Source organism: Labeo rohita, chromosome 18 (assembly GCF_022985175.1).
Source record: "Labeo rohita strain BAU-BD-2019 chromosome 18, IGBB_LRoh.1.0, whole genome shotgun sequence".
In the NCBI taxonomy this organism is placed as follows: Eukaryota; Metazoa; Chordata; class Actinopteri; order Cypriniformes; family Cyprinidae; genus Labeo; species Labeo rohita.
In genome coordinates, this window is record NC_066886.1 from 11945143 (window position 1) to 12089321 (window position 144179).

At 36.1% G+C, this 144179-nt stretch overlaps 8 protein-coding genes and 1 non-coding gene across 16 annotated transcripts in view; 3 read left to right on the forward strand and 6 right to left on the reverse strand.

The window, feature by feature from the left end:
- Positions 1 to 4462: 4462 nt before the first annotated feature.
- On the reverse strand, positions 4463 to 15933 carry c18h15orf39 (chromosome 18 C15orf39 homolog). Its single transcript, XM_051135642.1, has 4 exons — positions 15735 to 15933; positions 10169 to 13044; positions 7437 to 7473; positions 4463 to 4659 (listed from the first exon to the last, which is right to left on the reverse strand). Exons 1-4 carry the CDS (start codon positions 15737 to 15739, stop codon positions 4608 to 4610), a joined length of 2970 nt encoding a protein of 989 aa, XP_050991599.1. The 5' UTR covers positions 15740 to 15933; the 3' UTR covers positions 4463 to 4607.
- A 5791-nt stretch (positions 15934 to 21724) lies between these two features.
- ppcdc (phosphopantothenoylcysteine decarboxylase) lies at positions 21725 to 32276 on the reverse strand. Of its 2 annotated transcripts, XM_051134914.1 has the most exons (6): positions 31906 to 32276; positions 30509 to 30604; positions 30221 to 30349; positions 29967 to 30135; positions 29634 to 29729; positions 21725 to 21913 (listed from the first exon to the last, which is right to left on the reverse strand). In XM_051134914.1, exons 1-5 carry the CDS (start codon positions 32047 to 32049, stop codon positions 29656 to 29658), a joined length of 612 nt encoding a protein of 203 aa, XP_050990871.1. In that variant the 5' UTR covers positions 32050 to 32276; the 3' UTR covers positions 21725 to 21913; positions 29634 to 29655. The 2 variants fall into 2 exon arrangements, with proteins under 2 accessions (XP_050990871.1, XP_050990870.1); XM_051134913.1 differs by lacking the exon at positions 21725 to 21913 and having other exon boundaries at positions 29465 to 29729.
- A 627-nt stretch (positions 32277 to 32903) lies between these two features.
- Positions 32904 to 41069, forward strand: hacd3 (3-hydroxyacyl-CoA dehydratase 3). Its single transcript, XM_051134911.1, has 11 exons — positions 32904 to 33123; positions 34839 to 34881; positions 34961 to 35034; positions 35151 to 35315; positions 35424 to 35472; positions 35578 to 35688; positions 36429 to 36556; positions 37860 to 37972; positions 38926 to 39032; positions 39430 to 39561; positions 40315 to 41069. Exons 1-11 carry the CDS (start codon positions 33043 to 33045, stop codon positions 40389 to 40391), a joined length of 1080 nt encoding a protein of 359 aa, XP_050990868.1. The 5' UTR covers positions 32904 to 33042; the 3' UTR covers positions 40392 to 41069.
- Positions 41070 to 41301: 232 nt separating this feature from the next.
- Positions 41302 to 48788, reverse strand: ints14 (integrator complex subunit 14). 2 transcript variants are annotated; one of them, XM_051134910.1, is made up of 12 exons: positions 48718 to 48788; positions 47149 to 47429; positions 46955 to 47062; positions 46639 to 46794; positions 46251 to 46369; positions 45992 to 46134; positions 43955 to 44047; positions 43435 to 43579; positions 43130 to 43263; positions 42622 to 42740; positions 42466 to 42531; positions 41302 to 41556 (listed from the first exon to the last, which is right to left on the reverse strand). In XM_051134910.1, exons 2-12 carry the CDS (start codon positions 47368 to 47370, stop codon positions 41302 to 41304), a joined length of 1560 nt encoding a protein of 519 aa, XP_050990867.1. In that variant the 5' UTR covers positions 47371 to 47429; positions 48718 to 48788. The 2 variants fall into 2 exon arrangements, with proteins under 2 accessions (XP_050990867.1, XP_050990866.1); XM_051134909.1 differs by having other exon boundaries at positions 43127 to 43263.
- A 448-nt stretch (positions 48789 to 49236) lies between these two features.
- Positions 49237 to 67362, forward strand: slc24a1 (solute carrier family 24 member 1). 2 transcript variants are annotated; one of them, XM_051134959.1, is made up of 10 exons: positions 49237 to 49377; positions 50957 to 52127; positions 55477 to 55539; positions 56037 to 56145; positions 60743 to 60826; positions 61339 to 61430; positions 62901 to 63179; positions 63291 to 63380; positions 63477 to 63643; positions 65603 to 67362. In XM_051134959.1, the coding sequence occupies exons 2-10, from the start codon at positions 51114 to 51116 to the stop codon at positions 65850 to 65852; spliced, it is 2148 nt and encodes a 715-aa protein (XP_050990916.1). In that variant the 5' UTR covers positions 49237 to 49377; positions 50957 to 51113; the 3' UTR covers positions 65853 to 67362. The 2 variants fall into 2 exon arrangements, with proteins under 2 accessions (XP_050990916.1, XP_050990917.1); XM_051134960.1 differs by lacking the exon at positions 60743 to 60826.
- A 484-nt stretch (positions 67363 to 67846) lies between these two features.
- On the reverse strand, positions 67847 to 108828 carry dennd4a (DENN/MADD domain containing 4A). 2 transcript variants are annotated; one of them, XM_051134952.1, is made up of 31 exons: positions 108588 to 108828; positions 101174 to 101519; positions 99649 to 99895; positions 98859 to 98928; positions 98338 to 98507; positions 97488 to 97726; positions 97315 to 97381; positions 97113 to 97171; positions 96206 to 96350; positions 95896 to 96071; positions 95310 to 95410; positions 93331 to 93552; positions 92575 to 92720; positions 92143 to 92169; positions 87402 to 87535; positions 85554 to 85686; positions 85236 to 85442; positions 84991 to 85119; positions 83280 to 83424; positions 80915 to 81037; positions 77579 to 77698; positions 75907 to 76814; positions 75252 to 75477; positions 73647 to 73738; positions 73388 to 73563; positions 73214 to 73307; positions 71995 to 72213; positions 71744 to 71861; positions 70977 to 71130; positions 70800 to 70864; positions 67847 to 69610 (listed from the first exon to the last, which is right to left on the reverse strand). In XM_051134952.1, the coding sequence occupies exons 2-31, from the start codon at positions 101482 to 101484 to the stop codon at positions 69474 to 69476; spliced, it is 5160 nt and encodes a 1719-aa protein (XP_050990909.1). In that variant the 5' UTR covers positions 101485 to 101519; positions 108588 to 108828; the 3' UTR covers positions 67847 to 69473. The 2 variants fall into 2 exon arrangements, with proteins under 2 accessions (XP_050990909.1, XP_050990910.1); XM_051134953.1 differs by lacking the exon at positions 92143 to 92169.
- A 5244-nt stretch (positions 108829 to 114072) lies between these two features.
- On the reverse strand, positions 114073 to 114144 carry trnaq-cug (transfer RNA glutamine (anticodon CUG)). Its single transcript has one exon. It is a non-coding gene; the product is annotated as a tRNA-Gln (tRNA).
- Positions 114145 to 115876: 1732 nt separating this feature from the next.
- rab11a (RAB11a, member RAS oncogene family) lies at positions 115877 to 122552 on the forward strand. The gene is made up of 5 exons (XM_051134970.1): positions 115877 to 116073; positions 117788 to 117983; positions 119487 to 119680; positions 119791 to 119871; positions 120316 to 122552. The coding sequence occupies exons 1-5, from the start codon at positions 116034 to 116036 to the stop codon at positions 120450 to 120452; spliced, it is 648 nt and encodes a 215-aa protein (XP_050990927.1). The 5' UTR covers positions 115877 to 116033; the 3' UTR covers positions 120453 to 122552.
- A 1811-nt stretch (positions 122553 to 124363) lies between these two features.
- The window catches only part of megf11 (multiple EGF-like-domains 11), a 152956-nt gene continuing 133140 nt past the window's right edge, over positions 124364 to 144179 (reverse strand). For 3 of the 4 annotated variants that reach the window (XM_051134957.1, XM_051134955.1, XM_051134956.1), the window contains 10 exons: positions 139704 to 139832; positions 138982 to 139110; positions 138131 to 138259; positions 137765 to 137893; positions 135430 to 135663; positions 133812 to 133930; positions 131483 to 131537; positions 128665 to 128724; positions 127811 to 128020; positions 124364 to 126017 (listed from right to left, as the gene is read on the reverse strand). In XM_051134957.1, the coding sequence (XP_050990914.1) occupies positions 125842 to 126017; positions 127811 to 128020; positions 128665 to 128724; positions 131483 to 131537; positions 133812 to 133930; positions 135430 to 135663; positions 137765 to 137893; positions 138131 to 138259; positions 138982 to 139110; positions 139704 to 139832 (1370 nt within the window). In that variant the 3' untranslated portion in view covers positions 124364 to 125841. The remainder of the gene's footprint in view (positions 126018 to 127810; positions 128021 to 128664; positions 128725 to 131482; positions 131538 to 133811; positions 133931 to 135429; positions 135664 to 137764; positions 137894 to 138130; positions 138260 to 138981; positions 139111 to 139703; positions 139833 to 144179) is intronic. The other variant, XM_051134958.1, reaches the window with a different exon arrangement.

Sequence of the window (144179 nt, forward strand, 5' to 3'; positions counted from 1 at the left end):
TAGGGTTGGAGTTTAACGTTCGCTGCTTTTTCCAAAAGTTTTAAAACACAGAACAGTGGTTTCCTCTGCTCTGCCTCCTTTGCTGTTATTCTCCTCCCTCCTCCTAATATGATTTTAAGAGTTATATGAATACTTTCTGAGAGCCAAACTGAGTGACATTCACTCATATAACGTTTTATAGTTTTTCTTTTTGTCTCTCTGAAGTTCGTTCTTCGCTCCCGGCTCGAGGTTTCTCTCTCTGCCCGCCCAACACGCACGCTGATGAAATTGTACCCGACTGAGCTGCTTTCTTGACATCTGTTGTCAAGTGTTCTGACTGAGCCATTGACAAACAGGGTTAGGCATTTTCCACATGATCGATTCTTTTGCACACCGCAGACCTTGTAGTCGGAAGCCACTGTTATCTGATCATTTCATGTAAAATAATCACGTCTTTGCACCCGGGATGGTTTCCAAAGGGCCGTTCGAGTCATGATATAGTTTGCAGGGAATATGTGATGTAACCTTCGTACTGTGATGTTGCATTTGTGTACACTTTGTTCATGCAAAATTGTACAAATTGTGTGTGGACGCACCATGACCATCATTGAAGCACTGAGACCCTGTCTTCAGGGGTACAGGGGGTGGGGTTCTGGGATAGACACAGGTGGGACAGTGTCACTGCAGATCAAGTTGGCGTATTCAGACAACACCAAAGTGTCAATCTCAAACTCGTGGTTTTAGTTTTAGTTTTTTTTTTTTCCCCTCCCCTCTTACTTTCTGCTGGAAGTGTGACTCATACTACTTTTCTTTCTTCTTTTATACTTCAAATGCGCTTCTGGAATGGATTCTTCATTCAAAGTAATAGCCTGTTAATCCTTTTGCTTTGTGTGCTGGGAATGATTGCAATTTGTTTTGATGTAAGACTTTGTAAAATGCCATGGATGAGTGCTGAGATGGTCTTCCAGGTTAAACATACTTTCTGACTATTAAATGCAGAACAAGAAATAGGAAAATCTGGGAAGTGTGATCTACAAAACATGGTTCTACTGCCCCTGTTATGCAGCTTAGTGTGTTTTAACTGTCCCCTTCCGGCCACTTTGCTTCTCAGTTATGCCTATTTGATCATGTCTGCTAGTTCGTGAGCATCCAAATTTAACATTGACGGTAACAAAAAGCAGCTACTCTCATTTTGTTGAGACATCCAAAAACTTTTAATACTTTTCTACATGTATCCTTTTCTTTATGCGATTAAATTGTTTTGATTTCTTATATACATAGTGTACAAATGTGTAAGAAATTAGTTGTCCGTTTTGAAGAAAACAAATATTAAAGTGCAAAATGTTGCAAACATTGCTTTAGTTTGTGTGCGTCTGTGTTTATTTCAAGCCTGTGTGATTGGCACGTCTAGGTTTTTTATTGGTTTGGAAGAAGCTGTTGATGCTTTATATAAAGCAGGATCTCATGCAAAGGATTATGCAGGCTACAAATAAAGCACATAGATATCATGACAGTTATATTTTGATGTTTACAATGTAAATGTCCAGCAGGGGGAGACCAACCTTAACTGATTCTTCCCAATTCTGTTCCTGGAGATCTACCTTCCTGCAAAGTTCTGCTCCAACACTGAACGAACACAACCAAACCATCTAAGATCTCCTTGATTTAAAAAAAAAAAAGTCTGAAATCTGCAGGTAGATTTCTTTCCAACACTCCTGGTCTAAACTGCGACAACAATAAAACATGGACTCTGGATTTGGTAGACATTGTCTCATTGGTCTGGTATATTGAGATTCAATTATTCAACTCTTTATCCTTGTGCCCTGTGAGAAACACTTAAATTTAAGATAAGATAACACAGGACAAATGGGATGTAGAAAGCTCACTATTAAATTTCTTTTAAGAGTATGACATGGAGTATGACCGAGTTCACAAGAAAGCCGCTTATTCCACTTCCACTTATTGTAGAAAAAGGAAACTGAGAGGTTAAAGGGGAGGTCTAATGCAATTTCTTGCATCCTGACTTATTTACACTGTTAAAGAGTTCGATTCTCATGTTAAACATTGCCGAAACGAGCTGGACAAATATACTCCTTCAGGCTTTGTATAATCCATTCCATTGCGATTTGGTCAGTTACCCGGATGGGCGGGCATATTGGCGATACTCGGATGTAAACAACAGCATGGACTGCATGGTTAATGTACTACTGAGTACATTGTTTGCTAATTTATCACAGAAAAAACATGAGGAAGCTGTTACATCATATAAAAGACTTAGTAAGCACGAATGGACACAATATTTTAAGAAACTAACGTTAATAGGTGGTAAAGTTACATATAAGCAGTATTAGCATAACCTAACCTAACCTAATTCACCTACCTGACCGGAAATAAGAACAAACACGAATGTTGGCAAGATTCTTGCCTTGGAAATCCTGGTCCAGTTTGGCTAAGTACAAACGCCTTTTGCTCCTCAGTTTTTTGCATTCTTCTCCTTGATTTGTTATAACTTTTGACAGTCTTTAAAACGCTCCCCAACCACCGGGTCGCTTCCCACTACCGGGGAAAAATTGTATAGATATGAAGCGCTGTTATTTATTAGACAATGCATTAAAATAATATGGTAAGACACCAATTTGCAATATCAAGCAGCAAAACCAGCTGTCTTGCACAGCTAAAAAAAATAGCTTGACCGGATGAGAATGGAAGTCAGACCCATAAAATTTACAAATGGCCTCACCCACTCAGTAAAAATACAGTAAAAATAAGGTAGAAAGGACACTTCTCCTCAGCAAAGACACATTAAATGGATCGAAAATGACAGTAAAGACATTTATAATGTTACAAAATATTTTTATTTCTAATAATTTTGCTGTTCTTCTAAACCTTCAAAAGTCATGGTTCCCTCAAAAATATTAAGCAACATTAAGCAGTTTTCAAAGAAATGCTTTAGAGGAACAAATCAGCATGATTTCAGATCATGTGATGAAATCAAGCTGTTTTTCTATTAAATATATTAAAAAGTTATTTTAAATTGTAATATTGTACATTGTTTACTGTATTTTTGATCAAATAAATCCAGACTTCATCTTAAGACTTCTTAAAAAACAAACATCTGAATGGCAGTATAAAGTTGCAATTTCTTTTTAACTTAAAAAAATTATGTGTTGCATGCTTTAATAAAAAAAGGGCAATTCAGGATTAATTTGAACAACCCAAACAAATTTATTTTTTTTTAAGAAAGCTGTTAAAAGTCAGATATAACATGTGACAGCAGCCAATATAAAAATAATTCTGTAAACAGTTAAACAACTTGCTATACAGCATTCCCTTTCCTCCAATTACACGGAAAGCTTAAAAACACGGTTACCAACATGTCACCTGCTGGGAATGTTTGCAAACAACTGCATTAAAAAAAAGGCAACAACTTCACAGTAACAACTGAAACATTATTGACACCAGAAACACAAAAGAGAGTTGAAACTGAACACACACTGCTTACATGAAAACAACGTCATGTTACATCAAGTTTTTGGGTTGCAAAGAATAATTCAAGATTTATAAACATTTGACAGCTCACTGCTCATCACTTCAAAGTATGTTCACAATTCTGTTCTCAGGTGCAAAATAAAAACAGTAATACCGTCAAGACTTAGTCTTCCACTTTCAACCATCCTTTCTTATAGTCTAACAGCAGCTCAAGATAGTATTGCCACTCGGGCTCACTATCATATTTGACCTCGAACACAGTTTTCAGTGGGTTGGTATGTGGCTCGTGGATGCGTAGTACTACTCCTCTGTACCACACTTCTGTTTTGTCCTTTTCCTCATACAAATGTCGAATCCTTTTTCCCACCAGGTCAGGATATCGGTTCTCCATGGCCAGACGTGCAGACTGCACAGCGGAGCGCAGAACCCATCTGCGTCGGTGCGTAGAACCATGTCTTTTAGAAAGATACGATCGGCTTTGAGAGTATGAACTGAAAGAAAACTCCCTGTCCGTGTGGCGTCTTTTGCGCCGTTTCTTTTTTCTGTAACGGTCGCTGTCTGTGCATCTGAACCTTGCCGGAGCTTCCAAAGAATCGGTGACCTTCTGGTAGTGGGTGACTCTACCCCCGTGACCTTTATTGTAGAAGACCTTCCTCAGTTTGAGGACCATGCTGGAGTTCCCTTTAGACAAGCCCTGAGATTCTGCTGAGCTGGATCTGCGGCTATGAAAAGACCTTAATGACGTGCTTTCGGTCTCTTCACCAGAGGAGAAGTCATCAGAGGTCAAAGGTCGCACCCAGGAAGAGTTCTCAGGCTCTTCCTGGGTTTCATCTTCAATCTTTACCTCCACATGTGGTCCCCCGTCATTTGAACGCACAGGAGACCCTTCCCATTCATCGTTCTCTAAAGAACTGACGACGCTCCACCTCGCCGGCTCCTCTGTGAACTCATCCTCTTCAGATGATGAACTGGTCTCCTCTAAAAACGTCCTCTTGGAGGAAATCTTTACTCTGCCTTTCTTTTTCTTTCTCTTCAAGCAAAATTGTTTTTCCAGCTTGTCCACACATGTGGTTTCTGGTGAAAGAGGTCTGGAGGACTCGAGGTAGAATTCTTCAGTGCCATTCACACCTCCAGATGATTCATCTGAGCTGTCCGTGTTCTCTCTCTTCAATGTTAAGCTGGTTTCTACTCCTGCAGAAAGAAGAGAATGGAATTCAATATTAGCATGTCTTAACTGACAATTATTAAAGTCCCAATAAAATCAAAATTGTTTTTGGCTTTTAGTATGAATTTGTTAGCCTTAAGGTTATCTATAAGCTAGTGTCCTCCAAAACAATGACAACATTTGCATTAAGAAGATATAAGCACTCAAAACAGTCTCTAACTTCCACCAATATGGACCAACGATTTTGATGACATCACCCTGCACTTCACCTTCTCATCACTTTCTGTCCAATCAAATTCTCTCTAGAATCCAAAGCGTCCCGCCCCCTACGCCATAAATACATGCTGAAGCTGCGGCTGAAATCTGTCATTTGTTCACAGAATTTAAATTTTCTATATGGTGAATGGCATGTAGTGCACTATATCAGGAATAGGGAACGATTCAGTGTAAATATGCTTTCCGTTGGGGCAAATGAAGTCTGGTTTCGCAGACACACAGTCTACTCCAGTCCAGAGACACGATAGCATGGAGCGGATCATATGTGCGAAACGGCATGGACCACAAAACGTATCGGACCCATTTGAATTCTACACAGAATGCTATATTTTATAGCAATATGGATGAGATTGTGGCTGTAATACAGTGTCAAATGTGGCTTTACCAAGACCAATGGCTCTGGTCCAAGCTGTGATAAAAAAAATGCTGTTGGCCATTTAAAAAAGGGGGGCGAGACTGATTGATATGCCCTGCCCTGTCTTCCTGTTTCAGTTGAAATTACGTCAACACAGAATAATACTGTTTCAATCCACTTCAGTGGACCTTTAAAGCTAGATTACAATTAAAGAACAATTAAGGGCACAATATGTAAGTTTTTGCCGCTAGAGGGCGCATATTCAAAACAAACAAAGAACCAAAGGCGTAATTTAACGCTGTGATTGTGTGTGGAATCATGGGAGTTGTTGTCTTCATTAGGGGTGGTAATCTTTAGGTACCTGACGATTCGATTCAAAACGATTCTTGGGGTCACGATACGATTAAAACCGATTCATGATTTTTCCATTTTTAATCACAATTCAGTTTTCCATCAAATGTTTTGTGCACAATGGTCATCAAATGCACCAGTATTTTGATACAAACCACACCTGTATATAGTATGGGTAGTCCTGACTCAAGAAATCAGTGTTTCCTAATAACCATTGTCTTCCTAATAAATCAAAAATATTTTACACTTCTCATTAGGGATGTGCCCAAATGCCACCGTGCTTGAAATAACCTGTAGTACGAAGCCCCTAAACAGAATAAATACAAGATGGGAGGAAAAAAAAAAAAATTTTTCAATGCTGTCTCTCACAATTATGTCTTTGGGTAATTATCCTGTATATTAATTGCGGGCATCAGGGAGCCATTATTAATATGCTCGCTTTTTACTTTCACTTTCAAGATTTGCAATCGCACGTTCTCTGTGTACATTAGGAGCGCCAGTACTTGCTACACATTTTACAAGATTAGGTGTTTGTCAGTGGTGCTCAGGATCTGCAAATCATTCGCCATCGTCCTATCAATCACCTCCCTTACTCTGTTTATGGGGTAAGAGAAATTATATGTACTCTATTGTAACAGGCTACTGCTAAGCAGCTAACTATGTATGTTTAGTGTCTCCGTAAAACACGTTTCATTTTCCGTGCCCTTGCATTTGAGTGTTTTGCAAGTTCTGCATAATGCTACTCTTTGGCATTTCTATGTTTTCTACAAAATAAAATTGAGGGCGTATGACGTCATTGGCAGACGACGCAAGGACATGTTCCATTACACTAGTTATAATAGCTTATTTCTCTGGATTTATACATTCTTGGAAACATTTGGGATAATGTAAGCACACAAGTCAGCCTAATATATAACACTGTTCTAGTGTTTTTTGGATATTTTAATCAAAAAATCTTTTAAAAAATCATATTGCGCCTTTAAGTGTTCAAGCATTCACACAGGACACGTTCTTGCATTCTAAGACAGTGTTAATGAAAGTGAGTGTGAACGTTGAGATTTTTGCTGCATGATTTTTTAAAATGCTACATTAAAATATTGTTGAATTTTTAAAGAAGTTTCTTAGAACCCCATTTGTCAGTGTGAACACTCCTTTTGGTCAGAAGTAAAACCTCCACTTGCTTTTAGAAGCGTTCTTGTGGTAACATGACAGCTGCATCAAAATGCAATCGAACTGATTACCAATAGTAGAAGAAATATTACCTAAACATGCCAATAACAACAATAAGCCATTTGATGAAGCATAATAGGTGTCAGGAGTTATTTAAAAAGGCTACAAGTCAAAGAACAACATAGAAAGAAAAAGAAAATAATAAGGATGTCTTAAACAAGAAAAAATAACTTCTACACCATAAACTAAATCAACTATGTACAAAAGAAAAAACTAATTGAGTGCTGTGACTGATGAGAGACAACTGTCAACACCAGGAGGACCTTAATGACACTGCAGGTGCGAAATGTAACGGCAGTGCAATTGGCAACTCCTTCCATCCTCCATCCGCTTTAGCATATTTCCAAAAGCACACTAACTTCCTTCCCTGAAATGTAAGTGTCTGAAACTAAAAGACATCCTAAAGCATATCATGGTTCCGTTCCACAAAACATCTGATCAGAAATGCACCTGCGACAAAACTGCACCAGTAAGAAACTGTAACTGCATGAGCAGCTCAAAGATTTACAAAGCCCTTTCTACAACGGACAGCAAAAATTATTTGTGATTGGACTGAGAAGGAGTTTTGGGGACAAAGTAATAAGAATGTACCTGGGCATTTTTTGGACACCATCTGTAGCAGTGGAATCTGCAAGAACAAATGTGTATCAAATCAAAAAAAGTATGACAAAAGTATGATTAAAAAAAAAAGAAAAATCATAAAACATGAACATTAAGACCGCAGGTATGCACCATGTATGGCTGACCTTAATAAAAATAAATAAATAAATAAACATACAATATCAAAATAATGAAAATAATTATAATAACTTTTAGCATTTTTGCATATATATTAGCATTTTAATATTTTGATCTAGGACTAAAACCTATCTAAAGAGTAAGATCTCAGCCAGAATATGTTATACGATAAACTAACATCTAACAGACAACACAGTTTAGTAGTTCTGCTTATTTTAGAAATGTGGAACTGAAATTTAAGATTACTAAATTTATAACACAAAGTTTCAGTATGCACATTTATCCTTCCAAGTCCAAAAGTTATTATGATGTTTAGCCCTAAATGTCCTCAAATAAGGCATGTATGATTTTAACATGAAAAAATGAAACGTTTGTAAAATGTCTTCTTTCCTTGTGACTGCTTCATTAACAAGAAATATATTATAGAACTTGGAAATGCAACTAGTCTGGAGTGTTTTCTTGAACTGAATATGCCACAGCATGTTTTAACCAACAAAGATAAAAGTACCATTATCATCATAGTACCAGTCAGGCCCAAAAATAATTATTTAATAAAAAATTGTATATATATATATATATATATACACGCTACCGTTCAAAAGTTTGGGGTCAGTACATTTTTATTGTTTCTTTTTTTTTTTTAAAGAAATTAATACTTTTATTCACCAAGGATGTATTAAGTTAATAATTAAAAGTTTATTAAAAGTTAACAATAAATAATTTACATTGTTATAAAATATTTACATTTTGAATAAACACTGTACTTTTTAAACTTGTTATTCATGAAAGAATCCTGAAAAAAAAAAAAAAAAAAAAAAAAAATCACAGGTTCCAAAAAATATTTGGCAGCACAATTGTTGATATTATCCAACACTGATCATTCTAATAATAAATCCGCATATTAGAATGATTTCTGAAGGATCATGTGACACTTAAGACTGGAGTAACAGCTGATAAAAATTCAGGTTTTCATCACAGGAATAAATTCTATTTTAAAGTATGTTAAAATAAAAAACATTATTTTATATTGTAAAAACATTTTGCAATATTACTGTTTTTTTTCTATATTTTTAATCAAATAAATGCAGCCTTGATGAGCATAAGAGACTTCTTTAAAGACTATTACAAGTCTTACTGACCCCAAACTTTTGAACGGTAGTGTATATTATATATATATATATATATATATATTATGGCTATATAATATATTGTTTTAAAAAATTCTACGGGAAAATAAAGCACATTATACATATATATTATATATATATTGTAAAGTTGAGGTCTAAAGTTTATATACAACTTGAAGAATCTGCAAGGAATGAGGAATAATACAAATGCGTGTTATTTTTTATTTAGTAATGACCTGAATAAGATATTTCACATAAAAGATGTTTACATATAGTCCACAAGAGAAAATAATAGTTCAATTTATAAAAATAACCCCGTTCAAAAGTTTACATACACTTGATTCTTAATGTGTTGTTACCTGAATGATTCACAACTGTGTTTTTTTTGTTTAGTGATAGTTGTTCATGTCTGTCGTTCTTCAGAAAAATCCTTCAGGTCCCACAAATTCTTTGGTTTTTCATCATTTTTGTGTATTTGAACCCTTTTTAACAAAGACTGTATGATTTTGAGATCCATCTTGTCACACTGAGGACAACTGAGGGACTCATATGCAACTATTACAGACGCTTCAAATGCTCACTGATGCTCCAGAAAGAAACACGATGCATTAAGAGCTGGGTGGTGAAAACTTTTGGAATTTGAAGAGCAGGGTAAATTTAACATATTTTGCCTTTTGGGAAACATTTGAGTATCTTCTGTAGCTTTAAAGTAAGAAGAATGGCAAAGTAAGAAAAATGTACACATCTTCATTTTATTCAAAGGCTTACACTCCTGGCTCTTAATGCATCATTTTTCCTTCTGGAGTATCAGTGAGTCCCTCAGTTGTCCTCAGTGTGAAAAGATGGATCTCAAAATCATACAGTCATTATTGGGGTTCAAATACACAAAAATGATGAAAAACTGAAGAATTTGTGGGAACTGAAGGAGAATAGCAGGCAGTTTAACTGTTCAGGACAAACAAGGGACTCATGAACAATTATCACTAAAAAAAAAAAAAAAAAAAAAAAAACACAGCTGTGGATCACTGAGGTAACAACACAGTATTAAGAATCAATAATATGCAAACTTTTGAACAGGGTCATTTTTATAAACTCTATTATTTTCTCTTGTGGACTATATGTAAACATCTTTCATGTGAAATATCTTACTCAAGTCCGTATTAAATAAAAAAAACATGCATTTTGTATGATCCCTCTTATTTTGGTAAAAGAATTAAAATTGTGCAGAAGGTGTATGCAAATGTTTGACCTCAGCTGTATATGATATATGATATATAAATTTGATAAATTAACTTAAAGCATTAAATTAAATGTAAAAATGGGAATTAGTTACAATTAAATATTCAATATAGACTAATATGATAAATCAATATTTACAAAACATTTCAAAAATTTTGAGACAGCAGTTCAACACTTAATGGGTCTTATGCTAATTACAGTCAGTCATCCAGCACTCACCAAGGAACTTGCAGACAGTGGCATGGTAGAGAAGGTTGAGGACATCAGGGTATATATCTGGCAGATGTTTAAGTGACAAAAGTCTCCGAAGTTTGGAAGAGAAGGCCTTCCTGTGTAGTTGAGTCAGCTGTCTTTCCTCTGAGAGGGTGGTGGGCCTGAGCTCCACCCGGTGCTCCTGAAGGACCTGGTCTATGAATGTGCCTTGAACCTGAGGAAACAGCACCTCTTTGACCACCAACATGGGAATGAACACGGCGCCGGCCCTCATGACATGAGGAAAGGGACATTCGCGGCTTTCAACGTACTTTTGAAGCTGGCAGACCACCTTTTTAAGAGCCGCCTCCATCTCCTCACCTTTCAGCCATACATCCCTCATTTTTGACCCCAAGAGACAAGACACCTTCTGATCTTTGCCTGACTCTCGAAGATCCAGTCTGCATAACCAGTCCGTGAGCTCCTGACACGGGGTTTGATTAACGCAGCAGTATATGAGTCTACAGAGAGATTGGTGGAGCTCCATAAACTGATGACGGGCATGTTTGCTGCTACTTATAATTGGCTTGGCCTCCAGTGGAGATGGAGGAACCTCAGCAGGTTGGGTTGCTGGAGCTTTTAGGACCTCGGGGATGACTATTTTGAAATTGGCCAATTTAAGACAATGAGGTGGGATTTTATTGAGGGAGAATTTAGTCAACGGAGGAGGCACTGGAGGCGTTGAAGGCAATGTAGGAATTGGAATAGAGTCCACATTGTCTTTCACAGCATTCTCAATCTTGCATATAGCTAAAGATTTAGACTTTTCTACAAAGGAAAGATTAGTTTCTTCTTCAAAGTCACTTTTTACTACAACATGACAAGGAAGAGAGTCGGATATACTTGTCTCTGGCTCCCCTTGCTCTTCTTTGACCTCAGAATTGTCTGCCTGATGATTCATCTCCTCAGCAATGCTCACTTTCATTTCCGACTGACAAGCCACTTCATCTGGATCCAGTTTTTCTTTTTTGATCTTTACAGTCTCTGGCATTTCAACTGGAATGTCACTGTTAGCTAGTGACATTTGGGTGTCCTGTTTCAAGATGAGGTCACTTTCGTCTGAATTTGGTTCTAGATCACAGTTTTGAATTTCCGGCTCTTGTTTAAGCCGTGTCGCCTCAGGCTGTGGCTTTGGACTTTTTGAATTCCCAAGTGAAGACATCATGCCTGTAGCTTCGAAATAGACTTTATAAGGAGCCAAGCTGAAAACTTTATTAATAACTGGCATAGGTGGGGAGGATGGAGACTGAGGCTCATTATCTGACAACTCAGTGGTTGAGTCAATCTTTTGTTTTTTACTGGCCATGTCCATTTCGAGTTCCTCTCTTGGCCTTTTAGCCAATACATCCTTGTTGGATGGATCTGAAACACAGTGCCTTATCTTAAGTGCATCTTCATGGGAAAATTCTTTAGAACTGCCTACAAGAAAGCCAGTTTCAGACATCTCTGAGTGTTCGAGGGTAGTAGTGGTGTTACTGAGACGTCTGTAGTGGGCAGGAGTAGGATGGAAAGCCCCAGAAGTTCCAGGCTGTCTACAAAGCTCCCGAGGGGAGTCAGGTGTCTGCACCCTTCGTATGGAGAAATCAAGCGGTCGCTCTGATTGATGCATTGGGAAAGGTGGATGTGGCCGATCGTGCGATCGGTTATTATTAAAATGCATCCCATATGGATGACAAGTGGGATATTTTGGGATCATCGGACGGTGTGTGCAGTCAGCTCGAGGTGAATGGAACTGACCCATGTGATGATGCTGACCATGCTCATCTGTGACAACATTGGGATCGGCTCGGTAAGCCTCATGGTGACTCTGAGGGTAATAGACACTGGGATATGGAGGCATTGGTGTGTATTTAGATATATGAGGATGGTCCTGATATACCTTTGAAGGAACTCCACGGTGTGCCAATGTCCTTGGGTCATAAGTATGAGGAAGACCCTTGTATATCTGTGCAGGAACTGAGCCACGTTGGCAGTACTCCGGTGTGGAACTAATATATGGATGTGCGGTGTTGTAAGCATAGCCAGGTTCCATTAAAGAAAGTGACCTCCTGGGCTCATTTGATCTGATACCATGGTAATTCTCAGTCTTTCCGTCCTTTATACCCTCTGCGCCATGCTCTAATTGCAAAACCCTCTGTTGCACCAATGCCTCCTGGCCCTTTTTATGCAGGTAAGCCAGCCGGCTGAAATGAGCCGCCCATTCGTCATCATATATGCGAGGGGACATCCTTTGTGGTCCATGTTCTACACCATAGTTGTGTCCTGCGGTACATCTACGCTCAGTGCAGCAGGGACTATGACCGTACACCGGTTTTGGAATAGCCAACCCGACACAGCTTTCTGCATCTGATCCTCCAATGTGACCTTTGGGAACTGCCACGGGTGAGATGACCCCAGCCGCCCTGGGACTGTGCTGTCTAGGACTGCCAGTGTAATAGGCCAATCTTTGCTTTGCTGCCAGCTCTCGTGGTACAGCACAGCGTCCACCACCAACATCCATAGGGAAAGACACTTTATCAGGCCTGTACGCTGTTGGAATTGCAATTGACCCCTCGGTGGACGATGAGTGAATCCCTGGGCTCGGCCCATTTCTCACACAGGTTTTTGAAGGGCCCCATGGAGAAGGAAAGTCTAGAGCGTCTTGTCCAGCAAGAGAGTAGGGGAAATAAGCCCTGCTGATTGGCAGAGCCTTGTCATGGGAATAGTGTGGCAGGCTGTCGGCTTTAGGAAGCCCCGCAGGGACTACGGTGCCCATGGCACCTTCCATATTACTTTGAACTAGAGGATCGATGCAGCTCTGTCCCTGCTTACTGCTCATCTTGGACTCCCAATTCAAATCATAGCTATATAAGAAAACAAGAACAAAAAACTATTTAGGAGTTTATTTGTAAATGCAATTAGAGTTATCAATGCTGTACAATCATTTGAATGAAATACTTATGCAAACAGTCACTCAGCATCACTTCTGTGGTTTATTTATCTACTTAGCAATACCTTCCTTTCTGTGGTTTTGTCAAAACATAGTCGATTGACTTTACAGTTCTTTATTTCCACAAATATCATGTGACAGGTTCCTTCAAACATTAGGAAGAAATGTGAGTGGTAACCACAACAAGAAAAATGCTGCCACTTTTCTGCTTCACAACAGGGGCTGTACCTCACTTCCTTTGCGTGCAAAAACATTTCACACTTTGGCAAAATACATCAAAGATAAACAGGTGTAAATATGTATAAATGTTCCAACTGTCACATGCATTTTTAAATCAATTAGGCCAGAGGAAAAGATAATAAGATAATATCATTTATGCATGAATTTGCACACTAACAGTCAAAAGTTTTTGAACAGTGAGGTTTTTAAAGAAGTCCAAAATACAGCAAAAGCGGTAATATTGTAAAATATTTTTACTATTCAAAATAACTGCTTTCTATTTGAATATATATTTCGAAAATGTAATTTATTCCTGCGATCAAAGCTAAATTTTTAGCATCATTACTCAAGTCTTCAGTGTCAAATGATCCTTCAGAAATCGTTCTAAGATATGCTGATTTGTTGTTTAAGAAACACTTCTTCTTATTATCAATAGTTAAAACAGCTAAGGGTTTTTTTTCAGGATTCTTTGATGAATAGAAAGATTCAAAGATCAGCATTTATCTGAAATAAAAAGCTTCTGTAACATTATACACTATAACATTCAAAATTATGGAAATTAATTTAGTAAGGATGCTTTAAATGTGACCCTGGATCATTTTTTCAAAACTGAGATTTATACATCATATGAAAGCTGAATAAATAAGCTTTTCATTGATGTGTAGTTTGTTGGGATAGGACAATATTTGGGATACAACTATTTAAAAATCAGGAATCTGAGGGTGCAAAAAAAAATCTAAATATTGAGAAAATCACCTATAAAGTTCTTAAAATAATGTTCTTAATGTATATTACTAATCAAAAATTAAGTTTTCATACATTTACAGTAGGAATTTTACAAAATATCTTAATGGAACATGATCTTTACTTAATTTCCTAATGATTTCTGCCATAAAAGAAAAATCAATCATTTTGACCATACAATGTATTTTTGACTACTGCTACAAATAAACCCCAGCGACTTAAGACTGGTTTTGTGGTCCAGGGTCACAAATTGTCCAGAAGTGATGATAAAGACATTTATAATGTTACAAAAGATTTCTATTTTAGATCATTCTAATTCTAATTCTTTGAAAAAAATTTTGCTCAGCTATTTTCAACATAATAAATAAAAATAATATATCTTTTTGAGAAGCAAATCAGAGTAGTAGAATGATTTCTTAAGGATCATGTGACTGGAGTAATGATGCTAAAAATTATGCTTTGAAATCACAAAGATTACAATTTAAAACATATTCAAATAGAAAACATTTTAAATAATTAAATTATTTCAAAATGTTACTGTTTTGCAGTACTTTAGGTACTTTCAAATAAATACAGGCTTGGTGAGCAAAAGAGACTTTAAAAAACATTAAAAAACTTTTGACTGGTAATGTATATATCTTAATATATTTTTCTTTACATATGTTTATATTTTATAAGATAAATGGTTATACTAAATGAAACTCTTATTAATTATACATTTTTATAAATCTCAATCTCTACACCATTTTAAAGGTGTTCACAAAAAGGCGAGGTGTATTCATCTTTCCCTCTGGTGATGTTCCCTAATGAGCAAAGAGAACATAATGATGCTCACAGGAGGGCAACACTAGGCTTGACAGAGGCAGTGAAGGGGGATTTAAGTGGTTTATCAGTGGTGAAGACAGTCAGTCCCCAGATGAGGCGACCCAGAGGTCTAAAAGTGATGAAACAACCCCCAACATCTTTCAGCACACTATGGCTGTGTGTCAAAACCTAGTGAGCTGCCTTCCTAGTCAGCACTCGCGAGCGTCACAGACGCCTGCAACATTTAGAACGCGCCCAAATATGCTGCACGTGTCTATGATGCCAATGCAACATAGACGTGTCATATCTGTTACTAGTTATCAAAAATATACATTAATATTATACAGCGTGACGCACACATCGTTGTTGCACGATGATAAATTGAGGACAATACTCTATTGAGTAAGTGAGGCGTACATGCAAATTCACTAATGCAAATCCGCGTTAAGAAAAGAGACAATTTGGGGGACGTTTTGAGTATTTTGGTAAACTTCCGTCAACATTAAACTTAGCTAAATATGTTTAATACACACTTCTGTATTTGTGAAGCGAAAGCGACAAAGCCTCCCTAGCCCAAGACACGTAGACAATTTATAACTCAGCATACATTTAAAAACTATGTAAAAACACAAAGTACACAGTTGTTGTTTTGTATGATAATGTTTAACATCATAATGTTGTCTCCTACTCCAACGACCAACTTTGAACCCGTGCCAAATACAGTTGTCAACTTTCATCTCTGTATTGATTATGTTCGTATCTCTTCGTCAGTCTTCGACTGTAAGTTTACGTTCTAATCATTCCTAAAAGAACTTTTGTTTACGCGGCAACGCTCACCTCATGCGCTGAGATTCCTATCCGTCCGCACCAATCCATGACAACTGAACCACCGCAAAGTATAACCCAAACAGTTTGGACGCAGATGAAGTATTGTAGCCTACCAGAGATCAAAGACGCATGCTTTAACGCCGCTGCTTTTTTACCAAAAGGTTATTTCGCACTGGCAGTCGAAGTATGTCGGTGGAAACAGGTCTGGCCAATCGGAGGGCGACAATGAAAAGAGGGCGGGGCTTCAACGCACAGGCGGCAGCAGTTAAACCAAGCGTGAGAGAAACATTTGTTACATGAACATGAAACATTTTAACTTAAAAGAGTGTTCTATGGAATATTTTAATTAAATAGTACATTTTTGTTAGGTAGAATAGCCTGGAAACGGTATGAATGAAAGCAGGAAACTGGTCTTGTTTAGGCTTCAGGCCTCTATGATTTATAGTGTTTGTTTCACTTCAGCAACTTTATTGCACCAGTCACCAGGTAGTACAATAATGTGAGTGAAGCACTCAACTGTACGCTCATTGGTTATACAGGTTGAAAAGAAAGATGAAAGTGTGATTGCTAGATGATCTGCAGAAATCTTGGTTTTGTTGTTTTGACCAATAAAGTCTGATTTTGACATCTGAACGTCTTGACTAGAGATTCTTGATTTTCTTCTACAAGTGGAGGGCAAGCATAAAAGAACTGCAACTGAAATGTTCATTTTTTTCTATTTTATTAGAATTTGCCTTGTTTGCACTTACACTGAATAAAAGAAGCTGAGTTTTAGACAACATAAATAATGTGCCGTCACAGAAAGTTATTAGTCAAATGTTTTTGAACAGTAAGATTTTTATTGTTTTTTCAAAGAAGAAAATCACCAATCCCGCATTATATTTAGAGTATGGCAAAACAGTAAAATTTTGAAATGTTTTTACTATTTAAAATAACAGTTTTCTATTTAAATATATTTAAAATGTAATTTATTAATGTGATTTCAAAGCTGAATTTTAGCATCATTATTTTAGTCACATGATCCATCAGAAATCATTCTAATATTCTGATTTGCTGCTTAAAAAACATTTATTATTATTATTGTTGAAAACAGCTAAGTAGGATTTTTTCAAGTTTCCTTGATAAATAGAATGATCAGAAGAACAGCACTGATCTGAAATATAAATATTTCGTAACATTATAAATGTCTTTATCAGCACGTTTGTTCAATTTAAAGCATCCTTGTTAAATAAAAGTATTAATTTTTAAAAATCTCCCCCCCAAAATGTTCTCGACTGTTTTAAATATTGATAATATTAATACAGAATGTTTCCTTAACAGCAAATCAGCATATGCAAATGACTTCTGAAGGATCATGCGACACTGAAGACTGGAGTAAAGATGCTGAAAATGTAGATTTGATCACAGGGATAAATTACATTTTAAAATATATTCAAATAGAAAGCAGCTATTTTAAATAGTATAAATATGCTATTAAATAGTTCATGCTTTTGCTGTATTTTGGATCAAATAAATGCAGGCTTGGTGAGCAGAAGAGACTTCTTTAAAAAACATTAAAAATCTTACAGTTCAAAAACTTTTGACTGGTAGTGTAGTGTATATTTTTTGCTACACTGGCAAATATTGTAGAGGTGCTGCATATTTATTGCTCTTTAGTGATTTACAGTCACTAATACAGTGTAAATCAGCACTGGCTTTAACAGGAAACAGTGTACTAATTAAAAAAAGTTGTTACTGCTATCAGGCAGCGCCTTAACGGCCATGAGCTAGAACAAGCATATCCTGTAGCCCTATATGTGGTTTGTGATATTTGAAAAGCCCACTCACCCATCACTGCGTGGAAGTATCACCAACTGTTGGTTTAAGCCGACATGAAAATCTCACGATAGCAAAACCGTGGCTTGGTTGCTAAACTGAAAAAAGGAAATGTGCATAGACAAACTGGACTCCTTTGTCAAACTTCTCCAAGCCATTATGTCACAGAAGATGTCAAAGTACCAGTCAGTACTTGGGACTGACAGAGAAACTGAAACACCTCTGACCACCGCATTTTATCGTCTCTTCCTCCTTGTAAAATAATATATTATTTATAATATATAATATTTAAAAAACAGTGTTCCAGAAATCCTTTTCCTTCTTGGCATCTCCTCAATTGACCTTAATCCGGTTAGCCACCATAATGAATTTAACACGGATGAAAACTAAGATGTGAGGGATAAATCAGCTACCTTGTTTTTTAATGATGGCATCCCTCCAATCAGATTATTATCATTATTATTATTTTAAAAATCATGTTTTTAACAAAATATGGAATATACTTGTATAATGCCTTCATGCTGTTAGACTGGTACATGTACAAACATTGCTAAACATATAGTAAATAGTGGAATTACAAGTTTTGCCTACATTGGCTCTACAATTTTATACATGAGTAATAATAAAATGTGTGGAATTATAATGATAAACCCATAATTAGTATGAAGAGGTGTGTTTGTTTGTATATCCCATTCAGTTTAAGGCAGCCGTTTAATTTATGTAACGTTCGCTACACCTCATTAATCTAACTGGTAATACAGATATGTTATGAATAAAGTTTATTTACTCTGAGGCTTGTATGGAATGGTGACTAACCTCATGACATTATATCTGATGTTAAATCTGCTCTGCTGGATTTGTGTTTGTTCAATAAACTACAGTTGGTGCAAAAGTCAATACTGAGAAGAAAAGGAACAAAGCAGAGGAGTACATTAGCAGCAGGTCAAAGCAGATGAAGCCACACTCTCTAACTAACAGGTCTTTGCCTTTCATCTTAGATGTGATTGAGAAACGCATCTGTATCTTTCAGAACACTGGCATCCTTCCACATTTCTGTCTAGAGGAATGTAATACTTCCCTGTTTAATCTATCCCGAGACGCAGATGTTTCCAGTCCTCGTGCTTATCCTGACAAAATTTTAGAACAATAGATCACGTTGACCTAAAAAAATGTAGAACTAAACTTGATATAAGAAAATGAAACAGGAATCATGATTCTCCCATGACCAGGAATGACACAATAATGCCTTAAAGAGTAATTTTCAAACTGATGCAACCAAAAAGTTCAGGAGTCGGACACTTGTGCATGACCATAAATTAGAGTCGTAAGTGCACAGGCTTGCACTCATGTTTTCCTTTACAAAGTTACTGAGCTGCAACCAGCCCCATCACCCCCTGTTAGGACTCATAACAGTGCTGATAGGTAGTCCAAACATTGCCGGTGGGAATGATAATACCATTTCAGTGTTTACACTGAAGGGTTCTTGCTTATCGGGAAGTAGGTGCAGCTAGAGAAAAAAGGGGATGTTTATATTCATCTACAGTTAGGCTGATTGGAGTATGAAATGTAGGAGTGATCCTTATTAAAAATGCACTTAAAAGTGCCTTTACTAAAGGTCAGTGTGTTTTGTGTGTGCATTGAGTAAAGCATATTTAGGAGGCCTATTTTGCCAGAATGTGTCTGTGAAGTTTCAGCTCAAAATACCTATTAGATCAGGGGTGCCCAACCCTGTTCCAGAAGATCTGCCTTCCTGCAGAGTTTAGTTCCAACCGTGATCAAACACACCTGTCTGTAATTATCAAGTGCTCCTTCAGATCCTGATTAGTTGGTTCAGGTGTGTTTGATCAGGGTTGGAGCTGAACTCTGCAGGAAGGTAGATCTCCAGGAATAGGGCTGAGTGATATTGTATCACTTTGAAAATGCGTGTTTTAAGAAATACACTGTTTTTCGTGCATGTCTCTTTAAATGCAAATAAGCTGCTGCTCCCCGCCCCCTTTTCCAGAATACAGCTGTGCCTTTAGTACCTTAGATACTCTGCCTAAAAACATCTGTTTGGTTTTGATTATCATGTATATTGTGCTAAAATCATGTGTTTTAAAGCCGTATAAGTTTAAACTTCTGATATTGGTGCACACATCCAAAGCATGTGCACAGGCATGTGAGTGCTAAACTAAACTCTCTTTCATGTCTTATTGTGCTTGAACTGTCAAATACGCACAAGGTTATGTTAAAAACATATACAAGTCAGTTATGTCTGTGAAGGTAAACAGCTGGGAAAGAAATTGCATGTTTATATTAGATCTGTGTGGCAGCAGCGTAATATACAGTAAATAAATCAATAAATCCACTGCTCTCTTGAGAAACCTGAGTGGCTCGTTTTTTCACAAGCTTGCAGAGAAAGGCTTATCAAAACAAAGTTACTGGTTTGTTCTGTTTCACGTTTTCTGGGTTGGTAGATGCACCCAGTTATAGCACCTAAACACAGAAAAGGTCAGATTTTCATGATATGTCACCTAAATATATGCTTAAAAAATATGTTGTATACTCTCAGAAATAAAGGTTCGATAGCTGTCACTTGGGTGGTACTTTTTTTAAAGTTACTAATATGTATGATTTAGGTACATACACTTTTGGTACTAATATGTAACTTTGAGGTACTAACATGTACCCTTTTGTTGTAAATAAGGTACAAAGGTTTACCTTCTGAAAAGGTTCCGCCCCCATTGACAGCTTTTGTATGTTTTTTTGAGCGTTGCTTTATTTTTAATAATCTCTTAAAGGGACAGATCACTAAAAAATGAAACTTCTGCCATCATTTAGGCTACTCACCCTCATGTTTTGTATGAGTCTTTCATTGTAAGCATACTTGTCTCAGACTGTTTTCTGGATAATTATAGCATGAATTTCTAAGTTTATGCATTTTAAATTCATCTAGATATGCAAGGATCTAGTGGAAATAAATTGACTTTTTTTTTTTTTTTTTTTAAATGAGAAAAATGTCACAGACATGGAAGGAACATTCCCTGCCTCACTCAGTATGTTCCATTACCTCCTCCAGTATGTCCTACCAAAAGTCAAAAGCTTTGGTGTCAATATGCGTGCTAGTATCAAAGATATCTCACACAATAAATGGTTTAGAGCACACATACGTGGCCAATAACGTCTGCATCACTTCCTCTAATTATAGAAACCCTTATGAAAATTGCTCTCTGTAATCTTAGAATGATGTCTTAAGTATCTGACCCAGATAAGCAAAAGTAAATAGTGCTTGGAAGGACAAAGTTTATTTAATTCATAACCTCACACACATAAATAAGGCACATCAGTTACCCATTGACTTTAACTATGTGCTATGACACATGAACATTTACCTCAGAGCAGACACAGACAAACCCTCTTCAAATTTAAAGGGACAGTTCACTCAAAAATACCAAGCCTTGTATAATTTAAATTGCCTTTGGAACACAAAAGAAGATATTCTGAAGCATATTTAATCTGTTTTGAGTGGAGTGGAGTTAAAAAAATATTGTATGAAAAAAGAAAACTGTCCCTTTAAGAACACCACCTCTTGTTTTACACTTCAGTAAAACAGGTATATGATAAAAGGCTAATCTAGAAGATTCTTCAAAGTCTGATTTTTCCCCCCTAAGTAATCTCTCCATTTCAGATTTGACACAATATAAAGTATTCCAGCTGTCTGTTGTTTATTGAACCCTGTGATTCTTCTTGAGTTAATGGTTGGCCATAATTGGTAGGCTAGGAGGCTAGAACTAGGTCATTTATTATCAGAATCTATATTATTCAATGATAATTAGTATCTGGAAGGAATCAGATACACGCACACCAAACATTTTTTTTTTATCACTACTGTAAACAGGTCTATTGTAATTGGTATTCAAGATGGCTTTTGAACAGAATTTTGAGCCTTTTTCTCTACACATTATTGTCCATAATTGCTTTCTTTTTATATCGTTGTTGCTAGTGTTGTAAAAAGAATCTCCCCATTTAAGGAGTTCCAGATGCCAAAATTAGACTTTATTGGCTGTGACTACAAAGCCGGGGTCCTTGCAAAATACAGTTAGTGAGGCTGATTGAGACTGATACATGTATAATTACTGAGCAAATTGTTGAACCTACACTATTATGTATTTAGAATACAAAATAATGGATACAGCACATCTGTCAACTGTGTCTAATTTTTATTGTCTAGACAAGTTGATGTCCTCTGTAAGAGCCCCTGTTCCCCAAGGTATGGTTTTTCCTCAGGAGCAGAGTCTCTACAGGATTTCCTACAATACATTGTGCTTCCAGTTTCCATGGTGTTATGCATTAATGCTGATCAACAGATGGCACCAGGAGTTCTTTATAAAACCCTATAAGAGAAGACAAAAACAATGCTGTCAGTCCCCAGCTAACAAAAATAGGTACTCAAAATGTTTTGCTAACATTCCCGGTGAGTTATGAACGTTTCTGAACGTTCAAAACATCCAGTTTTTAAATGTTTTAACAGATTTTTTCTTCTTTACATATAAAGATTAACGGAACATTATGGGAATGTTAGACCCTGTTTACACTAGTGCGTTTTCATTTTAAAACAGTGCACTAGTGTAAACGCAGTCTTACGTGTTCTCTGAACATTCTGAAACAAGCAGTAACATTTAGACAAACATCTAAAACGTTTCAGAGTAACATTCCAAAAAAATTATGTAATAATGTTTTTAGAACAGTTTTAACTTTGAGAGAACCTTGTCATAATGCTAGCCAAAGTTATGAGAATATTCTCTATTAGTTGTCTCACACCCCTTGCGTTTTGTGTTCTCACTGCCTAACGTATTCAAAAAGCACTTTTTGCATAATGTGAAGCTTCATGAGTTCAATATTTTTCTTATGCAGAAGCCATAACTGTTTGCCTTTTTATCTAAACAGTCCAAACAGTTCAGGAGGGGAACAATATTCAGAGGGAGAACAAAGGTTGTGTAATAACTAGGGTAGATAAAGGAAAAAGGAAGCCAAGACATAAGTGCTTCCAGTTAATGTGATGATTGTGACAAATTAAACCAGTTCTGGGGATGGGGGTGGGGTGCGTTTTTTTCATTCTCTTTTTTTCATTCTTAAAAGTGTGCACAAAAACCCTTTGTGATCCTTTGGAAGGTGTAATGTTGGATGGCTCAATCATATTTTTATTTCAGTGAAATATAAGCTGTAAGGTAAGTTTTTGCAGTTACGATTACCATAAATGTATTGAAATATCTTGAAATCAGCAAATACCCATCTCTGGATAAGGAAGAAAACAACAGAAAATAGTGATAGTTCGGAGATAGCGAAGTTGAATTGTTGTGACATTTTGCAGTCACATCTTAAAGAAACAGTTCACCTAAAAAAGAAAATGTAATGAAAGTTGTAGATGGGTTTGTTTATGCCTGAGGCAGTAAATTTTCATTTTTGGGGGAACCATTCTTTTAAGACATGAAGTAATAGTTAACAATCCGATTCTGTATTCAAGACTGTTAGTTTCTTCATACAGTAATACATTTTAACACCAAGTTTCGCATATGTGACCCTGGACCAGTCATAAGGGTCAATTTTTTGGAATTGGGATTTATACACTATAAATAAGCTTTCCATTAATGTATGGTTTGTTAAAATAGGACATTATTTGGTCGAGATACAACTATTTGAAAATCTGAAATGTGAGGGTGCAAAAAATTCAAAATACTGAGAAAACCACCTTTAAAGTTGTCCAAATGTGGTTCTTAGCAATGCATATGACTAATCAAAAATTTTGATATTTGAAATTTTGAAGTTTTGATATCTTCATGGAACATGATCTTTACTTACCTAATTGGTCACTTTGATTGATACGATGTATTTTTGGCTATTGCTACAAATATACCCGTGCTACTTAAGACTTAAGATTTTGTGGTGAGTGAAATGAGTTAATTGAACATATTACAAATGGCAGTATATTTATAAATAACATGAACCTAGATTTATAAATCCTGATAAAAATGGATAATCCTTAGTTTATGATGCCTAGAATCTTTTATTTCCTGCTGTTGGGTTACAGCAGTACCTTTTTAGCAGCAGCAGCACATTCGTGCTAGTTTGCATGTGTTTACTTTAACTGTGTGATATGTTTAGTATGAGTGATGAAACCGTGCCAGCTCAGGCGCTACAGTCAGGAACCATGAGTTCACTCAGCTGTAGAGTTACATCAGCCATGTCTGTATTACCTTTCAGCTACCTGGGGAAGAAGCACCAAGAGCCTGTCAACATCCCCAAAGGACTACAAGCAGGAAATGTGACAAGTGTTTACTCAACCTTAGTGACACCTCTAACATCAAGCAATCTGTTGGGGTACACCTGAGCCCCATGTGTATATGCATTTTCAAATCTTAAATTAGATTTTAAGTGATGATAAAACAAAGTTTATGCACGGACAAAAACATTTAATTACATTACAATAAAACACCTTTTTGAGTACTCAAAAGAGTAAAGGGAAGAGGTGAATGTAATTGCACCAGAATTGTGCAATAATTTTGTGCTTGATGTTTCGCAATATATTCCCCATGTAGCTTCCTGTCACTCCTCCACAAAGAGCATTTCAGTGAACTGGCCTTGACTAAGATCAGTGCCGTCTACAACCCACATGTGACTGCGAATATTTTACTCTCATTTAGCATGCCAAGAGATAGGAGTCTCCTCCACATTACACTCAGCTGATTTCACTCTCTTTCACCACCTGCTTGATAAACGTTTCCCCTCCTGCCGGAGAGACTGTTTTTAAAGTCTGGCTTGGCAGCCAATGACAAGAGGACACCGCATCAGACTGGGGACTGCGTGTAAAACAGATCTGATGACAACACCTCAGCTGCTTTGCTAAACAAATAAGGATGAACAAGCGTTTTGATTAAATGTTCACATTTAATGCGCCAGTGTATGCATCATTTCCCATTATGGCTCTTTGGCTTACCCAACAGCTACTAATTCTTTTTTTATGATGTGATTCAGCATGCAAACCTCATTTTTTTATTTTTTGACTTTAAACCATCTATTAAAAATTAAAAAAAAAGAAAAAGTTAATTTGCCCCTTTTTGACATTGTTACAACATGCCCAAATTGTGGGATATATTAAAGGATTAGTTCACATCTTGTCATCCAAGATGTCCATGTCTTTCTTTCTTCAGTCGTAAAGAAATTATGCTTTTTGAGTCAAATATTTCAGGATTTCTCTCCATGTAATGGACTCTAAGCGATCCCAGGCGAGGAATAAGGGTCTTATCTAGCAAAACGATTGGTTATTTTCTATTTATTATATTATAATATATATATATTACAGTTTATATACTTTTTAACCTTAAACGCTCATCTTGTCTAGCTCTGTGTGAACTGTTTGTTTCTGGTGTGACAGTTAGGGTACGTCTAAAAACTCCCATCTCATTTTCTCCTCCAACTTCAAAATCATCCTACGTCGCTGTTTTTACCTTTGTAAAGGGTGTTTGATCTTCTTTGTATGTTTAGTTTGTAAACTCTGGGTTGGTGTTTCTGCAGCGATGTTGGACGATTTCGAAGTTGGAAAAGAAAATGAGATGGGAGTTTTTAGACGTACCCTAACTGTCAATACCAGAAAAAAAAGAGCTAGACAAGCGTTTAAGGTTTAAAAGTATATAATTTGTAATTAAAAAAAAACAAACAATAACCGATCGTTTTGTTAGATAAGACACTTATTCCTCGTCTGGAATCGTTTAGAGCCCTTTGAAGCTGCATTTAAACTACATTTTGGACGTTCAGATTTGGGGGCACCATAGAAGTCTATTATATGGAGAGAAATCCTGAAATGTTTTCCTCAAATAACATAATTTCTTTAACGACTGAAGAAAGAAAGACATGAGCATCTTGGATGACAAGGGGGTGAGTACATTATCTGTAAATTTTTGTTTTGGAAGCTAACTTATTATTTAAGATACATTGTTGCAATGGAAACATTTAAATGAAAATCCATGAAAATATTGCACTAGCTGACAAGTACCCTATTTTAATTATTCAATTTCATAAAAGGCTGAGTGTATATTTATATGTATGTACACTACCGTTCAAAAGTTTGGGGTCAGTACATTTTTATTGTTTCTTTTTTTTTTTAAGAAATTAATACTTTTATTCACCAAGGATGTATTAAGTTAATAATTAAAAGTTTATTAAAAGTTAATAATAAATAATTTACATTGTTATAAAATATTTATATTTTGAATAAACACTGTACTTTTTAAACTTGTTATTCATGAAAGAATCCTGAAAAAAAAAAAAATCACAGGTTCCAAAAAATATTTGGCAGCACAACTGTTGATATTATCCAACATTGATCATTCTAATAATAAATCCGCATATTAGAATGATTTCTGAAGGATCATGTGACACTTAAGACTGGAGTAACAGCTGATAAAAATTCAGCTTTTCATCACAGGAATAAATTCTATTTTAAAGTATGTTAATATAAAAAACATTATTTTATATTTTAAAAACATTTTGCAATATTACTGTTTTTTTCTATATTTTTAATCAAATAAATGCAGCCTTGATGAGCATAAGAGACTTCTTTAAAGACTATTACAAGTCTTACTGACCCCAAACTTTTGAACGGTAGTGTATGTTCTGGAGTGATTTTAACATCCAGCATGACACTGGTCTAGAGAAAGTTGTTTTTGAACAATATGAACAATATTTCACGGATTGTATAAATGTTCACATAAGCTGTTTATCCCTATACACACATTAGCAGGATGTTATGTATCCTTTTAAACAGCAGTGACAGATACACCCTTTGTTCTAACCCCAATGTCAGACGTGTGTTGACTAGACATTTTATAAATCTTTAGCATAGGGGGAAAGAGACACAAAAGAGAGATCAGGATGAAGGAAAACATTTAGAGAAAGTAGGTAATACAAATGAATACAAATGGATGTTTGAGTTGACAATTAAACGATCAAAAACTGACTAAAAGTAATTTCTGATTGTAATCTGGTGTGCTTCCCCTGACACTGTTTTCTAATCTTTTTTTTTTTTTTCTCTGAAAAATCCTTAAAACGTTAATACTAGGAACAGTGATTCTTTGCTATAAACATTTGTATACATAAATACCAAATTAACTGGGAGTATCATTCAAGATTTAGGAAGTGCAAAGTAGAATTTCTCCTTTAATACTTCTACTTTATTACAGAGGGGAACTTAGAAAGCCTGGGCAGATGACATCCCTCAAAATATTATGTTTTAGGAAATGTAACATTTCAGCATTTTTATAAATAAACTGTTTTGCTATATCTTTTTATATATACATTTTTAAAATCTTACTAAGACACTTTATAATCGTTCAAAGTCTTCAGATTCAATTTTCCCCTTAATTTCATTTTTTAAATCATAGTACTTAAAATCTTTTACATATTTTTTATATCTACATATTTATACCACAACTGAACAGGTGTAAAATCATACTTAAAGAAGAATCTGTAAAACTTCAACCAGAAAATGCTTCATGGTGATACTTTACAGCAGCTGAAGGGTGCCAAATAATAAAAAATAGTAATTATATCTGTGCTTGTGCTGTTGGTGTATCTTAGCCAAATGAAAATCAAAGTGGTTAACCACATATGATTAACAGATGGAACACATTTCTAACGGTAATCTGCAAACAGGATATGTACCTGAACAAAACTAGACATTTGGAGGTGTTAAGCGCATTAGTATCTCCTAGTACAACCTAACACTATTTTCATAAATATCTCTTGCGTCTGTTGCGGTTAGAGGCCTCTCACCCGACCTCTGAGGCCCTCCCTTACAAGTGTTAGGTCACAGGAAAACATGTAAGGCAATTCAAGGTCACATTCATGTCAAAATTAAGACTTCTAACACTTAAAGCAGTTCAATTATCAAAACGTAACCAACCGTAAATGTTTTTCCCTGAAAACATCTTGCTGTTATTATTACTAATTGTCTCCTTATTTGTCATAAGCAGTACATGGCTTTTGTGTTCATTAATATGATGTTATTAAGTAATAACAGACTTCTAAATCAGAAATCATAATTAGTTTCAAAATAAGGATTAGCTACAAGGGTACAAGTGATCCCAATATTGACATTCAACTATGCTGATATTTGACACTTAATAAGAAGGAACATTTTCAATACTGAAAGAATAATTGATATAAAATTACTATGTAATAAGTCTAAGTAGCCATTGAAAAGAAACAAATGACTGAAAAATAATGTTTGTTTATTTCTCAACATTGAAATATGTAATTGTAAAAGACTAAAATATTAAACATTTTACATCTCATAAACACATGAAATTGTCTGTTTTTAATGATGGTGCACACAACTATGGAAGACCTTTTCTGCCCCTGAAACGAAAGGTAATTACCACGTTTCATCTTACAATTCAGACTTTGTTTCTCACAATTTTAAGAAAAAAGTCAAAACCGTGAGATGTAAACATCTGAGTTTTGAGCAATTTTGACTTTTTTCTATGAATTCTTTTTGTTGTTGTTTCCACCATGGAATGTTTTATCTTACAATTCTGACTTTTTTCTCAGAATTGTTAATTTATATTTCACATATAATGTTTATTTCTCAACACTGAAATGTGTAATTGTAAAAGACTAAAATATTAAACTTTTTACATCTCATAAACCCTTGAAGCTGTTTTTATTGATTGTGCAGATAACTATGGAAGACATTTTCTGTCACAAAAAAGGTAACTGTGATTTTTTATCTTATCAGATTTTGTTTTTCACAATTCTGAGAAAAAGTCACAACTGTAAGATATAAACTTTTTTCTCGTAATTCTGAGCTTCTTTTTTGTTTGTTTCCACCATGGAATAAAAAAGGTAATTACTTTTTATCTTACAATTTTGAATTTTTTTCTCACAATTTTAAGTTTGTATCTCATAATTTTGACTTCTAAGAATTGTAATTGTGACTTTTTATCTCACAATTCTAACTTTTTCTCAGAATTGCTATTTTATACTTCACATATGATGTTTATTTCTCAACATTGAAATGTGTAATTATAAAAGACTAAAATATGACATTTTACATCTCATAAACACTTGAAATCGTCAGTTTTTATTGATTTTGCAGATAACTATGGAAGACCTTTTCTGCTACAAAAAAAGGTAATTGTGACTTTTTATTTTTTTACAATTCAGATTTTGTCTTACAATTCTGAGTGAAAAATCACAATTGTGAGATGTAAACTCAGAATTCTGACTTTTTTTTTTTTTGCAATTCTGAGTTTATGTCTCGCAATTCTGAATTTTTTCCTCTGAATTCTGAGCATTTTTTGTTTCCACCATGGCATAATGAAAAGGTAATAGTGACTTCTTATCTTACAATTCTGACTTTTTTCTTAGAATTATTACTTTATATTTCACATATAATATTTATTTCTGAACATCGAAATGTGTAATTGTAAAATACTAAAATATAAAACTTTTTACTTCTCATAAACACTTGAAATTGTCTGTTTTTATTGACTGTGCAGATCAAGACCTTTTCTGCCACAAAAAAAGGTAATTGCGACTTTTCATCTTACAATTCAGACTTCATTTCTCACAATTCTGTGAGAAAAGTCACAATTGTGAGATATAAACAGAATTGCAAGATGTTAACACAATTCTGAGGAAAACAATCTGAAATGTGAGATGTAAACTCAGAATTATAACTTTTTTCTCACAATTCTAAAGTTTTTCCTCTGAATTCTGAGCATTTTTTGTAATAAGTAAGGTTATGTAGTTTTTGGAATAAAAAAGGTAATTGCAACTTTTTATCTTACAATTCTGACTTTTTTCTCACAATTTTAAGTTTGTATCTCATAATTTTGACTTCAAAGAATAGTAACTTTTTATCTCACAATTCTGCTTGTTTTCTCCAGTTCTGTTTTTTTTTTTTTATAATTCTGAAAAAAGTTAGAATTGTGAGATATAAACACATATCTGAGGAAAAACTTCAAAATTCCCTTTATTATGTTTTATTCTAGAAATATTTTTTTTTTTGTTTTTATTAGAAAATGGGCTTCCATGGATAACACTGTGTCTCTTTACCACTGCTATGTTTAGTCCGAGGTCATTCAGGATGTTTCTGGATGTACTGTTTGACAGTTTCAACAATAGTTGAAACCTCTGCCATGGCACCTTTTCCTGTGAAGACATGAAGACTGGAATGTAAGATGACTCAAAACACAAGAAACATTAATTCATGAAGTCCTCCTTTGATCAAGAAGCATGCTACTCAAAACCTGCTAGATTACATCTGTTTGATCTTCAGTTAATGAATACATTAGTGATTTCACACACTGATGAGAATTGTTTATCTATTCAATTTTCCCTTATCAATGCGACTGCCTCATAAAAACCATACACCTTCTTAGAAGATACCTTCATCTCCGCAGACTAGTTTTTTGGCAATGCATGGTATCTCAACGTAGCCAAAGCTTTTAAGTGTGGCCACTTGCTGTGCAGTGATAGGGTGCTGCCACATGGCTGTGTTCATAGCAGGACAGAAGAGCAGAGGACGGCTGGTGTCCCAGGCTCGGACCACACATGTCTGTCAGCAACAAAATGAGTAAACACAGTTAGATAATAATGTATCTAAACAAATGCCACAACAGTGTAATAAATACATGACCTACCAAGAGGTTGTCACATATTCCACTGGCAATTTTACCAAGTGTGTTGGCATCCAGTGGAGCAATCACTAAAAGATCTGCCCAACGTCTAAGTTCGATATGAAGCACAGGATCAGAGCGCTTTGTCCACATCTAGCATAGAAATATAAAGAAAGCCCTTCATATCTTCTATGAAAAATACTCTTATCAGGCCAGTCTGCCTACTGATGTAGCGTCAAAGAAAGGAAACAATATTATGTTGTTCTTTGAATAATGAAAATGCATCTCTTCCTCTTCAAAGGCTGTACTCACCTCCCACTCATCCTTATCTGTGTACACACGGACAGGGACTTCATTGATATCGTAGAAATGAGTGGCATGGTCTGTGGTGACCACACGGACATCAACCTAGAGAACAGTACAGAATAAATAATGTCCTCACCCCCTAAAAAGAAAACTAAAATCGCTTTAAACACAGTTTTTAAACTTGACGCGAATTTGACCTAATTTAAAATAATTAAAAATTCACAATAACGAATGAACAGGACCAAAAACTTAAATATAAATATACATATATAACTATAAAAAATATAAAATTCTCTTCTGCTCACCAAGCCTGCATTTATTAAAATACAGCAAATGCAGTAATATTGTGAAATATTTTTACTATTTAAAATAACTGCTTTCTATGTAAATATATTTTAAAATTTAATTTATTCCTGTGATCAAAGCTACATTTTCAGCATCATTACTCCAGTCTTCAGTGTCACACGATCCTTCAGAAATCATTTCAATATGCTGATTTGCTGTTCAAGAAACATTTACTATTATTATTATCAATATGTAAAACAGCTGAGTGCATTTTTTCAGGATTCTTTGATGAACAGAAAAATCCAAAGACCAGCATTTATCTGAAATAAAAAAAGCTTTTATAAAAACATTATACAAATATAGAATATGGAAATGAATACTTTTATTTAGCAAGGATGCTTTAAATTGATCAAAAGTGATGATAAACACATTTATATTGTTACAAATGATTTCTATTTCAGATAAATTCTTTAAATTCTGAACTTTCTATTAATCAAAAAGAAACCTGAAAATATTCTACTCAGCTGTTTTCAACATATTTCTAAAGGATCATGTGACTGGAGTAATGATGCTAAAAATTCAGCTTTGAAATCACAGGAATAAAATACATTTTAAAATATATTCAAATAGAAAACAGTTATTTCAAACAGTAAAAATATTTCAAACTTTTACTGTTTTTCTGTACTTTGGATCAAATAAATGTAGGCTTGGTGAGCAGAAGAGACTTCTTTAAAAACATTAAAAATCTTACTGTTTTACTGGTAGCGTATATGATTTTTTTTTCCAGATGTTATATATTTATTCAATAATTTACTTATTTATTTCTCAATCAAATAAATAAGTAAATTCAACCAAAATAAGTAATTTAAAATGATTTAAAAACCATGTTAACTCAATTGTGATAAAGGAAAACTAACAATTTGCATCTTAAAATAAGATATTTAATCATATTATAGAATAACTTTTAAAGTTATTCTATAAGTTAAATAGCACTCTCTAGTGGATAAACAAGTGAAATGACAATGACATCGCATAACATGAAACCTCAATGACAGCAGTGGCTCTGTGAAATCATGCATAAAGTGTTTTAACTTTTTAATTTATATATACACACTTACCCCTGGTATCTCAAGTAGTTGTGTTACCAACAAAGGCGCCTTGAGTGCAGCTACACTGCCAGTCAAACCGACCAGAACATGAAAACTTGTACTATTTCTTTGCAAGTTCAGTTGTATATGATCAGATTCACAATGATGTTGCATTATATATATATATATATATATATATATAATAATAACTTAATTTTCTTGTTAACTATTCAAGACTTTGATATTTGATTATATTTGCCTATCTAACGCATTTCTCTTGTAAGGTATGATATTTATATCATTCGTTTTTGAAACGTAGTTCAGGATGAGAAATTTTATTGGGCATTAAACGATACATGAGCAGTGAGTCCTGAGTCCGTGCATGTCAATCGCCGCTCATTCTTCAGGTTTGTCTACGTTACTTCCGTAAACATTGGAGCTGCTACGAACATCGTCACAGCGCCGTCACTGGCTGGAAGTACCGAATAAAATGACACATGAAGTCGGCAAACGGATAATGTTCCTACATATATGATGATGTACGGTTTTATTTATGAAAATTAAATATATTTAAAACTTCGTTTTAAAAAAGTAACGTTAATTTCCAGTGGCGAATACTACCCATACTCGAGTGCAACTCAAGTATCGGCTATATATAATTATATATTGTATTTCATACCTATAATAAAATCGATAAATTAATAGTTTTATATTGAACATTGTATTTATTAAGTAATTTCGAATAATTTTTATATTATTGTCGTGCTTTTATTTGATTATGTCATTCGCAGTGCTTCATGGGTAGCGTAGTTCATTGGCTCATAAACACGTTACGAGCACAGGCTTGTACCGTTGTCATTTTCTGCGATTTCTGTTTTTTAAAATCAACGTTTGAATGTTGTGATTTGTCTCAAGGCAGACTGGTTTGATTCAAGGCTTAAAACTTTTTACATTTTATAAAGAATGGATGGGATACTTCCGAAACTTGAGAAAGTGGGCGGTGATTGTTGCGTTCACGCGTGCACGCAAGCGCATTCGAAGAATATTCTGGACAAATGACAGAATCCTTGGAAACGTCTTCTTCCGGCTGCTTGTTGCAAGATTTACATCGCCTGTCATTAATTGCTAAATCTGAGCACGACGCATTATTTAATGTGAATATTTGCAATGCAGGCTCTCACACCTCACGTATACTGGGCGCAGCGGCATGGGGAGATATTCCTGCGAGTGGAGATCAGTGATGCACAGGTAAAGAAAAACTTGCTTTGGGGCAGTTAGTTCATAATGGTCATTTTCTAATTCGGTTTTCTGTCGCATTTAATATATACAGAACTACAGAGGTTACAGAACTATAAAACTGAATGGTGTTAGGTTGATACTCTGTTGAATAACAACAGCCTCTGTAAGGGTGTTGACAGGGCTTGCATTAAGCCTAGATCACAGACAATAATAATGAAAGGGAGATCAGGACTTGATCCTACTGGACCCACTAACCATCTGGCCCAGTTACAATTGCAGGTCATGTTTTATTTACAATCCACTTTCTGACTCAGGAGGAGTATCTGCCCCTTCCCCCTCATTGCTTTCTTAGGGCAGGATAAAGCATGTTTGATCAGTTGTCTAATTAAGGTAATAGAGAATATCCTGAAATCTGAGAGCTCTGGAACAGATGTGGTATTGCTGTGGTGTATTATTAGGTTGCTTAAACGTCCCATTATGCAAATAAATGTTAAAAAAGCTTAGAAAGCTGTTACATTATTTTTCATAGTTTGTCTCCAATAAGTCAGAAAGGCAAAACTAAAAAATAAATCCTTTGCCATACATACACGACCAGTCAAAAGTTTCTGAACAGTATGATTTTTAATGTTTTTTAACTGAACTAGCCAAAGTAGAATTTTCTCAGTTTTCTTTGACGAACATAAAGTTCAGAAGAACAGCATTTGTCTGAAATAGAAATATTTTGTAAAATGATCACTTTTGGTCATTTTATAGTATCCTTGCTAAATAAAAGTATTAATGTCTGTAATTTCTTTATAGCATATTAGAATGATTTCTGAAGGATCGTGTGACACTGAAGACTGGAGTAATGATGCTAAAAATTTAGCTTTGATCACTGGAATAAATTACATTGTAAAATCTATTCAAATAGAAAACACAGTTATTTTAAATAGTAAAATTTCACAATATTACTGCTTTTGCTGTATTTTGGATCAAATAAATGCAGGCTTGGTGAGCAGAAGCGATTTCTTTAAACAGTCTTACTGTTCAAAAACTTTTGACTGGTAGTGTATATGTTTACTCAGTTTCTACCTAATAAAATAATTTAGAGTTTGGCATAACTAGAAATACTTGGCATTCATAAAATGTGTAAACGCCTATGGAGTTAGAAGATTTTATTAATTCATATAAGTTTTCCAGGTCTAGAAATAACACTTTCAGAACTTTTTTTAAAAGGAAAAAAAAAACAGTGGAGGGGGAAAAAAAAATATCGTGATTTTTAGTGACTTTAGCTTTTTTTGTCTTTAATTCATCTTGTGGGCCCCTTAGCACCCTGGTTGAGAACCACAGTTATAAACTGTAAGGTACATAATATGATTTTACTGAAACATCATTGAAAAAAGAACACAGAGCAAGAAAACCTTGACCACTAGGCCTGAATATGTCATGTAAAATGTACAAATATGTATGTGTATTGTAAAAATATGTGTATTTATTTAAATCTATTCATTTCAAATATTGTAACCACTTTAAAATGATTTTAAAAAGCATGAAATATCAATGGTTAAAAAGCCTGACTCAGTGAATGTTTTGTTTTACTATGCAATCCATTCATTACTGATGCTTCATTATTTTCTACTGCATGGTGCATTTGAAGGCATCGCACTGATAAAACAGGCAGTGGGAGGAGGAGCTTGAAACTACATTTCACACTTCTTTGTACCCGTTTTGTCTCTATCGCACAGAATATCAGTATTGGTGTAGAAGAGAACATCCTTCACTTCAAAGGTACATCTCACAACTAAACATCAGCTGGATGTTTTTTCTCTTCAGTTGTGTGACTTTTATTCATTCTGCTCTTTTCGAGGTCAAGGGCATGGAGCAAAAGGAGAAAATGAATACGAATTCAGTCTGGAATTCCTAAAACCGGTTAAACCTGAGGTAACAAACATTTTCATTTACAAATTACAAGAAAACATCTATGTAAAGTGTTTGGTTGAACATTTGCCTTGTCATTTGTCATTGTTGGAGGAACATGAAAATGTTTGTATCCACAGGTGAAACACAAATCCACCCAACGGCAGGTGAATATTACGGTAAGGAAGCAGGAGCACGTCTGGTGGGATCGGCTAACTAAGCAAGAGAAGAAGCCTCTGTTTTTAGCGCCTGATTTTGACCGCTGGCTGGATGAGTCAGATGCAGAAATGGAGCTCAGAGAGAAGGTGAAGAGGTTTACTAATAACCCAAAAATTACCTGAAATTATTTGTTATACTTACGGAGATTGACAGTAGTGCACTGTCTGATGTGTTAAACTGTTTTTTGTACACAGGAAGAGAAAATAAACAAAGTCAGCATCGAGTCAAGGGTTCGCAAAGACCGTGAGTATATATTTAATTTTTGCAAGTATAAAGTAAACACATTGGGACAGCTTACCAAGTAATAACCGTGTATTCATGACTATTTTTATATGATTGTTTTTGCAGCTTTTCTTGGCTTGAAAAAAGGTTTTCTCTTTATGTACAACTTGGTCCAGTTCCTCGGTTATTCATGGATATTTGTCAACATGACTGTACGTCTGTTCATTCTTGGACAAGGTTAGTCTATTTTTTTTAGCTTTATTTTGCAAGCAGCTTAAAGATACAGTTCTGCTTTTCAGCTGTTGTCATCCTGAGGAAATGCATCTCATTTGAATTTGTTGAGAAGGCCTGCAGGACTGTTATGCAAATATTTGTGTATATATATATATAGAGAGAGAGAGAGAGAGCATCTCATTGCACATGAAGTGCATCTTAACAGAGTTCAGTTCAGGGCTCATTAATCCCACTTTTAAACCAGGGTTTAAAAAACTCTTTTAGAAGCAGGGTTAGCACCGCTTTTTCACAGGGGTTAAAAAACCTGTGGTTAGCACAGCTTTTCCTGTGTTAACCCTTCTTTGTACAGTGTGAAACATGCCACGTTATGCTTAAATGCCAGTCACTTGCCTCAAATTCACATGCTTTGGGCAATTATAGAAAACTTCAAATTGCATAAACCCTCATTTTGGCATTTGAGGTGGAAAAAGTGCTCAAAGGTTGTGCAATTTTAGAGCCTTGTGCGCTGCATTCGTTCAATCAATGACACTGACACCACAAGTATGCAAATATGCAAGCATTGTGAAACATGAAGCAATGAAACCAGCATTCCATTTACCAGGAGTTGAGAAAGACCCAGTGTTATCTATTTCATGTGTGAAAAGCCACTTTAATTGGTTGGTGTGAAGTGGTATAAAATGTAAAAACAGTTTTAGAGTCTCTGAGTTTAATATGGTCCTTACTGTTTCTTCTCAACCTAACAGATTCTTTCTACGACACATTTCATACCATTGCTGACGTGATGTACTTCTGTCAGATGCTGGCAATAATGGAGGTTATTAATCCAGCTGTTGGGTTGGTTAAGACTGGAGTCATGCCTGCTTTCATTCAGGTATGTCTGGTGCACCCCATGCTTTAGTAAACAATTAAATCCACTTCATTGTATACCATTTTGAATAATACAGGGTTTCCGCAGGTCTTAAAAATTAAATCGCTTTTCCGTAAATTAAGGCCTTGGAAAGGTCTTAAATCAGAGCAGCAAGTCTTAAATTCATATGATCATGGCATTAATTTTCGTGAGGGATTCTTTCCTCATGTGAAGCGAAAGCGTGATTTCTGTGCTACATGGCTTAGGTCGCTCAATATTCATTAAACAATACGCGGTAGATGGTGGTATGTGCTGCATCATCTGTCAGTCACCCGAAGAAAGAACTTGTCTTTTAGATTTTTTATAGTAATAAAAATAATTTAGTTCAGTTAGAGAACAGACAATCCAATTAAAACTGAACGTGGCTGCTCAATGCAGTGTGCCGAACGACAGTCGGATCACAGATCAGATTTCATTTATCACCTGAAGAGAGTGAGTCAAGCTGACTGACAAGAAGAGAGAAAGACAAGACCATGGCGGAAGAGTTTCAATACGAAATGCAAAAGCGCCTGTTTTAAACATATTTTGGATTTTAAAAAGCCTGTTGACTTTTGCTATTTATCCAAGGTGATAGTGGAAGTTTCATATTTATTTGGTTCCAGTGTTTGCTGATTTTTATTTATTTAAACTGTGTATATATATATATTTTTTTATATTACATCAAGGTGTATGCCGTGCTTCCAAAGCTTCTTATTCGTTTTGCTAATAAACATTCATTTGGTTACATAGTGTTTCCTGATTTTCAGTTTTGTATACCTGTTAAACTTTGTGTAAGTTATTATTTTATATTAGGCATATTACATGGTGTATTTCTATTCGTTTTGTTAATAAAAGTTTGTTGTGTTACATTAATGCCGCTAATTTAAAAGTGAACGTAAAATGCACACGGCGCTTTTACAAACTACTTAAAACCAAAGGAAAGTGAAGAAAAGAGGGAAGACTCAAATAAACTAAAAACAAACAACTGCTTGATGCCGAATTGCCGCTAATTTGAAAGTGAAAGTAAAATGTGCTCAGTGCTTTTACCGAAGGAAAATGAGGAAAAGAGGTTAAAAACGGAAACAAACTAAAACCAACCAACTGCTAGATGCTGAATTGCTGCTAACTTGAAAGTGAAAGTAAAATTTGATCTATACTTAGAAAGCATATTGTTGTATTTTTCCTTAGATTTTTTTTTACCTTATTTTCTTTAGTTGGTCTTAAGAAGGTCTTAAATTTACCCTCGTGAAATCTGCAGAAATCCTGTAATATATTTCTCTTGTTAAAGGTGATGGGGAGGAACTTCATCCTTTTTGTCATATTTGGAACATTAGAGGATATGCAGAACAAGCCTGTGGTCTTCTTTGTCTTCTATCTGTGGAGTATGATTGAGATATTCAGGTAATTATGGGAGTTGTTTATAATAGTATGTTTACATGTGTGATCATATTGTGTGTTTATTAAGAGCAGAGTTTCTGCTAATGTAGGAGTTTGTGTTATGGGGTAGTATGCATTTCTTTATCTACAGGATATCCTCTTCTGTGTGTTCTGAGCCAGCTGCTAATAATTCAACTTCCTATATGCAGTCCTTACTTTAAGTTAATGCTTTTTCTCTTTTCTAAATATTCTGAAAATTAGAACATAAATTGGAATTACATCGACAGAATATATACCACATTAGAAAGATGTTTACCCGTTTATCTTTTTGAGCTTAGTATGTGTATGAATATGTAGGTTAAAGATATGTAGGTTTAGGTCGTTTTTTTTAGGTAGTTCTTTGCTCTTTCATCAGTGATGTGGTTTCTGTACAGCCACGGTTTATCCACACTTCTTCCGCTACCATTCTCTTCCTGTGAGCTCACACAGCTTATCACTAGGGGACACACATCCGTGTGCAAATAGTGAAACGAGCCATTACCTCAAAACTAGGACTGAAAGCGATGGAACTAGTTCATATGACAATATATAAATGAGAATACATATCTGCAATAATGTCAATCATTTAAATGTTATATTTTTGTCATTAGTTTATATATGAAATATAACAAATATTTTAAAATGTAATATATTAATATGTTTAAATATTTTTATTAAAGTAAATATCTACTTACCAGTACTAACTAACTTAAAATTTGGGGGTTGATATGATTTTTTTAAATAGATTTTATTCGGCAAGGACGAAAGTGGGGGAAAAGTGGCAGTGAAGACATTTATAATATTACAGGATTTCTAATTTAAATAAATCATTTTCTTTCTTTTTTATTCAATGAAGATTCCTGAAAAATGAATGTGATACTGAAGACTTAAACAGAATTAAACAGATCTAATTCTACATTTGTTAAAATGATCCATAGGTATCCTTTCTACATGTTGGCCTGCATTGATACGGAATGGAAATTGTTGACTTGGTTGAGATACACAATATGGATACCACTGTACCCTCTTGGAGTGATAGCTGAAGGTACGTGTTCTCAAGTCATGATCTGTAGACTAGCCCCTACCACAAGGAAAAATTATGTGAAGTTGAGACATTAAAGGGTTAGTTCATCCAAAAATGAAAATTCTGTCATTAATTACTCGTTCCAAACCTGTAAGAACTTCGTTCATCTTCGGAACACAAATTAAGATATTTTTACACAAAAAGTATTCTTGTAAGTTTATAAAATAAGCTATTGGATTTAATAAAAAATATCTCAATTTGCGTTCCAAAGATGAACAAAGGTTCTTACAGGTTTTTGAACGACATGAGGGTGAGTAAATAATGACAGAATTTTTATTTAAGGGTAAATTATCCTTTTAATGTACAATATACATGTATAACTGATAGCTTTTCTTATGCTCACTTATATTATGATCAGCTGTGGCGGTGATCCAGTCCATCCCCATCTTTGATGAAACCAAACTCCTCAGTATTTCTCTGCCTAAAGCCATTGGCGCCTCTCTCAGCTTTTCCTACATCCTGCAGCTCTACCTGGTGATCATGTTCTTGGGTAAGGTCTACAAAATACATGCAAACAAGTAAAACCAGGGTTCCCACAATGTTTGACCAATGTATTAATAGATATTTTAAAGAGGACATCAGACACCCATTTTCCACTAGTTGGTATGATTCTTTACGGCCTTCATGCAATGTCTGTAACATACTTTAGTTAAAATTCCTCAATGCTCATGTAAAACAACACCCTTTTTACCTTGTCTGAACAGCTCTGTTCACAGTGACCCATTTCGGTGCATGTCTCTTTAAATGATAATAAGCTACTGCTCACCCCACCCCTCTCTTCCTTTTTTTGTGTATTCAGTGGCGCGTTACCATCAAAAACAAAACGAATGTGCCTCTCATGTTCACTTTTATATCCAAGTACAAAATATTACAACTTATGGGATATTGTCACTAGAAAATGAAGGGTGGGCGGGGCCTGAGTAGTATGATGTCACACTAGAGAAAATCAGAAAATCAAAATGACCTCATAATTTAGACTGTTTAGGTTTTTTGGGAATTAAAAAAGGAGTGAATGGATTTTTATCATTGTAGGGTGGTTGTGTCCACATGTATAGGCAAACACCATGTAAAAGTGAATTTTGCATCCGATGTCCCCTTTAAAGAACATCACAGAGCCAGTATATATTTTAGTTACATTTTTAAATTCCCTAATATTTCCAGGTTCTCCACGTCTGTGGGAACTCTTGTAAAACAGTATATTTGCTATGCAGTTTAAATATATATGTATTTGTAACAATTTCAGGCCTCTTCATCAACTTCCGCCACCTCTTCAAGCAAAGGAGTAGACGGTTTCGCACAAAAAAGAGGAAAGCCAACTGAGAAGTCGAAGCCACATGCTTCATTCTCCATGTGTATCTCTGTTTTCTTCAATTTAATTTGCCATCTCCATTTTCTCTTTACCTTTGTCCTCTGTCACAGAGAAGTCATTACTGAGGGAAAACTCTCCAAAATCAAGTGCATTTACTTTCTACATACTGAAATACTGAAGGAATGTGACTGAGTTGTAGATGATATAGTTGATAAATTTAAGACATTAGAAAGAAGTATATCTGAATTATAACCCAGGACCATGAAGGTATTTATACATTGTATCATTCCATCTCTATGCAGTATGTTTGCGTGTTTGATGTTTTAGATTAGATGTGTGACAGGCTTACAGAATTTTATTTTCCTGCCAGTCCCTGAGATGTGTTGCAGTAGTCATTTCTGTTGACGCAGAGCACTGATAACAACAAGACAGACCACGAACCTCAGGGAAAACATCATGAAGCATTCAAGTCACATGAGCAGAGCCAATTCAGTGTCGTTGGAAATGGGATCAGGATATGAATGTGTAAACGCAACTGCTAAATATACAATTAACTTACAATGAAACAAGCAGTTGAATTTTTATTGTTCATTGTTAGAAAACATTATTTACACAAAGAGTTGCTGGTCTGAAAACAGATTCCAAAGTCTAAATGCATTTTATTAAAACAAAACGAATGTTTTTCTTTCCTCAAGTGTTCAATGTCATAATTTATGTCACAAAGGTTTCCTTTCATTTTATCTCTATCACCAAACCTTTGTGGCACTACTGGAACATTGAAAATGCCACAGTTGTGTGACTCTGCTGCAGTGACTCATTTCCTTTGGACAAACGTTTCACACTGAGCAGAGTTTTTGAATAAAGGTACATTCCTCTATAACTGATCTAGTAGTTGTCCATTGAGCATTGTACCTCCATCCTCTATAATCTCTCGGCTCCTCCTCCCCCTGAGAAATCAGTGAGCATGGGGGTGATGTTGTGTTCGTAGGCCGCATACTTTGAGTCTCCACTACTAGCCAGCTTAAGCTGCTTGGCAGCATGCGAGAGCTGGAAGGCGGCATCGGGATGAGCGGAGTCAGGCAACAGCGTACACTCCCTCTCCAACAGTTCAGCCACACTCTTTAAAAGCTCCCAGAAACCAAAGGCGAGAGCAGCCTTCCTCAGACGGTTCAGTTCCTACAGTCACACAAAAAATAATTTTAACTGTAATCAAGAGCATCAGCATATGATACCCTATCTAATTACTAAACATTTTAAAAATATATATATATTTATATATATAGGCCTATATATTATATAGAGTTATATACACATATATACAGTTGAGGTCAAAAGTTTACATACACCTTGCATAATCTGCACGATGTCAGGGTGAAAACTTTTTGCATTTGAAGAACGGGGTAAATTGAACTTATTTTGTCTTCTGGGAAACATGTATGTATCTTCTGTAGCTTCTAAAGGCCAGTAATAAATGAAAAAATATGGTATTTAGGCAAAAAAAGGAAAATACACATCTTCATTCTGTTCAAAAGTTTTCACCCCCAGCTCTTAATGCATTCTGTTCTCTTCTGGAACATCAGTGAGTGTTTAAACCTTCTGTAATAGTTGCATATGAGTCCCTCAGTTGTCCTCAGTGTGAAAAGATGCATCTCAAAATCATACAGTCATTGCTGCAAAGGGTTCAAATATACAAAAATACAGAAAAAACAAAGAATTTTTGGGACCTGAATGATTTTTCTGTATAACAGCAGGCAGTTTAACTGTTCAGGACAAACAAAGGACTCAAACAACTATCACTAAACAAAAAACACAGCTGTGGATCATTTAGATAACAACAGTATTTAGAATCAAACTTTTGAACAGGGTCATTTTTATAAATTCAACTATTATTTTCTCTTGTGGAATATATGTAAACATCTTTTATGTGAAATATCTTATTAGGTTACGTACTAAATAAAAAATAACATGCATTTTGCACGATCCCTCTTATTTTGGTAAATAATTATAATTATTTTTGCAGATTCTGCAAGGTGTATGTAAACTTTTGACCTCAAAATTGAAAAAAATGTATATACAAATACCCACCTTATAGAAGGTTTGTGTTTTTTCTGGCAGTTTCCTTGCATTACGGAGAATTTTCTGTACATCTGTCTGAAAGTGTGATTTAAAACGTTGGTTAAAATAACTTTTTAATCAGTGTCCTGTCATTTATTAATTATGGTGTAGTATTTAGGTGTATACCTGCAGTCCACTGGCTTTGATCCAGACGGTAACATTCTGAGCATAACTTCTTTTGTTTTTTGGCTGTATGGGAAAAGGACTTTTACTATCATCTTCACCATAGGGATTTTCAGCTGCATCTGTAAGTCATGCAAACAAAGAATGGTAGTGAATAGATATTCATACCTTTGCCTAGTAAGCAAAACTTTATGCAAACAATGCGCAAATGATTTTATTATGTACATGTCTGCAGTCTCTGAAGGAACCAAAGCACGAGAGCGGAAAATAAATATTTAATTATGCAAATGTGTGGTACTACCGTTATCCCTGACCCTTGTGTATTTACCTACAAGTTTCCTAACTGAACTTAGTGAACCATTCAGGTTACTTTTGTTTCAGTGTATTAATTATTAACTACTTGAGCACACTGCATAATGCAATACAATCCAGTTTATTCTTACTTTATTTCATCTTAACAGGCATTTAAAGTGTGGCTGTTACATAAAAATACTGAGTAAAAACTTGCTACCTGAGGCAGGGCCAAGCTGTGATATTCTGCCCAACCAGGGCAGAGGCTCTGAACCGAGATCAAAGAGTGACATCATTAGATTGGACTTCTTCTTACTGTCTGCCTGGGAATAAAGCATCCCGAACCAGTCTTGCCTGACAGAAGAAACATTATGGACAGGGAAAACTTTTATTTCAGAGCAACTAGATAATTCATCCCAATTATGTTGGTGATTAAAACAAATCCTTCTTATCTGACAGTGCAATTCACTAAAAAAAAAAAATTGTTAAATTTAGGCAGACGCGTATTTTTACATGGATCCTTACCCTAGTTGTACAAGTGCCACCATGCCCTCCACCTTTAGGCTGCCATGTAGAAGAACACAGAAGTTTGGGCTCTTTCCAGCCATCTGATTTGTGGAGGTCTCTTCCTCTGTGTCATCAGTGGCCCCTGTACCAATCTCATCCCCCTCTGTCAAGCAAAATAACAATTAAAACCTTTTAATTAAACCTTTCTTAGAACTACTGCTAGCCAAAACAAAAAAATCAGCAATAAGACAGTTTAATACATTAATGTTGATGTGTGTGTGATAATACATTTTCTAAAAACATTTAGAAAACCTTTTACTGGGTAGAAATTGCTGAGAAATAATAACAGTGATTAAAACAATCATGAACAAATAGAAAATTATTTAGAATAACTAGAATAATTATTTTAATATATTGCCACTTTTTTGCGTGTGTGTAAATAAACAAGTTGAGCAGCTTTATCATTACTACAGAAGTACCAGCAAACATCAAAATGAAGATAAGATGACCTAGGAAAAAATATGAACAAAATACTGACCTTTGTTCACAGCAATTGGCAGGACCAAGTGCCTGGATAAAACCGGAGGGCTGGAGATATCTCCAATCTCAATAAAACCCACAATCTCCAAATCTACATATAAAACACAACAAGGTAACATAACTATCAAGTGCACTTTGCTCCAATTTCCTCTTTATGTACAGTCTAGCATGACTAGCAACAAATAAAAACATATATTTATTTACATTTATTGTATGATTAAAGGCTTTAAAAGTAATACTTGTTATATTGATATATTTATATTTAATATATTTATTATACAAACCTGCTCACATCACATAAAATGCCTTATTTAAATAATTTTAATAATGAGAAAATGTCATTTACATGTTGAATAGCTGACTGTTTACATTATAAAAACAAGAGAGACACATTAAAGGACTAGTTCACTCCTGAATTAAAATTTCCTGAAAATATATTCACTCCCATGTCATCCAAAATGTTCATGAAATTAGAAATTAAGGTTTTTAAGGAAAACATTCCAGGATTTTTCTCCATACAGTGCACTTCAATGGGGATCAGCAGGTTGAAGGTCCGAACTGCAGTTTAAGTGCAGTTTCAAAGGGCTCTACACGATCCCAGCTGAGGAATAAGGGTCTTGTCAAACGATCAGTCATTTTCTAAAAAGAGGGATGGAAACTCCATCTCACTTTCTCCTCCAACTTCAAAATCTTCGACATCGTTGTTTTACCTTTTTTGTAAAGGGTGTTTGACTTTCTTTGCACGTTTGTAAACACTGGGTCGGTACTTCCGACTGACCTTTCCAACTTAACTATGTTATGCATGAAGTCGTGAACATAAAGCTAGTGCAAGACGAGCATTTGTGGTTAAAAAGTACATATATATTTTTTTGATAGATTGTTTTGCTACGTAACACCCTTATTCCTCAGCTAGGATCGTGTAGAACCATTTGATGCTGCAATTTGGACCTTCAGCCTGTTGATCCCCATTGAAGTCCACTACATGGAGAAAAATCTTGGAATGTTTTCTCAAAAACCTGAATTTCTTTTCGACTGAAGAAAGAAAGACATAAACATTTTGGATGATGTGGGGGGTTAGTAAATTATCAGGAAATTTTCTTATGGAGTGAACTAATCCTTTATAGGAGAAGTCCGCTTCCAAATCAAAGATTCACATACAATGTACTCACCCCCTTGTCATCCAAGATGTTCATGTCTTTCTTTCTTCAGTCATAAAGAAACTACGTTTTTTTAGGAAAACATTTCAACATTTTTCTTTGAACTTCAAAATTGATTTTGAACTTCAAAAATGCAGTTTAATTGTGGCTTCAAATGATCCAAAATGCGGTTGTAAATGATCCCAGCTCTTATCTAGCGAAACGATTGGTTATTTTCATAAAAAAATTACAATTTAAATAGTTTTTAATCTCAAACGCTTGTCTTGTCTTGCTCTCCCTGAACTCTGTGTATTCTGGTTCAAGACAGTTAGTGTATGTCGAAAAACTCCAATCGTATTTTCTCCCTCAACTTCAAAGTCATTTCAAAATCATCCTACATCACTAGAGAAGTACCGACCCAGTCTTTGCAAAGTGACCATGCAAAGAAGATCAAACACCCTCAACAAAAAAGGTAAAACAGCGATATAGGACGATTTTAAAGTTGAGGGAGAACATGAGACGGGAGTTTTCCAACATACACTAACTGTCATGAACCGGAAAAAAACAGTCCAGACAGAGCAAGACAAGATGAGCGTTTGACATTAAAAAGTATATTAATTGTAATTGTATTATTAAATAACTGATCGTTACTCTAGATAAGACCCTTCTTCATCGTTTGAAGCCGCATTTAAACGGCATTTTTGAAGTTCAAAATCGGGGTACCATATCAGTCCATTATATGGAGAAAAATGCTGAAATGTTTTCCTCAAAAAACATAATTTCTTTATGACTGAAGAAAGAAAGACATGAACATCTTGGATGACAAGGGGGGTGAGTACATTATATGTGAATCTTTGTTTTGGAAGTGGACTTCGTTTCACTAGCTTCTCTGCTTATACCTGTTTGCACTGTTTTGGGTATGGGATCCACTTCCTCATCTATCGTCACTGGCTCTGGCCTGGGAAAGACCTGCACATCAGAGGTCAGATTCCCACAGCGCAGCACCGCATGGAAGGGAGAGTATGCCTGGTCAATCAGCTTACTGCCAACACAAAAGTAATGTTAAACAAAAAACGTTGCATAAACAGCAGTGTGCACTTAATTAAATCAAATACAAGATTCCAGAGTAGTATTTATGCACAAAGCAACATCACTCACCCAAACATAGACTGGACACTTTTAAGACAAAGGGGTCCCTCCATAGTGTATATCTGACCCTCTCCGCCATTCAAATTAATCAGCTGCTCTAAGTTATCCATGCTATCTGTAGCTTGGAGCTTCAGGGGATATCAAAACAACATAGATTAAATAAAGAAAAAAACATGAAATAAAAGGAAAAATTATTCAATTAAATTAGTTTAAATTATTTTGTAAGATGCATGTGTGATTCTACAAAAAAATTAATACAAAATTACTGAAACTTTAACTAAAATTAAAATGGAAAATAGAGAAAATAAAAACTCAAAACAATGATAAAAAATAAAATTTTATCTCAGTCATACTAAAATAACAGGTAATGAAAGACAGAAAAAACTGGCTAAGGTACCTCCTCAGCATTTGCAATGCACATGACATAGAGTTTGGAAGGGAATGGGAAAGGCAGAGGGAATTTCTTGTCCTCCACCCGTTGTTTCACTGTTTGCAGGGAATGACGCAAAGATCCACGACCAATGCCCAGTGATCCATCAGTAACCAGTACCACCTACAGGCCACCATAAGAACAACATAAACACTGATAAACATCAATGCAGTCTAATCAACATATTTAGCCTTATATATAAAAATAATTATCTGTAGAAAACACAATGGGACAATTATCTCAACTGTTCATTAAAGGTGTTTTTTTTTTTTTTTGTTTTTACCTGGCATGGGCAAGAGGTTCCCCATTCCTGCTGTACTATATTACTAACACCTTGCAATGCAGCCTCTAGGCAGGTTTTATCATAGTCTTCAAGGTTATTCAAAGCTTCCTGCAAAACATTAAATGAGAGATAACAATAAGACCCCAGACAACTTATATTTTATTCAGAGAGTCTGACAACGGGTTTATTTTTACCTGCAGAGTATTGTAGTCCCTGGTGAAGGGCACCATAAGCTCCCAGAGGGAGGAGAAGGCGACAAGTGAAGTGAACTCCAGTCTGTAGTTTGTGGCCATGTGTTCAAACAGCATGGTCAGTCCATGAACTGCCAGGTTCTTTCTCTGAAACTCTTCACTGCCCTCCACTGACACAGGTCGTGTCATGGAGAGCGACGAGTCCAAAAGAACCACAGTGGGCATGGTTGCAAGCTCTTCTCTTTACACTTTAAAGAACAGCTATGAATGAAAGCCTGACATATCTGTGGAAAAACAGGAGCACATCACAGTGTGACCACAGAGGCTTCTGCAGTGGACGTCACAAGCATGTTTGATACAGAAAAAGCACATTCAATAATTTCCCTGGCTCTGTTATAGTTGCAATATGCAGAGAAAAATAAATAAATACACTACCAGTCAAATGTTTTTGAACAGCAAGATGTTTAATTTCTGTTAAAGAAATCTCTGCTGACCACTAAGCCTTCATTTATTTGTTTCAAAATACAGCAAAATCAGTAATATTGTGAAATATTTATATTGTTTAAAATAACTGCTTTCTATTTAAATATATTTTAACATGTAATTTATTCCTGTGATCAAAGTTAAATATTCAGTATTATTACTCCAGTCTTCAGTGTCACATGATCTTTCAGAAATCATTAATATTCTGATTTGCTGTTCAAGAAACATTTATTATTATCAACACTTAAAACAGCTGAGTATATTTTTTCATGATTCTTTGATGAATAGAAAGATCCAAAAATCAGCATTTATCTGAAATAAAAAGCTTTTGTATCATTATACACTATATTATTTTATTTTTGGAAAGAAATTATATAAATTAATACTTTTATAAAGCAAGGATGCCTTAAATTGACCAAACGTGATCAAAATTCTACTCAGCTGTTCTCAACATAATAATAATAATAATAATAATAAATGTTATCGAGCAGCAAATCAGAATATTAGAATCATTTTTGAAGGATCAGGTGACTGGAGTAATGATGCTAAAAAATTAGGCTTTGAAATCACAGCAATAAATTACATTTTAAAATATACTGACATAGAAAACAGTTTTTTTTTTTAAAGTAAAAACGTTTAAAAAATTTACTGTTTTTGCTGTACTTTGGACAAAATAAATGCAAAAGAAGAGACTTTTTTAAAAACATTAAAAATCTTACTGTTCAAAAACTTTTGACTGGTAGTGTACATAAACACATAAACGTACCTTAAACCAGCCTAAGATGGTTTGCTCGTCTTTGCTGGTTTAAACAGGCCTAACTAGTTCTGGACAACTGGTCTCCCAGTCTGACCAGCATACAGTATCCAAAACACCTCTAAAACTAGCCAAAAGAGCTACCTAAATTTCCCTTGGTACAAAACAACCAAAGTAAATATGAATGCTGCTATGTCCGTGCCCTGCCAAACATTCGCACTGCAAATCTGACTGGAAATGATCATAAATGTTTTAAATACAGTAGATACTTGATATTTCCGAATACAACTCGTAGATATGCATAATAACTTTTCAACAAAATATTAAAATTTTACCCATCGCTGAAATCCCTTCTTCTTAACCAAGTGTGCACCGCGATAAGCGGACCGTTTGGAAACAAAAGAAGCTTGCCAACGAGTTCCTACTCGAGAACGCGGGTGAGAAAATTATATTTTTAAAGTTCTGTCCTAATATAAATAATATCTTAAAACAAGTTTAAAAAGCCTAGAGAAAGCCTGTACAGAAACGTACATATCTAGGATAATGCTGTGGACAAAAAAGAAAGAAGCAGTTAAAAATCTCATTGTGGTAATTTAATATTAATCTTTAATCCATAATCCACAATCATAATTATGTAACTTAGTAGTAAGAAAAATAAGATATAAATAAAGTTGATTTAAAACTGCATATTGTGTTTTTAATTAGCATGTTTACGCGTGTATTCACTTTCAACAATTCTGAATGAAACGTATAAGTGCAAAATAATTGGGATAAATGGTTCAAGGCGTAATGAGAGTGTGAGGAGAGAGTACATCTAATCCTCTTAAAAGACTTCAGGTATTAGGTATTGTGCTGATCCACGCTGAAGAGCTGTCCTGCGGTGCGTCCTGCTTGACCTGAAGCAGCGCTCACAGCATCCGTGCCTTTCCCTACAGCCCAGCTGTGAGACAGACAGCAGCGCTCCACGCACCGCCGCCCGCATCGTCTTTCAACCGGTAGGTTTCTGAATTATTTCTTGCACGAGAGCTAAGAAAGTTCCAATATACATTTTTTAGTTAATACTGCTCATTTATGGATGATATAGAAATGCCTGCCGCAACAGTTGGTCACACTTTACTTTAGTGCTACGCTACTGTTTACAAATTGCTTACAAAATACGTAATTTTCATTGTTTTGTGTCGCTTCTAATTATGAGACAATGTTATTATTAATACATATTAAGGGTTGACAAAAACTTTAATAGAAATGAGTTGGATATTTTCCATGCTGTGTTCGTTTAGACACAGATGAGAGAAATGCTTCAAGAAATTATTTTCTTAATCATTTATTCATTCAGAAGCAGTGTCAAAAGTTTGGATTATTATTAAAAAGCAATTTTTATCCAGGGGCACTCTTTTATCTTTATTATGGCGTTTTTCCTTTTCATATATAACACGCCGTGTGTTGTTCAGTTATGTGGCTTGATAGATAGATGAATAGATAGATATAGTTTTCTATTTGAATATATATAGAACTGTTTTCTATTTGAATATATTTTAAAATGTAATTTATTCCTGTGTTTTCAAAGCTGTTTTTTTAGCAACATTACTCCAGTCACATGATCCTTCAGAAATCATTCTAATATTCTGATTTGCTGCTCTAAAAGCATTTATTATTAGTAGTAGTAGTAGTATTAATTATTATTATGTTGAAAACAGCTGAGTATATATTTTTTTCAGTTTTCTTTGATGAATAGAAAGTTCACAAAGCAGCATTAATCTGAAATAGAAAACACTGACATTAAAAATGTCTTTATCATCACTTTTGATCAATTCAAAGCATCCCTGCTAAATACAAGTATCAATATCTTTACAAAAAAATTATACTGACTCCAAGATTTTGAATGGTGTAATGTAAAATGTTACAAAAGATTTTTATTTCAGATAAATGCTGATCTTTGAATCTTTCTATTCATCAAAGAATCCTGAAAAAATGTACTCAACTGTGTTAAATACTGATAAATAATAATAATAAAAATGTTTCTTGAAAAGGAAATCAGCATATTGGATTGATTTCTGAAGGATTATGTGACACTGAAGACTGGAGTAATGATGCTGAAAATTTAGATTTGATCACAGGAATAAATTACATTTTAAAATATTCAAATAGAAAGCGGTTATTTTAAATAGTAAAAATATTACACAATATTGCTGCTTTTGCTATATTTTGGATTAAATAAATGCAGGCTTGGTAAACAAAAGAGACTTAGTTAAAAACATGTTAAAAATGTTAATTTAAGTTAAATAACTGATGATTTATGGGCATTTTATTGCTTTCAGTGTCATTTTTGTCTCAATTTCTCCTCAATTTCTGATCATCGTCAGATGTTTTATTCACATATAAAACAGCTCATGTAGCTCTACCAATGCAATTGACAAGAAGCTAGAGTTGTTAAAATATTATTTTATTTTGTTTCATTTAATCCAATGCAATGTGTTGGTTAGATGAGGTCTAATCTTAAGAATATAATATCCTGCACTCAGTGTTACCTATGTAACTGTTGCACTCAGTATTCCACCTTTTATCCACTGTAAGGTCTGTGAGAAGAAACCTGCACCCCAGAGAAAATGAGATGAAACAGTCTGAGAGTGAGTGCTGCATACCCCTGCATCTTTTGGGGGGAAATTCTGGATGTTCTGGGTGTCATTGCCCTAAAAAACAACTTGGAGCCCTTTAGGAAACACGCTAGAAAATGTTCCTGACTCGAAGAAAAAGACTTCATCTTAGCCGGATAATATTTCTTCTGTCTGGGGTTTTCCTTTGCTCTTTATATCAACTCACTATAAGAGCCAGACTACCAGAACCCTGGTCTGAGCCTCAGACAGGAGAAAAACCTGAGGATGTTTCTGAACTTGGTTCTGGAATGTTGGATACGACAGTGATTTCGCAGAGCTCCAACCACACAGATGGGGTCCAGTCGTCAGAACCAGCGACAAATGTACCCGTCTCAAAAATGTCTAGAACAGAGACACCTGCAACAACCACAAACAGGACATTCACCCAATGCATCTTTGTGAATCCAGACCTTCCAAAACCCACCCCAGTTCCTACTCCAGCAACCGATACGACCACTGTGGTGCCCAACACTACAGAGTCCAGACCTGGAGAAGCACCGCACATAAAGGGCGAGTACCCGGAGGACATCTTCTCCATAGAGGATCGACGCAGAGGCTGGGTCATTCTCCACATCTTTGGAATGGTATACATGTTCGTGTCTTTGGCCATCGTCTGCGATGAGTTTTTCGTCCCTACGTTGGGGGTTATCACAGACAAACTGGAGATCTCAGATGACGTGGCCGGAGCGACGTTCATGGCCGCTGGAGGCTCTGCCCCCGAACTCTTCACTTCCTTGATCGGGGTCTTCATTTCTCATAGCAATGTGGGCATTGGAACCATCGTTGGCTCGGCTGTCTTCAACATCCTGTTTGTGATCGGAATGTGTGCGCTGTTTTCCCGGGAGATGCTGCACCTCACTTGGTGGCCTCTCTTTCGGGATGTGTCGTTCTACATCCTCGATCTCATCATGCTTATCATCTTCTTTTTGGACAACACCATTATGTGGTGGGAGAGTATGATGCTGGTGTGCGGATATGCTACCTATGTTTTCTTCATGAAGTACAATGTTCAGATAGAGCAAGCCTTTAAGTCCCAGCTCAGGAGACACAAGAACATCGTCAAAGTTATCGCAGTCGAAGAACCTGAGAAGGTACGCCTCATTATTTTTGCTTTCAAAAATTGAAAAAATTAAATGAAAATTCTGTCATCAATTCCTCACCCTTATCTCATTACAAACTCGCAAGACCTTTGTTCATTGTTGGAACACAAATTAAGGTTTTTTTATGCAATCCTAGAGCTTTTTGACCCTGGATAGAAGGCAACGCAACTACCATGTTCAAGGTCCAGAAAGGTAGTAAGGACATCATTAAAATAGTCCATGTGACATCAATGATTCAGCCTTAATTTTATGAAGCTATGAAAATACTTTTTGTGTGCAAAAGTGATGGGTTTAACAATTTTTTCTCTTCCATGCCACTCTTTGATGCTTTGAACCATGGACTATTTTAACAATGTCCTTATTGCCTTTCCGGGCCTTGAGCTTGAGTTGTGTTGCTGTCTATGCAGGGTCAGAAAGCACTTGTATCTCACTGAAAATATCTTAATTTGTGTTCCGAAGTTGAACAATGGTGCTGTTAAGGTTTGGAATTAGCGATGTGTATAGCATTTCAATCATATTTATCACAGCATCATTTATTTTGGTTTCTGCAGTGATGAGGAACACTTATTCCGCTATAATATCTGCGATAACAGAGCATTAATAGCATCCCACTCAGGTGAATGTGAGTCACTAATGTTTATTCATTGAGCAGATACGCATGGGTTGCGTTTTCCTTTGATAAACAGAAATGAAAAGGATCTCTTGTGTCTGCTGGGGCCAGACGTTGTTAATGAGTTGTCTTGTAGCAGGCGAGGTATTCGGAGCAGGTGCATTTGCCTCACAGTGACAGCCTCATCTGTTTTAGTGACGCTATCTGTCACATGAAAAAAGTGTGTGGACATTTTCACAAATTTCCTTTCTTCATCCTGAACATCCCTCAGCTTAGACGCTGTGGTGAGAGGGAGGTTTAGAGAGATCAACACTTGATAATCTGTCATAACATCTCTGTGTTCACACTCACCTGAGAGGGAGACTTTAAACTGGAGTAACAAACAGTTACAGTCTGTGGATTATAGTAAATGTGTCTCATACTGGAAAAAAGGTAAAGTAACCCTAGTGAAAAAATATACAAAAATGTATTTGAAATACATTTCATCCTAAGTATACTACAAATACTTTTACATAATATGTACTTTTAGTATACTAAACTGGTATATTTAAAGTGTGCTAAATTGGAACAACTAATTTTGTACATAATGCACTTTGACTGTGTGAAAGCAGTGCTGAAGTCCAGCTAAACATATACTGAAGTATATTTGATTGCGCTAAAGTGTAACTATTGCAAATATACTTAATATTTTGCATTTAAAGACCGATATTATTTAAACATTATACAATACTCTTCAGTAGTGACATATTTTAGGCTTAATATTAAGAAATGTGCATTGTGCACAAGTAGTACTTCAAATAAAGGTTAACTACAATTTTTATATCATAAGTCTTGAGCGATATGTCAGTAAATATATTAATAGACTTGAACTATACTATGCATTTCAAATTTATTACTTTTTACTAGGGAATAAATGGACAGCATATCATTAATCATTTGATTAAAATAATAATAATTTAATCAAATATCTGGTAGAGACCCTCTAGACTTTTTGAACAATGACAATCTGGCTCTCTGATCTAAAGACGTTCACTTAATCCTTTGAGGGTCTGCTGTGATGAACAAACTGTGTAACATATAGACTGTTTAAATCTGCTAAGTGTGATTGAAGCTTATATAGTGTAAGAAGGCTTACTAGACCCAGCGGACCTAGATCTCTGTCAAACTAAACCCACTGGATTGAATTTATCACACATAACAAATACAAAAGTAACAATACAATACAGAATTTGGAGGCTTATATATGTTACATTGTTGAAAAGTAAAATTAAAGCTATAAAATAATTTTAAATCGAAATTTCAGTGTTTCCTATGTAACTGTTGCACTCAGTATTCCTCCTTTTATTCACTGTAAGGTCTGTGAGATAAACTGGATGGAAAACTACAAAAAAAAACAACATGAAAAATTGTCTTGGCAACTAATTGGGTAACACTTTACAATAAGGTTCATTAGTTAACATTAGTAAACTACAGAGGTTAACATGAACTAAGAATGTTAATTTCAGCATTATTAAAATCACAAGTTGTGTTTGTTAACATTAGTTAATGCACTGTGAACTAACATGAACAAACAATGAACAACTGTATTTTTATTAACTAACTTTAACAAAGATTAATAAATAGTGCAATAAATGTGTTTTTCATTGTTCGTTCATGTTAGTTAATACATTAACTAATGTTAACAAATGACACCTTATTGCAGTGTTGCCAAGTCCGCGGTTTTCCTGTAAAATTGGGCTACTTAAACGCTATTGCTGCGAGTTGTTTTTAATGTCCACGAGTTGAAGCGACCCCAATAACATCATAATTAGCCCCTGAAATATGAATTTACCAGAGAAACCCAGACAAAAAGAAATTGTGTTTTATCCCCTAGAACGGGGGACCCCCCTCGATATGTGACTGGGCTAGTTTTGAGTAGCAATTGGGAGGGTTTTGTCATGAAAACCTGGCAACCCCCCTTATTGTAAGGTGTGATACCGCTAATTGACATAAGCTGAAGTACTAAAATAACTAAAACTAAAACTGAAATAGCAATAATAAATAAAAGCTAATTAAACGAAAGCTAAAAAGTGACAAAAGGCATAAACAAATGACTAAAACCTAATGTAAAATTAAAAACTAAAATATAAAAAATAAAAGTTAATTTAAAATATTAATACTAAAATAGTATATAAATAATACTAAAACAATAGTGGTATGTAATGCTACATCCTCTTATGTACAGGCTTTCTTCCACTTAGAATAAATAATTTAAATTATATTGTCATTTTAAGTAAATACGTACATTTTAAATACAGACCTTTCAGTCTATGAGGGTACGTGTATAAATCATATATCAAGTTTGCGACAGTCTAGTCACCTTTATTCATATCCATCTTATTTTTCCTATAAGAGTGGGCATGGCCATTTATAAATTTTATGGGTCTGGCTTCTGGCCTCATCCTCATCCAGCTATTTTTAGCTGTACAAAACAGCTCGTTTACTGCTTGATATTGCAAACTGATGTGTCTTACCATATTATTTTAATGTATTATCTTAATTAGGAACACTGGTTTGTAGTGCAAACAGTTTTACTGTTTACTGCACATTGTTATTCTTCTCGTTATTTCTCATTATCTCACACATAGCCTTACTTCCACATTGATGTAACAGTAAAAGTAGTGGTGAAGGTCAAAGGTCAAATCAGAGCATTGCATCCTCTGTAATGTTTAAAACTGTTGTTGCACACAGGACAATGGGGCCTCAGGTGAAGAGAACAGGCCGCCTGAACCAGAAGACAAGAATCGATTAAAGGTAATCCAAAATATGGAAATATAAAAACAAATAATAGTAATTCAAAATGCATGACTTCTGATAAGTGGGTGTAATTTATGTGTAGTCACAAAATAATGACTGTTTCTAAAGAAACTGCACAACTGGTTGAGCGAATGTTGTTGTGTCAACCTGGACAAAGCAACTTCTAGGAAGTCAGCCTATGAATGGCTTTTTATAGTTGTCTTTGCATAACAAACTAAGTATTTTAACATCAAAAAACCGCACACAATACTTTTAAAAAGCCATGAAAACACAACAGATACACACAATAGTCTTGATAAGATTTAATGAATTTCACATGTCATATGAATACGGGATTATTGATATCATTAACGTATTAAATAAACATGACTTGTATTTTCAATTAATACAACATGGAAACAACTACAAACATAATTTGCAGGTTCAGATATAAATTCTTTTGACATGATCATTTAGTGTGAACATTTGTCAGAAAGTTCTTCTCTCTTGTGTAGCTGAAGCCCACACTGCAGCGCGGGGGCAGTTCTGCCTCTCTGCACAACAGCACCATGAGGAACACCATCTTCCAGCTGATGATTCACACACTAGATCCTCTTGGAGAGGGTAAGAGCCCTTCAGTGTCTGAACCCTCATAATGATTACTCATTAAGCAAACATTGCACGAAGCATTACAAATTTCAATTCTAGTGGCTTAAAGGCATAGCCCACCCAGAAATTACATTTCTGCCATCTTTTCATCCTCATGTCATTCCAAACCTGTATGGCTTTCATTCTTCTGCGGAATACTAAAAGAAGATATTTTAAAGAACGTTGGGAATCAAACAACATGAATCCATTCCACAGCAGAAAGAAAGTCATAGTTTTGGAATAAAAAGATGGTGAGAAGATGATGACAGAATTTAAATTTTTGGGTGAACTAACCCTGTTAGATTTGTGAAAGCTGTATCACAAGGTTTACGAATGAGTTTTTGAGTAAATGTTACCATATATACAGTATATGTATAAAGATCAAAATACCAATCGTATAATAAGCCTATATTCCATCAGGCAAGCAATGTAAGATGTTCAGAAGCGTAGAGTCCCTTTGTCCTTCTCCCAGTACAAATGGATTAGCAAAGCGTGTTCCATATGATGACAGCACTAAGTCCAGATTGATACTAAGAAGATAAATAGCTCTTTCTCAGTCTATGGAGTGGAGAGTGATTCATAGTAGTGAGAGAAGGCCCACCGCAGTGGCTCTATGACATTTTGTCAAGTCACATCAATGTGCATGTCACCATTTAAACATACACTATATTATTTCCTCATTGCACATGGGTCCTCAAACAAGATGCTATTATTGTTATTTTAGCATCACAAAAATGTCAGCCCCTACTGTGCTATGGAAACACCATCATACAATTTGAACATAATTAAATAAATACTATGTGCACTGAAGATTTGATATTATATGATTTCCTTGCATGGCTCCTTGATGGCTGGCATGCATGCGTGTAAAAGCAGAAGCCTTGGTGCTGAGGTCTCTGCGGGTCAGTGGTTTGATGGCTGGGGTTGGTCCCCTTGACCTTCAGCCTGTCCTCAGGAGGCTGTGCAGCACCTGCGCTCTCAGGGTCCTCACAAAAACCTCCCAGCACTGTGGCGCTCCATCATTAAGCTGCTTTTGATTGAGCTCATAAAGGCTGGATGAGAGCCAGGCTCCAGCAGCTCAATCCTGTTATGGTGATGGGGTCCCTGCTCATTTACAGGCCAAATTTAAAAATTCATTTGTACATATTTACATTCGGGTTGATAATTAACTGACAAGCACTTGACCATTTTAAAATACCTCAGTTGCACTGCTTTAATATTCTCTGTATGCTCTATTTTCAGGCAAATAAATGTCTGGTTCAGATTTCACCCTAAAATGATAGAAAAAAAGTTTAAGCCTGTCGATTAGAAGCCTATTGAATAGATCCATTAAATCCTTTTTGGTGCATTTATTAGCATTCATTTAGTTACAACTGACCCTTCTCAAAGACCCGTCCCTCTTCGCTACTGTTGCTAGTTGAGGAGCAAAGAGGAAACTGACAATGCGCTGACAAACAAAACATTATTTTTAGCATTATTTATTATTTTTTTAAGAAATTCAAACAATGAATACTGTTTTGTGGCTCTTCAATGTGTTTTGACAGATCACTGTAGTACCAAGCGCCACGTGAACTGATCATCTCTTCCTCTTTACTATTTATAGCATGAGATAAACATGAATGAACATGAACAAATTCAAGTCCACCAATATAAATCTACTCTCCTGTCTGTTTGTTTGTCGGACAAAAATGGCAGATTTAGCTTTATGATTGGTCAGATCAAACTCCCTGCGAAGGGTCAATTAACACCCTACTCCCAAATTTCAATTACGTAACCAAAAAATCTCATTCTTGTAACTGTAATACTGAAGTTAAGTACTAAAATTAAGCATACAGTATATATGTCAAATATATATGTCAAAAGTGTGGAATCATTAAGATTTAATTAGAATTAAGTACTAATAGAATGTTTTCTGATGGATCATATGACACTAAAGACTTGCTGAAAATTTAGCTTTGCAATCACAGGAATAAATAAATGTTAAAATATATACAAATTTCACAATATTAATTTTTTTACTGTATCTTTGATCAAATAAATGCAGCTTTGGAGCTTAAGAGACTTTAGAAACATTTAAAAAAGTTGTGTCTAGATAAAATGTATAGAATAATGTATAGATAAATATAAATCTGGGACATATAAACACTTTTTGGATTGTGAGTATAGTTAGTTATAAAAAAATAATGTAATACAAAAACATTTCTGCCATGATATCATTTTTATCTTAAAACGGCATTTTAGTGCCATTAAAGTTGTGATATTTCATGTATAAAAAAACTACGAAATTATGAGAATAAAGTTAAAATATATTACGAAAATAAAAGTCAAAATTTATAAAATAAAATTTCAACAATAAAGTCAAAATTATGAGAATAATTCGAAGTGTTATTCTCATAATAAGTCGAGGTGTTTTAAGAATAAAGTTGAAATGTTTTGAGAGTAAAGCCAAAATATTTAGAGAATAAAGTCAAAATGATGAAAATTAATTCAGAAAAAAACAAAATTAAAGGTATACAATTTTGAGAGTTCATTTTACGACAGCTTTTTAGTACGACGTTAAAAAATAAAAAAATCTAAGACTACCAAGAAACCATGGAGAACCCTATTTTTTTGTATGGCCATCACATTTAAATAAATGTTTAAAACCTTAGGCTGGGGCCGTGCAAAATAAGAAAAAGGCTCTCTCTTAAACTGCACCTTCACTTCCATTTTTTAATGTTCAGTCTCTTCATTTTCCATTATATCTCTCTGCATCTCACTTTGTATGTGTTTGCCTTTTTTCACTAATTTTCTTGTACCAGTCACTTTTCCCATCAGCTATTTACTGTTATGAGCAGAACCACCTCGTTATTTTCTATTAACAATTTTATTAAGTTCAATTTAAACATTATGACCAGGTGTTTTTTTGTCTTAAAATGGTTTAAATTGTTTTGTTGTTTTTGACAGACTGATTACAATCTGTTTTAATTTAACTACAACCATAGTTTTACTACACATCTCATGGTTAGACTATGGTTAGTGTAGCAAAACCATGGTTCAGTTGTGGTTACCATGGTTTAATTATAGTAACCATGGATTTTGGTTTTAATTTTTGTAAGAGTTGTTGTTACCTGCCCTAGCTCCCTCTGAACGTATTACAAAACTGTTTTATAACATTTGTTTGCTAAATTACTACTGTAACTTTATAGTAGATAATAATGACGTCCTTTAGCATAGAGTATTTTGAGTGATGATAATAATATACTAAATAAGTTCATTTATAGTACTACTGCTGATTAAACTGCTAGCAGCTCCTGTTTACAAATGAAACTGACCTGCACTTGACGTCCTGAAGATGTCACTAGTTTTGCCTCTATGATCCACCCGGGCACTTCCACGCCATTCTTGAGTCACTTGTAATAATTAGCCTACTCTGATAGAAACCGTTTGGCGGAGACGTGGAGTGCACGCAAGCCAAATCATGTTGCCAGTCAAGATTAACCGATCCATGATTTATTAGAGATTTGTTATCGAATGGTGATCCACCAAATGCTGAAGTAACGAACCTGGTTTGAAAATGTAAGAAGTAGAAAGTACAGATATTTGTATAATAATGTAAGGAGTAAAAGTAAAAAGTATTCAGAAAAATAAATAGTAAACTACTGATACCAAAAAAAATCTACTTAAGTACAGTAACAAAGTATTTGTACTTCGTTAATTCCCATCTCTGACTAATTCGAGAATAAAGTCTAAATATTACGAAATTAAAGCTGAAATATTTTAAGAATAAAGTCGAAATATTTAGACAATAAAGTCAAAATTATAAGATTAGACTGAAACATTTTCCAGAATAGTCAAAATTACGAGAATAAACTTGTATAAAAGTGTTTCAAGAATAAAGTCAAAATATTTTGAGAATAAAATGATAAGAATAAAGTCTAAATGTTTTGAGAATAAAGCCAAAATATTTGGAGAATAAAGGCAAAATATTTTGAGAATAAAGTCAGAATTACGAGAATTAACTTGTTTAAAGTTTGACTTTATTCTTAAAACACTTCGACTTTATTCTTGTAATTTCGACTTTATTCTTGTAATTTCGACTTTATTCTCAAAATTTCGACTTTATTCTCGAAATATTATGACTTTAATGTCATAATCTTAGATAGATTTTTTTATGTATAATGTCTTGACCTTTCTAAAGATTTTTTTTCAACAAATCCAGTTGTTTTTTTTTAACATTGCCACTTGATGGCATCCAAGTCAGTAAACATGAGTAATTTGAAGAGCATTAGGAAATGCATTTGTGACACTCACCATGGTATTTGTTGCATATGAATCTACTTTTACTCATTAGAGTCAGTGTTTAATGGAGATGCAAAGGCTAGAAGCTCTTTGGAATGTAAAGGTAAGGAGCTTAGTGTTTGTGATGTTATTCTTGTGATGTGATTGCCGTCTTGTAGTAGCCTGTGAGATGTGAGGAAATGACATTTTGTTTTACGTCGGCTTCTGTCACCTGTGGTACTGCCATTGTTGACCCTGACAGTGTCAGTCAAAGTCTACATTCAAGCTATATTCTTCCTTTCCTGGTTTGCAGTGAAATTTAAAGACAAGGCTCAGATTTTGAACGACATGGCCCGGGGAAAAGTAGAGAACAAAAAGAAGGAAAAATCTGGTGAAGGTGAGATTTTATGATCTTAGTCTGTTCTATTATGATTGCACAGAGCTTTGTAGACAGGTCGGTGCATTGTCCCACCTCACAGATGAGCTCTGTTGCATATTCAAAATGGTTATTAATGTTGCATTTCCACAAGCAGTAACACACCAGCTGTGTGCTGGATGAAAGGTACAAAGAGAGGGCAAGCTGCCAGGAGTTTGGCCCGTTTTGCCCTTTACACAGCATCCCGCATTCCATATTTCCACCTTTTGTTTCTACTTGAGAGCTGCTTTACACATTAGCTGACATAATGACCAAGCTCCATCTCATGAATTAAGCATGAGTGGCTTGGAATCAGTGCGGATTATCTTCTGCCGCAACTGCTGTGTTTGAAATTGCCGCCAAACGACAAAGCAACATTACTCACTCCTATTGAAGAAATCTTCACTCCACATCTGAGAGGAGCTTATAGTATTGCTACATTTGAGAAGTAATTGCAGATCTGACTGATATTTTATTATCGTGGTTTAAACAAGGTGACGATCAAACGGAGCATTCCAAGGATTCCAAAGACGCTGCTCCGGGAGCCAAGGATGAAGATGGTAGTCAAAAGTCTGAGGCACAAAAGGTGGGCCTATTGCATCTCCGAAAAAAATGGGAAGAAGAAGCAGGAGCTCTGAGATACTTGTGTGCTTTTAATGAGCTCATGAATTCATTACCTTGTTGCAAAGCTGACAGAGGCGACCTGTCAAATATAGTATGTGATTCAAGGAAATGAAAAGTCTGTTATCATTTATTCACCCTCATGTTGTGACTTCCTTTCTTCTGTGGAACTCAAAAGAACAGTGTTGAAGAATGTACTGGAATGCCATTTTAATGAAGAAGAACCAGAGCTTTTAAAGGGGTCATCGGATGCAAAGTTCACTTTCAAGTTCACATGTTGTTTAAACATCAATGTGTGTTAGTAGTATATGTACAAATCTACCCTATAATAAAAATCCATGCAGTGGTTTTTAATTAATCTGTAAAAATAATATCACCTTTTTCAAATTGAGCCATTCTCAGATGCTTGTCGGTGTGGCATCCCACGATAGTTGATTGACTTCAGATCAGCTGTAACAGTCCGACCTTTTCGATGCCGGAGCAGGGATGTAAGTTAGACAAGAATATCTCTGATTGAGCGATGAGGTGTTGTGTTGCTGGATGTAATAATGAACATAGTGGTCGTCATTTACTCCCGACATCTGAGCCGCTGAAGATGCAGTGGATTACATTTGTTGCACCTCCCGATCTACATAAATGCGTCTATGTTTGCACATATCATTTGTGATCCAGCTTCACCTACACCAGAAGTGAGTATAAGGTTTTTTTATGAATCTCTGCAGTTACCTTTCCTAATAATGTGCTGGTTAGCAAGTTTCACAGCTAAACACGCTAAATGAGGCTAATGTAAACAATCTCTCCGAGCACAGCTCGTCACTCCACAGAGAGAAGAGAGGGGCGGGGCGAGCAGAGCTCATTTGCATTTAAAGCAACAATCCCTCAGAATGGGATTTTTGCAGAGCTCATTTTGACAAGGTAAAAATGGTGTTTTTTACACAACCATTGAGAATTTTTAACCAAAGTATATTATAGACTTTTCATTAAGACCCTAAAGAATCATATTAACTTGTGGAAAATGGGCATCCGATGACCCCTTTAAGCTTAAAAAGCAGCATAAATTGAATGTGTTATTCTCCATGATGTGTCTATTAGAGAAGTAACAATTAATTACTTCATTCATTTCACAGAACTGGTCTGAATGATTCAATCACAATTAGGACTGATTTGGTACTTAAGCTCAACTCTCTGACTCAGTCATAACAGTTTTTGGGCTACTTTTATTGTGCAACATACTTTTTGAAACTTGAAAGCTCTGGTTCCCCTTTATTATAACTGCATTTAAAAGAACAGGAAGTACTGGTTTGGGACAACCTGAGTGTGAGTAAATCATGTTAAAACTTTCATTTTGGTGTAAACTATCGCTTTGAGTTTGTTGTTCTCCTTTTAATCTGAGGATATTATGGTTTCACCTGTCTATTTCCTGCTCTGTCTTAAGGAAGGAGACTTTGCAGCAGAAGGAGGTTCAGAGAAGCCAGGAGGTTCAGATGGTTCAGGGGAGGATGATGATGACAGTGATGAAGACAGTGATGAAGATAGTGATGAGGACAGTGATGATGATGATGATGAAAATGAGGATGAGGCTGGGGAGGAAGGAGAAAATGAAGAACCTCTGTCCTTAGAGTGGCCAGACACTAGACGTAAACAGGCCACGTATTTGTTTCTGTTGCCCATTGTCTTTCCACTTTGGCTGACAGTTCCAGACGTCAGAAACCCTGTGAGAACCAAAACAAAACATCACTTTAGTATTGTATTTTTTGTATATACATTCCATTTTTACAAAATTTGATAGAACTGACATGTATATACTTGTATATTATGCTTACAGGCATCCAAGAAGTTCTTTGTCATTACTTTCCTTGGCTCAATAGTATGGATTGCTATATTTTCCTATCTTATGGTGTGGTGGGCACATCAGGTCAGTGTAAAAACCAATTTGTCACACTTATATGTCATTACATTAGCAAATACAATTTCAAAACAAACAATCATTCATCAAGATTTTCTCTCCTAGGTTGGTGAGACTATTGGCATCTCTGAGGAAATCATGGGTCTTACCATTCTGGCTGCAGGAACATCCATTCCTGATCTCATCACCAGCGTGATTGTGGCTCGAAAAGGCTTGGGAGACATGGCTGTCTCAAGCTCTGTAGGCAGCAACATATTTGACATCACCATGGGGTAAGACAACAGAAACTTTAAAGGGATAGTTCACCCAAAAATGAAAATTCTGTCATTAATTACTCACCCTCATGTCGTTCCAAACCCGTAAGACCTTTGCTCATCTTCAAAACACAAATTAAGATATTTTTGATGAAATCCAAGATTCTGTTCCCCCAAAGGGTCCTACCACGTTCAAGGCCCAGAAAGGTACCAAGAACATCATTAAAGTAGTCCATGTGACATCTGTGTTTTAACAGTAATTTTATGAAGCTACGAAAATATTTTTTGTGTGCAAAAAACAAAACAAAAGTAACAACTTTATTCAACAATGCGTCTCCCCAAGTTAAGGACTTCCACCATTATCGAGAGTCAGCAGCACCATCAAAAATACCTTCATTTGTGTTCCGAAGTTGAACGAAGGTCTTACGGTTTTGAAACGACATGAGAGTGAGTAATTAATGACAGAATTTTTGGGGTGAACTATCCCTTTAAATACTTGAATCACATATTTGTTAGCTAAAAATGTTATGCACAGTTTTGTCAAATGTGACTGGCTGAACACTGGCACTGTTTGTGTTCATGCCACTGGTTTGTGTTTACATGTTTCAGACAGATTACATAGTTTCACCAGTAGGTGGCGAAAAGAGCCTCTAATGAGTGAGTCAAACACTGGACTGATTCAAGAAAATCGGCATTAAACAGAAGTTGTGATAGTCCCTATTGTGACATATATATCTGAGCGATATGGCTTCTGGAATGTAGGGTGGGATTTCATGAGTTTGAGTTTGAGTGACAGGCTGGGAGTTTGATTGATTGACAATCTGAGCAATCAAAATGACAAATCCGCCATTTCATCCATCAGACAACCCAAACAGGAGAGTTAGAGTAACGTCAGTGGATTATGGTTCCCGCGGTTGAGACAACATAATGTTCATTCTTGTTTATTTCATGCTATAGCTAGTAGTAAAGAGGAGGAGATGATCTGTTCATGTGCTGCTTGAATAGAGGCAATTGCATTCTCACGCCACACATCATCACATCATGAAAATTACATCTCAGAGCAAAGAGGATATTCGACAATGCGCTGACAGACAAGAAAGAGCAGGTTACTTCTGGTATTAAACAAAGTCTCAACTTAGAAATTTTGTCTTTTTTTAAAGAAATTCAAACAATAAATATGATTTTGGGGGCTCAGTAATGTAACAGATCGCCAGAGTCTGCATTTTTCCTGTGGAATTGGGCTACTTTAACACTATTGCCATTGTTTTTCATGTCTGCGGGTTGAAGCAACCCAAATAACATTAAATTTAGCCTCTGGAATGTAAACTGTACAAGGGGAACCCCACCAAAAAACATGTATCCCCCCCCCTCAACCCCCCTTGAAACACAATTGGGGTAGTTTTGGGCTAGTTTTGAGTAGCAATTGGGCGGGTTTTGTTGTGAAAACAAGGCAACCCTGCAGATCACTTTAGTGCCTCAGTTCTCACATATAAATAAATCTCCTCCTCCTAGATATAGAATGAAATACACATGAATGAACATCGGATGGTATATTGTCTCAACTGCAGAAAGACGTCAATACACCGTTTTTAAGTTCGACTCTACTGATGTTACATCAGTACTGATGTTACTGAATTATCTTGTCTGGCTTGTTTGTCGACCAAAATGGCAGATTCTGTTTTGTGATTGGTCAGATCGTCTGTCAAACTTCTGGCAAAGGATGCTAAAAGCATGGTCATTGGACAGTCACCATAGTCCAGCCCCTTTTTTCGAGAATTAAGTCATGAAGAGAAGAGATGTTGTTGAGAAAGGGAGGCGATACTGTGTCTAAAATGTCAGTTACTGAATAATAACTAGTCTTTAAGCTCTTGTACTTTAGCAATATCACACTCACAATCATACCATTGGTATGAATACATATCAAATCGCTTAGTTTAATTTTATATAGCTTAATTACATCCACTCTTACTGTTACAGGCTGCCGGTGCCCTGGCTGATGTACTCATTCTGCCATTCGCTGGCGCCGGTGCCCGTGAGCAGTAACGGGCTGTTCTGTGCCATTGTGCTGCTCTTCCTCATGCTCCTCTTCGTCATTATCTCCATCGCTGCCTGTAAGTGGAGGATGAATAAAGTGTTGGGATTCATCATGTTCATCCTCTACTTTGTGTTCCTGGTGCTCAGTGTCATGCTAGAGGATCGAATTATTATATGCCCCGTGTCCATCTGAGCAAACCTGTGGATACAGTAATTTGAAACATTCTGAACTGTAACTTTACACATAGTGTATTATATTTAAAGCATCTCTGGACTGGAGTTCTGTTGTAAAGGGATGCAATAACTAGCCATAATGTTCAAACTCTGTTAACTGTTACAGACACTTGAGTGTTTTGGTCACCATTTTTGGCTTGTTGCATTAAAGGAGAAGTTCACTTCCAGAACAAAAATTTACAGATGATTTACTCACCTCCTTGTTATCCAAGATGTTCATGTCTTTCTTTGCTCAGTCAATAAGAAATTATGTTTCTTGAGGAAAAAAAATGAGGAATTATCTCCATTTAGTGGACTTCAATAGTGCACCCAAGTTTGAACTTCCAAAATGCAGTTTAAATGCAGCTTCAAATGGCTCTAAACAATCCCAGCCGAGGAAGAAGGGTCTTATCTAGCAAAATGATCGGTCATTTTTGAAAAAAATTGACAATTTATTTTCTTTTTCACCTCAAATGGTCAATACGGTCAATACAGTTAGGGTATGTCGAAAAACTCCCATCTCGTTTTCTTCCCAAAATTCAAAATCGTCCTACATCGCTGCAGAAGTACCAACCTAGTGTTTACAAAGTGAACATGCAAAGAAGATCAAACGCCCTTTACAAAAACAAAAAAAGTAAAGCAGCGATGTAGGACGATTTTGACATTCAAGAAGAAAACGAAACGGGAGTTTTTCGACATACCCTAACTGTATTGACCTGGATTACACAGACTACGCATGTGCTTTGCAGAGACAGGACAAGACGAGCATTTGAGGCTAAAAGGTATATAAATGTCAGTTTGTTTTGAAAATGGCCGATCGTTTCGCTAGATAAGACACTTCTGCATTATAACGGCGTTTTGGAAGTTCAAACTTGGGGGCACTATAGTCATTATAGTATAGAAAAATTCTAGAATGTTTTCTTCAAGAAACATAATTTCTTATCGACTGAACAAAGAAAGACATAAACAAATTGAACAACAAGGAGGTGAGTAAATTATCTGTACATTTTTGTTCTGGAAGTGAACTTCTCTTTTAAAACAAACACAGTAGTGACACATAAGGGTCACACGCCCTGGCCCAAATGGTCACCAATTGTGGTTTCCACACTTGGGTGGTGTAATGCCATGATTATAGATTGTTGGGTGTAGACTGCTGTGTCGGCCCACCACTGTGGGCTTTGCAAAAGGGCACATTGAGGCCACATACGGAGGCACCTGTTTGAACCGTAAAATGACAAATAAGACACCCTACTGCCCTGTGGACTTGGCAAACACAATATGATTGCATAATCAAAGGCCACATCAAGTGTGCCATTTGGGACGGGACCACAGAGTACTAAATATGGAAAATGTAATGATTTGTGATGCAAGTTAACCATTTAGTTCTATTGGGATGATACCAAGACACAAAGTCACGTATTAACATGGTGAAAAGTCTGAATGTTGCTTTAATTGTGTCCAATGATGAAAAATTGCAACTTTTTTTTTTTGATGAATTTTATATCGTGATTGTATTATTTGATGTTGTGGGTTTTCAGATAGCTATGGGACTACTTTGGGAGAAATTGTGAGCTTATTGTAAATGATGTAATTTAATCATTCTGCAATGGAATTATTTTTGTAACATGCAAAAATGTCATAGCATTTTAAATGCAGATTCTGACTTTGTTCCATCATAAAAGTAGAATCTCAAGCATATAACAAGACTTCTTTACAAAGTCTAATGTAATCGGTATGATTTTGATCAAAACATTTGTGAATTTCCATACAGATGTCACAATGCTGTTTGAATTGACTACTGAATAGAGGCAAGGATTGTTCATTTTCAAATGTCGCACATTGTGTTGATTTCTCTCTTGAGAGTTGCTCGTTGTAAATATTCATTTGTCGGTTCAGTGTAAAATTAAATGGGGTTTCAAATGCGACTTTACCTTGCTCCGTTTCATTGAACAAGCCAACACAAACACACAAGAGTCGATTTAAGTGTTTATTTACAGTTCTAAACAATTTTATAGACCTGGCTCAGATCTGACAAAATGATATATACAAATATAAATAGAAGTAACAAAAGGAGTGATATGTAAAGCACATTGCCCTAACATAAAATGATTTGTAAAAAATAAACAAACAAACAAACAAACAAAACAAATCACCTTATACATTAACCGTTTAAAAGTAGCTTTCATGAAATAGGTCAGTTTGCTTCACTACCATGCCATATGGACGTAAAAAGCAGGTGATAGAAAAACTGCTAAACATTAACAGCAGTGTAAATTGTGTTTTTTGTAGTTTTACACAGCATCAGGTCAATAAACAAAGTTTTTTTCATCCCCGGGCAGTATTATCTGTTTTGTTTTGTTTTTTGTTTCCATTGATGTGTCATTATGTATAATTACATGTATTATTATCTATAATCCATTGCATTTAACAATCCTCTTCCCAACCACACAGACTCAAAGTGCATCTTCATAAACGTAATGATAAAAAATGAATAGTATTAAAATATAACAATTCCAGTTACCGCATGTTTAATTCATAAGAGTTTGAACTGAGTAAATAAGTGCTTGTATGCTTCAGGTACTTTTTTATGTGTCTCAACTCATGTTTATGCAACACTGCACAATATAAAGCAATGTTGTTTTTTTGTTTTTTTTTTAAAAAAAACTACCTTCATGGCAAACACACTGGATTATGTAAGTAGGTGTAAAATGCTGACTTTACATTCACATTAACAGTCCGTTTTATTTTATACTCGCTATGTTGCTCTTTATACCCTGTTGTAAATTTGTCTCCGTACCGTTCTTCGCCCCAAGGTAAGGCATTTCTCAGTTCAAAATCTCATCGAATATTTCTCACCATGTAAACTGTGAGTCAAGAGTTTATATTTGGTCCAGTTCTGTACCTCAAGAAGACACGACTGACGGTCACCATATGGCTGGTCTCCAGGACCAGGACGACAAACCTATACACTACGAACAGCATAGTCTTTACAAATGGAGACACGTCAATTGTAACAAATTCCAGTCTTAAAATATAACTGTATAATACAAATATGCAAAATAATAAGACTATGTACACAAAGTCTCTCTGTGTGTGAAATATACAAGCGCCGCTAGACGGCCAAAAGAGGACTGTGTTTGTTGGGGTTGCTCGTTGTGCTTCTATGCGTCCTAAACGTGATCGTTTTGATTGTTCTATAGCTACTGGTCCCGAATGCTCCACTCCATGATTTACTGGAGCGATGGAATGACCTGAGCACAATGATATTGCTCCTACTCTACAATGACCTCTAAACTCAAGTTTACCTGAGCGGTGCTAGATTCAAACATGTCAGGCAGAAAATTAGGCAGATGGAAGAGCAAAAGTGAGGGGGGAATGCAAGAAAATGGATACGGTCAAAGACTACATATGAAGTGGCGTATTCACAAGAAGTGTATAACGAAGAACAGTCACATAAATAGACAGGACTTGTGTCGAAAGAGACCTCATGGGAGCCAGAGGTAGCTTTGGTTACGATGAATGTTCAGGATCACATGGATGAAAGTGTTCCTTCTTTGGATGTCTTCCTGTGTGATGGATGGGAGGAATGAGAGGAGGCGAATCAGAGACTGGGCAGCCCAAAGGTCCTCCTGCATTCCATGACTCCAGCGCTGGGTGGACGGTCACAATTGTGGGTCATCTTGACCTGGCTGGGTGTCAAACGGTCATATGCCATTTTGTATTCACGGTCGAATGCATCTGTGAGAATAAACGAAGATGTTAGTAATGATGCTAGTGCTTATGTTTGGTGGTTTTCATAGACATACATTATAGTTTGGGGTCAGTACGTATCACCATTTTAACAATTTATTCCTGTGATGTTCATTTAAAATTTTGAGCAGTCATTATTCCAGTCTTCAGCGTCACATGATTCTTTAGAAATCATTCTAACATGCTGATCAAGAAATATTTTTCATTATTATCAATGTTGAAAATTGTTATACAAGGTCTTTAGACTTGTATGGCTTAATATAACGTAAATGATGTCTCTCATTGAAATATGTAGTAGAAAATCCATGAAAGATTTATGTTATTAAAAAAAAACATTGTTTTTTTATACATATTTTGGACTGTGGGGGCGCCAATATTTCAATAATGTGAAATGGTTGCACTTGGTGAACTACTGCACTGTTGCTATTTTTACCGCAACAACTCGGAAAATAAAATACTGATACAATGCCACATTGTGCGGCTTTTGGTTGTAATTTTCAGTTGAAGGGCAACAAGAGAACCGATATAAGTCTTCACTGCTTTCCTAGCGACAAGAAGAGGAGAAAAGAATGGGAAGATGCCTGTGGATGAATAAAACTTTCTAAAGACCTGCGTCTTTGTTCTCTTCACTTCAGCTCTGATGCCTTTGAGGCTTTTAGTAGACCACAGCTACTGAAAGAGCTTTCAAATGGCAGATGAGTAATGCTAGATGCCATCCTGTAAGGATGTAAACATGCTGATGCTTGTCACGATGCTGCACATGACTCAGCCGAATGCACAAGTTAAAATCTAAGCTCAGAATCGATTCCAAAGAGAATGGCGATGCATTCGGAAGATCTCAGAATCGATCCACAAAATGATTTGTTGTCCCATCCCTAGCGCCCCCATAGTCCAAAATATGTATAAAAACGGATTTTTAAACAACATAAATCTTTCATGGGTTTTCTACTACATATTTCAGACATAATTTACGATATATTAAGCCATACAAGTCCTAACACCCAGGGGTCGCTTTAATATTTAATATTTAATATAATGATTTTTTTTCAGGATTCTAAGGTAAGGCGTTTATTTGCAATACAAATATTTTGTAACAATGCAATATGTCCAATGTGTCTTTGTTGAATAAACGTGAACCCAACTTTCATATAACATATTATCAAAACAGTCAGCTTACCGATACTTATGCTACTCTTCCCCAAAGCCACCAAAGACAGGAACAGGATATCTCTATATAAGCTCCTGCATATGACAAAATAAAGAGAAATGAGTCATTAAGAGTCATTAAGCTTGTCAAAATGTTAATTAAAACTGTTTCTGTGTTTAGTTTAAACACTTCACACTGTTCTCCTACCGTTGTCTGACGAAGCCCAGTCTGGTGCCCAGAAGCTGCAGTATCTGACTCATGGGCTGGTAGACGTCGTTCCTCTGGATGCTCTTCACGACGCTCTGCAGCAGCTCTAGGCTCACAGCCTGTTCCTCCTCCTCAGATACTGCAGGATTTGCACCTATTTAAAAAAACATGAACCCAATGTAAAGTAGATGGCTGGTACACGGATGCAAAACTACTGCAAAAGCTGCTGAAGCTTTTGAGGGGGTTTTGAAGTATATTTAATAGATTTTGTTAAACTTTCAATGCAGTTACTAAACCTTTTTCAATAATTTAAATAAAGCTCAAATACATATTAGAAATATATATATAATGCTAAAATAACACGACTAAGTAAAAAGAGCCTACTATCTGATATACTGGCACCTAAATGTGACCCAGGACCACAAAACCAGTTATAAGGGTCAGTTTTTTTAAAATTGAGATTATACATTAATTTATACAGCTGAATAAATAAGCTTTCCATTGATGTATGGTTTCTTAGAATAGGACAATATTTGGCCGAGATACAACTATTTGAAAATCTGTAAACTAATGGGTGCAGAAAATATTTATATATATATTCTGAGAAAATTGCCTTTAAATTTGTCCAAATTAAGTTGTTAGCAATGCATATTACTAATCAAAAATTAATCAATATTTTACAAAATATCCTAATGGAACATTGCACATTAACAGTCACAAAGCTCTGTGTAAATGAGATTGTATATATATTTGAATCGTATTCTTACAATATGATTTCCAGAGCAAGTAGCAGGGCTTGATGGGGTCCTGATGCAGTCTGGGGTTGTCCCACAGGATCTGTACTAAGACATTCTTACTGTCTTCTGATGCACAGTTTTGCAAAGGCTGTAGAAATAAACATAAACAATAAGCATACAAGCTTATATAGAGAAATACAGTGATATCATCAAAACTTCTATGCATTGTAAATAAACACAAATAAGATGAGGAACATCATGTGAGAAATCTTGAAACCCACCTGAGTATCTCTGCAGTAGTGTTTGGAGCTCAAATAGAGGCCTGGCAGACTGCTGGGCAGATCCAGCCTACGGAAAAACCACACCAGATTCCAGAACACAATGGGATGGTGATCCACAATGGCTGCAGATGAGATGCCCTGGTCCCCCTCGTTCTCCAGCAAGCTTTCCAGTTCCTTCCAAAGTACCAGAGGACTCAAGTAGGGCACTGTTACTGGCTCCTGCAGCACAGAAACATTAAAATAACTACCAGCATAATCAACTTTTGAGCCACAGAAATATGTGACTCTAGACCACAAAACCAGTCTGAAGTAGTACGGGTGTATTTGTAGCAATAGCCAAAAATACACTATATGGGTCAAATGATTGATTTTTTCTTTTATGCCAAAAATCATTAGGATATTAAGTAAAGTTCATGTTCCATGAAGACATTTTGGAAATGTCCTACTGTAAATATATCAAAACTTAATTTTTGATTAGTAATAGCATTGCTAAGAACTTCTTTTGGACAGTTTTCTCAATATTTAGATTTTTTTTCACCCTCAGATTCCAGATTTTCAAATAGTCATATCTCAGCCAAATATTGTATTATTCTAAATTTCAAAATTGACCCTTATGACTGGTTTTGTGGTCTAGGGTCATATATCAGATATCACATAATACCATATTTTCTGGAAAATAATAAATAAGCAACGGGTCAAAATTGCATTGTTGAGAGAAAAAGCACAGATAAGAATTTAATGCCATTCTGAAAAAGACAGGAATAAAAAATTCAAGTATAAAGCATCATTTATTATAAATGCCAAGCCTAAAAGAATTTCTTTAAAGCAAAACTGAAACTACTAGTGTGTGGAAAATGTGCTGTATAAATAAACTTTGGCTCACGAACCTCTTTCATTTGGCATTAAATCAAATGTGTGTGCTTTGCACATATTTTGCATGCTTGACATTCATCTTTTGGAATGTAAATCACTGCACGTTTCAGATAATCTGCAATTTATATTTCAAAAAAATGCTTAAATAAGCTTAAACCAGCTAATGACCAACTAAGGACCAGCTTCAACAAGCTCAAAGCAGCTGCCATGCTTCAAAACACCTAACCAGCATATGGTGTTTTTTTCAACAGGGATTGCATATCATTATAAATATTATAATAAAGCAAAATATGATTCCAAAACACTGAAAAAGTAATGAATTGTAGATTGATTAATGTATTCTTACAGGGTCTTTTTTGCCACTGCCAGTGGCATCATAAACTTGTGGTAATTCATCTGCAGTGTCTGTCTGGCAAGTGTGTGAATCTTGAGAGGGGGATCTGAAACAATATAAAATAAAACTGTTAGAAATGGTGTATCTCCATAGAATTGTCTATTGTTTGAATGCAGACCAAATTACCTTTCCTGGTCACCCAGGTTTCTGATGTCCACATTGAGCAGAGGCAGAAACGGAGAGCCGCAAAAAGGACACGTGCTATTGAGGTTAGAATCGTCAGCTGTCCAACCAGCCATGATCTCTTCATCATACACCAAACTCTCACAGGTGTTACAGCGTGAACAACTGGACATACGTACCTAGAAAGTCAAACAAAGTTAGCCACAATACCTCCTGCAAATGTAATACTTCAACATACTGTATGCGCCATTGAAAAACTCACTTCAACTGCGTAGTTCTGCATGGATTGAGAAAAGCTGGAATCAGAACAGGCGTCTGGGGTCTGCAGAGCTTTCATTACTGTCAGTGAAGGACCTGAAGGACAAAAGACAAAACAAAAGTCACTCCCTGCGGCAAAAAGATGATGTTTTTCATCAGAGAGCAATCTTCTCCAAAACAAGTCACATTTCAAGGTGATTGCCTGCAGGGATTATGAATGCTAATTCTGATGGCGCTGAATGAGGAGAGAGGCTCTACAGAAGTCTGGGATAAGAGCGTGTATGCGGATGCGAGTGATTGGGGAGCACTCCAGCACAACCCCCGTCAGCCTGATTAAAGAGCCCCTCTCAGACCCCATTACTGCAGAGCCAGACGCACTCACAGCCCTGTCTACTGGCCTACTTCTGCAGCTGCTGGAGCAGAAACAATGACCAGCCTCATGAACGACAAACAGCACTCAATATACAAAAACATGCTTAATCACCCACCAGAATCATCACGCATTATAGGCCGGAAATGCTACAAATAAGTTCATCTTTACAACAGAATTCTTCAAAGAATTATCACTCCTCTGCATGAATTTAAACATAGCTCCTTCTCTTTCTTTGGTTCTCTAATTGTACAACATTGTAATCTTGACAAAGGACCGGAAAATAACGAGCATTACTCATGGGAGAGCCTGATGGGTAATTTTCTAGCACACTGTCTATTTTTAGCCTATACTACTCAGGAGAAACCACAAAGTTTTGCCCGAACAGAGGGAGACATTTAAAATAAATATTAAAGATGTGGTATGTAATTTTTGCTGTTTTGCTAAGTTTCTCTCCTTAAACACATGTCCTCAATTCGCTATGGAAGCCCGTTTCCGCCACTGAATAAAAAATACTTTTTATCTCACAATTCTGACTTTTTCCTCGCACTTGCAAGTTTTTTTCTCAGAATTGTGATATAAACTCGCAACTGTGAAAAAGTAAGCCAACACTGGGAGATACAAACTTGTAAATCTGTGTATTTTTTTCTCAGAATTGTGAGAATTGGGCAATTCTGAGAAATAAACTTGCAATTCTGAGAAATAAAGTCAAAATTATTATAAACTCACAATTCTGACTTTTTTCTCAGGATTGCATGAACTTGCAATTGTGAGCTATTAAATCAGAATTGAGAAATTAACAATTCTGAGAAATAAACTTTCAATTCTGACATTTTTCTCAGAATTGCATGTTTATATTGTGTAATTCTGACTTTATAGCATGCAGTTGTGAGTTGTGAAGTTAGAATTACAAGATATAAACTCACAATTCTTACACTGCAATTTGATTTTATAGCATGCAATTGCAGAACTGTGAGATATAAATTTGCAATTCTGAGAACATCAGTCTTTTTTCCCCCTTAAAAATTGTCACGTCTTCCATAATTCACTGTCTTGAAAACCCAGAACTAAAATAAAGTGTGGCTCATTATGTTAACTCTTGTTTTAATTTAATTTAATTTAATTTAATTTAATTTAATTTAATTATGTCTGGACATATCTATAAGAATATAGGATGATGCAAAGCATAGCGATTATTTATTTCAGGAGTGTAGTGAACACTGAATCCAGCAGACGCACCATTGAGTGAAGACTGGCGGTAGAGTCTAGGTGGTGCAGATGGGCTTTCTAGGCAGTGGTTGCTCCTATACGGGCTCCTTTTGGGACGTGTGACGGGCTGAGCGGCATCCCGCTGTGGGGAGGAGAGCGCATCGGGGTCTACACAGGAATCGCTCTCAATCAGAGAAGAGCAATCAGGGTCACCGGACCCCAGAGAGGACACACTGACCCGGTCAGAGTTCAGGTCCTGGAGAGGATGAGAAAGAGAGGTGAAGAGCGTCGGCAAAGACAAGGTATTTATTAGCATTAAAGGGAGATAGTTCACCCAAAAATGAATATTCTACTCACCCTCATGTCGTTCCAAACTGATAAGACCTTTGTTTGTTTTATGAACACAAACTAAGAAGTTTTTTATTAAATCTGAGAACTTTCTGACCTCAAAGTCATAAAATTAAGGGTGAACTACAGATGTCATATGGACCATTTCAACAATGTCCAGGGTCAATGCAGGGTCAAAAAGTTTTTGGATCTCATCAAAAATATCTTAATTTGTGTTCTGAAGATGAATGAAGGTCTTACGGACTTGGAATAACATGAGGGTGAGTAATTACTGTCAGAATTTTCATTTTTTGATGAACTATGCCTTTAAGTCAGAACTTCCAAACGTCATATGTACCTGGGCAATGGACGTCTGGGAGGAAAGTCGCGAATACAGTCGGCTGGCTTTCTCAGCAACGCCCTTCCCAGCAGAGAGGAAGCTGCTTTTGAACACATCTAGTGTCGGGGTGAGCAGAGAGTCCATGGAGAACGAGGAAGAGGAGGGAGTAGGTGAGGAAGGGGAGGCGAGGGAGGTGGGCCGCTGCTCCCTGACCTTGCGCATACGGCCCTGAGGGAGGGAGGGCGATGAGAACAGTCTTGTTCGTGGCTGAGGCTGGAGTTGGGACGTGCTGGGGGAGCTGAGCACTGCGGACATGCGGGGAGAGCTGTGAGGGGACGGAGTCTGATGCCCCTTCAGGTCCACACTGAGAGAACGCTGGCTTAACGGGCTGCTCAGGTTGTTCATGTAGTGATGAATCTCTTCAGCCAGGTCTCGGCGGGCGGTTGGGGTGTCTGGATTATCGCCCTCACTGTGGGCTTGAGTCTCAGCCACTATGAGGGACAGAGGATCAAACCCTGCTTCGATACCTGTCCTTTTAACCACTCGTCCAAGAGCGCTGCTGCAGCTCACGCTCCTCTCCACGCCGATATGCTCCTTCTCCATGGCAACTCTTTTCTCCATGGCAACTGTGCAGCTAACAGTCCTCTCGACGGCAAGTTTAGGTGGGCTCACGACGCCCCCCACTGCTTCCGTTTCTATCAATGTTGGAACAGATTCATTGCTGAGTTCTTCTACTGTCTTATCCGGGGTTAGGTCCAGCGTGCTTGGCCTTATGGGCTTTCCTCCGAAAATATCCAGAGAGCTTGGCCTTTTTGTCTTTGGAAGGGCTTGAGGAAAGACATTACTGGTTTCCCCGCTGGTTGCAGATGGATGGATTCCAACCACAAGAGATGAATCCTCTTTCTTTGAGAGTACAGTCTGAGACACTGAATATTGAAATAAGACAGAGACACTTGTTAAAATGAAGCAAATAAATAAACAGTTTAATAACTTGCAGTGCCACACTTTACCACTAGGTGGAATCATAGAGGCATTCAGTGCAACTCATGTTTGTAATCAAATACTACTGTACTGCTCACTGCTTACACTGCAGTATATGCTATATAGGGCAACTATTATTAGAGATATGATTTTATTCATTGCTAATTCATGTTTGTCTGTAATTGTTCATTTATATGCCAATGTTAATTTACTTGAAATGCTAGAAATGTAATAGTGTAAAAGTAGTTTTTGCTTAACAAATCTGCATTTATTTGATCAAAAAACAGTAATATTATAAAAAATATTATTATTAAAATTCTTAAAATATTTTTAATGAATAAAATAATGTTTTCTACTGTAATATATATTTAAAATATAATTTATTCCGGTGCCACATGATCCGTCAGAAATTCTAATTCAGAAATTCCAATTCAGAAATTCCATTCTAATATGTTGATTTGGCGTTCAAGAATTATATCTAAGCATTACCAATGTTGAAAACAGTTGTGTTGTTTAATGGTTTTATGAAAACCAAAATACAGTTTTTTCAGGATTCTTTGATTAATAGAAAGTTTACAAGAACAGCATTAATTTACAGTGTCACTATCACATACCACATCCATTCTCTTGAATAAAAAAAACTGTTATTTAGGACTTTACTCAAATACTCTGTGTATGTTTAGGGACAAAAGCATACTGTGTTACTCACATGTGCAAGAGTTTCTGTCCTTCTTCTCCTTCATGTCTGGAGAGGAGTTCTGCTCCTCACCTCCTCCTAACCTTACCTCCTCTTTAGACAGAGAATCATAGCCCTGATCAGACTGACCACCTGGAATCAAACAGTACATAGAAACAAACACTTAGATCAGTGGTTCTTTACTGGTTTTTCTTCACAACCCAGATTTTATTCAGTAATTCAGAGCACAAAGCATATTTATCATAACCTGGTTATTTTAGCATTTAACAGTTTTTCTGCTATCAGAGCATAACTATGAGATCATCCCTGTTGAAAAAAAAAACAAAAAAACAATATATGCTGGTTAGTTGTTTTGAAGCATGGTAGCTGGTCTTTAGTTAGTCCTTAGCTGGTCATGAGCTGGTTGAAGTTGGTCATGTGCTAATCCTAAGTAACTAGTTCCTGTTTAGGACCAGCTCGTAATCAACTAAGAACCAGCTCAGAACAGCTGGCATGCTTCAAAACATACTTAACCAGCATATGCTGTTTTATTTTCAACAGGGATGTGTGCAATTCCGAACAAACACTCCTAAAAAAAATGTGCAAAACATCACAGTGTGCACCAAAATCACCTGATAAAATAGTAATTTTAGAGTTTTGAAGGTCTAATAGACATTTTTCATGCCTCACAAATCTGCATTGCATACTTCAGTATTACTTTACTGATTTTGGTTGATTTGATGCAGCTAGATAAAGACTCAGACAGAAACTCATAGGAGAACAGCTTCAAACAAAGTTATTTTAGCATCGCACATCATAACGCATGATAACATGACATCAAAAAGGAGCACTGATTTGCTCTCTCATATACCATAATAGGGCAGAAACACTGACAGACACTCACAGGGTGGCTGCTTTTGAGCCACACTGAGAAAGCTGATGGGGCATAAAGCTCACATCATAGTACTGCCTCCAGAGGTGAGCTAAAATAACACCATTAGTCATTCCTTTTCTCCTTTCTCGCCTCCTCAGTCAGACTCCTGCTACACAGTTCTCAGTAACTGCGAGCCTCTTCTGTCAAACCGTACATCTCTCAGATCTCCTCCATGGGCATCGCCTCCTAAAGCTTTAGAATACTTCAAAAAGCTGTTCGAACATATAGAGGAGCTTTCTTCTCTGTCTTTTAACATATTGTCAGACATTGGTGTCAGGCACCTACTGCAGTCCTGCTCATTTGCTTTCATTTTATTACTTTCCTTCTGTGGAACAGAAAGGAGTGCAGAATATATACTTATTTTTTTAAAAATGCTGTTTTGAACTATACTGACTTTCATTCTATGGACAAAAACAACAACAATCTTTTGATTTATTTTTTTGAGTGACATGAGGGTATAGAGTAGGGCCTGTCTGATTATCGGAACCGATATTAAGCATTTTTATGGTTATCGGTATCGGTCATTTTCAAATATAATTATTTGAAAATTATTAAGATAAAATAATTTAAAAGCATTTAAAGAAAGTTTTTGTCAGAGCACTTGTTATTCCAAATTTTTTATGAGTGACATGAGGGTATGGCGTAGGGGTTGACTGATTATCGGCACTTACATTAAGCATTTTATGGTTATCGGTATCGGTCATTTTCAAAACTTGATTTGCGTGTTATTTCAAATATGGCGTAGGGGTTGACTGATTATCGGCCTGGTTGATTATTGGCACTGATATTAAGCATTTTTATGGTTATCGGTATCTGTCATTTTCAAAACTGATTTGCCAATAAAATAATTTAAAATCATTTAAAGAAAGTTTTTGTCAGAGCACTTGTTATTCTTACTTTTTTATGAGTGATAAGAGGGTATGTAGTAGGGGTCACCCGATTATCGGCCTGGCCAATCATCAGCACCGATATTAAGCATTTTTATGGTTATCCGTATTGGACTTTTTCAAAACTGATTTGCAGATAAAATAATTCAAAAGCATTTAAAGAAAGTTTTTGTCAGAGCACTTGTTATTCAAAATTTTTAATGAGTGATATGAGGGTATGGCGTAGGGGTCGACCGATTATCATCCTGGCCTATTATCGGCACCGATATTAAGAATTTTTGTGGTTATTTTCAAAACTGATTTGCTGATAAATTTTTTTAAAAGCATTTAAAGAAAGTTTTTGTCTTTGTCACTTGTTATTATTAATTTTTTATGAGTGCCATAAGAGTATGGAGTAGGGGTCGACTGATTATCGGTGCCCATATTAAGCATTTTAATGGTTATCAGTGTCTGTTATTTTTAAAACTGATTTTCAGGTAAAATAATTTAAAAGCATTTAAAGAAAGTTTTTGTTAGAGCCCTTGATATTCGTAATTTTGATATTAATTTTCATGTTTACACCAGACATATATATCGATAACCGATTCAAAATATCGGTTATTGGTGTACTTGATCTGTAATAATCTATATCGGCATCAGCCCTGAAAAACACATATCTGTTGGCCCCCTAGTATGGAGATGATTGCTAGACCCGTTTCGGTTTAAAGATACTGCAAAAATGTTGTACACTACTGTTTAAAAGTTTGGGGTCAGTAAGATTTTTAAAAAAATAAATTAATATTTTTTATTCAGCAAGGATGCATTCAGTTGATCAACAGTGACAGCAAAGAAATTTTATAATGTTACCAAAGATTTATTTTTAAAATAAATGCTGTTCTTTTGAACTTTCTATTCAGCAAAGTGTCCACATATATATATCATGGTTTCCACTAAAAAGCATAACTGTTTTCAACATTTATAACAATAAGAAATTCTTCTTGCGCACTAAATCAGCATATTTCAGCATGGCTGCTGAAAATTTAGCTGTCGTCACAGAAAAAAATACATTTTAAAATGCACTGAAATAGAAATGACCATTTTAATGTATTTTTTATCAAATGAAAGCAGCTTTGGTGACCATAAATAAGACAAAACTATTAACATGAAAAATATTAACTTTTAAACATTAGTTTTGTTTCATAATGAAACCATTAATTGTATTAAACCTGATATTTTTTGTAATAAACCTGATACATGTTTTTCTTTTTGAAGTTGCATTCAAAATTCATTTGGATCATCTGAGGGGGCGTGTGAATGGGCGCATGGCTTTTGTTCACTGCACCAAATGTGTTATACTAATGTGTGCTTTAAAAAAATGAGGAAAGACTGAAAGCGAGAGAAAAAAAGAGGAATAGATGTCTTTTCACTCCCACAGAGAAAAATAATGACTCTCCTAGAGACTTCTGACGAGTTTGAAGGAGAGAAAGGCACGTCCTGTTGTGCCGATAGCGCAGTGGAGAACTGATGATGGAACGAGAACACAGACAAGACTGAAAGCAGACCGGGTACCTGTGCTGGATCTGTCATCACTGGAATCCATTTTAGTGAAGTCTGTATCAATGGAAACTCGCTCCGCCGAATCGTTAGAGCTGTCCAGACTGCCGTGGCTGACGCTGTCGAGATCACTGGCATCTGCTCGGAAGAACAGTATGAAAGACAGTTAGCATGAGAACTAACAAGTAACATATTTCAAAACACAACAGTTTGGGATGTAAAAATCTCTCTGGCCAAAGATTGCATCATATTTCAAAGTGGCAACAGACCAAGAGAAATCAAAGAACATGTGTGTAGTGTCTTTTCTAATCCAAAACGAAAAATAAAGCCACCCACATTGTGAGAAGATTGTTGAGGGCTTTCAAATGGAGAATATCTCTTAAACAAACATGTCCATTTCAAGCAAAATCTAACAAAACAGTTTTTAGGGGTATAAAAAAACTTTAAATGGTTTATTAATTTAATATAGCTTGGACTGAACAAATTGAAAAGTAAATTCATGCAATCAACCAATTAGCTCTTTATTCCCTAAAGTCCTTTTAGTGTGCGATGAAATCATTCTGCATGACAAAGTTGCACATTTTAGAGGTGGTGAGTTAAGACAGCTTGCTTTAATTATGAAATCCCTCTTATGCCCTTCTCTAATATGCTGTTTACAGGGGGCTGTGTGAGAAAGGAGATCACATCAAGCGCAGACTGTGAACTGTAGTGGCTGAGGAGGCGGCTATCGACTCTCATCTTAATTGGACCCATTAAAGTCTTTCTGCTTCAGCAGGCAAGCTGGATCTAGCCCGAGTACGGAGGGGGAGATAGCTGAGCGATGGTACCTCCTCAGGCACAAAACTCAAGTAACCCTGGCTTTGTGTGAAATGATGGAAAGTTTTTCTGACAGTGGGAAATGATATTGAGTCCACGCTCCCCTGTAGAGCAGGCTAGCGTCTCAAAGGGGGTTATCTTTATTCTGAAACAACTCTGATGATATAACTAACAGTTTTGAAGAGAAATGAAACACTGTGGTGTGGAACCGAGTCAGAAGGATTATTTCTTTGGAGAAGTAATGACGTTTACTAACCAACATGGAATCTCAAAAGTGGAATCTTTCAGAAGTCAGAAGTCAGAAGTTCTAAGCATACTTTCTTTTCATATGATGTGCCTAGAGACTCAACTTATGATTCATTTCAAAAGAGTTTACTATTAGTATGTTGCTAAGCTAACATACACTACCAGTCCAAAAGTTTTCAAACAGTAAGATTTTTTTTTTTTATGAAGAATCTTTTCTGCTCACAAACCCTGCATTTGATTGATCCAAAGTACAGCGAAACAGTACAATTTTTAAATATTTTTACTATTTAAAATAACTGCTTTCTGTTCAAATATATCTTAAAATGTAATTTATTCCTGTGATCAAAGCTACATTTTCAGCATCATTACTCAGTGTCACATCCTTTAGAAATCATTCTAATATGCTGATTTGTTGTTCAAGAAACACTTATTATTATTATTATTATCATCAATATTTAAAACTGTTGAATACAGCTTTTTAGGATTCTTTGATGAATAGAAAGATCCAAAGACCAGGATTCATCTAAACTAAAAAGCTTCTGTAACATTATACTGTATACAGTTCACAAGCTTGGAGTCAGTATAATTTTTGGGAAACAAATTATAGAAATTAACACTTTTATTTAGCAAGGATGCTTTAAATTGATTAAACGTGATGATTTATAATGTTACAAATGTTGTCTATTTTAGACAAATGCTGTTCTTCTAAAATTTTTATTCATCAAAGAAACCTGAAAAAATTTAATCAGCTGTTTTCAACATAAATAATAAATTAATAATAAATGTTTTTGAGCAGCAAATCAGAATATTAGAATGATTTCTGAAGGATCATGTGACTGGAGTAATGTTGCTAAAAATCTGCTTTGAAATCACAGGAATAAACTACATTTTAAAATACAGTCAAATAGAAAACATTTATTTTAAATAGTAAAAATATTTCACAATTTTACAGTTTTTGCTGTATTTTGGATCAAATAAATGCAGGCTTGGTGAGCAGAAGAGACATTAAAAATCTTACTGTTCAAAAACTTTTAACTAGTAGTGTACACTGGGTAAAATACTCATATATATTTGATTACATATATTGTGTTAGAATAGTCATAGTTAAGCAAACTTGGTCAAGTTCATTTTATTTAGACATATTTAGATATTTTGCCTGCTTTGTCCACCTTCTTGTATTGATTTTGGAGCTTTTACAGTGCATTAAAAGACTGTCAATCTGCGTAATTTGTCTAGATTGGATCAGACTTTGTTTTTACAGGAAATTTAGAGTGTGTCCATATCTGTGGAATGTGTGAAATGGACTCGGGGGTTTTACCAGAGAGATGGGTGTCTTTCGGGTGGGTGGTCTGCCTCCTCCATACTTGTTTGAACAGCACCACACCCCGGACCACATTTCTCAGCTTTCCCCACAGGAAGTATCCCCCTCTGGTGGAGGACGGCCATGTGCTCTCCAGAACGGCCTGAGGAAAGAAGACGACGACAGACACAGTGAGACGCACGCACACACACTCACATAGAGATTAACTAAATAATTCTACAGTGCAACGCCTCTCATTATCTTAAGTAGATTGTGTTCTCTCTCAAGGACTAGCTGTAATTACTCTGATAGAATTGGAACAACACTCAGCTGCCCAGACTTATGTCTCTCAGAGTGTGTCCTCTTGGTATTTTGGGACATCTTGTGAAGCGCACACAAAAAATGGTCCCCGGGGAGATGATTGCTAGTCTAAGCTTTTGTCTAATGATAACAGGCATGAGAAACAGAGTCACATGCCAAATCCGCTGCCAACTCGAGGCTCTTGAGCTCCAGCATAACACACCTACATAGGATAAATCCGTTTAGTCTCTGTTTCTTTTGAAGACGTGATTTACACAAATCTGTCATTGGTCACCTTTTCGTGAAACCTAAAGTGGCTCCAAAAAGTATTCACATACTTAAACACTTAAAATTAATGTAATTTCATTAAATAACAAAATGTCAAACCAGGTGACATTTGCAAACCAATTATGCCGGAGCAGTGGTTGGGTTGGGACTCATAAATGGGTTGCAGATCTGTCCTGATTCTGTCTGTTCTAGTTGTGGCTAGTAGGAAAAATGCTAAATGCAAAATTGCAACTAACCACATAATTGTGCACACATTTAATCTGCAAAATAAATATGCCTATCAACTTTATTTTAAAATTAGAAAATAACATCTTATATATTTTGTTGTTGATGTTGTGTTCTATGGCATTTCAGTGCAAATTAATCTCTAACTTTGTAAAAGCTAATCAAATCAAATGATGCAACAGTTTGCATGACAACAGGGGAGTTTCCTCCGACAAGGCAAGTAAGGCAGTGTCTTCTCAAAATATTGGATGAGAAAAAAAAATTGTAATACAAAACTAAAACAACACCAATAATTACAAAATGTAACATTAAAATGTGTATAAATTACTAATTTTTAAAAAAAAAAACAAACAAAAAAACCAGCGACACCAGCAGGTAAAGTTACAAGGGGAGTCCGGGTCTTTCTCGCCTCTCCTGAGCCCATTGAGTTTTAACAGACACCCTTAAGCGTGTGCAGAGTTTGGTGGGGGTTCATTGAGAATGAATGGGGAAAGTCACGTGATGCCTCCTTTGTGATATGACTGGATATGACTGGCTATGTTCGCCTGTGATTGGTTCATGGGATAAATCCCACCTCTTGTGCTTGTGGCATTAATAAGAAGACTAATTGGGTCATTCTATAATTGTCGGTACATCTCATGCATATAGTATATTTTTAATATATTTTCGTCAATATAAAGCCCCGATGCTTAATTTTCTAGTTTGGCTCCTCATTTCAGAACACCGCAAACTGATGAGCAAAACACCAAAAAGTAAATTAAGTATTTGAACACAAAATGGCAATAAAATTCAGAAATCTTGTTGTCTAACACAAAACCAAATGTATGTCTCAGTATGGATAATTGTATGTATATTCATTTAGGATTATTTAGTTTGCAATGTGTCTCCATGTAACCCAAAAGAAAACTGTGCTCACCCTGTTGTAGTATCCATAGGTAATGGCATTAGGCTGCACTCCGGCTTTCTTCATTTCAAAAAGAACTCGGACGGCAAGAACAGGCTGTCCATACTGCCCACACAGCTGCATCAGGACCCGATAACACACCTTCATTGGAGCAGAAATGAGCCATTACTTACAAAACCACAACACTGGAAATGTCCGCAGCACAAACTGTACTGGCAAAGCAATCAATGGAGAGTGCAATGGACAATGGATTCTACCTCATCAGGGGGCTGCAACTTTTTGTCCTGCATGTTTCTCAGCACGTCGTACGCAGTATGCAGCGCTCGCACCTTAGAATGGCAAGCGCTGACATAAGCGGGGAGGCAGATGAACCACAGGCCGTGACAATGCCTGAGCAGACACTTGGACCACATCTGTGGGATGGAGGAGTACGTCTTCGCCATCCTCTGGGCTGATTTGATCTCCTACAGAGGGAGGATCAGAAAGAGGATGAGGCATTAGAGAGGAGGGGGAGAGTTTTGACAAGCGGCATCGTGGGGTGTGATTTGGATGAGATAACTGTTTGAAATACCAACCTGTTGGGAGCGCCTGAATATGGCAGCTGGGCTGATGGGACTGATGTGTCTCTTGGCTGATGTTGCTTTGGGGACTCTGGGGCCATCCTGAAGCTCACAGAGTTGGGCGTTCAGTACCGGGAATCCACTGTAGCTGCAAGACATCAATAGTATGAACACCGCTGTTCCTTACATGTTAATCTTGTACTTGATTGTCAAGGTCAAGTCACGTTAAAGTTTTATCAAAAAGATTTATCAAAAGCACAATGCTACAGCACGCAACACTAACTGCAGGCAATATGATGTAGTTTCTGCAGCTTTAGAGAAGATAATAAAGACGGGATTACAGATTTTAAAAGATAAGAATAATATATAATATATATAGTTTACATACACCTTGCAGAATCTGCAAAAATAATAATTATTTTAACAAAATCAGTGGGATCATACAAAATGCAAGTTATATTTTATTTAGTGACCTGAATGGATAAAATAGAAAGAATAGAATAAAATAGAACCTGAATGATCCACAGCTGTTTTTTTGTTTTTGTTTTTTGTTTAGTGATAGTTGTTCATGAGTCCCTTTTTTGTCCGGAACAGTTAAACTGCCCACTGTTCTTCAGAAAAAATCCTTTAGGTCCCACAAATGGCATCAGCATTTTTGTGTATTTGAACCCTTTCCAGCAATGACTTTGATTTTGAGATCCATCTTTTCACACTGAGGACAACTGAGTGATTCATATTCATACAGCTATTTTTACCCAGGGGGTGAAAACTTTTTGAATTTGAAGATCAGGGTAAACGTAACATATTTTGTCTTCTGGGAAACATATACGTATCTTCTGTAGCTTCTGAAGGGCAGTACTAAATAAAAAAAATATGATATTTAGGTGAAATAAGAAAAATGTACACATCTTCATTCTATTCAAAAGTTTTCACCCCTCTACTCTTAATACATTGTTTTTCCTTCTGGAACATCTGGAGTGTTTGAACCTTCTGTAATAGTTGCATATGAGTCAGATTAACTGTTCAGGATAAACAAAGGACTCATAAACAATCACTAAACAAAAAAACACAGCTGTAAATCATTGAGGTAACAACACAGTATTAAGAATCAAGCGTATGTAAACCTTTGAGCAGGGTCATTTTTATAAATTCTACTATTATTTTTTCTTGTGGACCATAAGTAAACGTCTTTAATGTAAAATATCTTATTCAGGTCACTAAATTAAAAACAACATGCATTTTGCATGATCCCTCTTATTTTGGTAAAATAACATTTTGCAGATTCTGCAAGGTGTATGTAAACTTTTGACTTCAACTGTTAATATATAATATTAACGTTATTTGTTTTGTTTGTTTGTTTTTTAATACCATGCCAGCATCTGTGGCTATTTTCATGATAATTTCATGTAATCTTCATTACAATTCAATAAAATGTTTATATAATAGAAAAAACAACAACAAATGCATAACAAACATAATAGGAAATTTGAAAAAAAAAAAAAAATTATATATATATATATATATATATATATATATATATATATATATATATATAATATAATGGGACAATATTAATCTAAAAAATTTTTGTCAAGACACCCCGTGTCTTGCCCATTAACAAAATAATACCAAATCCCCACTTAATATAACCACATGCTCTCTGAGGAGTATGTATTACTGCTTTAGTGAGAGTTTTTGTAGACACCGGATCCTTTGAGGGGTTTATTCTACATGCTGCACCCTGGGATAGGTTTGGAAGGGGATTATGCTATTGCTACAATGCCATCTGTGGTGTGACATGCAGTTTATGTGCATAGTGTTGCAGTTCCAAGAGAGTTTGTGTGCAGGAGGTGTCTGTTGTACCTATAAACCATAGATGGCTCTTCGCCTTCTGGAAGTGCTGGCAGCTCTGGAGGAGTGATGTAGACCGTGTGCTCGCTGCGGTGCGATTTGTCAAGTTCAATAAGCCTTGTGTCTTCTGGCTTATCGCTGTCCACCTAGAGTAAAAACACACCTCATCAGATACAGACTGTCTACTGTCTTTCAACAAAAACACATAGTAGAAGCAATGACCTATGACATCAGGTTTAGTTAAGAGGATATATGTCTGCCAATACAGGTCACTGAGGTCTCAGAACAAAAAGAGGAAAGTAAAAAGAGGAACTTAAAAGAATATTTATAGCAACTGGAAGTCTTTATTTTTGTCTTCTATCACTTGCTGATTTACTCAGTACTACTATATTTTCAAAAAGACTCATCACACGTCAATCCAGAGCTACTTTTTGATCTGAATTGGGAAGTGAATCTTGAACCAGACACACATACTGCCATACAACTATGCCAAGGGATTTTCCTCTGTCTGGACATGCTGCAGTTAGCCAAGAGACTCCAAGTGCAGATGATCTGACCTCAGATCAGATGGAGTGCTGGTTTTAGTGTAAATGACCCCGATAATCTCCCACATCGCTGTGTCCGACTGATCTCACATCTGTACCAAGAAGCTCTGATCCTCCTAGTCTTCATCCAATCCTCCCCATCTGCCACAGACGCACTACAAGTGCACTGACCCGGACTTAACGGTTAATGCTGTATTGCTCGAGGGCTGCGAAAATGTTCCAGTACAATTTATAGGCTAGACAAGGCTTGGAGGAGCCACTGTGCATTTAGCCTTCAGACAAAGTCTGTCTACGAGCCCTGTAAGTGGACTATAAATGCATCATAAAGCCTATGCCACTGTACTACACTGAAAATGAGGAAAGCTATCAAATAAAGCATGATTTTATATCTACTGATAGTGGGAAAATCAGTTTAGGTCTCTGCAAAGCATTCTCAGCAAAAAGGGTTTTGGATCACACTGTTGCAAAATTATTAGACAATAAGAGCAGCAGAACAAAATCGAGCACTCTCTAGACTTGCCAAATGAGTTTCCCTGAGAAGGTTTTAGATCAATCATTGGCTCTTTTACCAGAGAAAAACAGCATTGATGACTGTGGCATCAATTAGAGCTTTCTGAAACGCACCAGGATGCCAAAAGGCACTTTCCATGAATACAAACAAACAAGTAGTCAGTGAAAAAAGGTGCCTAACCTTTAGAAAATGCTACAAAATGGTCTACCTCAGGCAGTCAATGTAATGCAGTATGAGCAGTTTTATTAACAGCCTGATTTTTTCATGATATCAGTTTTTATGATATCAAATTTTAATGCCACTATATACACATATATGTATATAAAAAATGGAAGTCCATTTCTGGCACTGAATAAAAAATGGTTATTGCGACTGAGAAATTAAGTCAGAATTGCAAGACAAAAACTCGCAATTTTGATTTATTTTCTCGCAAATGTTCTGACTTTTTTTGCAGAATTGTGAGATATAAACTCGCAAGTGAATGTTATAAAGTCCGAACTGTAAGATTTAAACATGCAATTCTGAGAAAAAAGTCATAATTGCGAGACGTAAACTTGTAATTGTGACAAAAAAGTTTAACTTTATAACTTGAAATTGTAAGTTTATATCTTGCAATTCTAACTTTATTTCTCAGAATTGCAAGTTTATTTCTCAGAATTGTGAGTTTACATCACACAATTCAGACATTATAACTCACAACTGCAAATTTATATAATACAATTCTGAGAAAAAATAATATTTATATCTACTGACTTATTTTTCTCGCAAATGTGAGTTTGTATCTCACTTTTTTCTCAGAATTGTGAGATATAAACTCGCAATTGCATGTTATAAAGTCAGAACTGCAAGATATAAACTTGCGATTCTGAGAAAAGCGTCACAATTGCAAGACATAAACTCGTAATTCTCAGAAAAAAAGTCAGAATTGTGAGTTTATATCTGTTATAATTTCTTAGAATTACAAGTTTATTTCTCAGAATTGCAAGTTTATGTCTCACAATTCTGACTTTATAACTTGAAATTATGAGTTTATATCTTGCAATTCTGAGAAATAAATCGGAAATGCGAGATGTAAACTTGCAATTGCGAGAAAAAATCAGAATTGTAAGTTTATATCTCACAATTCTGACTTCATAACTTAAAATTCTGAGTTTATATTACGCAATTCTGACTGTATAACTCACAACTGCAAATTTATATCATGAAAAAACTCAGAATTGCAAGTTTATATCTCACAGCTCTGAGAAAAAAAGTCAGAATTGCAAAATGTAAACTTGCAATTGCGAGAAAAAAGTCAGAATTGTAAGATAAAAAGTCGCAATTACTTTTTTTATTTTTTATTCAGTGGTGGAAGTGGGCTTCTATAATATATAATAATTCCATATATAAATATCCATTTTCTAATTGCAAAACAAACCACAATCAAGACACAATGGAGATAGGATTCTGCTTTTTACAGTACATGGCTTACCAAGTAAGCACATAAATGGATGTTGATTTGAGTTGAAATCAGTTTATTGTGTGAGAGGAAATCAAGCAGTGTAGGAGATCTGTTGCCAGGGACAACAGTGAAATATACAGTTTAAAAATAGTTTTAATAATATTCCACAGCAGAACACTACAATTGTTCAATTATAATCAAGTATTCCAGAGAGCCGTGTTATAATTATACACTGTGCTGCAGGAATAGTCTTAAAAATACACTGCATTCACCACTGAGAGTTTTAAAGACACTTTCATGTGTGTGTTATGGCTGTTAACCAATCATAGAGGCAGATCACATTAATGTCTTTGAGGAAAAAAAGTTTTACTTTTGATACTCAGAATAAGGGAACAAAATGGTTATGTATTACAAAATTATGATGAACTTTAAAATTGGTTCATTGGATCATTGAGGCGTTACACGATAACCAAATGCTTTCGGGTTACAGCGGAACGCGGTTTGTCCTTTACTTTCCTGGTTCCTCTATAAATGTCCTCTGTGAACACAACCCACTAAACCGTGTCAGTTTAAATCAACTCGAACTGTCATTTTCATTACCACCACAGTGCTAAAGAACTGTCCTCCAAGGTCCTCGCATAGGGACAGGCATAAGGACAGGCCAGAGCAGGATAAGTGTGACTTTCACTGATGGCAGCGTTACTGAAAGTGTAAAACACATTTGTCTTTACTAGCACACTAAAGCCTTGTGGGGAAGACAGGTGAGAGATGACTCCCATTCCTCTAAACAAGAATAAATTGCGAGCTCCTGTTGAGACAGATATAAATGTACTACAAAGGTACAAAACAACCGTCCGGGAATATATTTGTCTGCATTTTAAAAAGGAGACAACTTGCAGCGGTTCACTGAAGATGCAGCGTCAGATCCATATGCAGTCTGGATCATACCGAGAAAGGGCACAACGTTTGCGAATATAAGAAATCACGAAGTGGCGTAAGGCACGGAAAAATTAATTATGCATACAGGATCTTAGTGGTTCTGCAGAGACTCTGATCTAAACAGAAATGTTTTTAATTATGAAGGCAGCAAACACACTGCTTCAAAGCCAAGATTCATAATACCAGCTATGAATCACCACACCCGTGGTGAAACCACAAAAAAAAACAGGTCATTTCTGTGAACTGAGGTCAAAAAACTAGGGTGAGTGTTTGTTTTTTTCCTCAAAACAGTCCTAATGACAGTTATGGAAGCCCATTTCCACCACTGAATAGAAAATTTTAAAAAGGTAATTGCGACATAATGACATAAACTCACAATTCTGACTTTTTCCTCAGAATGTCTCGCAATTCTGACTTTAGAAGAGTTATTAAGTCAGCATTGTGAGATGTCTTTTTTCCCTTCAAAACTGGTCTCGCAATTGTGAGTTTAAGTCTCAATGAGAAAAAAAAGTCAACTGCGAGAAATAAACTCGCATTTGTGAGAGAAAAAGTCAATTCTGAGGAAAAAAAGTCAGAATTGTGACTTTATAACTTTATAGTTAATATCTTGCAATTCTGAGAAAAAAAGGGAGAACTGCGAGTTCTTATCTCGCAATTGTGACTTTATAACCCACAATTGTGAGTTTATATCATGCAATTCATCTGAAAATTGTCAGAATTGCAAGTTTCCATCACGCAATTTAAAGAAAAAAGGCAGAACTGCGAGTTTATATCACAAAATTCTGAGAAAAAAAGTCAGAATTGCGAGTTTACATCACACAATTCTGAGAAAAAAGTCAAAATTGCAAGTTTACATCATGCAATTCGAATAAAAAAAGTCATAGTTGCGAAGTTTACATCACAATTCTGAGGAAAAAAGTCAGAATTGCAGGCTTACATCACACAATTTGGAGGAAAAAAGTCATAATTGCGAGTTTATATCATGCAATTCTGAGAAAAAAGTCAGAATTGTTTCATGCAATCCTGAGAAAAAAGATAAAAAGTCGCTTTTTAAAACGTTTTTTATACAGTGGCGAAAACTGGCTTCCATAGACAGTCCTAATGTTTTTTTATATTATTAACATTAATAAGTCAAACTAAAAAATGAGGCATAAAATAAAATCAAGTAAAATAAAACAAAAAGTGAAAAAAGTAAAGAAAAATAAAATAAAACATTTCTCAGAAGCCTTAAAAGCCATTTTTGTAATCAAGGTAATGAATTCTAGAATAGTTCTGTAGTACATCAGAAGTTAAAAGACATTGAATTAAGCAACTTACCTTCCCCGCTTTCTCCGTACCGAACAACTGTTCAAGCAAGCAAGTAAAGATAAAAGTTTAAGGAGAAAAGAGAGAAGAAAGTAGTGAGAAAAGCGAAAATAATAGGACAGGCTGCTTAGATGAAAAGGCAGTAAGTAGGAAAGAACAAACGAGAAAACAATGCTCACAGAAAATTAATAACTTGACATAAGCAAGCCCAAGGGATCACAACAGCACAGCTAATAACAACAACATTTCCCCTTACTGTTCTCGCAAATCATGCCGCGTACACTTCCTTGAACTCTGTGTTTTTTTACATGCTAAGAGCCTGGAGTGTAGTTTAAATGGTGAGCTTTGTAAAAGCAGTTTATGTTGAATCTAATTAGAGGCGGCTGTTTTCCTGATGTATTTTTTAGCAGGAACTAAATACGTATATAGACCAGGGTTTCATACCTTGTCAACACAGTCATCAAAGAAAGCAAGGCTTGCATCCTTATCGCTGACAAAAGAGCACTCTTCGATGAAACGAATGAACATCTGAGTCTTGGTCATGAGCGAGTAAAACTTCTGATGGGATCGATCACGACTCTTCAAAAAGCCTGCAACAAAAGTCAAAGAAGTGCCATTACAATGAGAAAAAGTGATCACATTCATTATCTGATTACTATAATTGACCGCCACAGTTGTCAGTTGCGATTAAACATTTAATCAGTCAAATTTAAGAAGGCGTGTCACGAATTACGTGTTTGTCGCTAGACTGTCGTCATTGAGAAAGCTGTAGAGTGTACACAGTGTGAAAGATGCAATAGACTCTAACACAGGGATTACATAAGAGACTGCAGATGTGTTTTCAGACATTCTATTAATCTTTGCAGTTTGTTGGACCTGTCAAGCACGTCTAATTTCCAATGGGGCTTTATCAAAATCGCCACAATAATTTCAAGCCTGATTTAAGCCAGACTCCACAGGCACGGGGCCAAATTTGAGCATTCTGAGCAGCTGCTGAGCTTTAGCATTCCAATCATGTACCACAATGGACTCTCTGCAAGAGGCTGGGTCAAAACGAGATTTTAATGCATTGTTTTTTCCGTTTTGTTGCTGATGAAGCAACTCCGTTACAGCTGTTCCTGCCGTTCACAAACAACAATGGCTGACACACTGGGACAGAAGAAAAAGGATTCAAGCATCACATCCATCTTGGCTGCTCACCTTGCAGATCAAAGAGTGAACTGGCATCAGTTGCTTTTTCAGACGGAGCCTGTGTGATGGGCAACAGGTATGAACGGTAGCCTTTCAAGATGGCCGCCATGAAGCGCAGGAAAGCCTCCTGGATCTCCAGCTCCAAGGTTTCCAGACTTTTCCCACCACTGCCAGGTTCCCGCTCGCTCATGAAAGCCTCCATCTGTCCTTCCTCACGGCTCATCTGATAACCTGTGGAAAATTGATGCTTAAGTTACTATTTTTTAACAACCATTTAAAAGTTTTAAGTCAGTTAAATTTTAATTTAATTACAGTTGAAAATATATTAAAACAGAATACATTTACAGTTAAGGTCAAAAGTTTACATACACATTGCAGAATCTGCAAAATGTTCTCATATGCAACTATTACAGAAGGTTCGAAGCCGGGGGGTGAAAACCTTTTGAATTTGAAAATCAGGGTAAATTTATGATACTTAGACAAAATTAGAAAAATGTACAGAATCTTAATTTTGTTCAAAAGTTTTCACTCCCCAGCTCTTAATGCTTTTTTTTCCTTCTGGAGCATTGGTGAGCATTTGAACCTTTTGTAATAGTTGCATATGAGTCCCTCAGTTGTCCTCAGTGTGAAAAGATGCATCTCAAAATCAGTCATTGTTGGAAAGGGTTCAATTACACAAAAATGCGAAAAAAAACAAAAAATTTGTGGGACCTGAAGGATTTTTCTGAAGATCAGCAGGCAGTTTAACTGTTCAGGAGAAACAAGGGACTCATGAACAACTATCACTAAACAAAAATAACACAGATGTGGATCATTCAGGTAACAACACAGTATTAAGAATTTAGTGTATGTACACTTTTGAACGGGGTCATTTTTATAAATTCAGCTATTATCTTCTCTTGTGGAATATATGTAAACCTGGATATGTATTGGAAAATAATTAACATTTTGCAGATTCTGAAAGGTGTATGTAAACTTTTGACCTCAACTGTGATTCGTAGTAATATTTAACATGATTATTGTTTTTACTATATTCTTGATCAAATAAATTCAGCCGTGGTGAGCAAATGCATCAAAATCTTATACCAACCCTGATGAAAACAACAGCATATGCTGGTTAGGTATGTTTTGAAGCATGGCAGCTGGTTTGAGCTGGTTTAAGCTGGTCCTGAGCAGAAGCTAGCTGCTTAGGACCAGCACATGACCATCTTAAACCAGCTCAAACCAGCTACCTAACAAGCATATGCTGTTTTTTCAACAGGGAAATTTTTGAACGGTACAGTATACAAGGCAACTTTCATACACAAGGAGAAATGTACTGATAATGTCTAGGTTATATACATAGCGCATCTTAATAATGAAGATATAATAGGCTCAAGTTGAGATATGGGCGCACTGCATAAGCTCCTTTCACATCATTTCAGAAATCTCAGCAAAAGATCAAAGCTCTGTCTGTTATTAATCATCTACATCAGTGGACACATAATGTTCTCTATAAAACATATGGGAACACAGTCACTTAGCACAGAAAGATACATCATTTTTATATCAGTTTACCTATTAATAATCTTAGTGTTTAGTCCCAATTCTACGAGTCGGTACATTCCGTACAGGACATTTTTGAGAACCAAAAATAAGTTGAATAATTGGGTTCAAAGTGTGACACATCAATCAGCTCTGATGTATCAGATAGTATCCCAGCACTCTATAAAAGTCTTTGGGCCTTACTCTGTCCCTATCCAGCCTTTTGCCCTTGTCTCTAAATCTCATCACATCACAAGGATGACTGGTTTTGCTCTTACTCGGTCAAGCATTCATAAAACATTGTTAGGTAATAAAAATGATACTGTCAGAACCAAGAGGACAGTAGAAGGCCACTAAAAGTGGCATTTTCTGTGCAGTGAAGTGAAATAACATTGCCCTGAAAAGAACAGATGATAAGTGAAATCATTTCTTTGTTGACACTACAGTGACCCGCCCTCACTAACCCTCATCCAGTTGCTGGTGGAGATTGCTGAGGGTGTTGATCAAATGTTTACAGGCTTTTCTTGGCAGGATCTTCCAGGTCAGGGATCTGCGTTCTTCTTTGCTGAAATAGGTCACACATGTTTATCATTTGAGAGGGTAAACAGCAAAGGTAGTCCAAGCTTGTGAACAACAGAACTGAGGGCTGCTTAATAGTTTCAATGTAGCTTTTACAGCGTCTGTAATCTTTAAGGTGCATACTGGCAGACAAACACTGGGGCATGTGTTCAACATATGGTGGTACTGAGGGTCCTATCTTTACTATAGCATTCCTCACTGCTCATATATCTCCATTCTAATCTGTTAACCATCTGCATGAAGATAAAGATCGTTATTACTCCGAATTTCACTTAAAAAAATGTCTGCTATTGCTTTGAATTTCTATGCACATCACAAAAGACACCAATCATCACCTACACTTGGAAATTAGTGTTTATTTAGTGAATTTATGTTCTAAAAGAGGACTTTATCTCAACACCGTAGGTCAAAAAGGTCAGGAGAGGCTCTCATGGGAACTCAGAACTATTTCGAGGTAAAAAGGTCACTCACTGAGTTATAGTGTTGGTGTCCAGGTCCACACAGCTTATGTCTGTCGGTGGCTCATAGAGGTCAAAGTACCGCGAGTCCACCCCTACAATGAACGGGCATGGAGCACTGAGCACATCTGCCAGAGCCAGCGGGCAGAGAGGAATGTACGGGCACGGCCAGTGGAAGGGAAAAATCATCTGTGGGATGCCAGTAAAACAAGTTGAGGCAAGAAAACCAAAAGTGGGACAACAAGAAAATGAAACTGATACTGTAAGACTCTTAAAATAGGAACGGGAAAGGCATGAGTGAAAATTAACAGTGTTCCACTCACCGACACCAGGGCCTCGGTAACGCTGGTAAGAACGGCCGGACGTAAGGAGTGCACTAGGATCTTATGTTCAGTCACAGCCAACACCAATAAAGTCACTGCATTCTTTGGGCCGAGGTTCAACAGCAGTGTAGAGAGCCTTCCACCACTGCGGGCAGAGAAAAGAGGCATGTAAACAACACATACTCACCAAAAACCAAAACAAAACAAAACAAAAAAAAGAAAGCGAATGTATGCATTCTGAACCGAATGTATGCGTTTTCGTAAGAAAAATATCCATATTTAAAACTTCATAAACCGTAATCGCCACTCTCTTGTGATCTCATGTACAACAGTTAGCGAAAGCTAGAGATTACAGTTTATAAAGTTTTAAATATGAATAATTTTCTTACGAAAATGTATCGAATCACTTATTAACCCTGGAACCACGTGGAGTACTTTTTATGATGGATGGATGCACTTCATTAGACTTCAAAATCTCAACACCCATTCACTGCCATTATAAAGCTTGGAGGAGCCAGGACATTTTTTTATATAACTCCGATTGTATTTGCCTGAAGAAGAAAGTCATATACACCTAGAATGGTTTGAGGGTGAGTAAATCATGGGGTAATTTCAATTTTTGGGTGAACTATCCCTTTAAATTCAGTTGATCAACAGATACATTATTTGAAAATATTTAAAAGCTGCTTTCATTAGGAAATCGGTTTCTGCAATGTGTAACATGATCACCTGTAACGATTACCTGTTTTCAGGCAGTTGAAAAATATTTTATAAGGAGTCTTAACCCACTTTAAACATGCTATAAAGTTATCACACTCAACCAGGTCTTGCCGAAGTATCATTTCCACACTTCATGCTTTGATCAGCATTCATCTCACATGGCCAGTGTATCTTGTGTCTGACTTACCTCAGAGGGAGTGGAGAGGAAACAGGCTGGCTCAGCATCAGGCTATCATGTGGAGACAGCTGTGAAAAACAAGCACACAAACACGCGGTCACAGTGAGATGAGGGCCAGGGTTGGCAGCTATTTAACCAAACAATGTCATTTGTTTTGACACATTCAAGAAGGACAGTGTTCAAACAAAGACGCCACATACATAAAACTCACCTGCACAAGGATACGTGGCCTTTGTGAGGAAGGGAAAGGAACCTTGTGCATGAAATGGGAAATATGCCTAAGGACGAATAAAAAAACATTATTTTATAGTGGGCGCAAAAGATTTTGGACATTAAATTTTCAGCTCAAGTCTGACAACCTCCAAAATTGCTTTTACAACTCACTTTTCGATGGGCAGAGTGTGTGGACCTGAGATGGAATATCTGTAGAGGAAGGTCAGGAAGTTACGGAAAGCATCAAAAAAGGGCCAGTGAGAGAGCAGGCAGATGCTTTTGTTGGTGTGGACAGTCATTGATCCGTCAGGCCTGAGCCCGTTTGCCTGCAGGCCCAGCTGAGATCGCTGTTTGTCAGTCAAATGTTCCTCTGGATAGGGCTCATAGAACTGGATGGCGGCACCGTAAACCTGAGAGCACAAGTTGGTTTACATTTTAGAGAACAAAAAAGCTGTCTTGATACCTGCATGATGTTATTACATTTCTAAAGTGCACAGTGGCAACTATTTTAGCTGATTTGAAAGCAATCATCAACAAAACCGCCTTTCTCAAATCTACCCCTCCATTTGGAAGATTTATTTTTGTAGTCTTTTAGATCAGAAATATCTCTGCTTAGGCATGTTTCTTTGAAGCCGCTCACCTAAATGAATAAATTATACAATACTGCAGCACAAATAGCCTTGAGACTTGCTCGGCTGTGAGGTGAGTGAGCCGAGTGTACTGATGTGTTTGACATAATTGAGCTGACCCAAACAGCACTTTAGCAATGCATTATTAAACAGGCCAATTACACATGTTCATCTTATTTTCAATTCTTTTCTGAGGCCTATTATTCATGGGCAGCTTTGATATTCCGCCTGCCCGGTTTCTAGCTGCTTTAAATTCTTTGCACACTGCTAAACCAGACAAGACAATTCACCTTTTCGTGTGCCTGATTTTTTTCAAAGAAAGACAGTGCTGCAGCAAAAAGAAAATCAAAATGCTTGTGTGTGTATTTGTGCGTGAATTTTGCTGTCTGTACCTTCTCTCCAGAGGCGCCAGTGAGAACGAATGTTGAAAAGACAGGAAGTGAATATTTGGTATGAGAGGGCCAGCACTCAATGGACGCTCCCATCGGCAGGCAAAACAGGGGCACGGATTCAGGCAAAGGAAAGGAATCATAATCCTCCTCTGGGTATCTGGACAAAAGACCTGCACACAAACCCTCAATTAGGCTGTAGAGCTCCGTCAAAGACAACAATTATTACTGATCACTGCATCGCTCGCCCTGTAATTAATTACTTGACCCAGTCTTCCATATGACAGGCTAATCGCAGGCAACAGTTAAAGCCTAGATCTTTTTGCTGCTGTGTGAGCGCTAAGCTTAACAATGACATCACGTTGTTCTTGCTACATGGGAGTATCAGGTTTCATTCATCTGCAGTCATATCCTACTGCTCTGATGTGCCTCTCGCTAACGCATCCTTTCCCTCCTGCTGCTCATTGCAAAATGCACAACAAAACACAAACTGTGAAAAACAACCCAAGGCTGAGATACAATACCTGCTTTGAATGCAAGCGTGTTGGTCTTGGCCAAAGATTTTTTGTAGCACAAATACACAGAGGACCCCCACTGTAAAAGCAGGAAAAACAGAAATTAAGTTGATTTCAGATTTTATACAGATACGTAAAAGAAAGATCTTGGGGTCTGATGTTTTTTTTGTGGAAAAATTCTTTGAACAGCGATGTACCAATATAAAAATATTGGCTGATATCCAATATGCGACCCTGGACCACAAAACCAGTCTTAAGTAGCAAAGGGTACATTTGTAGCAATAGCCAAAAATACATAGTATGGGTCATAATTATGATGTTTCTTTAAGCCAAAAATCATTAGGATATTAGTAAGGATAATGTTCCATATATTTTGTAAATTTCCTACCGTAAATATATCGAAACTTAATTTTTGATTAGTAATATGCATTGCTAAGTATGCATTTGAACAACTTTAAAGGTGATTTTCTCAATATTTAGATTGTTTGCACCCCCAGATTCCAGATTTTCAAATAGCTGTATCTCCTAACAAACCATACATCAATGGAAAGCTATTTATTCAGCTTTCAGATGATGTATAAATCTCAATTTCCCAAAATGTACCCTTATGACGGGTTTTGTGGTCCAGTGTCACATAAGGTACCCATATTTACATCTTAATCTCTAGATTTTAATCCAGCTGAATGCTTCCTAGAGTTTCAACAAGGTTTTTTGATTAGCAAGACTTCCGTAGATAACCAGCATCACTAGAAAAACCATGTTTTCCACTATCTAAACTGGTAATGATTGTTGTGCTCACCATGCTGCTGTTGAGATTCTTGTCCACCTTGCAGAAAGCATGTGGTGGTGTCTCTCCCTTGCCAGGAATAATGACACAGATGTCTGTGACAGCCAGCGTGGTATGAGAGTGATTCTCAGAGGCACGTCGATATGTGATGTAGATCCTTTGGGAGGAGGAGCTACTGATATTAGCGGGGCGGCCAGAGGGCGTGGTCTGTATAATTTGACAGTCCGGCTTCAGTTTCTCCTTCCACTCAAAGAGCACGCTGAGAATCATGAAATAAAAGACATAATAAATGTTCCGCAAAACAAAGGAGAAAACAAAACAGGTTCCAAAACCAACGGTCTACTGCCTACATTAGTAGCTACCTTAAAAGGATAGTTCACACAAAAATTAAAAAATTTTGTCATTAATTAGTCACCTTCATGTTGTTCCAAAACTGTAAGATCTTTGTTCATCTTCGGAACGCAAATTAAAATAGTTTTGATGAAATCTAAAAGCTTTTCGACTCTGCATAGCCAGCAATGCAACAGACATGTTCAAGGCTTAGTAAGGTTGTAAGGACATCATTAAAATAATCCACGTGACATCAGTGGTTCAACTGTAATGATTTTGAAAAACAAAAAATTTCGATAACTGGGGGACTCATATTAACTATTAGAGAAGGTTCAAAAGCTCACTGATGCTTCAGAAGCAACACAATGCATTAAAAGCAGGGGAATGAAAACTTTTGAATTTGAATATCAGGGTAAATTTAATTTATTTTGTCTTCTGGGAAACATGTAAGTTTCATCTGTAGCTTCTAAAGGGCAGTACTAAATGAAAAAAAAGATATTTAGGTAAAATAAAAAAATAAAAAATACACATCTTCATTCTGTTCAAAAGTTTTCACCTCCGGCTCTTCATGCAATTCGTTCTGGAGCATCAGTGAGCTTTGAACCTTCTGTAATAGTTGCATATCAGCTGTCCTCAGTGTGAAAAGATGGATCTCAGAATCATAGTTCATAGTTGAAGGGGTTCAAATACACAAAAATGCTGAAAAACCAAAGAATTTGTGGGACTTAAAGGATTTTTCTGAAGAACAAGGGACTCATGAACTTTCACTAAACAAAAAAGACACAACTGGATCATTCAGGTAACAGCACAATATTAAGAATCAAGTGTTTGTAAACAGGGTCATTTTTTAAAATTAAACTATTATTTTCTCTTGTAGACTATATGGAAATGTATCTGTAAACGTATATGTAAAATATCTTATTCAGGTCAGTACTAAATAAAAAATAACATGCATTTTTATGACCCCTCTTATTTTGGTAAAATAATTAACATTTGCAGATTCTGCACAGTGTATATAAACTTTTGACCTCAACTGTAATTAACATCTTCATCTACAATCTTTTTGTCACTGAGTTTGTTGCAAGGAAGAGAACAAAACTGTTAGCAACTGTTTAGAACAGACTTCAAAATGATGATTTAAAATGCTGTCTAAGTAGGCAGCTTACTAGGTTTTGGAACAATCATATCTGAAGCTTAGATTTCTTACCCAAGGTCTGTGAGCGGCGGTTTGTCTCTGCCTCTCCTATAGCAGAGGAAGATCTGCGGCCCCATGAGGCTTCCCCCATTCAGTTCAGCAGGAAGTCCAGAGGGGGTGCATTCAACGCAGGTATACCCTCGAGGTACTTCCTCTCCTAGGGAACGAATCACAACCGCCACATCAGTGATGGGCGCCTTGAGCTGGGCTGAGCTCCGATGACCACCATCTTCAGGGTGGATGTCTTCCTCCAGGGGCTTCGATGAGTTGGTGAGTCCTGCCACCACAAAATAGTCTGCTACACGAAGGCTTTTGTCTTCCATCTTCGATCATCCCCATAAAACGAGGACCGTATATGCTGGGAACAAGAGAGCAATGTGAATAGAAATGTGAAACTGCAGTCTAGTAAACAGTGTTGCTTAATAACGCCAGGTGCTCAGAACATCCTCACAAATGAAAACAACTGAGAGGGGTTTTTAAAAACCCAATCAGCACATGCAGCGGGAGTTATACAACACTCCAAGGACATAGCATTTTTACTCTGGTAACATTTGCTCCCTTATGTGCTTAGAAAAAGATATGACATTACACATCCACAGATGCAGAGCACAACCCCATATAACAAGCTTTGTGAGAAATATAAACTGGACAGACGGAAGCAATTACCCGTTCCTGCTGAGGATAAAGGAATATGTCCTATAATGCTTTTAAATCATGAGTCATAGTGTTTGTACCTGCAGAAAAAGTGCACAGGAAGAAAGAAAAAAAAAGTACTTAAAAAAAGGTCAGACGACAAAGGGAATTCCTTCTGCCTGCATCAATGTGAAGTTTGTCACCATAGGCCTTGCTAACACCACAAATGCTGATATCTTAATTAGAGATTCCCTTCTCTTTCAAAAGAGGCCTGGGGCTTTTACAACACTCAAGTTGGCACATGTACTCACTGTGAGTCATTACGAGTGACTGATGTTCACATGGCTTCAAAGTACCAAAAATAGCAGGGCACCCGCTGGTAGACTGTAGGTCCAGCTTTGTCTTTCAGTAGGGGTCATACAGTCCTACCAAATCACTGATGAAAGAGCTAATAAACCTAAATCTAGTTATGTAATGTTTCTCTGTATAATATATTTTTGCTCAAAATCTCAATTTTCAGCAGCAATTACTCCAGTCTTCAATGACACATGATCCTTCAGAAATATGCTGATTTGGAAACAGAAACATGTTTAATTATTATATGTTGAAAACAATTGTGCTGCTTAATATTTCTGTGGACACCAACCACAATAAATGTTTTTCACGATTCCTTGATGACCACCTAAAATATATTTGAAATACATCTATTTTGTGCTAAATATACTACAAATACATTTACACATTTATGTGCTTAAATACCCTACAATTATACTTTTGTATACTGAACTTGTATACTTAAAATCTGCTAAACTGAAACAACTAATTTTGAGCTTAATGCACTATAATTCTGCAAAAGTAGTGCTGAGGTCCAACTAAAGAGATACACTTATAGTATATTTAAGTATATTTCATTGTGCTATAGCTAAATTATTGCAAGTATATTTTAAGTACACTTTGAATTTAAAAACTAATATTATACAGAAATCATGCAATCCTTATTAATGGTAATATTAAATCACATTTTAGGCATAATATTAGAAAATATGTATTGTGTAATGTTGTCCATAAACATGTTCATGGATTTAAAGTACACTTAGTATGGAATAAATGTATTGTGGCATAGTTTTTTTACTGGGGTAGACATTAGACAAACATTTTTTCTTTAATTCGTTCACGTTTAATTAATTTAATGCATCCTTGCTATAAAATTCTATTAAAAAAAAGAACAATATATTGCTGAACGTCAAAAGTCAAAAGTTTTCACTCCCGGCTCTTAATGCATTGTGTTTCCTTCTGAAGCATCAGTGAGCATTTGAGCCTTCTGTAATAGTTGCATACGAGTCCCTCAGTTGTCCTCAGTGTGAAACGATGGATCTCAAAACCATACAGTCATTGTCGGAGAGGGCTTAAATACACAATGATGCTGACAAACCAAAGAATTTTTTTTGAAGAACAGCGGGCAGTTTAACTGTTCAGGACAAACAAGGGACTCATGAACAACTATTAAGAATCAAGTGTATGTAAACTTTTGGACAGGGTTTTTTTTGTGTAAATTCAACTATTATATTCCCTTGTGGACTATATGTAAATGTCTTTCATGTGAAATATCTTATTTAGGTCAGTACTAAATAAAAAATAACATTTATTTTGTATGATCCCTCTTATTTTGGTAAAATAATTAACATTTGGCAGATTCTGCAAAGTGTATGTAAACTTTTGACATTAACTATATTGGAATCAGCCAGTTAAACTTGATTTTCACCAAATAAAGAGTATTCTTACTTAAGTAAATAACAGTAGTCTTTGTTCCCTGAACAAATATTGAACTGTACCAAAAATCATGAGCCTAGAAATTTAAACTGTTATAACTCTAGTACTATTGTCATTATAGTGGCCACCATCTGAAAGTTCTTTGGTGGCCTTCAGCTTTATAGCCAATGGCTTTTCTGTGATTTACAGTAATGGTCAGCAGAGTCACGGGACACGGATTAAGAGCTCAGGAATCGAAACTGACCTATTGACTAGTTCTTTGGCCGTGACGAAGCATTGCAGTAAAGAAGCCTGTCTTAAGAGGAACCGGTGACGCTGTTGGCGTGAAACAGGAAGTTGCTGTTTCAACCAAATATTTTGGAAATGGTGACAAGTCATTGGCAGATTTCATGATCCGGTTAGATGCCGAGAATAAACACAGGCCTTAAAACTCTAATCCTTCTCATCCTTATAAACCTCTGGGCTTTGAAGGAAGGGTCTCTAAAACACTCTCTCTGTCCCTTGTCCAACAACATTGACAATGGTGTCTCTCCAATAGCCGATTTCACATATTGCACTCAACACAAAGCAAACACAAATCCATCAATCCACTTGCAGAAGCAACCAAACATCTCAAGATCCAATCACACCCACGTTGTTCTAGACATGCACAACAGAAAGTCCACCAAACACAGTGAGGAGAAAATGCAGCAGATGTGTCACATGTTATGTGAGAGATTTAGGATTATATATAGACATAATCTCTCGGTCCAACAACCACGCCATCCGCAGAGGCTGGCTGTGCCCTCTCTACCATCAGCAGAGAGAAATTATAATCCTCACCATGGCAACCATGAAGAAAAGCCAGTGAATATTCATCATTTGACTTAAAAATGTAAGGGGGAGAGAAAATACTTACATAAAACTAATAAAAATGAGTCACAGAGCAGAAAGCGAACTCTTTTGGTAGAGATAATGATGCAGTAATGAGGACCTCACAACCACACATCAACAGTTCAATAACAACTGCTGGGGCGGAAAAAAACAGCATAACTTGACAGGTTAGAGTGAAATCCTAGACAAATTTGGATAAACTTGCATAGAATAATATGGTTATTATATTATAATAAGGCAAACTGCAGGCTGAAAGCCCTAAGGCACATTTTATTGTTATGTGAAGCAATTACAGAGACTCTTGCACTGACTCAACACTTTTCAGACAACTCATAGGAAGTCACTCCCTTATTGAGAAACACCATGGTAACGTCAAAGAGAAAAATGGAAATGGCTCTTTCATCAGACAAGTCAACATGGGTCCTACGCAGCGGAAATCCTGCCATGGAGAACCCATGAAAGAAAATTACACTTAATGTCTGAGCCATGCTGAGAGAGAAATAAGGAACTCCTTTACTTCTCTGATCTCTGACCGACATGATACTTGTCATCCCAAAGAACTGGAGTTAGAGATCGATGGTTCCCTTTTCCAGTTTAAATGACTGGACAGTTCAAGAACACACAGTACAGACAGCACAATGCAACAGAATGACGCCACAGAATACAGAAACAACCTCACGTAACAGACATAAATCTTAAGAGATGCAGAAGGATGTGAGCGTATCCATGATGTGATCTAGGATTAGCACTCAAAGTAACAGTCCATTAAAAAAATGTGATTTATTATTACATTTCATAAAAAAAAAAGCAAAATGCACAAACATTATTTTAAAAAATAAAGATTTTATTCATCAAATGCTAAACAACATGTGCATTCATTTAATTTTTAATATTGCTTTTTTAGTTTTGTTTTATCCAAATATCTATCATTACAGATGCATAAGGACTTCATAAACTTCAAAACAGCATGTGTTGTAAATAAATACTAAAATGAGTAATATAAAAATATATAAAGCATTTTAAGAAAACACTGTAAACAATAGAAAATATACTGGCCAGGATATTATCCAATAACTTTACAGACATGTCTGTAAACCTTAAAACTAGTGCTGTCAATTGATTAAAAAAATTAATTAAATGCACACTTTTTCTAATATTAATTGTGATTAATCGATTAACCCCACCTAACATTAAAGGTCAGTATCACTGATACCAATATTGCTAATGTCTCTACAAAATATTTTTTTTCCCCTAATATTTAACCATTGACTAGAACCATTCAAAATTACAGCATAACCGAGAGCTATCAATTTCAACATTTATTAGAGAAAATAACAACTTCTAATTTAAGTGTACTTAAAACAATTTTATAAACCCATTATTTACCTGTGCCCTTTAGCAAGTGGGAAATATACAAAAATTGAATAAAATGATCAAATTCTAAATTCTAATTATAAAACAGATAGTCCCAGTCCTTGATTCTGATTGGGTGTAAATTATTCTACAAACATAAACCTTTGTTTACATCTGTGTTGCTCGGCAACCACTTTGTTTCAACCACAACTGTTTCTGAGGAACTACATTGTTTGGTGGAAGAAAAATAATGTTTTTATTAATATCATTACACTTGATTTGCTCGGTTTTATTTTGTGAAACCTTACTAATATTTTGAATAACCATTTTATAAAAGCAATAAGCTCCAAGAAGCTGTGGTTTACAGAGAATTTATAACAGCTGAGCGCGTTGTTAGGCACATTGCGAAGCTGTTATAAATTCACTGTAAGCCGCAGCAATTAAATATAGATGAATCCTTAAAGCTACAAAAGTTATTGATTTCCTTTTTTCCTTTTGCTTTTTGATTAATATGATACAGTGCATCACTGCAATGCAATAAAGTGGAAAATACAGGTAAAACACCTGTAAAAAATAAAATACTTCATATTAATAGAATACATTGTGCCTAATTTTGTGGATTTTTTACAGTGTAGTATTAGATAAGGTTAAAATAATATAAAATTAAGGGATTAAAAACAATCCGCTCCCATAGTGATGTTTTGACCAAACTGGGGCTTGACCTAAATTGAGTTTGATATTCCTTATTTACATTAAAACCTCTTCAGTACAGAGTGTAGCTTTATATGACTCATTACATCAGGGAAGACAAACAAAACACCCACAGCAAAACAAAACACCATTTTCTAATAATTTTATCTTAGTGCTGCATGCTTAGGGTTGTTGACACGATAAGCCGTGTCCTTCTTTCACCAACCTGTGGCGTGTAAGAGCCACAGGATAAGCCAATTTAACAGCCTGCCCATAAAAATGAGCATGATGTTATCCAGCTGTGCTGGAGCTATGGGCTGTGGCCCTGAGTACGGGCTCCATGGACCAACAGGCTCCTGATACTGCACAGCTCTGGGACAGCAGGGAGGCCTGGAGGAAAACACAAAAAGGGGGAACTAATGCAGCACATTTGGCCGAGCATCTGGTCCTGCTTAAGACACGGGGCGGACATTTGATTCCTTTGCACCATGCCGGGAAACAAGCAGACATCTGCATACTTTGGATAGGAGGAGGCAGGCCAGCTATTTCTATGTGGAAATGTTTTGTCAGTGAGACTTTACCAAGGTACAGGACAGGCAGGAATTCTTTTCTCTTTAAACTCAAACTCCATCTACTGTAACTTTTGGGTTTAAAGACACTAATAAAGTTACGTATTTATTCAACATGTTGTCAAGAGACAAATTCTGGCAAATGTCCGAAGTTTTAAAACAACTTCTGCCCATGCAGGGTTTCCAAAGTGGAACAGAAAATGAAAACGACCAAGAGTCTTATTAGTCAGGCATTTCCCCTTAATGTAACATTTACTGTAATGATGATGCATTTTAAAGCATGCATTGCTTAATATATAAAAATAAAAAAAAATACATAATTACAGCTGATGATGAAATGCAATAAACCAGGGAATGGGCGGGATGCATCATACTTAAATATCATATTCATGCTTTAATAAATTTACAAAGGATACACTGCCAAATATTACACTTCAACATGAAAACATGCTCATAAATCCACTGCAATATGTCTAAACTTTTGATTTGATTTGGACAACTTTGCACCCTCAGATTCCAGATTTTCAAACAGCTGTATCTCGGCCAAACATTGTACTGTCCTAACAAGCCATACATCAATGGAAAGCTTATCTATTCAGCTTTTCATATATTTAAAATGTCCCTTATGACTGTTTTTTCGGTCCAGGGTCACATATCACACCGACTCTAAATCCAGAAACAAAGCCAAATCACCACTATACAGGATGGATGCTTTGAGAAATCTTTCTTAACCTCTCTGAAATACCTTTGCAAATTTTCATTCTTTCCTCAACCAGGCTTTCTTTCAAACAATCACAGTGTCACATTATCACGTCAGACAAAATGCATGAATCTCTGTATTTGTAACTCTGATGATCTGTATTTGAGCATGATGGCACCCTGTTGAGTAGCGATACCCAAGGATTTAACCCACATTCAGGATTGCAAGGACAAAATGTACTCATTTACAATCAATCACAAAAAATACACAAGTCAACCACTAATCTATATACTGATAGTGCCTATGATTGTTATAGCCCTCCAGACAACATCACACCAGTACTGACATTGTAATGATCCTCTTTTCCATTATAGATGCATTTTAGTTGAAAGTGTAAAGATAAAACATTACATGCTAAACATAAAAAACATGCTGAAATAAACATGAAGATGATACTGCGTCCAGACAGCAGGGCTGGGTCAGTCTTACAATAACTCATAAATCATAAGGGCCATGGTATTTGCATCCTAAAAGCCCATAATTCTGAATTATATAAACAGAAACATATTTCTAACAAGCTTCACGATAGATTGTGTAAGTGATGACTATCAACACATGGTGTGTAAATACACGATCAGAATCAAAACAAGCCGCACAATTACCGACGCGTGATGACAGCAGTCACTCCATCGCCGGTCAGCCTCATACATTTATAAAATATATTGATTTAAAATCCTTTAGATGTATCATTTATCACATATTTTAGCGTTTTCCATTTCTAACATCAGGCAAATTAATGTTCGTGACCAATAAATAGACATGAGGATAGCACACTCACTGTTTCAGTAGGACGACGCTTCAGAGGACACGGTCATTGAAACACGCACCGTTATTTTGATTATTACTCAGTTGACTGAAGAAGGGCTTTATGTATTTCCATCCATTTTCATCAGGCAAATAAATTATTCCTCTATCACGTATAAACATTCCCTCCGGGAGGGCTGTGCCTCATCTTCTCTATACGTTTGCAGAGATGCGCTCGGCTCGAGACTCGCGCAAGCGCTTATCAAAACCTGCCACCGGAGCACGTGACTGCCAGCAAACCGTGACGTCAGTTGAATATTCCGGGGACTGTCGTTGATTTAATATGGGGGCGTCCCGACAGGTAGTCCATATAAAGCCTGTGGTGCTGAATGTTATTGACAGAATGTGTTTGAAAGTGTTGCACTTGGAAGCTGGATTTAAAGACACAGTCCGTGATAAATAAGCACAAACAGCCTTGGAATAACATGAGAGGTACAAACCTAAAAAAGAAGCTTAAATATTAACTGTGCTAAACTGTTTTGTTTTGATAGATAGTGACTAGACAGCGGACTAAAGTAGACTAGATTAGCAGATACACTACCAGTCAAAAGTTTTTGAACAATAAGATTTTTAATATTTTTTAAACAAGTCTCTTCTGCTCACCAAGTCTGCTTTCATTTGATCCAAAGTATAGTAAAAACAGTTAAATTGTGAAATATTTTTCTATTTAAAACAACTGTTTTCTATTTGAATATTTTTTAAAATTTAATTTATTCCAGTGATTTCAAAGCCAGATTTTTTAGCATTATTACTCCAGTCACATGATCCTTCAGAAATCATTCTAATATTCGCATTTGCTACTTAAAAAACATTTATGTTGAAAACAGCTTTGTAGCATTTTTCAGGTTTCTTTAATGATAGGAGTTCAGAAGAACAGCATTTATCTGAAATAGAAATCTTCTGTAACATTATGTCTTTATCATCACTTTTGATCAATTAAAAAATATTAAAAAAAATTATACTGACACCAAGCTTTTGAACAGTATAGGGTACAATGTTACAAAAGCTTTTTATTTTAAATAAATGCTAATTTTTGAATCTTTCTATTTATCAAAGAATCCTAAAATAATGTAACTGTTTTAAATATTGATAATAATAATAATAATAAATATTTCTTGAGCAGTTCAGCATATTAGAATGATTTCTGAAGGATCTTGCAACACTGAAGACTGGAGTAATGACGCTGAAAATGTAGCTTTGATCACAGGAATAAATTATATTATGTTACGTTATTTTTAATAGTAAAAGTATTTCACAATATTACTGCTTTTCTGTATTTTGGATCAAATAAATGCAGGCTTGGTGAACAGAAGAGACTTAAAAAATATATTACTGTTCAAAAACTTTGACTGGTAGTGTATGTTTACAGTTAACCTAAATTAACCGGGGTAGTGTTATTTTAGTATCTATAGTATACTGTTATAGTTTTATTAATAGTTTAAATTAGTTTTTATTTTCATATTTTCAATTTCATCTTAATTTTAGTTACTGTTTAAGTCATTTTTTGTGTTTTTGTTATTTTTATTAGTTTTTCAGTATTCAGTTTTACTTATTTTAGTACATCAAGCTGTAGTACATCAGCTAAATAAAAATGTGAAATGTTCCCTGGCAGTTAGACTTATAAAAATAAAGGTGCTTTCAAAGGTTCTTCACAGCGATGCTACAGACGAATCATTTTTGTTTCCACATAAAACCATTCAGTCAAAGGTTCTTTAAAGAGCCATCTTTTTCTTACCTTTTTATAATCTGAAGAACCTTCTTTCACCACAAAGAACCTTTTGTGAAACAGATGTTAAAGGTATTTTATGGAACCATTTAGACAAAAACGTTTCTTCTAATGGCATCGTGAAGCACCGTTATTTTAAAGAGTGTAGCTAAAATAAAATAAGATCAGTGTTGAGAAGGTCACTTTGCAAATATAATAGGTTACAGATAGTAGTGTATAGTGTGACTGTTTCAATTAATGTAATGTACATGTAATGTAACAGATTACATTTGATTACTTCTTGATTACTTTTCTAAATTTCTAATGAACTGTTAATCATTTTCAAACATTTAAAGCAGGTAGGGTTAACCTTACAGTAGTACTTTCAAAATTCTTCAAAACTTTAATTAAGATGAAAAAAAATGTATTTTTTAACCTCAGAACGATCTCTTTTGAGATCTCATAATAAGATAGTTTAATAGCTTTGCTATGACAGGAAACACTGACAGTATAGTTAATAGTTAATATATAGTAAAAACATAGTAAATAGTTCACCTTAAAAAATAAAGCATATACATTGAGCGTGTCCTATTCTGTGTCCTAAACTCCTGAAACATTGGTGTCTCATATTTTAGAGCAGTCAGTGCAATTTGGAAAAGAAATATATATTCAATTTGATTTCAGTTAACATTTATTTTATTTCAAGTAACATTTTAGTACTGTTTTAGAATGTTTTTAACTCTAATAAAGTGGTCAAGTGGTCAATCCTATTATTACACAAGCATTTTTGTTTGAGCCTGACTATTAGAATGATTTCAACCATCCTGCTCTTTCTGCTCTTATCCATAAAAAAAACCCCATATCGATCGACCGCTAATTGTTACATGTCATAATATGGCAATGTAGCATAAGTCATTGTATTTAATTCCATTGTGTATTGCTATTACTGCTGCTGTCCATTAGCAGTCATTGCGCACCATGTAAATGGTTCAGTTTATGGAGACAATCTCCTTCACATCTGAATCAAGGACAAAGTTATAGAGAGTATTAGTCTTGGGGGTCTACCTAAGTTTGGTCCTGCACTGCACTAACAGGGCTTTGAAGAATGATTATGCAGCCCTCACCAGAAAGAGAATTTGCAGACATTTTTTCTGCTTAATGGTGTGACTGCCAACAAAATGTGCCACTGACTCAGACGTTCCACACCATTCTAGGTGGTCTGATGAGGGCGGATAGCCGCTGTAACTACATTCTCAACTACAGCTCGTCAGCTTGTTAAAAAATGTGTCTCAGCTGACATAGCATTAAGTCTTTTCATGCAACAAAAATAGCTGGATCTATAAACAATAAGGCAGATATCCACTGACAAAAGTTGAAAACTTATTAAGAGGTGAACTACATCTGGACACCTACTAATCTAGAAAACGTGTGGGGGTTAATGTGCAGCAAGAGAAAGTTTGTTTAAAAGGTTTAGAGATCAAAAGGTGCTGCAAAGCACCCGAGAGAGCACGACTACTGAAGGCCAGCCTTCAAAGTGCTTCAGGTTTCTTCATCAAGAAGACACTGAGGACACTTCTTGAACCTAGATGAATGATTTAATAAAGCAGTTTTACTGGATGCAGGCTGGCCACCCAGCTGGTGGTGCAAAGCCATAAACATCAGAAGGATTAGCCCCTCGTGATATAGTCCTATAGCTATGTGGCTCCAAATGCCACACGCCGGCCACCCAAATGGCAGGACTAGAGTTTCAAACATCAACAGCCAACCTAGTATGGCCACTTTGATTGCCTTGATAGTGAAGTACAAGTTTTTGCATTGATTTTGCACTTCTGTAAAAGCCTTTACATTGTCACAGAGAAGTTATTTTAGTTTTAATGTCTGGATTTGAATCTGGGACTGGAGTTGAGCCTAATACATTTGGCATAGGAGCAGCTGAACAAACTGATCAGAGCTTGAAGGCTGCCGTCCCTGATCTCCTCCTCCGCCTACCACAGAGTTTGATGATATCCACCAGGGTCTGCCAGAATCATCAGTGTTATTCAATATGCGGCACATTTCATCACAACTTCACAGGATTCTCCATTTGTTTAGATGTAGCAATTATGTTTGTTAGGCTACAAATTGTGTTCATTTGAAATGGCATTTATATACAGCCCACTTGCGGTAGTACTCCGGTTCGCCATAGAAATGTCATCTTGATGTATTTATCCAAGGATTTATCTTGGCACTGCAAAAATGATGGCAAAAATGATGTCTGTACCTACTTTTTATTCTACCCTGCTGCACAGAAATCACATTTATGTGTTGGATATGTGTTTCTGTTTTCGTCTATCTCAGTGTCTCTATAATTTCCCTGTGGATCTGAAGTAATATTATCTTTCACTGTGTGCTTGGGTATGATTAGAATAACTAATAAACCCAAACTTGAAATTTGAATTTAGGCATGTGGATAAGATTGGTTAAATGCATGCAACATATGACAAGGGCTTTTTAAAAGCATTTAGAGAATTCTAAATCTATCCTGTTCTTTTCTAAGAGGAAAACACCTAAAAATTTGAATATTTAATAGTGGCAGTAATGAAAGGCATTACATTGCCCGCTGGTTGCAGTGAAGGAAAACCCCCAGCTGTCCAGCAGGTGATTCTTTTCAAAGATGAGTCAGCAACATGAGTACATTACTGGCAGAACCTACAGAATATACAGCAAAAATGCAACTCAGAGTACAGTCCTGTACAGTTTGCTGCAAAGCACTGGAACTTTTGGATGACGTCCTGCTAGATGAGCCTGGGTGATGTAATAAAAAAAAGCAGGCGTAGCCATGCTTTAAATCACACAAATTTATTTGTTAAATATGTTGGAATACTCAAGGAATGTTTGGATGCTGCTTAACTTGGCTCTCTGAGAGAGCCTAGGATCTAAGACTTACAAAAACCCTCTTATAGCTGTAACCCATTTTCATGTAATCAAAAGAAGCTCTTAAGAAAGAAAAAGAAAACAATCTCGACAAATTAATCTGTATTCAACAGAGTATTCCATATAACTGGCAGTAAAACAGGTCTGGTATGCATTGCCAGGAAATGCATATGGTTGTCTGTTATGAGTCACAGGCTTGAATGCTATGATTGTTCAAGCAAGTATGGAATTTAGTTACAGAATGACTAAATACCTTCGGTGGCATCATTGTCCTTGTCGTTTGCACGCTATTTAAATATAGGTGGCTAAATATGAGATGAAAATGCATCGTTTCAAATCTGAAATGTCTGTCTTACTGTATGGCAATGACTCATTGGGGACTTTCCCATCACCCCTGCAATGCACCTGCCTTTCATCTACCTAAAGAAACTGTATGTTTCAGATTCTTAAATTGTATGATTTAGAAAGCCCCTTGTTTACGTCTATGAAATCACATGTTTAGTACATTTCAACCATTTTGAGTTTTTGTGACTCAAGACACGTACAATACTGCACCCTAGTGGTCATATGTAACGTTTCAATTGAATATAAACAAACTTTTTATGTTAGAAAGTTCTTAACATAATGCGGTTTCATTTCGTTATAGACAATACGTACCTGATTTGCTCCTTTACTTTCTTTATTTCTGCAATATTGACATCTTTTGTTAAAAAAATACATTGTTTGAGTGTTTACGGTTTTATCGCAGTGTTTCATAGAATTATTGTCCTTTTACGAACGTGCTTCTGTTAGCTATTACTGGTAAATTCTGATTCATTTCTTTCAACAACAACAAAAAGCCAGGTTCCACCGAGATTTGAACTCGGATCGCTGGATTCAGAGTCCAGAGTGCTAACCATTACACCATGGAACCGCCCTGTCGGTGTGTCGAAATCTACAGTTTTTGATGATTAGTTGTAAAAGTCGTGATTTCCTTTGTTGTTCATCTGTTTGTTCCTCTAAACCGCTATCACCAGGAAGTATGACCAAAACAACCCAATTTTTACAAGCCTAGTTTGAAAATAACTCCCAAGAACACCATGGTAAGCCACAAACCTCACTGCAGGCCAGTAAAGGACATATTTCATATCACTCAGTGTTTTCTGTTCTACAAAAAAATGTTTGATTTCTGACAAAGCACATATTTCATATTAAAACATATTAAACATAAAGTTTTAATTTTTAACATTTTAACCATTTTTATATATATATTTTTTAGTAAAATGTGATCAATTTCGTGTCAGAATTAGGTTGTATTTTCAGCTAGAAAGAACATACCACAATAAATAACTACGGGACACTAACACTAATGTACCAGTCAAACGTTTTTGAACAGTAAGATTTTTTTATGTCTTTAAAGAAGTCTCTTCTGCTCACTGAGTCTGCATTTATTTGATCCAAAGTAGAGCAAAAACAGTAAAATTGTGAAATATTTTTACTGTTTATAATGTTTTCTACTTTAATATATTTTAAAACGTAATTTATTGCTGTGATTTCAAAGCTGAATTTTAGCATCATTACTCCAGTCATATGATGTTTCAGAAATCATTCTAATATTCTGATTTGTTGCTGAAAAAAAAAAAAAAAAAAAAAAAAAAAATATATATATATATATATATATATATATATATATATATATATATATATATATATATATATATATATATATATTATTTCTGTTAAAAACAGCTGAGTAGATTTTTTACAGGTTTCTTTGATGAATAGAAAGTTCAGAAGAACAGCATTTATCTGAAATATAAATGTCTTTATCATCACTTTTGAACAATTTAAAGCATCCTTGCTAAATAAAATTATTATTTAGCAATCCCTGGTGAAAAAAACAGCATATGCTGGTAGGTATGTTTTGATGCTGGTTTATGCTGGTCCTTTGCTGGTTCATGCTGGTCCTTGACCAGCAACATGACCAGCAAAAACCAGCAAAGGACCAGCTTAAACCAGCATCAAAACCTACCTACCAGCATATGCTGGTTTTTTCACCAGGGTAATTCTCTGATTCCAAGCTTGGTATAGTGTATAATTTTACAAAAGCTTTTTATTTCAGATAAATGCTGATCTTTGGATCTTTCTATTCATCAAATAATCTTGAGAAAATGTACTCAACTGTTTTAAATATTGACAATAATAATTTAAAAAAAAAATCTTGAACAGCAAATCAGTATATTAGAATGATTTCTGAAGCATCATGTGACACTGAAGACTGGAGTAATGATGCTGAAGATTTAGCTTTGATCACAGGAACTAATTACATTTTAAAATATATTCAAATAGAAAGTACTTATTTTAAACAGTAATTACTGTTATTACTGCTTTTGCTGTATTTTGGATCAAATACATGCAGGCTTGGTGAGCAGAAGAGACTTCTTACTGTTCAAAAACTTTTGACTGGTAGTGTAAGTTACATTATTCTCATAATTCTCATAATTTTACACACTATACACAGTACATTTTACATCACAATGATATCTCATCTTCAACTTAATTACAGCTTTCTGTTTAAAAAAAATATATTGCCAAATAAAATTAAATTAATATTATAACTAGGCTTTTATTTTGTCAGTCAGTAAAGGCTCTAACCCGGAACACTTCGGGAGGTGCTCACTGGTTCGCCTGCTTGCTAACCCGTTAGCATGGCTACAGCCTAATCACAAATACACTGCAGTGCAGCAGCGGAGAGGACAGGTTCGGGTCGGCTCCACTTTTCCGTCACATTCTTCCATTGTTTGCGCTTTTGTTTTAATCGAGATGGGGACGCGAGATGACGAATATGACTACCTGTTTAAAGGTGAGTACAGAATACGTTTGTCTCGAGTGAACAAGTTAAAGCGGTTTTGATAATCGCGGTTATTGTTGGTTAGTGTGGTTTTATATTAAACACCGAAGGCCAGCTAACCGGCTAGCTGGCTTCGAACAGCCCAAACAAACTCCTGCTCCTCGGGTGAAATCGTATCATTTTAGTATTTGTCGGTTTATCTGAAATGTCGCTCTGTTGTGGCACACTGAATCTAAACGGGTGATGGTTGTCACATTAAACTAGGTTTACCGTAGATCGGACCACACCTTGAAGCGGCTAGCTGAAGTTAGCCGAGACCGTCGCTGGAGGAGTTTAACGGAGCAGGCGGAAATTGGAAACGGCCTGTTTTTCCCGATTGTTTTTCCGAGCATGTATGATTTAACGCACTTTGTTCTGAGGATGATGTCATAGGAGATATTTGGGATAACTTAAACCACCGTTCACTTTCATTATATCTTATTCAGTACAGTGAACGCTGGTTGACGCTGTCATTCTACCTAACATCTCCTTTTGTGTTTTATCGACAAAAATAAAGTAACACTGTTTCGGAACAACACAAACAATGACGGAATTTAGATATTTTGGATGAACTGTCTTTTAAAAAGTGATAGCTGTTTTGTGTCAGCTTATTGTTATTGTCTATAAGATGTCAGGTGACGCGGCCTCTCTTTGCGTATGTATGTTGTTTATCGTTGTTTTTCCCTTTATGAACGCGTATGAAATTTTTGTCTTCTTGAGATAAGTCATGGAAACAAGTTGTGTTTTCAATTTAGTGAACTTTGCAATGCATTGTTCCAGCAGTTTGTAGGATTTCACTCCTGTTGTGTCACCAGTTAGGAAATTACGTGCTGACATGTGATTCGTAGTAAACTACCTCTCTAATCTAGCAGTTTAGTCATGTTCAATGTACATGTCTTAAAATAAGATTTAAAAGATTTGTGTAAGCCATCATTCTCCAAGAAGTTAGTGTCACAGCAATGTTACCAAAAATGGTCATCTCTCTCACAATGGCATTTTTTTTTACCACCTATTTAAATACACTTCACTTTCAAACTGTGGCATATGGTTGTGACATAAGCACCCAGTTTCCCAATGTGAAGAGGTTTGTTCCTTTATTTTATTTTAGACAGAAGTGTCTTTGATTTTATCACTCACACTCCTGTTTAAAGTGATGGTGCACCTAAAAATGTAAATTCTGTCATTTGTTCACCCTCATGTCATTCAAACTCCAAGACTTTTGTTTATTTTTAAAACACAAATGAGGATATTTCATAATGAAACCTGAGGGATTTCTGTTCCTCCATTAAAAGTCCATGTAGCCAGAACTTAATGAAGACGTAGCAAACACCAGATCTTGAGACACAATTGCTTTATGTGATGAACTGATTTAATTTAGGCTTTTTGATTCATATCTAGACGTTGATCAATGCATGTACATAAGAGTACATCAAATATGGTAAACAGAACATGCGTGTTTCTTAACTAGATTAATTCTTTTAATGGAATTAACTTTCAGTGGAGGGACTGAACAGAAGTCACTCAGGTTTCATTAAAATGTCTTCATTTGTGTTTCGAAGGTGCAGAAACTTCTTATGAGTTTGGAAATACATGAGGGTAAATAAATGACAGGTTTTTTATTTTAGGTAAACTAACCTTTTAAAAAGAGGTTGACAGATATTAAATCCTGCTGTGTTTTATTTTGAAGTGGTCCTGATTGGAGACTCAGGTGTGGGGAAGAGTAACCTGCTGTCTCGTTTCACCCGTAATGAGTTCAACCTTGAGAGCAAAAGCACTATTGGAGTGGAGTTCGCTACACGTAGCATTCAGGTGGATGGAAAGACGGTGAAAGCTCAGATCTGGGACACAGCTGGACAGGAACGCTACCGGGCCATCACTTCAGCGTAAGGCTCTTCAAATACCAAATGTATTTGTCCTCATACTAGAGATAGCAATTGACATATTTTGATTAAGCTTATTCACACGATATGAATTATGAGTGTAATTACGGATGTAGGAATATCAAAATGTCATGATACGATAATATCTCAATCCATGTCCATGGTACGATATTCATTGCAATATTTAAAAAAAAAAAAAAAGACAAATTTTGCACATTTTAAACTTACATTATTATATTTGAGAGTTAAAAATTAAGAGCTCCAATCCATGTTCTTAACTAAGAAAACTTAAGTTGGAAAAAAGTTTGTGAATTGACTTGTACCTGAACTTTAAAGGGGACTCTTTTTATTTATGGTGTGCTGTGTCTAAATTACATTCACACTCGTGTTTTGGTACTGCTAGTACTACTTTCCTAATTTCTACATTTGAAAGTTATTTTGAATTTTGGCTACAGTAATGTTATGTAATATAACATTAAACCACTAGCTGTCAGCAGTTCATACTGCACTTTTAAGCTTCTATTTTGATGAAAATTACAGTAGAGCTTTTATTTTGATGGAAAACTCCAGCTTCAGTAAAAACAGGATTACAAAAACGCATCTCACTACAAATCTAGTAAAATGCTGTAATCATCTGCTGCTAAAATAAAGCATAACTTGTGGCTGTTGCTTCCCAAATGCACGTTAAACTTATTGCACATGCAGTAAACAAGTTCACTGCATTCACTGTGAACTGAGCCGTTCTGAGGCACAGAAAACACTGGATCATGAGCTGATCACCTGAACGAAGATAAATAGTTTAAGCCATATTGTGGTTTTGGTTTTAGTTCATTTGATAGATTCTGTGCCAAAGCATAAAGGTCCAAAACAACTTTAAAGACCTTTTATGTTAGAATAAGAAGTTTAAATATATTTTTAAAACTACACTTTAAAGAAAAAAAAAAAAAAGAAAAAAGAAATCCCACATTTTTTTGGGATACCATGAAACTGATAATACTGTTACATCCCTAAGTTCTTAGATTAGAGGAATCCAAACCACAATTATCACGATAAAAACATGTATCATAGAATTGCCTTCAGAACATTTTTTTTTCTAGTTGAAGAATGAGATGGTCAGAATCCACCTGACTTTATAGCTCTTAAGCCTTTAAAATGGCAGACGAGATAACTGCTGCGAATTATGATGATGATAAACGAGTTATTGCGAGTTGGTGTAAATGCAATATAGTTAACGTTACAGTTATTTTTATAGAAATAACTCAGGGTTGAGATTGTCAATGTGAAATGGCATTTCCAACTCATCTTAGCATAATTTCATGTATTTCTGAGTGAAAATTGTTTCAGAAGTTATTACAGTTTAATAAATGATTATGAAGACAAATATTTGTATTTTAATTGGAATAAATATTGAATTATTCAAAATAGTGCATTTTAATTTCATGCTGATTGAGCATACTCTTCAATGTTCCAATCTACTTTTGATTTGATCCTCGTTTTGGTCTATAGGTATTACCGGGGAGCTGTTGGGGCCCTTCTAGTGTATGACATCGCCAAGCACCTCACCTATGAAAATGTTGAGCGCTGGCTAAAGGAGCTGAGAGACCACGCAGACAGCAACATAGTCATCATGCTCGTGGGCAATAAAAGCGACTTGCGTCACCTTCGGGCCGTGCCCACCGACGAAGCACGCGCATTTGCAGGTTAGATCCACAATAAACTCTTCCAAGTAGACCTTTAACTCCTGTGGAATTCCGATGGCTTCTTTGCATACTTTGTTTGACAGTTAATGTATGTTCTGTCATGTTTGCAGAGAAAAACGGTCTGTCCTTCCTAGAGACCTCAGCTTTGGATTCCACCAATGTAGAGACTGCGTTTCAGACCATCCTGACTGGTGAGTGTGCGATAAGGATGATAAACTTTCATTTTTGTAATGAGGAATGCATGAATAAGGAAATGCACACTAAACAGGCTTGAGGAAACTACTGTTTGTCTAAAAGGAAAAGAAAGATTGTAAATGATTGGCTGAAGGCCATATCCTTATGAATGACTCATCAAAAGCCCTAGGTTTCTCTAGCCTGACGTGACTGCAATAGAGAGTTTCGGTCATCTTTTGCTCCTCTGTTCAGCTCTTGGCATCTGCAGAGGAGGAACAAATAATAAATGTTTCAAAGCATCGCAGTCCGTTGCGATGCCATAATTGCGTTCGCCCCTGACATCCCGTAATAACTGGGGTTTATAGGCTTTTATGGCAACACAAAGTCCGTGTTCATTACCAGCTCCTGGACTGTTGACACTGTGCATTGTCTCAGCATCGCAATCTCTTTCCCTCCTGCAGAAATCTACCGGATCGTATCCCAAAAGCAGATGTCTGACCGCCGAGACAATGACATGTCACCTAGCAACAATGTGGTGTCCATCCAGGTGCAACCTACTGAGAATAAACCAAAGATGCAGTGCTGCCAGAGCATCTAGCGGCAGCCGTCCCGTCCCGTTCTCGTTCCGTACCCTCCCCCAACCACCCACCTGCAACACCCCCCTCCTCCTCTTCCTCCCCTCCTCTTCAAGACTGCTTTGGGTCTGAGATGCAGCTGCACAACTAGGCTTGAGCACAGAGGCTGGTTCCAAAAGCTGGAGTCTCAAAGGGTCACCACCTGCAGTCTGGACTAAGCTTGTTTTATTTTGTCGGTTTTTCTCCTTCCTGCCATGGTAGGCTTTTATATTGCAGAATTTTAATAATCATTTGTGCCGATCTTCACTCAAATGTCTTAATATATAATTTCATCCGCAAACGTGTGAGCTTCGCTCATGTATGTCTTCAGTAGCAGCCCCCTTGTCTCGGGTGGAGGGGAGAAACGTGCAGTATTGGAGGTTTTGCTATATTTAATGTCGTGATTGTAGAGAGATGATAGATGTTAGATGACGATTAGGGCCCAAAGACCACAGTCTTCACCTTTCAGCCATCTTCCAAGTTGCATGTACAGTCCCTTCACGCATTTGGCACGGGAAACATCGCATTACATTTTTGATTTCACCAACAGGCCATTGGAAGAGGCCTTAAGGCATATAGCTACCGCGCTGATTCTCTTCACCATCATGTGCTTCGAGGTAGAATAGTGGTTTTAGTGCCTTTTTTGATGGAACGTCACGTACGGGCGCTTCACGCATGTGCTAAAACCCGTGCCGAGTTGTGCGTCTAACAGACACTTTCTTTTTTTTTTGTATTCCAGCCCTGTCTTCGTAAGGCAAAATTCACTTTGTTAAAACAAAAATAGCGGGAAAGAACTTTAGCAAACAGGCACAAGTTCTTTTTGAAACACTACCACAGACCTATTCAGTATGAAGCGAGGGAATAGAGACTTCCTCTAAACGTAACATTATCTTCTCGTCACAACCTCGAACCCATTGTACTTTTGCAGGTCACGCTCTGTCGTTAAAGTCGGAACAGGAAAAACACGCAGCGGTGAATAGCGGCCGGCTGACGGCCCACATCACATGAGAGCACTCTAGGGAATAGACTGGATACTTTCTCTTTTTTTGTTTTTGCACTGAATGTAAAATATCTCTCTCCCGTTTTGACTTACCGCCACTACAGTTAACGATACTTAAGACTTGTATTTATTCTGTGGTAGTCACTTGAATCGAGTTGTTAGCCTTTAATCTTCGGTGGGACTCTTCAGTGTGATAATTTATGAATGTATTATGTGTTTTAGCCTACAAAAGCGTCGTCGTCCTGAGTCCGGCAGATGGGGAAGCTACCACAAGCTGTGATGCTCGTCTTTGCTTAATGGCTGTCTAATAAAACGTACTCAGTGTGACATAAAATATCAGTAAAGACTGAACTAATAATGCATGTTATATAACGGTCACCGCAGGTGACCTCGGAGTGGAGGAATACTGTAGACCTCAGCATCTTAGTCTGCAAACCCTGAAGCTGGAAATTTCACTTTGGTTATCGATCCCCTTGACTTTAATTACCCCAGCCCTAGGTGAAACAACATAGTTTGCTGCGATCATTCTCAACAGTATCGGAACACATTCCAGGTGGAATCGAAGGCCCTTAAAGGCTGCAATGTAATTAGTGAATCAGACTGAACCGGCATTACTGCAAAAGTGCATGTGAGTCATTTTACTGTTTTTAGTCTCCTAGAAACCCTAGATCTTATTAAGCAGCACATTGAGGTAATACAGTACTTATCGCCATCAAAAGGAAAAGACCTCGCGATTCGGGTCTGCTTGTGTTCATTTAGAACCCCTCTGATTGTATGACTGTTCTTTGGAGGCAGGGGTCTCTGGTGCTAACGGGGGCCAGTGCCAATGATGTGAGGGTACAGATGGCACAACTATGACCTGCCCATGCACTGCACATAGCTGGTGTGTCCTAGTAAGATTACCCGGATATTACTTTTCTGACTGTCGGATCTTTCACGTATTGCCTCGAGAACTTCATTTCTTTTTGTTTCTTTCGTCTGCACTGTACTGTGATTTTTATTTTGTATTGTTATGATTATACTATTACTCTGTCCACTGTAATTCCAATTTAAAAGAGCAAATAAAATATGTAGTTAATTCAAAGCTTGGCTTTTACTGTTTTTTTGTGTGTGTGTTTAAAGTAATAGTTTCCCCAAAAATGAAAATGCACAATTACTTCTGGCCAAAATAACGTTAATAATTCATGATGATACTTCATCCAGTGAGAAGTCCATTCCCTGTTTTTCTCTGTAACCAGTGCTTGATCTGTGCATATTTCTCTCCTAATTCAGATGAAATGACTTTTGCACTGAAGAAAGCAAGTTATAGATATTCGTATCTGTTTTCGTCATCTCCGATGGCTTGAAGGAGAGTAAATGAAGCAATTTTTCATTTTTTGGGGGGAGATCTATTCCTTTAACTTTTCTTTAAAAGCTCTGAGTTGTAATGAAACGGTTTCATTACCTCATTAACCACTGCTATGTCATGTGTTACTGTATTCCTATTTCGGTTCCTTAAGGCATGACCACTATGTCTTAATTTCTAAAGTTAGTAAAAGTGTTTGCTTTATTCAGAACATTCTAACATGATGTAACATAATTCACCCAAAAATGAAAATTCCATCATTACTCACCCTCATGTCGTTCCAAACCCGTAAGACCTTCCTTCATCTTCTGAACACAAATTAAGATATTTTTGATGAAATCCGAGAGCTTTCTGACCCTGCATAGATGGCAATGTAATTACCACGCTCAAGAGGCAGAAAGATAGTAAGAGACTACATAGACTATTTTATGGATTTTCTTACTACTTTTGTGGTCCTTGAAGTTACGTTGCTTTCTATGGAGGGTCAGAAAGCTCTTAGATTTGATTTAAAAAAAAAATATCCTAGTTTGTGTTCCGAAGATGAACGAAGGTCTAACGTGTTTGGAACGACATGAGGGTGAGTAATTAATAATGATATAGAATTGTCATTTTTGGGTGAACTATCTCTTTTAGTACAGATTCGGCAATAATTGTTTTCATTAGAGGCTGATATTAAAATCTTGAATTCTCTAAATAAATTAAAAAGAAAACACTAAAAACAAAAATCCATATCCATATTTAGGCATCACAACAATATAATTTACAGTGTAAAAAAGGATATACTGATTTATAGATTTGCTCAAGATTACCTTTAACATTGTTAAATTATTATTATTATTTTTTTTTTAAATATTAACTTAAAGGTAAAGGTGAACTTTTCTTTGGACGGTCAGTAATACAATTTAGTGGTTATTACACAAAAAAGCTGACTGCAAAACAACGCGATTAGTACTGAGAATGAAGTATGTGTTATGTCCTCATGACGGATTTGGAGGACCAGCTGTTTTATACAGCAGGGTTGCCAGATTTTCACAACAAAACCCGTGCAATTGCTACTCAAGTATAGTCCAAAACTAGCCAAATTGCGTTTTAAGGAGGTCCCCATTAAAAATTGCGTCCAGGGCGGAAAAAACAAACAAATTTTTGGTGGGGTTCCCTGGGCCTTCAACCTGCGCACATGGAAAAACAACCTAATTCCGCGGGAAAATCATGGACTTGGCAACACTGACCTGAAGCGCCTGCTCTTACAGTAAAAATAAGGTAGATATTAGTGCTGTCAAATGATTAATCGCGATTAATCACATCCAAAATAAGTTTTTGTGTTCATAATATGTGTGCTGGGTATATTTACTATGTGTATGTAAATAAACACACATGCATGGATATATTAAAGAAAAATGTTATGTTTATATATTAAATATATTTATATATAATATCAATTGTGTAAATACATTTTATATTTTAAAAATATATATGTGTGTATTTATATATACATAATAAATATACACAGTATACACATTATGTACAAAATTTATTTTGGATGCGATTAATCATTTGACAGCACTAGCAGATATATTTTTTACAACAAAAAATCAAGCAGCAATTAAACAGTAAAAACATTAAATAAATTGAGCATTCTAAAACAAATCTTAAAAGTGCTAAAGTAACCACTGCTGATCCGTGGAGCTGGTGCGATTGATGAAATTAATTTTTTTCTTTTATTTATGAATGATTGTCACTATGTTATTGCTATTATATGGAAACGCAGCCACTTCAGAACAAAACTCAAATCAAAGCCGCAAAGCTGTAATCATCAAACAAACCGAAACACAAGGAATGGGACACGTCTCCAAATCTATTTATACTGTACTTTTTAGGACACATTATGAGGTCTCATCCTGTCATGGAGTCTATTATGACATAAGAGCTAACATATAATGTCGACTTTATATATTAATACTGTGCACGAATAGCACAAGCACATGAAAATAATTGCTCACTATGGGTATCGTCATTTGTTCATGCTACTTTTTTCCCTTTTTTAAATATGTTTACCTTTTACACTATAAAGAAAAACATCACTTGCACAAACGAGGTATAAATAAACATCATAAATACATAACCACAAATTAAAAACCCTTCAAGGCCCGCTAACAGATGTTTTAAAAATGTAAACATACAAAGAAAAACTAAACATGATACTGTAGCTCTGAAAAGTCTTACACAACTTAATCCCACGTTCATAAGACATACACTCGAATAATTGATAGCAACAGTCATAAACTCCTATGTACAGTAGAAAGCACCAGGTTGTTACACAAATGAGCAGTGTCGCTCACCTTGACCCAGGCTCTCCTCATAAACCTTTATAAATATTTCTGTGTAGGTTTATAAGTGGTAGATAAATGTACAGTATTATAAAGTCCTGATCGGGTCTCGCTCATCTCACACTATGCTTTAATAACCGTCTTTCTCTTATTATTGAAACCATGCTTTGTCACCAATGCCTTGAAGTCCAGACCAAACACTTTGACGGGTGGAAAAAAAAGAGGATTGTCCTCTCATGGTCACCCCTGGCTCTCGGTTTCAAGATCGATGCCAGCTCCAAATGAAAAGTTCTGGATCATCGAGTCGCATTGATTATCTGTTCCATTGTGCGGAGCTCTAGTTTTTAAGAATGTTTCCATGAAAACATCTCAAATGCTCCTTTATTTCCTCCAAAAGTCTGTATTTCCTGATGTTATATGCACAGCTTGTTATAAAACTCCTCTGAGAGGGATGATGAATAATCGCTGGTGTCCAAATCTGTTCTTGTTTTGATGTACAGTCCATTTCCCACAATCCTCATTTACTCGACGGAAAGAGGAATACGGGCCTCCTGTGTCATGTCTGGTATGTCATGCATCTGTTCTTGAATGATTGTTGAAGACAGAGAGATGAGAAGAGAAAGAGAGAGAGAGGTCGAGATTTTAAAAAACGAGGTCCTGGAGTCTTGCGTCTGTGTTTTTGGACGGGGCAGGAGTAGGCTCTACAGCAGGGAGCTCGGGGGGCTCTCTGGAGGGGGTGGGGTGTGTGTTGGGCTGTGGCGCATTGGCAAGATGTCGTAGTGGCTGGGAATGTGGCTGTTCCGCGGGAGGTCGTAAGGACTCTGGGAGAATCCGGTCGCCAGGCCGTTGGGTCCTTGAAGAACACTCACTGTCGGTTCTGAGGAAGAAGGGTGGCGAGGGGTGAGCGGCTCGATTTCTCAAACTCTCTCTGAATCTTTAATGTACTGGTGCTTTTTCTATAGTATACAGTACACTGTTCTAAAGATTTGAGATTTCTCATTAGATATTTTGACATAATTTGGGGTTGCCACCTCGTAGTACGATCAAAAACAACTTTTCCTTTAAATAACTTTTTATTTTTATATTTATAAATTTGTATATTTTTTTAATACATAAGTTCATTCATTCAAACATTTGAAAACTAAAACCCAGTGAATTATCATTTGTATTTTAATACTGGGTCATCATTAAGAATGCCTAAGAACATAAAGTATAAATATATTTATGCATAAACACAATTATATTATAATAAACCTTACAAAAGCTAAGTATATATTTAAATATATGTTATTTTACATAAACAACAGTGTTGTTATTGTTAATGAAAACTATTAAAATAATTTTTGGTAGCTGAAATAAAGCTGAAATAAAATATAAATAATAGATGAAGAACTTAAATGAAAATTAGAAATGTGTTCTTGGCAACAAAGTTATAAAATTACTAAAACTAAAACTGAATTAAAAATAATTAAAGCTATTTAGAAATTGTTAAAAAATAATAATAAAACAGACAAATTAAAACTGAATGTATAAAAATATGAAAACTGAACATTCAAAAATAAAGCTAATTTAAAATATTCAAAATATATAAACATAAGTAAAAATTAGAAATGTTTTCTTGGCAACTAACTGAAATAAGTTAAAGTTATAAAATTACTAAAACTAAAACTGAAATAAAAATAAATTAATGCTAGTTAGAAATTGTTTAAAAAAAAACAAGTACAACTGACAAAAGACCAAAATTATACAAAAAATGTATAAAAATATGAAAACTGAACATACAAATATAAAAGCTCATTCAAAATATTAATCAATACTATAATAGTATATACATAATACAAAAATATGTGTTTTCTTGGCAAATAACTGAAATAAGTTAAAGTTAGACAAAAACTAAAACTGAAATAAAAATAAAGCTGTTTAGAAATAGTAAAAAAAAAATAATAATAATAAAACTGACAAAAGACCAAAATATTTTAAATGTATAAAAATAAAAGCTTCAAATTCAAAATATTAATAAATACTATAATACTATATAAATACCAAAATAACAGTGATACTGTATATATAAATATATATAAAAAACTGAAAATTAGAAATGTTTTCTTGGAAACGAACTGAAATAAGTTTAAGTTATAAATGACTAAAACTGAAATAAAAATTAATGAAAGCGCTTTAGAAAAATAACAAATTTGTATGTATACAAATATGAAAACTTAAAATAAAAGCTAATTCAAAATATTAATAAATACTATGAGAGTATATAAATAATAAATAATACTAAAATAACACTGATATATATAATAAATAAAAAAAAGTATAACTTGACAGCTCAGAATTATAGGCTTATTTATTTATGTAGTTTTTATTTATTTATTTATTTATTTATATGGCAACATAGATCTATTTTCATAACTATTTAGGACATTGTTGATCTGTGCACAACATCTATTTAACATATTGAAGACGCAGCAAAAATGGGAAATCCCTGAATATGTCTTTCCTATAGGAATTACAATGCAGTTTGTTTTTCTTATTAGTGAGAAAATGGGACATGTTTCCATATGGCAACATCATACTAACAATGTTGTGCTTAAAGAGACAAAAATGAAAGTTTATTGGATGACTTTATAGTAGAAGTCAGTACCCATTTGCATTCTTGAGACTCACCCACGTCATAGACGTTCCTGCTGGCAGTGGTCAGGGTTGTGCTAGTGCTGGAGCAGAAGGTCAGGTCTCTGTGAGCAGGCGACTTCATCTCCACGTAGCTGCTTTCAGTGTGCTTGCAGGCCAGGCTGGGCGGATCTCGGATGGTGGCGTACGGGTTCTCGCTATTTAGGGAGCACGAGCTGGAGCTACACATGGAGGCCTTTATGTAATCTACACACATTACAGAAGAGATATTACTCACATATTCATTTCGCATCACCCTCTGGGAGACAAAAAGACATGGGAGAGACAAAAATGTTATTATTTGTACAAAGAACTATAGGAAAATTAAGTTACGTTCAAGACAATCTCTAGTCAAAGATGCAAAATAAGCACTTTTCCATGATGTACTGTTTAGAAACAACATCCCAGGGTAGATTTTCGCAGTGAAATCCTGTTAGACGGCACTGGAAAATCTTGTTACGGCAGCTAAGATCTAATGTAGCTGACATATTTGTGTAAAAGATTTGCAGGATGTATTACTTATGTACTGTTCATCATCGGAAACATTGAGGAAGAGATGAAGTTGTGCTCTGTAGAATGAAGGCAGTGATGACACAACAGGCTATTTATAAATCGGTTAAACAGTTGAAAACATAACGCATTTGTGAATGAGGCAAATGCACATCCAGGTCAGCGTGATTGCTCTATTGTGTCAATTCACTGACTTGTTTGAATGTTAGAAATTCATTCTTAATTCATAGAGAGAATGCAGTGGTCCCTGTTTAGGGAACACAGCAAAAATAGAGAAGGACCTCTTGTGTATAGTTTGATATATTCTTATTACAAGAGCAAATATCCATCAGAGTTATTACCTTTGGCCATCCGAGTGGTTTTGTTGTCCCTTAGTGTAAGTGTGTCTCCTCTTGGTACTCCTAATGAGGCAGATGAACATAGACTCTGAGTAATTCATGATTCAACAATGGTATAAATAGCCAATGACTAAGATCAGTAATGGGAAATCTCTACAAAAATGTCAAAATGACATAGTGATGGGAACAGTCAAAGAGCATGTTGTAAAATATTATAATAGGCTGTATTTGTTTGATCAAAAATACAGTAAAACAGTAACATACTGTGAAATATTACCATTTAAAACAACTGTTTTAACATATTTATTTTTATATTTAATAAATGTAATGTATTCCTTATTCCATTCATATATTCCAAATATATATATATATATATATTTTATTTTCTTGATCATTTCTTGAGCATCAAATATACATGATGCTCAAAAAAGGTTTTGTAAAATTTAAATTCATTTTTAATATATATATGTTTTTTTTATGTATTGTTAGTACATTTTATAGTACAAATGGCATTTATTTGTTTGATCAACAATAGTGTAAAAACACACACACACTCACATATATAGGGTGATTTGAAGCAAGAGAAAAAATATGTATTTTAATTAAATACATACATTTTTAGCTTAAATGACATGTATTAGTTTGATCAAAAATACAGTAAAAACTGTGAATAAATAATGTAAAATACTATTAGTATTTAAAAATAATGGTTTTAGCATTTTTATTTTTATATTTAATAAATGGAATTTATTCCTTATTCCAATCTCATTTCTGTGGCATGCTCAAGTAAAAAAAAAAAAAAAATATATATATATATATATATATATATGTGTGCTGATTTGATGCTCAAGAAAAAAGTTTTTAATTAATTAATTTTTAATATATTTTTTCAATATATAATATATGATACAAAATGGCATATATATACGCTAATTTGATGCTCAACAGAACAAAAAATATATTTATATTTAAATTAATTTTTAATGCACATTTTTTTAATATCTTGATAGTACATTTTTTAGCACAAATGGCATTTATTTGTTTTTTCAAAAATACAGTAAAAACAGTAAATAAATACTGTAAAATACTATTAGAATTTAAATGAACGATTTTAACATTTATTGTTAGATTTAATAAGTGTGATTTATTCCTTATTCCAATTTTATTCCTGCTATATGCTCAAGAAGATGATAATAATGATAATAATAATAATAATCTTTTCGCTCAGTGATGCTCATTTTGATGCTCAAGAATTTTTCTTTAATAAATTAATTTAATTTTAATATAATATATTTTTCAATATATTGATAGTACATTTATAGCACAAATGGCAACATTTATTTGTTTGATAAAAAATACAGTGGAAAAAAAAAAAAATATATATATATATATATATATATATATATAATGCGATTTGATTTGATGATCAAGAAAAAATATATTTTTAGAACAGAATTTTGGGCTTAATGGTGAATCTGAAGCACCAACAAAATGAAAACACATATAAGAAGGCAGGTAAGCAAGATAAAAGACAACAGAGGAAGGCCTGCACATATACCAACAAACCAAGCTCTTAGGCAATACCCAACTTTGTCACTCTAATGAGTATTATGAGTTAACCTTTAACCAAGTCACGTCTCTAAATCACGTTTTTCAGCTGACTACCCAGAGATACTAACATGCCTTTAGGGTGACGTCAAGCTCGATAAATGGAAATGCTCAAACAGAACATCCACCCCACACTGATAAAGCCAGTGCAATATTAATTTGGACTGAGTATGTGAATAGTCTCCATGGTGACATGACAGCAGTAGAGTTACAGGGTACGCTCACTGTTCATTTGGGTTTGTCCTCTGTACAAATGTGACGTAGTTCAGTCTGTTTATAGAAAAGAACAGTTTGATTTGACTCATTTAACATAGATTCCTTGTCTTACCAGTAAACGATTCAGTCATAATGTAACATTGTTTGGGCCCGACTTTGAAATAACTTTCCATTTATAAACAGATACAAATGTTTATTTTTATTTTTTAGAAAATGACCAATCGTTTTGCTAGATAAGACACTTATTCCTCAGCTGGGATTGTTTAGAGCCCTTTGAAGTTGCATTGAAACTGCAATTTGGACCTCCACTATATGGAGAAAAATCCTGGAATGTTTTCCTCAAAATCCTTAATTTCTTTCAACTAAAGAAATAAAGACATGAACATCCTGAATGACATGGGGTGAGTAAATCATCAGGAAAACTTCCTATAAAAAGACGAAATCACTGTCCCACTTTGAACTTGTGGTCACTGGCCCTATTTCACTTCCTCTGTGGGCTTGCAACAGAACATGATTGAAATACCCAACTCCAACGAGAGTCTCTGAGGCCTCGTATGCTCTGCTGAAGCCTTATCAGCAGACCTGCAGGTAGACATAATGGGGTGAGGTGACTTGGGATGGGAAGTCAGAGAGGTAATGAACTCTCTCCCCCCCGGTCTGAGTGACCTTGGATAATATAGGCAAAGTCTGACCTTCGTGTGCCACCTAAAGTAGGGGCTTATTAAAAACGCAGCAGGCGGAGGTCTTGCTCCAGTGCCAGAAGCGCCGTCTGCTGTTCGCTGCAACCCCGCAGGAATGAGTAAGTAGTTTAATTCTCTGGTGCTTCAATGGAAAACAAATGTCTTGTTTGTTTTGCGGAATAGGCTGAGCGGAGAAAAGAGCGATATATCTGATCCATTTCAAATTGCATGAGTACGTTTCAGGCTTTGTCTGACGGGAACAGATAGAAGATGGTTTGAATAGGGGGTGAGATAAGAAATTAAGTGAGGACACTGACCCAGGTCATTGAGATTGCAGTACGCTCTCCATTCTGAACTGTTCCTGTCTCCTTTCTACAGGGAAAAAAGACAAAAAACATCAAAGACGCTGAAAGATCATTGCCATGATAGACTTAATGAAACAGTGTAATGCAAAGATTCTTTGACCTTTTTTTGGTCCGCGACCCATTTTTTATGTTCTAAAGTTCTTGTAACGCCACACATCAATTGAAGTCCAAATTAAGATCTCACAAGTGTGATTATCTTACTAGAATAGCACAAGTCCATTTTATTGTTATTAGCTCTGACGTAACCAGGGTTGCCAAATCCATGGTTTTCCAGCGGATTTGAGTGTTCACAAACAGCTTGATTGACAGGCGATCTGACCAATCATATTTCCGAATCCGCCATTCTGTCTGGCAAACAAACCAGACAGGAGAGTAGATTAACTTTGGTGGACTAAAACTGTGAAATTGTGTGCATTGACGTCTTTCCGCGCTTGAAATAAAACATGTTATGATGTTCATTCATGTTTTTTTCTTGCTTTAAGAAGAAAAAAGGATCGGTTCACGTGAGCCACAAAACAGCATTTATTGTTTGAATTTCTTAAAAAATCACAACATTTCAAAACTGAGATGTTGGGTCATACCAAAAGTAACCTGCTCTGTCTTGTCTGCTGGTGTGTTGTCACTTTCTTAATTGCTTTGCAATGTACACTGCGTAAAAACATGATGTGTAGTGTGAGAGCGGCATTGTTTGTCGGACATAGCAACAGTAACTAAGGAGGGTGGGTTTTTGCGGTCAATTGGGCTACTTTTTTTTTATTTGTATTTTTTTAAATGTACAAAGGATACCACAATGTCAATAATTTACACATTTCTCTTTTACTTTTTTTTAATGATGAACAAGAACAGTCAGAAAGTGAACCAACCCCTCCCCCCAAGCCCCCACCTGGTCGCCCCCCAAGGAGGAGATTAAAATTAAGTGTATTTATATATATTAAAAATAAATATATAAATAAATAAATAAAAACATTAGCACCAACATGAATTGTCAAAGCAACTAATTAAATATATGTAGAAATTTAGAACCAAACAAACAAAAAAAAAACAGAGATGTTTGTTAAATCAGAAAATATAAAAATATAAAAAATAATTATAAAAATAAATGTGAGAGGGAAAAAATATCATAACTCAGCAAAGATATGTGGTGTATTCCTGACAAAATTAATTAGAGGATCTCAGTTTTTATAAAATTTGTCAGTGGAACCTCTTAATGTAAACTTAATTTTTTCAATGTGTAGAAAAGACATCAAATCTTCTAACCATGAGACAGTAAGAGGAGGTTTAGATGACTTCCAGTGTAATAAAATCTGTCTCAGAGCTATCAGTGAGGCAAAGGCTAAAACATTAGCTTCGGTCAAGAAAAACATTTGGGCTACTTTTAAACCGTTGCCACAGGTTGATTTTTCCCCATCGGGTTAATGGTTTGAAATATTGCATAAAGTATATTTGACTGAAATGCATGTACTAAAATATTTTATATTCCACCAGTGATACGAAGTTTTGTGAAGGAGGGCCACTGGTAAGAGCTGTGTTTTTGATCACTATGATATATTGGTTTTCAACAGTGACTGCTGGTGTACTTTAGGTATGGGAATGCATATTTTAAGTTCTGATATTTGGGATATGGTCACTGGGCTACTTTTGGGCTTTTTTGATTTGGCCATTGCACTAGTTTTGTTATGCAGATCTGGCAACCCTGGTCATAACTTTAACACGTTGTTTGGTCAGTCTTTATTGGTACACTACTATTTAAAAGTTTGTGGTCAGCAAGATCTTTTCATGTTTTTGAAAGTCTCTTATGTTCACCTTGTGATGGCAAAACTGAATTAATATTCCAATATTCCAGTCTTCAGTTTCACATGATCCTTTAGAAATTATTCTAATGCGATATTTTGGTGCTAAAGAAATATGTTTTAGAATTATCAATGCTGAAAACAGCTGTGCTTCTTAATATCTTGCTGGAAACTCGTACACTTTTTGTGAGGATTTATTGACGAACAGAAAAGCATTTATTTGAAACAGAATTTTTTGTAGCATTATAGATGTCTTTACTGTTATACTTTTGATTCATTTAATGCATCCTTGTTGAATAAAAGTATTCATTTCTCTAAAAAAGGGTCACAGCATATGTTTTTATGTAATATTCTAAGCACAAAAACAGTTATTATGGCCATTCAAATGATGTTTGGAAAAAAATATTGTTTTTGAAAATCTGAGCCATCATAGAGTTGCAAACTCAAGGATGCGAATCTCTGTTGTAATGCAAATGCATCCATGCCCTCACCTTAAGAGCGAGAGTGCCGTCCAGGTTGTTTGTGATGGAGGACGAGATGTTGCACTGTGCCACAGTGTGGTAGCTGGGATTGGAGAAGCACTGGCCACCGCTGCTGCTCTGAGATGTTTCTAAAGGAGAAAGCAAAACAGAATTGTTCATAAATTCTACGTTCCACAGTGTATTAGTTGACTTCCAGAATAAAAATTTCCTAACAATTTACTCAATCCCATGGCATCAAAGATGTTCATGTCTTTCTTTCTTCAGTCAAAAAAAAATTAAGGTTTCTGAGGAAAACATTCCAGGATTTTTCTCCATATAGTGGACTTCAATGGAGAGCAACGGGTTGGAGGTCCAATTTGCAGTTTCAATGCAGCTTCAAAGGGCTCTACACAAAACCCAGCCAAAAAATAAGAGTCTTGTCTAGCAAAACAGTCATTTTCTAAAAAAAACCTGCATGCATTACGTAATCACATTTGAAAAAGTCATGCATGGTTTGTTCTTCAAAAGTTAGACGTTGTCAGGCGTTGTTTTACATTTTTGTGTAAAGGGCGTTTGACTTTCTTTGCACGTTCGCTTTGTAAACACTGGGTTGGTACCTCCACCTATGTCACATGTGACCTTTTCAGTGTGACTGCATAATGTGGGAAGTCAAGTGCAAGATGAGCATTTGTGGTTAAAAAGTATCCTTTTTTTTTTTTTAAGAAAATGACCAATCAGTTCTCTAGGTAAGACCCTTATTCCTCTGCTGGGATTGTGTAGAGCCCTTTGAAGCTACATTGAAACTGCAATCTGGACGTTCAAACCATTGGCTGCCACTGAAGTCCACTATATGGAGAAAAATCCTGGAATGTTTTCCTCAGAAACCTTGTCTTTTTGACAAAAATGTCATTTTGACTTAAGAAAATGACATAAATATCTTGGATGACATGGCGGTGAGTACATTATATGGAAATTTTAATTCAAGTAAGTGAACTAATCATTTAATGGAATTGGTCAAGCCCTTTATAGCCACATCATCAAAACTAGCCCATGAAGCTGGCATAAAAAAATCACCATATATACGCAGTATTTTCACATTATTAAAATTAATTCAATAATTAAGCAAAAGTTACCAGCATATGAAAACTGTGGTAGCACTGTGATGTACTGTCAGTTACTGAACAGACATATGTGACCCTGGACCACAAGGTCGCTGGGGTATATTTGTTATATACAAAATACATTGTTATTTACAAAATAATTAAGAAATTAAGTAAAGATCATGTTCCATGAAGATATTTTGTAAAATTTCTACTGTAAACATATCAAAACTTAATTTTTGAGTAGTAATATACATTGTTAAGAACTTTATTTGGACAACTTTAAAGGCAATTTTCTCAATATTTAGATTTTTTGCACCCTCAGATTCCAGATATTCAAATAGTTGTATCTCTGCCAAATATTGTTCTATTCTAACAAACCATACATCAATGGAAAGCTTATTTATTCAGCTTTCAGTTGATTTATTATGACTGGTTTTGTGATCTAGGGTCACATATATAAGTCATCCTTGTAAAAATATTCATGGAGCATCTGTTCATACCAGCTTATTGAATATTTGATGATTAGTCTCAAAGGATGTTCTTACCAGAGAGGGAGTAGTCAGTGCTGGTGACACGCAGAGCTGGGGTGTATGAGACACTGGGCATTTCCTGTCCTTTGTCTCTCTGTCTCTGCCTGAACCAAACAAACAAGCTGAGCATGGCCATGATGATCAGCAGCAGGAAGATGATGCCCATGACTGCACCCGCGGACTGCCGCTCTGAACCCAGAGAAGGACTGATCTTAGTGTAGGGGTTCAGTTCCTCCATCACTAGAGCCGCTGAGACAGAATATGATTAAGGTGAAATCAAGTGGAGTATATCAGGTACTTCATTCCCAAAAGTATGGGTACAATAGAATTCATATGAATGCTAAGCTCTTGTTGCATGTATGATAACAGACACCACAAAAAATAATCAAGACATATGAAGAAAGCATGAGTGATGCATCATGCAGTGGTCTGAGTGGTTGTTAGTGTGCTGCTCTTTGGTTGCTAAGGATCTGTATGGTTGTTGATGTGTCATTATGCAGCTGCTAACAGTCTACATGGCTGTTAGTGTTGCTATGTAGTTGCTAAGGGCCTGAGCAGTTGTTTGTGTGTTGGTATTTAGTTGCTAGGGGTTGCTAAGGGTCTGAGTGGTTGTTAGTGTGCTGTTTTTTGGTTGCTAAGGATCTGTATGGTTGTTAATATGTCACTATGCAGTTGCTAAGGGTCTGAGTGGTTGTTAATGTGTTGGTATTTAGTTGCTAGGGGTTGCTAAGGGTCTGAGTGGTTGTTAGTGTACTGCTCTTTAGTTGCTAAGGATCTGTATGGTTGCTGATGTGTTGCTATGCACTTGCTAACAGTCTAAGTTGTTGTTAATGTGTTGCTATGTAGTTGTTAAGGGTCTGAGCAGTTGTTTGTGTGTTGGTATTTAGTTGTTAGGAGTTGCTAAGGGTCTGAGTGGTTGTTAGTGTGCTGTTCTTTGGTTGCTAAGGATCTGTACGGTTGTTAATGTGTCACTATGCAGTTGCTAAGGGTCTGAGTGGTTGTTAATGTGTTGGTATTTAGTTGCTAGGGGTTGCTAAGGGTCTGAGTGGTTGTTAGTGTGCTGTTCTTTGGTTGCTAAGGATCTGTATGGTTGTTAATGTGTCACTATGCAGTTGCTAAGGGTCTGAGTAGTTGTTAATGTGTTGGTATTTAGTTGCTAGGGGTTGCTAAGGGTCTGAGTGGTTGTTAGTGTACTGCTCTTTAGTTGCTAAGGATCTGTATGGTTGTTGATGTGTCGCTATGCAGTTGCTAACAGTCTAAGTTGTTGTTAATGTGTTGCTATGTAGTTGCTAAGGGTCTGAGCAGTTGTTTGTGTGTTGGTATTTAGTTGCTAGGGGTTGCTAAGGGTCTGAGTGTTTGTTAATGTGTCACTATGTAGTTGCTAAGGGTCTGAGTGGTTGTTAATGTGTTGGTATTTAGTTGCTAAGGGTTGCTAAGGGTCTGAGTGGTTGTTAATGTGTTGCTATGTAGTTGCTAATGGTCTGTGTAGTTGTTAATTAATTTCTATGTAGTTGCTAAGAGTCTGAGTGTTTGTTTGTTTGTTTGTTTTTTATGCTTTTATTTAGATAGGACAGTGTAGTTGGACAGGAAGCAAAGTGGGAGAGAGAGAGAAGGGGGAAAGGTCCATGAGTCAGGAATTCAAACTCTGGATGCCCGCAGCGCAACGACACTATATGTCGGCGCGCTGCCCACAAGGCTATTGGCACCGACTGAGTGGTTGTTTTTGTGTTGGTATTTAGTTGCTAAAGGTTGCTAAGAGTCTGAGTGGTTGTTTTTGTACTGCTATTTAGGTTGCTAAGGGTCTGTATGGTTGTTAATGTGTTGCTTTGAAGTTGCTAATGGTTTGAGTGGCTGTTAATGTGTTGCTCTATAGATGTTAAGGGTCTTAGCGAATGTGCGTGTGTGTTGGTATTCAGTTATTAGGGGTTCTAAAGTGTTGTGAGTGGTTGTTAGTGTGCTGCTGTTTGGTTGCTAAGGGTCTGTGTGGTTGTTAATGTGTTGCTATGTAATTGCTAGAGGTTTGAGTGGTTGTTAGTGTGTTGCTATGTGGCTCTTCAGTATATGAGAGGTTGTTAGTGTGTTGCTTTAGTTTCTACAGTTTTCTGTGTAGTTGCTGAGGGCCTGAGTGATTGTTAGTGTGTTGCTATGTAGCTGCTAAAGGTCTAACTTTTTAGAGTGTTACTAATCAGTTCCTACAGTGTTCTAGGTGGTTGCTGGCGCTTTTCTATGTGGTTACTTAGAGGCCCAACTCTAAAACATAACAGGTTATTTCATTCAGTGTAAACCTATGGGATTTTTCCAAGTTTTTTTCACCCCAGATGAAATAAGATGTAAGGCAAGAGAGCGTTACCCTGGTCACAGCGGATTCCTTTGTATCCCGGGCTGCAGTAGCACGTTCCGGTCACATAGTCGCAGGTGGCGTTGTTCATACATTCACACAGCTGCTGACAGCCATAGCCAAACGTCCCGGGAGGACACTCTGTATAAAAACACATACACAAACACAATTAACCAAACACCCAGGCCAACACCATGTAAAACAAACACTCATGTTGTGATTGACTGCCTGGGATGGTGGATGAGCAACACAGTCACACACACAGATCATCAATCACCACCACCATCATCAGGGCGGCAAAACGTCCCTTTCGAACTGACATTCTCACAACCCCCTAACACAAGAACACACAATTCTTAAAGAGGCTACAACACTCACTCTGTTCACAGTTGGTCCCAATAAAGCCAGTCCGACAGGCACACTGGCCAGTGATATGATCACAGTCAGCTCCATTTTGACAGCGGCACACCTCTGCACAGTCTCGCCCATAAAACCCTGAGGGACAGCCTGAAGGAAAGAGATATCCTGCTACATCACATTAACCTACAACACACAGTTGGTGCACGCCAGCAACAGGAACCCAGAGTGAAAGAGAAGCCTCAACATTCGACAAATAGCCAGAATATGTTAGAGCATGTACCAAATTGATCTACATTAGCATGGCAGTGTTTCCCCTTTCACGACACCCTCGTACACTAATAGCAATTCGTAGACAAACACGCGTACAGTACATAAATGCACAAACACACAAAGACAGTCTAGCCGCTAAAGATAACAAGCCTACTGGAGCAAACATTGCAGCAAAACACAAACTGATTTCATCACTCCTCAAGAAAGAGTTTATATCACTGCCGTCATGAAAAAAAGTTTCAAACAGAGTGGCAGCAGAGGAGGGATCAAGAAATGATTGACGTAATGAATGAGAGATGGATTCTATTGCAGGCATGATGTTGATGGTCTTTGATTTCAGCCTTGAGCAAGGTCATATAATGAGTTAAATGACTGACGTGAAAAAAAAACGTGCATTTATTATTAAGGACCACTCAGTGGCATCATAACATCATGAGATTTCACAACTCCTTGGTGCAGTTCGGAAATACTGCCAACAGATGTCACTGTGTCACTTTATGTCTATTACGTGTGTGCGCGAGAGAGTGTTTGCATGTGTATAATAGTGGCTCTTGTCTGTACATTTAATAACTGTGAATGTGTGTGTGAGAGGGACTCACGCTGTGTGCAGTAGAGGCCGGTCCAGCCCAGGCTGCACCTGCACTCTCCGTCGTAGGCACTACATTGGGCTCCGTTGTGACAGTTACATGAGTTCAAGCAGTCAGGGCCCCACTGGCCTATGGGACAAACTGCGGAGCCAGAGACACGTCAAATAAAGACTAACACATTTAAATATTATTTGCGCATCTAAATGCACATTTACACGTCCTAATTGACAACACGTATACAAAATAATGCATGTTTTGCAAATAAAATGTGGTACAGTCAAAATAAAGAAGAAATCACATTGAAATGAGAGCGTAATGTTTTAATTTAGTCAGTCTTAAGCTGTCACTGTTTGCAAATAATAATTGAAATCCCCCAGCCAATCCTCACCTCTTCACTTACAGCAAACAGTGTTAGATTAACAGCGTGAGAGGGGAGGGGGACGCAAGGGTGAGCGATAAATTTTCCAGGACATTGTTGCTCTCGTCTCTATTTCATATTGCCGCTCTCCTGCGCCGTGTAAATTATTGAGAGTGTGCTATCAAGTAATTTATTGAAGAAATTGTTGGTCTCCATCAGCGGTGCTTGTGGGGTATTTGGCAGAGAAAAATGGACGTGGTCGTGATTTATATGGAACTATGACATGAGACGTCCATGAAAGACAAATGGATAGGAAGGAGTTGTAGGATAAAACACAAACAGTGGGAGAAATAAAAAGAAGAGAATTGGTTCGTACTCTGTGAACAGTCGTCTCCAGTCCAGCCTGGGAAGCATTGGCAAGAGCCGTCAATGGGGTTGCAGGTGCCATTGTTAGTGCAAACGCAGATCTCGGCACAAGCTTTCCCGTATTTGCCACTGGGACACACTGACGGGACAAAAACAGACACAGACACAAACACTTAAACCTCTGAGTCATTCTTTCTGTGGTAAATACAGCATATCCGGAGGATGCTAACATTGATTTTACTCCTCCTAACAGTGCTCTTAGTTCACAGTAATGTTATTGTGTTTTGAAGTTAAATATTTGCATTCAAATTACATATCCTTCTGAAATAGCTTTTGCTTTCAGTGAAATTAAGGTGAAGTGTGTCAGCAGCGGGACTAAACAATTTGAAGATTGAAATTATGAAAAATAATAACGATTATTTACACCGTTTTCAGCCATTGTTTTGAAAAGACAAAACGCTCTTATACTCACCAAGGCTGCAACTGTTTGATTAAAATTACAGTGCAAAACAGTAATACTTTAAAATATTATTAGAATTTAAAAGAACTATTTCTATTTGAATATATTTCAAAATATACGCCGTATATTCAATATATATCAAATGATCCTTCCAACACTATCCCACAATCAACTTGTACGTATTTTATGACTTTTATGACCTTTCTGTGAGGGGTAGGTTTAGGGGCGGGGTTAGGGGTGGTCATTCGTACAAATTCTTACGAATTTGCCACCTCGTAAAATACACACGTTTTTTTACAAAACGTACAGAGTTGTACAAACCAGATTGTACAAATCCATCCGAATTAGCCACCTCGTAAAATATGTACGAATCACCATGAAATTGGGTTGGATCCTTCAGAAATCATTCTAATTTGCTGATTTGAAACAATTATTATTATCATCAATGTTAAAAATGGTTGGGCTGCTTAATATTTTTGTAGAAAACTTTACACAGATTTTTTAGGATTCTTTGATAAATAGAAAGTTCGAAAGAACAGTTCTTATTGAAGAGCAGAAATCTTATGTAACATTTTAAGTGTCTTTACTGTCACTTTTGATCAATTTAATGCCTCCTTGCTGAATATTAAAGGTCCAGTAATATTGACGGCTAGCGGTTGAAATGAGTACTGCGGTCCAAATTCAAAATATTATTTCTCCCGCCCCCTTTCTCCTCAGATGTGACGTTTAGGAGGGTTGTCAGATTAAGGGCACGCAAAAGAGCGCAGCTGACAATGGAAGTTTATGAGGTGATTTATCAGTGTTTTAATGATTCTGGTCATAGAGCTTTTTAGATGGATGCCGAGGCATTTAAGGTCGGGTAGAATCTGCGATCTCTGAGCCAATTCGTGCTTTCAATGGCTTCAATATGCTGAGTTTTCCACCAACTGGCAACCCGGGGTGTCGACATACTATTGGTTAAACTGGCAGTGGTTGCCAAGTCTGCGACTTTAACACTAGCTGCGTTTCCATTAACCTTTAAATTATATAAATCGAAACTGCAAATTGAAAATATGCCTAATGGAAATGTCAATTTCACAAAAACTCCCATATATCACATAAAGTATGAGGTGGTTTTTCAGGCAATATCTGCAAATAACTGCGTTAGAAATGGCTTTTTTGCAGGTACAGGTCACCTTGCGTACGTTAAAATCACATGATCATACTTTAATGTACTGTAACCTTAAAAAACTCCTCAGATGTGGCCGCTTACACTAGCATTGACTACACAATGCTTAAATAAGGGGCTTTCCTTGCCATTAAAGCTTGGATAACCCCTTATTAATGCTGCACAAGTCTGCAGAGCTGATTGCGGCCACTCTAGTCAATGCTTGTGTTTATAGCAGGCGCACCATGGCTCGTTTCAGAAGCATCCCATAAGCAGCTCTCCTTGCTTCTTTTGTAAAGATAGATGCCTACGTCTCTTACAATTCAAATTAATGGCTAGTACAGTGGCTGCAACATACGTAAAGCTAACAACATCCATCGACATGACTTGCCACGAGAGGAAAAAATTATGATTTAGTCGCAAAACACAGGTTAATAGAGATGCCATCATTTTTATGATTTTTATAAATTACTGCAAATGTTTTGCGCAAATCTGTAATTGAAACGCACCTACTGTTGCAGCAGGATGTTTTTCATGTTCGCGGGTTGTAGCGACCCCAATAACATAATATTTATCCCCACCAATACGAATTTTACCAGGGGAACCCTGGCAAAAAAAAACGTGTATTTTACCCCACAGAATGCGATTTTTAACGGGGGGTAACAACTGGGTACTTTTGGGCTAGTTTTGAGTAGCATTTGGGTGTGTTTTGTTGTGAAAACCTGGCAACCTTGCACAGAATGTACATTTTCAAAGTAGAATAACTGACTGTGGTGCAACTTGTTGAATGTATCCATATACCTATGAATGTATTGGTACAATAAAAAAATTACATACACCACCTTCATCAGTGATGTTAAATAATATTTTTGACTTTTTAGATTTTACCACATGAAGCAGTTTAAGCAGTTTAGGGTAATGTAATTATAGTTTCTGAACTGTACTGTAACATCTTGCAATTCACCTCTAAAACTTTTCATAGATCATAATGTGTGATTGTAAGTTCTGCATAAGTAGTAACTGATGATAAACCAGAGTGACATGTGCTGGAGTGATTGTAAGTCGTGTCTGCGTGCACTTCAAAGCTGAATCACCCTTCAAACATGTACTTCTGTCACACTGTCCAATTATCCATCTTTGCCAGCTTCGCTCGGCACCGTCAAGAATAGGGTCGACTGATGTACTACGAAATTAAAAATAGAGCTTGTGTACATTTTTAATAAAATGAATATTTCACCATGCTCTGACACTTGCCTCATTTAGAAATTTGGGTTTAAAGCCCATCTTTTTCCACTTCTAGTTTTGGTGAGTTCATAGCAAGGTACATACACTGGAATGCTTGGATGCAAACAACATATATCTTTAGCTTCTCATGAGAGTTGAAACAGGGCTATCCAACGGAGTCGGATGTTCCAATCAGATGGAACGTCCATTGAGGTGAAGCTGAAGCTAAATCTTTGTGGCACCGGCTTTTAATAATTATATTTCCACACTCTTCTCATTTTGTGGAAACTCTTTCAACTAACTCAAAGCTTCCTCTTATTAGCTAGTGGCCCCCTCATGTCACAGGCTCCGTTTCATTCCAACTGTGACTAGCTGAAGTTCATTAGCCGTTTCTGAGATGGGCGAACGTGGGCTCAAGACATCGGAGGACGCCGACGTAGACCAAACTACAAAAAAGTAGGTATGTGGGCTAGCCACGATCCCCCCGAGGCCTGCCTTTCTTCCAGTAATTATGATCTGGACAAATTAAAACAAGCCTTTTCTCGAACCTTCTCCTTCTTCTGCTTTAACATATTAAATATTTATTCACGAGACAGCTCTGAAAGCAATGAAAGTGAATTCTATATATTCATACTGCTTTTCCTTAATTCATGAAAAGACTGGTTAATTATTATGAGACGGTCTATCTATATTTCATCTGGACGTCTCAGTTGGGTGCTGTGGAGTGGGAAGTGAGTGTTAGGGTTTATTAGTTTGAGTTGAAAATCTGCCTCATTGACCTAAAACTTAAGTCAGAATCTCGTAAATATGCATACGTGTATATAACATGAAGTCAATATTTACCGCGCTTCCTTAAGGACAGTTGAATAACTTTTAAAAAGTGAAAATCGCCGTATAGAAATGATAGAAAAGAAAGTCATAACTATGACACTGTCATTGCATCTTTCCATTGACAGCCATTCGAAAGTTGCCATGCTTTCTGACGAAATAAATTTGTTTTGCAAGCAACATATATGCAGATATGTCATTATATTACAGTAGATGTTTTGCCATCAGCCAGAGATGGCAGATTTCAAACTGCGCACTTCTCAGGGAGGGGGTTATCCATAAATGGCACAACCGACGGGGATTGATAAATGGGAAAGTTAACGGATAGCTCTCTCCAGGTATTATAGACCTCCTAGACGTAAATCTTGAAGCATGAAATATATTAGTGGAAATTAACAAATTATTGTCTCTACACTGTCTCTGGTTTTCCACCGGAGCTCAACAAAAACGGAAAGCGGTGATATCGACCTGACTCTCCAGTGTTTGTCTCACTCAGAAGAATGAGCTCAGCAATATTCAGATTTCCTCTGAAGGTTATTTGTCAGAGTGTCAGTGATAATGCCAATTATTTTCAGTACGGCGGAGCCGCAGAGTCAGCGTGGCGTTCTGCGGATGGGCATGTTGCCAACGGCAGAGCAAGCACACACACACACAGAATGGCATAACATGCCATGCGGGTCGAGTACAGCTCATTTTAGTGACAGGTAGGTTGAGAGGGGTAAACCGCTATTTATGTGCATCATTTATGAATATAATCTCCAATAGAATCGCGATATTGTCATTACATTCCAATCAAAATCCATGAATGGCAGTGTCTATCCATTTAT

Coding starts and splice junctions, on each gene's coding strand:
- c18h15orf39 (XM_051135642.1), bottom strand. Junction 7,474..10,168: donor CACTGTCTGCAAGTTCCTTG/GTGAGTGCTGGA, acceptor TTGTTCTTGCAG/ATTCCACTGCTACAGATGGT. Junction 4,660..7,436: donor GGTGTCCAAAAAATGCCCAG/GTACATTCTTAT, acceptor TTCTTTCTGCAG/GAGTAGAAACCAGCTTAACA.
- ppcdc (XM_051134914.1), bottom strand. CDS start 32,049: ATGCAACATCATTGTGAATCTGATCATATACAACTGAACTTGCAAAGA. Junction 30,605..31,905: donor AACTACTTGAGATACCAGGG/GTAAGTGTGTAT, acceptor ACTGTTCTCTAG/GTTGATGTCCGTGTGGTCAC. Junction 30,136..30,220: donor GAATATGTGACAACCTCTTG/GTAGGTCATGTA, acceptor TGTTGCTGACAG/ACATGTGTGGTCCGAGCCTG.
- hacd3 (XM_051134911.1), top strand. CDS start 33,043: ATGCAGGCTCTCACACCTCACGTATACTGGGCGCAGCGGCATGGGGAG. Junction 36,557..37,859: donor TCATGCCTGCTTTCATTCAG/GTATGTCTGGTG, acceptor CTCTTGTTAAAG/GTGATGGGGAGGAACTTCAT. Junction 37,973..38,925: donor AGTATGATTGAGATATTCAG/GTAATTATGGGA, acceptor AATGATCCATAG/GTATCCTTTCTACATGTTGG.
- ints14 (XM_051134909.1), bottom strand. CDS start 47,370: ATGCCCACTGTGGTTCTTTTGGACTCGTCGCTCTCCATGACACGACCT. Junction 46,370..46,638: donor GCATTGCAAATGCTGAGGAG/GTACCTTAGCCA, acceptor TATCCCCTGAAG/CTCCAAGCTACAGATAGCAT. Junction 42,532..42,621: donor TCAAAGCCAGTGGACTGCAG/GTATACACCTAA, acceptor TCACACTTTCAG/ACAGATGTACAGAAAATTCT.
- slc24a1 (XM_051134959.1), top strand. CDS start 51,114: ATGTTCCTGACTCGAAGAAAAAGACTTCATCTTAGCCGGATAATATTT. Junction 63,381..63,476: donor TGGTGTGGTGGGCACATCAG/GTCAGTGTAAAA, acceptor TTTCTCTCCTAG/GTTGGTGAGACTATTGGCAT. Junction 63,644..65,602: donor ATATTTGACATCACCATGGG/GTAAGACAACAG, acceptor TTACTGTTACAG/GCTGCCGGTGCCCTGGCTGA.
- dennd4a (XM_051134952.1), bottom strand. CDS start 101,484: ATGGAAGACAAAAGCCTTCGTGTAGCAGACTATTTTGTGGTGGCAGGA. Junction 92,721..93,330: donor TTCACTCTTTGATCTGCAAG/GTGAGCAGCCAA, acceptor CTTTTGTTGCAG/GCTTTTTGAAGAGTCGTGAT. Junction 85,443..85,553: donor TATTCAGGCGCTCCCAACAG/GTTGGTATTTCA, acceptor CTCCCTCTGTAG/GAGATCAAATCAGCCCAGAG.
- rab11a (XM_051134970.1), top strand. CDS start 116,034: ATGGGGACGCGAGATGACGAATATGACTACCTGTTTAAAG. Junction 116,074..117,787: donor ATATGACTACCTGTTTAAAG/GTGAGTACAGAA, acceptor TTTATTTTGAAG/TGGTCCTGATTGGAGACTCA. Junction 117,984..119,486: donor TACCGGGCCATCACTTCAGC/GTAAGGCTCTTC, acceptor TTTGGTCTATAG/GTATTACCGGGGAGCTGTTG.